Source organism: Micropterus salmoides, unplaced genomic scaffold (assembly GCF_014851395.1).
Source record: "Micropterus salmoides isolate LMB-PRFRI ecotype aquatic unplaced genomic scaffold, ASM1485139v1 Ms_hic_scaffold_5, whole genome shotgun sequence".
Lineage (NCBI taxonomy): Eukaryota > Metazoa > Chordata > Actinopteri > Centrarchiformes > Centrarchidae > Micropterus > Micropterus salmoides.
The window spans coordinates 31,865,126-32,009,304 of NW_024044237.1; the positions used below are offsets into that span (position 1 = coordinate 31,865,126).

At 39.6% G+C, this 144,179-nt stretch overlaps 1 protein-coding gene across 1 annotated transcript; it reads right to left on the reverse strand.

Moving 5' to 3' along the window:
• Positions 1–42,871: 42,871 nt before the first annotated feature.
• Positions 42,872–111,259, reverse strand: LOC119889379 (complexin-1-like). The gene is given in 5 exon segments (XM_038700306.1): positions 42,872–46,599; positions 51,757–51,872; positions 51,875–51,931; positions 109,605–109,723; positions 110,697–111,259. Coding segments are annotated over 4 exon segments (399 nt in total). The 5' UTR covers positions 109,636–109,723; positions 110,697–111,259; the 3' UTR covers positions 42,872–46,404.
• Between the last annotated feature and the right edge of the window lie 32,920 nt (positions 111,260–144,179).

The window sequence follows — 144,179 nt, forward strand, 5'->3', positions numbered from 1 at the left end:
ACCCCCCAGGTTGCCTTTTTTGATGAAAAGATATGCTGTTATGTTGATGTACAATTCTAAAACTTAGGCATTTACCTTTGGTTTACATTTCTGCTTACATTGCATTTATCTGCATATGGAAGTGTGATTCATATCAATGGTATTGACCTGGAGGAGCAAATATTCTCATGGGTACTAATAAATAGTAAATAAAAAGCCTCCAAGCCAAACCAGTAGTTCCTGTTTTTGTACACATCTCACTCTCAAAATAAGTATGCAGATTTACTGAGCCTCAAGCAGCTAATGTTTACAGACACTCTGCTGCTTTAATTGACCCAATTATTTGTATATATTAAAAAAGGAAACCATGAACAATTTTTTTAACCAGGTAATACACAGTCGGAAAAGACCTAGGATAAACCCGTTCTCACTCCCAAGTCATCATATATGGATTAATGGTCAAGACCCATTGGCATCAGTTTGAAACACATTGGGAAGCACCTTGGCGTCATAGTTCAACAGAGTGGGAGGAAGCCCTGTAGCCTTGTTTTTTAACGCTAAATGTAGGTGTAGAATTTGTAACAGTAAAGTCAGAGCAAGAAGGTGGTCTGGGTGGACGGGTGGGCCAGACACCGGACTTTCAAGCAGGAGAGCGATGTTATGTCAAACAGTCAACAGTGAGTATTTTTATACAAAACGTAAGTACCGTTATGTAATTTAATATTATATTTAACCATGATGTTTTTCTAAACCTAAACAAGTTCTTTTGCAAGGTTATTATTATATTTTTTTTTACAATGTTTTAGAACATAAACAATGTTTCATTTAACAACATTAACTAGAAAGTTGTAACTGGACGTTGCATATACACGTCCACAAACGACGCTAAAGGGGTACCCAGGGCGTTAAAAAGCGACTCCAAGGGGTGTTGACCAACTGGTGTTTTCCAACTCTCAAGTTTTGACCTGGTAAAATCTCGGAACAATAAAAAACCACAGCATCAGACAGGCTCCTTTAAAGATTCCAAAATTTCACACAACACTATGCAAATGTAATCATGGTGCAAGTGAAGCTTAATTCTGCATACAACAGGGAATTACTCCTTTTATACTGATTTTCTGCTTACTTGAAAGACTGAGATTTGGCTATCTATAATTTCTAATTAAAGAACCTGCAGCAACCACTGCTGTTCTAATATGTTTTCATTTCAAATTTGACAATAAAAAACAATAAAAAACTTACAACAAACTGCCAACATATGTCTGATGACAATAAACACCCAAACAATCTACTGTAAATTGGCCTGTGTGGAGAGGAAGTTGATACACATTCCAGATGAGTATGTTCACTGTTGGGGGTTTATTTCCAAAGCACTAAATATCAGATTTCTTCTCTGCTATTTTTTTGGTCACAACAAAAATATAGCGTAATTGCCAACTAGGTTAACACATACAAGAAATTACCTTGTTTTGGTGCTTAACAATAAACAGAGCAGGTAAAGAATAAGGTAAAGATAGAGCAAGTACTGCAGGTCAAGTAGACCTAATCATGAACATATAACTTCATCAAAAAATCAACTTGACAATTACATAACCAGGATACAAAAATAAAGTAACTGTATTCCGTTGCAGTAAAGAAAAAAAGACGTAATCAGATTACAGGCACATTCTGTAAAAACAGGGATTACACATCAGAATTGGGCCTACTTTAAGCACGAAGTTTCCATGAAACAGAAAGCGGAATGCTATTTGCTGTTGATACAGTACGAAGGTGGTTTTCTTGCCGGTTTGGCTCTTGTCACCCTGGGGCTGAGTCAACTAATGAGGCTGTGTACGGTCCTGTTCATGTCATGTTCACTGGGAGGCTGCTGAGTGCAGTTTCGTTGCCTGCTCGGTGATGCTCCGCCCCAATCATTCCCCGCCGGGTCCCCTACCCCTCACCTGAAAATCTATGGTAAAGGTGTAAACCTTAACACACACTCCGGTGCTTCGAGTTCCCAGTACAGTACAGTAATGGCAGCTAGTTAGCAGCAGTTAGTTTACTTGCTACAGCAACATGTAAAGCTATCTGTCCATCAGGGAACTCCATAAATCACAGAGTTGAGGCAGAGGAGCAGGGGAACATCAGAGAGAAAACCAGATAATATTTTCCATCAGATATGATCCAGTTTCAGCAAAATCAGTAAATAAAGGTGTGCTTTTGTACAATAATCAGTGGTACCCGGTCGCAGAAACAATATTCTTCAGCAGCGTCATAAAAATTAGGAAAGCTTTTCATTGGACACTAAATGAATATAGGCCCCCCAGTGCAGGATGAGTCATCAACATCTTTAAATTGTTATCCAGGAAATGACACTAAAATGTCAACAAGAATACCATGTCATTGATGGGTCAGATCCTGCCACATGAAGTATGGGCCCAGTGCAATCATCATATAATCATATCATATAAAAACATCTAAACTAGATTATGATTTCATGGGAATGGGATATTTAATTGTGATGGGATATTTAATTGTATGTTTCTCTAAAAATACACTAAGCAGACAATACATCTTTTATACTCTCTTGTCTTTATTTGGTATTGAAGTAATCCAAAAGTACTTGGATTACGTTACTGATTACATTTTTAACAAGTAATTAGTAATTGTACTGGATTACATTTTTAAAGTAATCCCCCCAACCCTGACAATAAGATATGATAAGATGAAAGAATAACAAAGGATATGTACAATATGGCTGTTTAATTAATATACAGTTAGTACAGGGATGTCCAAAACATTTAAATCATCAGTAGGCCTATACTGTCCTGTAAGCTGGGTGTCATCTGCAAACTTCAGGAGCTTGACAGACTGGTGACTTGAGGTGCAGCTGTTGGTGTACAGGGAGAAGAGCAGAGGGGAAAGAACGCAGCCTTGAGGGGAACCAGTGCTGATGGTCCTGGAGACAGAGACATGTTTTAATTTCATGCCATAAGCCATTTTATAAAGGTAAGATATCAGTTTTTATCCCCAGGATGGAGCTCTCATTTACAATGAATGAATCATATAAGCCAACGACCCTCTGGGTTTTCATCATGAAATTCATCCAGCGATGAGAGACACAGGTGCATCATGGCTGCTGTATCATCCGCCCCTCCTCATTCAATGGCTCTGCATCCCTGTGCCCATCCATGAGCTGGCTGCCAGAAAACATGGCAGCAGAGCGAGACGGCAGAAATTAAACAGGAAAAATAAATGGGGTTTAATGTGGCACCTTGCCCTGCTGCGACAGTTCAATTGGAGAGCATTTTTGGAACAAGCCTCTGATGGGTTACACAGCCTGTGTTTATCTGTCCCTTTGTAAATGTCATAGACAAAGCAGAAATGCCAGGCTTTTGTGCTTTGTGGCTGTCTCGTGTCCTGCAGCAGAACAAAAGGCAGTATTTCCATATATACTCTGCAGATGTTAATCACCTATCTAGCATCATGCAGGAAGGACCACATGTGGCACATTATAGATTTGCTATGGTTTTAAATGCATATCTGTGCCACTTAACAAACAAGGGAAATCTCTCTGCCATCACGTGTTGCTTGGCATGTGCTTTCTAGGTGTCTGTTACAATATCCTGGGTCGTCACTCTACTGCACTGTGTATACAGTACTCAAGTAGAACTGCAGTGAACATATGGCTCAGTATGCTTTCTTTGGAAATTTATTTGAGTGGATCTTCAGGGTTTATTCACATTGAAGCTCAAAGTATACCCAGTTCAGCTTTTTTTTCTCTCCTGATATGATGTTTGCTTTATATATATAACCTTGGTCCTTATGCCATGTTTGTCATATCAGTGTCACTTTAATTAACATCAAAGTAGTGACTACAATTGTGAAAAAGTATCTGACTTGGAGTTTAATAATACAGAACTGCCTGAACGGTCAAAGCAATATGTATACCTCATGTTAACAAAAAATGTGTTATTCAAGGTAATTAAACCCAAATTTTATGGAGATAGTTATATACTTTTGAACTCTTGATACTGTGAAAGCACAGTGTTTTTATTGCAATTGTATAACCATCTTGAGTTGTCTGATGTGAATGACGTTTCATGACCTATGATGTGAATGTGGCATTACTCCACTCCATAGCTCTTAACTTACAGGAGCAGCTAAAACAGTACAAGTACAGATCATCTAACGAAACAGAAATACAGAAAATCAAGGCTAAAACTGAGTCTTCTTTCTGCTTTAAGATTGCTGTTATGTAGTCCCTCCTTCTAGGGGTTGAACCACTCAATTTCACTAGCATTTCTGACCAAGAAAGGTAGAAACAACAGCTGATGGCACCTTGACAGAGCAGGCAAGACTGAGATGGAAAAAACAAACAAACCAAAAATACCAGTGCGCCTTGATTTGCATGTAATGTAACAGGTTTCTGGATTGAAAGGAAGAGACAAGATGCAGGTGCAATGTACAGTAAAAGCAAAGGAGGAAGCTAATGAAGGCTTGTGTATGAGGTACTCCAGTGCTGGTGTGGAGGTGGTAGCTGGATCGACATATTGAAGAGTTGTAATTAAAAACTGGAAGCAGACAAAGGTTGTTATATAGGTATAAAACATCAGATTGGGTTTGAATTTAAGCCTGAAGGCCTGTGTTGTAAACATAGCCTGAGAGTTCCTATATGAATCCCTTGGGTGGTAAAGTGTATTTAAGCTTATTACTATAAGGCTACTTGTCCTCCGGAGGGAGATGAAACCATGAACAAGTTCATGTTCCCGGGAAGGCACTTGAAAATTGCTTTGGGGAACTGACCGTTCAGGAGATGATGTAGCCATATATAGCCTTTTACAGTGCTGAAAGAATTGATTATCCACAGCTGATGAGTAAGAGGCCACCTTGGAGGAAACTGCACTTGTTGGAAACGTTTCCCTACACCATTCAATTTCTTTACAGGAAGAAATGTATCCTTCAGATGGAGGGATCCCGCAAAGTTCTAACGTTCCAGCTCAGTGGAGAGAGGTCTGGCTGCAGGGCTCTTCTGTGATGTCGTTATGGTGAAGGCTCCACTCTCAAGTCAACGGCACTCTTTTTTCACGTCCCCCAAAGGATGTAATTAAAGGCATTCATGCTTGTTTTCATTACACAATGCCTCATGACAACAGTGAGTGACTGATTTGCTTTAAGCCAAAACAAAAATCTAAATGCATGGGTCTTGGATTTGTTCATTCAAAATTGCTACCTCTATCAACATGTGTAAATCTAAATGAGGCAAACTATCTAACGTTACAAATGTGGGTAGGCTGTTTTAGTTACGCCAACGGTGGCTAGTGTTAGCTCTTGAAGTTTTATGGTAGGATTTGCTTCTTTCTGTGGAGAAAGTAACTGTTTGTATATAACAGTGTGTTCTAGTTCATTAACCCTTTAACGTCCTCTCAACCATTTGGAAGACCACATTTTAAGTCACTATATTTAATTGAAAAATGTACTGAACTTATTTCAACCTGTTTAAGCCATCTCTACCATTTGGTGTAGGTATGCTGTGCTAAAAAAATTCACTAGTTGTCACTGTTTCTTTAAGCAGCATGCCTTTTCAGATACCCTCGTTACAGGAAGTTAAAATCGTCAAAATCACTGCAGACATGAGTCTTTTTGGTGGAAATTTCAAAGGAAAGAAAATTTTTCTACATATTATAGTTCCAGATGAATTACTTAACAGCATTATGTAACTTGATGCAAACAAAAACAAGTCTAATATGGGTCAAATAATTTTCTAAAAACATGCTCTACCAAACGGTAGAGTTGGCACTTCATGGTAAAGGTTGGCTAAGCTAATGTAATACAAATTTACTAGCTAATGTAATACAAATTGACTGCTTGCTGTGAAATTGAAAACTTCTGAACATTCATTATTGTTAACATGATATATATAATGTGTTTCCATTATATTTGTTGAATTAATTTCATAAATATGTCTTTATAATGGTGAAATCATGCTATACCAAAATAATAATAAAAAGATAATAAATGTACAAAAACTGAAAAACAAATATCTTGAAAACCAAATAACTATCTAGACAAAATAGACATGTGTTGGTATTCACATTACTAGTATTATAAGAGTACATGGTTTGTAAGTGTGATTTCTCTTTTCTGTTTCACAAATAATAGATGGACACTAAAACATTTTATGGTGCAAGGCCACAGAATTTTCCAGCCCTTATATCAGAAAATCCTCAAGACTCTGCCATTAATCTGAGTGATGATAACAACCAAATAGAGCCTCCTGATCATCAACATATCAGAACATACCAATCTGTACTGAAGAGTGACTATTTCCTGGCAGTACAACCTGTCATAGGTGTCATTTTCAACTTCCCAGCTATGGATGACTACTGGCACCGCCAGTCACATCTCAAGACGTAAAGAGATTCCATCCGTTACGCCAGATTATTAATTTTACTGATAATCAGCAAGACAAAGACAGTCCCGACCGGTTTCAGAAAGATGGCTCTTCATGGTAAAACTATGCATTTTAATACCAACAAACTTTAGAAAACCTTATATAAAATGCTAAGTTGTTGCAGAAATAAATCTGTTTTACAGTCAACAGCAGAGAAGGCCACTTCAGGACTTCATCCCTTATTGTGTATCTAGGGTTTACAGTAGAGTTAATACCAAACTGTATGCACTACACAGTAACTTCATTGATTACTGAACAACAGCCATACACTAAATCAAGTAAATACAGTATTTTGCAGTGATCTAGATATTGATACGTTGTCTCAGTATCTAAGTCTGTCTAAAAGGTTGAGAGTACATACAGATGTGTTCTTCTGAAATACTCTAAGAACAGAAATACTATGTTGGTAATATTCAGAATTTTCAATAATCAATGAAGTTACTGTGTAGTGCTGTTTTGTATGAACTCCACTATAAACCCTGTCTTCACAATTAGGGATGAAGTGTTGAAGTTGCCTTCTCTGCTGTTAACTGTCATTTTATATGATTTCTAAAGTTTGTTGGTATTAAAATGCATATTTAAGTATTACCATGAAGACCCATCTCAACCGTTTGGTAGAGCAGTATATCAGAAAAACTATTGGGTCTGTTAAAATGTTTTTTTTTGGATTATTGTTGTTATTGCCCTAATTAAATAAATGTAAAGAGATAATTTTTCCATCACTTTTTTCTTGGTGAGGACTTTAAAGGGTTAAACAAAAAAATGTTTGCATAGAGATTATCAAGGAGATAGGTCTGCATTTGTTTTAGGATGTTGACAATGATGCTCAGCTTTGTTGGTATTTTACAACATTGAAAACATGAGAGTTTTGGTAATTGTAATAATTTATTTGAACCAATTACTCTTTTTTATATTTTGACCACTCACTTGCCTCTCAAAAATAAAGGAGGCGCAACTGCCTCTGAGGACCAGCCTCTGCTGGTGTGTATCTGTCTTTAAAGACATTCATGGTGTTGATGTCAGACTGCCTGAAAATGTGCAGCGTTATCCCATTTGTATGATTCATGTCTTTCAGGTGTGAAAGACCATCACAAATACATGCCTAATACCAACCCTTACCCCCACAGTAGTTGAGAACCACAAACTGATTGAAACAAACACAGAACTGAGCCCAGACAGACTGAGGTTTTGCCTTTTTCGAAAAAGATTTTGTTCCTGAATAAGTTCTGATGAAGCGAACATTTCATTCAGATGACTGATTAACTGTTTCCGCTGTCAGCGTCTTGCCATAAGGCGCGAAAACATAATTGCATTTATTTGTCTTCGGACAGCATGAAACATGGCCAATAATAGCTGACATGAAAGAACTATTACAAATTGCCTAATTGAAACACATTCTTGAAGACCTCTCTCCATTTTTCCTCAGATCTATGGTCCTCAGGTCAATGTGACTGCTTTGGTTTCTGGTTATGCACCATCTACGTAAACTGCTGACAAAACTCTACAGAGGCCAAGACAACACCACAACACATAACTGGACATAAAATGATGATGGATAATTTTTCTGGAGGGTCAACAGTTATATGATATTTCCCAGTCTGACTCCAACACTAACACCTATCAGAACGTGTTGTTGGTAGAGCCTGATCTAGCCTCCTGGACAGACAAGAAGATTCAGGTTTGGGAGTTACAGGCCTGCAAACTGTTTTTCTGGAGAAACCTTTCTTCACCTAACAGAAGTCTTAAAAAAAACTGATTCCGCCACACAGGTAGAAAAAGAAGCGTTGTCTGTTGGTCTCAACTGCTCAAGACTACAATCACCAATGACAACCTGGATGCAGCAGTTGTGGAAAAATAAACTGACTTCCCCAAATAGGCAGACCCTCTCTTAACCGTTGCTTAAACCTAAAACCAAATCTTAACCTGCAAACAAACCAGGACCAGATATCCTCATCTTTTAAAAATGTCCTCACTCTCAATGTCTAAAATGCAATTGGTTCTCAAATAGATAGAAAAACACACAAATACAAAGAGAAAATGACAAGTTACATTGAAGTCCATAACGCTTGCTTGCTTAACAAATATAGCAACTTAATCCATAAGTTTCAGCAATGTTGTCAAAGCCTCATGGGAGCTGTAGATAGAGTACACTAAAAAACAACAACATAAGTAACTTATAGAAAATACAGGGAACAAGCAAGGGAAAGTGCAGAATGTCAGGGTCTGAAAAGGGACACAAGGAAAACAGGGCCCAATGGGAGGAAGATCGTCCGAGGCTAAAAAAGGGAGATTGTCTTGCTGTAATGTACATGTAGCCTTCAAAAAAAGTTTATCGAATCAGCTAAAATTATGCAGTGGGGTGATAAAAACCAGGGGGTCAGTGTCTGCTTATGTGTATTCAACGTTGTTTAACAGTATATTTTTGTGCAATTGCAGCTGCACATAGAAGTGTTTAACAGTTAAGTAAAGTATTTATTAGTTAGTCTACACAGGTATCACTCTACTACATCCAGTAAATATTATACATGTAGAGCCTGAGGGGTCAACATGCTCTGTCATTTAGTGTGCACATGTGTGTCGGTGACAGTACACATGCTGATTCATTTAATTTAGGCTTTAGGCTGTTACACTGACAGCCGGAAATTGATCACTGCTGGGTAATTGTAAGGGGGAGAAGACATTACAACTACATCTATGTTTATGCTGTATGGGAATCAACCATGTATGCGCAGACTGCCAAAGGGCTGCCAAAATTAACAGATTTCTTTTCAGAGCTGCACGTTTTTTTTTTAGACTCAAAATCTACATACAATGCTAACAACTTTAGAAACTGTTGGCTGTGATTTCACTTTATTTAATTTTTTTATTTTAGATATATTCACTTATTTCGGTCAAAATATAGTTGGTCCTCCTTCAAGCATTCAAGCTTCACTTGAAACATGAAATTTTACAGAACAATGGATGATATCAAAGAAAAAAAATACCGGTGCTGGAGGGAAATATTACCACACTCTTATTGAGAAATTACACAGAAATAACACTGTTCATGTTCATTCAATCAGAAATGTTTATTATTTATGTATAGGACTTGGTTTTATTATTTTTTTCCCATTAGCTCCTGAGAATATGACAGGGACGCGAGAAATATGTTAGCGAGGTCAAATTAAAATTTCAACTTGAATCTTATTTGGGACAATACTTTGAATATTTGATCCACCACGCTTCACCCGTATCTCCAATTTCATTACAGTTACTGTACATTGACAAGCAACTAAGTTTGAGAAATAACTAGTTTTACGAGTAAAACTTCATGTTTTTGTCCTGCATTGTTCTGTAGACAGTGACTCAGTAGAATAAAAAGTATGATGCACTGATTAACAATCTGAAATCAGAATTGGGGCTCCCCAGCTGATGATTCAAGACTGTCCTCATCAGAAAATTAACAGCATAAGCTGTTTTTTAAATGCTTAAAACGTCCTATGTCTTTGTATATCTCTTGAAGCCATGTAAATAATGACAGTTCTTTTTTGACTTCAGTTCATATCCTGTCTCCTACCAAAAGTGGAGCACTTATTCCAACAAGTACTTAGTTTTGCATAAAAGTCAGTGTTTGTTTCTTTTAACCATGATCAGTCTTTTTTCAGTTTTTGTAATGGTCATATGGGTCGGTTTGTAAGGCACTAAGAAACAACAACTTGACAACTTGTATTATTTAAATCATCAGCTTTCATGGCATAGCACTATTGAATAGAAATGGATTTCTCATCACCTGGATTAACTATAACTAAAGTACTAAACGTGTGAATACTTACAAACGATATTCATGGTAAATCTTTCCACCACTACCTGCAGTTTCACTTGACATGAATATTTCATAATAAGCTCCTTTGTATCCTGCTCAACATCAAATTTCACACCGTTCTCTGTTCCAATATTGATTCACTCTCTCTGTTCTTTAAACATAAGCAGGGCAATTATTCCCTTTCTCAGAGACAGGAGGTGAAAGACTGCTTGATAGCTGATGATACTTTACAGACCTTAAACTTTACTGTGTAATTAAAATTTGTATCATGTTGCACTGAGAATTACATCACTTTTTCTTACAGCTGAGTTTTGTGTTAAAACAGGTGAAGTGGCCTTTAGTCAGTGAGGTATTCTCTTTAGCGCTTACCTAATTTTACCTGCAATGATGTCAACTTAACTATAAACCGAATTGTGACAGCAGCTCTTCCCTTCAGCCAATATCCCACCCAAGTCAAAAGTTCAAATGCTTCAGTAAAACCCAGTGTCTCTTTCATCTCCCTCTTCTTGCTCTGTCCTTGGAGTGAGGATGGTGGGCTTTTTATTTTTAAAATCCCAGAAGGCAGCCAGACTTGTGCCTTTGATGTTATTCTCTCTGTCTCACATCTGAAAGACCTCAGGCTCAGAGAAAATGGATGGAGGGTTGACAGAGGAGATACATGAAAAGAAAAGTCAAGATTCCTGTCAATAGGATAAGACTGCATTTAAGAAATGACGTCAAGTAGATGCATTGACTAGGAAATTAGTGATCCAAATTTAATCCAGAAGATTCATGAGAATTATGAGTTATCAGTTTTATAACTAATTACAATAATCATCTCAAAAATGACACCTCAGCACTCAGGCAAATAGTGTTCCCTATGAAAAACTTAAAAAATCTAATATATTTTTTTAAATTTAAATTTCTGTGGAAATATTGGATTTAAAAGCTGGTTTCACCCTGGTGAGAAATTCATTCATTCAAGGCAGAAAGAAAGGCTCATGAACATACATTTGAAAACACAACCCACTGCTGGATATGAGATATGAGACTTTTCCTTCAAGGTTTGTACCTCTCTGTCTGAAAATGCGCAAGTGCATTGAAGCTGCTTTCTAATGGCCAGCAGGGGGCGACTCTACTGGTGGCAAAAAGAAGTCATATTGTATAGATTTCTCACTTGAGTTATTACCTCATTAAACACTTTCCTAATGTGTTTGGTTTCAACTGCTATGGTTTCAAGTATTCTTCAATACAGCAAGATGTATTAGTAAAACATAAAGGTCCTATTTAGAGTAAAATAGACAATAAAGAAGGCTATGCTTTAGGGTGTGGCTACCTTTTGATTGACAAGTCACTACCCGTCAGGCGTAGCACTGTGTATCCCTCTCATTCAAAGATGGTCATTGCTGGTTCCAAAAAAAACAAGACGCCAAGGACCAAATGCCAAACTCGAGGCTTCAAAAAGGTAGTCCTCACACCATGAGTATTATCACGGTGGCTATGTCTACTTCTTTTATACAATCTATGGTAGCTAACACTGTAAAGTAAAGAGTGCTGAGGTCACCAACGGGGCTATATTAATTTTTGTGCTGCTTTAGATTGTATTGATCTGTGAAGATATTAATTCCCTGGAGGCTAACAGGATCAATATGGCTGAAAGAAACAACTTCATATGTCATACAGTGCCTTCTGACCACTTCTGTTTTTTTTTTTTACTGTTCTGAGGGCAGCAAAAATAAACCTGCTGTCATTGCCTCCTCCAGGCTGCATCATGCTGCCTCCCTAATCTCACTTTACAAGCTCTGTGTCTTTTGTGTCTGTCTCTGTTTTATAATCAATACAACCTAATGAGGATAAGGGCACATACTTTCAGACAGCCTCACATTGAAGGCATCCATGGCGTTTTGCAATCAGCTGGGCACGTGAAAAGGGACGGAAGTAATTGTGTAAAGAATGAAAAAGGACAGCTTGAGAAAACATTAAAATCCTGCAAATTCTCATTTCTGCAAACATGGGTAATCTCTGCATTATGTGGTCATGACTGTTTCCATGGTTTCAACAATAGTTTTGAAGCACAGTGACTTTACCCAAATCTCAAATAAACCTAACTCTAAAACCAAGTCCTATACATAAATTGTTATTTTGCTGTGGCACAAAGAACACACAATACATATTTTATAAAATATATAAATACACTGAATATATATAAATATAATACATATTTAATAAAACCTACCACGCATAATATAAATCCTTCAGTCATCGTCGTCATTATCATCATCATCATCATCATCATCATCATCCATCAGTCATTTACAGTAAATAATGTCCCCGCAATGTGACTGTAGGAACATATTTTTGTCCCCACAATGTGATGAATAAATAGTACACATACAGACACACAGACTTCCGGCTATCCATCACCATTGTTTTTGATTCCTCAGTAAATTAATAATTGAAACAGCAGATCCATCATGTCTTTCATTCAGCTGAAGTCTCCTGAGAAACCTGCAGCCTTGCAGTTGATCCCTCATCCTCATCTTAGAACTGACTTATCCTCTGTGTGTGTGTGGCACTGAACTGGCTAAGAGGTGCAGCAGCATGTGAAAAATGAATGTGTTCCATTACTAAGTGAATATGTATTCATTTAAGCCGTTTGTGAGCGTTTGTGTCTGAAGTCTCATTGTACTCAGTCTTTTGTCTGTGATAATGAGCCGTTTTGTTCTCAGTGTTTTTGTCATCACTCATCCATCAGCCACGTCTCTGTACGTCTCCCAGTAATCCGTCATAATGAAGAAACCCTTCCTCATAATTCACATTTGGTGTCATTTCCATCAAAAAAAGGACAGCGATGCCTATTGATTTGTGAGTGTTCACACTACAAACACCATACAGTCTTTGAGGTACATTCTTGAGACTTAATTCAATAATCTCTTTTACAGTTATATTTGTAAATGTGGTCATTAATTTATTAGGAAGAGTTTTGTTGTTTGAACAAGATCAGTGTCATCAATTCAAGTCGTACCTCCTGTGATTAAGTCTAAACAGCGTCAGATAAAGATTTGTACTATAAGGGGATCAGGGACTTGTAAAAATTACCTTTTCAAACCTTTGTCAAAATTATTTTCTTACACTTTTCCTGAAGATGATTGATTGATTGACGTGTGATTTCATGCATGATTTGATTATTTTCATACATGATACTACAGATATTTGGGAATTAAATTAAACTGTAATTACTTATAATAAGTAAACTATACGTATTATATAAAAGCCATGGTTTTGTCCTGCCTCTAAATCATACCAGTGTTCATCGTGAAATTAAAAGGTACCACACCGAATAAATCTCACATTATCTTCTTTGGATCCTGGTTTTTGTGCAGAGAAATCAGGCATGTTTGCAGTACATGTTGGGGGTAGAAGAAGGAAGCGCTACGGTGGAGGACAATCTCAGCATGGAGGTGCCAGAAAGGTAGGACGCTATTTGGCAAGAACATAACGTCTCTGGGAACACTTCATGTTCCTCTGCTACCAGTAGAGCAGCTAGATTTTCTTAGATCTGTTTTTCCCTGCATCCATAGCACAGCACGGTATGTTTATTTGTGCGCCTTTCAACAATCAGGCAATTGAAAGTGCTTGACATGGAATATAAAAAGGCATTAAGACAAGATATGAAAGACACACAAGGCAATTTAAAAGCACACTCATTTCCTCAGAAACATTTCAATGCTATCAATCACTATATTTCTTTTGTAAAAGCTAAACATCTTTGTCTGAGTTGAATTACTCTAATTCTGTACATGAAACAAATGTTATCTTTGCATTGCATCTTTAGATTTCAGAGCTTGTATTGCCAGATTGGCCGCTTCAGGTGGTGTCATTATTCTTTGACGAATGTGGAGATATTATACAGTCAAACATGATCTAAGGATGCAAATGACTGGATTGTTTTGCTTTTCTTACAACATTCCACTGTTAGCGTAGATTATTCTATATATATTCAGTGATTCACAACCCGGACTGGCGACCTGTCCAGGGTGTACCCCGCCTTTCGCCCAGTGTCAGCTGGGATTGGCTCCAGCCCCCCCGTGACCCTGTACGCAGGATAAGCAGTTGACGATGGATGGATGATTCACAACCTGGACAGTGGGGACCTTTTTAAGTGGCTGGTAGTTGATTGCTGGGGTAGAAAATTATTAAAACAGAAATGTGCTATTGATGTTTATTTTAGGGGTTTTCTCTATCATTGTTTTTGTCTTCTAAAATATTAAATAGGAATACCACATCAGAACACTAAAAGTATTTAAATATAACTGTCTGAAAAGGAAGGAAAATGTAACTGTTAACAAATCATAATCATGCCAACTTTGATGAGTGTTTACAAGTAGACATGACTTTACATTAAGGGGTCACAAGTTGGGAATCATAGTTTTATTTAAAATTGATTGATTTCTGAAAATTGTACTAATTAAGTTATAAAATAAAATTAGACCTTTTGACTATAGCCTACATATGTAAGCTGGAAACTCTAATATTAAAAGGAGTGAAGGAACCCATGTTGTGCGAGGATGTAAAATTGATTTCTTTATCAATTTCAGGTAGTCCTGCCTGTTTTAACTATTAAAGTAAAAGCTAAATAGAATACAAATAAATACATACAGATAATCAGATACTGCAACACAAAGTCAATACAAAATAGACAGACCTTCAGGTATGATTTAAGTAGGTTTTTAACCTAATAGTCCTTGTGATAAATGTGGTCTCCATGTGTAAATGCATGGCACCACACTGTCTGCTCCTCTGAAGCTCCATATCTGCACTGTTATCTCTTTGTAGGGGTAGATTTTTTTTCATTCTGTGTTTCTTTAATGAATAATGAATGCATTTCCCCTGAACAATCACTTTAATCTGTATACACACACTAAGCACAGGTGGCATACCCCACTCACTGTTCGTCTTCTGTTTCTGCTTTTTGTTGCACCTACATACTCTCTCCCATTGTCTCTTTTTTTCTCGACAGAGGAGAAGCTGTAACAGCAGCCACAGCTTCAAACACCACATTCAGCCTTGGTGAAAAGAGCAGGGTGTTTAAAGGTGGGGGTGCTCTTTATTCAGGGGAAAATAAATTGAGAATAGCTATACTGTGTATATACTAAGTATCAACCAAAGCTGTTGTAGCCTATCAACATTCAGATATGCAGTTCTGAAAAACCACCTGAGTTTAAGGCAACATTATATAAGATTTGGAACACCAAATCGTCTATAATACGAATTGCATGGAAGTGGAATTCACTGCTGTTGTAAATAAGGACAGCTGTACACGTGCATTTGTAATGATTACAGATCAGAAACTCAATAACTTTGCTAAGATCATTTAGCTGATGCTTTTACCAAGAGAATTAGAATTGCTATTCTTCCTGGGATTCCAATGCTGTTTAGAGCACCAGGTGCTACAGGCCCGGCGTGGACAGTGACACCATTCTCCCAATTACAAGTCAGTGTACCATCAAAATGATTTTGAAGTTACATAATGTAGCTGTAAACTGTTAAATGGGGTTCTAAAAGAGACACAGGATAAAAAGCAAAAGACCTTTGAAATTTTCTGTTTTTATGAGTTGCATGCTTCGATCTCAATGCAGTGGGTAAAAGACTCTTTGTCTTGCAACAAAGGTAAAAGCTAAAAATAGAGATGTATAGCAGCCCTGTCATGATTTATCACAACACAACAAACATGCTCAAACACGATAACATGCGGCAAGTGGTGCTAAATGGCTGGAGCGTTGTGCAATAACAGCATTTGACATGTTGCAGGGCTCCGGTGCTCGACCGAGGGTAATGGCTTTGTGGAGGTGCCGTTGCTGGTAATCCCATCGGGAATTGGGGCCATTATGGAGATGTAGTCGGCAGCGCCATTGACCAGCTCTGCAACGTGGCGAGTGACCTCTAAGCGCAGGCAAGGCAATTAACAGAAAATGAAATCCATGGAAGCAACCTGATTGGATTATTTTGGTCTCTCTGCACTGGGGTTTTTTTGGCAGGGTAAAATGAGAAATATGGCTTAGGGAGCTGTATAGCACACTATTTTTGCCCCAATTACTGCTGCCTGTGTCTGTAACTAGACAGACAGGAGGGAGTGCACCATGATATAGCTCTCAGGGTAAGCACAGACTCGTCATTGTCCTGGCTCAGTAAGCTTTGGACTACTGCAACCAACAACGCACTTCAAAGATATGTGTCGTCATCAGAGAGAATTCCCCACCAGGTGCACTGCCTTTGAAAGGCCCAGACATGGTAAACAGTCTCTTTTTTCTCATCTGTGTGCCCTCTTATAGCCTCACCCAAAAACCCCCTTCAACATATTTCTTCCTCAGCTGTGGCAAAAAAAGACACAATTTACTGTTTGAGCTAAAACAAAAAGGCATCTCTGCATAAAAACACTACCCTATACTAGCAGCTCCTGTGACACTGGCAGAACGATCAGGGTTAAATCTTACAGCACCCCCCCTCTGTTCTCCATCTGTAGCCTTTGGCTCGTTTTAAGAGTTCGCCTACTGAATATGTATAGCCTCTTTACTTAGAGGTACTTCTTCAGGACATTTATTCAAAGCCCCACTGCACTTCAAAAGCATGCATATATAGTATGTTCTTTACATGGACAAACTTATTTGCATAGATTTCAATCTATTTATATAGCATTAGATGCCAATATGGCAACATGTTTTGCATTTAATTGAACTGGTAGTAGTTTTCAATAAGCAGGAGCGTTGAGGGAACATGCATGCAGTGAATAATTTATCATTTGATTGCTGATTAGGTCTATTTGTCTTTTTTAATATGAAATTATGCAGTGGTTCTGACCCAAACATTTCTATTTAAAATTGTTGAGCCAGATCTTTATGCAGTGAATGCTGTATGCCTCCATTTCATATCGATGATGTTATATAGAGGATGACCACCACATTTAACATGTGCACAAGCATCTTTGTATTGAGAATGAGATCCTTATGAAATAGTGATGGCATGATGCAACATTTGCAAGTCTCAAAGTAATTCATACAGTATAAGATTAGAAATGTGCCTGTAGAGATCCCTAAAGACCTTTCCTCAGAGACAGTACAGAAAGGCTGGAAAGCTAGGTCGATGCAAGGTGTTAATATATGGAGTGAATATAGGAGATAATATGTTCTTGAACGATCCAATTCTTTTCAACGGCTCACTGGTATAAACAAAGATAACCGAGTTGTAGGCTACTTGGTGAAAGCTTTTCTTTTTATTGTTGTGCCCAAAGTCCACTCCTCTTTGCCTGAACATAGTACCAGTAACGTTGCTACTCAAGTTACAAACTGTCTGCGACTCAGCAAAATGATGGGTCCACTTGATTACAATGCAGATCATTCATTCGTTGCTGCCACTTGCCAGGACACTTTTGTAAAAAAGATTTTTAATCTCAAGGAGTTTTTTTTATCCTGGATAAATAAAGGTTTGAAATTAGGTCTGGCAATATGAGTAATTCAGTGCTGCATTACCTAGTCCACAAATGCAAAATAAAATTATACTGGTGGGATGTTTAAGTTTGAATCTGACTTGAGGGGGGATAGTATAAACCTCTGTCCCCCTCCCAGTGAAGCTCCTTGCTGGATATGTACATCCCCAGACCAAAAGCTGTTGCATTTTGAGTTGGCAGTGACATTGACCAATTTGCTAAGATAAATGGGCATTTTTATTTAGGTAGACAAGGGGCACAAATACAATACAGAAAAAAAAATTACAAGGGGAAAGAGAGTAAAAGCTCAGACCAAAGATTCACAAAGCAGAAAAAAAAATTACAATCTGCACAGAAAAGTTGTAGTAAGTAATTCATCCCTTCAGAAGCAGTTGGCGTCTTGAAAGACTGAACTTGTTAAGTCAGAGGAGGAGAGTTTAAGCGTATGCATCAGGGCTGTAATTATGTTTCTACAACCCATCAGTGCTCTGCATATTGCCCTGGGAAGTAGATGTGAGAAACTGATGAAGCACTGTCCCTCCCCAGTCACTTGTTCACTGCATAAATTTGAATATAGAACCTCTCGTACTCTTTGTGACACCTAAATCTTAAGTCTCAGAATTAGTTTTCATCTTTGAAATTCATTCTAATAACTGCTGCAGAAAACTACAATATTCTCATCCATTTGGATCCTCAAAATGATAAAATAATACTTTGTGGATCACCTCGGGATGTAATTTCAAATTGGATAAAAACAGCTGAGGCAGAAATTCCTAAAGTGTCATTCATGTATTTGCTCATGAATGATATTAAAGGGTAGTACATTCACATTTCTCATGTATGTCTCATGTGGCCAGCAAACTTTGATATAAATGATGCAAATTATTGTTCTGCTAGAATGTGAGTCAGATGTTTTTGATCCGGCAGGCTTATGTTGTTGTTATCAGTGTTAATGGACCATGTCCTGCTGTATGTGCAAGGATGATAAAAACTTGCTTTGGCAATGTTGGTGAAAAACTGACCATTTTCTCTGGCCTTTTAATTCATAACACGTACACAACCAAAGCACACTATTTTTTAGTTTATTCATTTAACTACAATGGTCTATTCATTTACATTTTATACTTAAACTGAAAACACCAGCACGATATGCTTTTGCAATTGCATTGCAAATGTGAGAAACAACTGATCATAACTACTGTGATGGTCAAATCTAGGCAATGAATGTAACAATGTTGTACAATAAAAAAAATATGTTTCTTCAAATTTGGGGATTTTGTATTTATCTATAAAACTGAAGAATGTGTTCCCTTATGGGTTGTTCCAGCATAAATAAACCATTTAATAATAAACCATTTAAAAAACATTGGATTATTTAGAAAATCCATTGTCACAAAGCTTAAAACAGGTCTTTTTTTGCTCATAAAAAGTCTTTTTGGAGATTTTGTTATCTTTTAAATATATGTAAATGTTCAGTCAAACAGTTAGTCCGATGTGACAGATTTGGCTCATCAAAGTAAACAGATGCAAAAGCTTGAATGTGGAAATAGACAGTTGCAATATATTGCTATATTCTATTGGGATTCATCTTCTCCTAAGAAGGGTTAGGTAATACAGTGTTTTATTGTTAGGTGGGGACTGTAGAGACAACATTTACATAAATATAAGAATACAGAAACACAGTCAGGAAGATATATTAATAAGACATGTTTGCAATATTGGCTACAATCAAACATGAAATGAAATAAGGTGTAGTTCAAATGAAGATATTACTGCAGTAAATTTGAATTTGAATTTCAGCATTGAATTAATTTAATTTTGTTTATGAACATATTGCACAAAATTGCAATACAAACAACAACTTCTGAAGTTAGGTAGAGGGAGAAAGGGGGAGGAAGATGGAGATAACAGAAAAATTTAAACATTTAATCATCCATTTCAGCAATGTAATTTACTTTATTGGTAAATATAGGCCCATCTGAATTAAATTAAGCATTGTTGCACGCTGTTTGCTTTTCCACCAAATACTTTTTTTTCAGTTTACTTGCCATGCTGGTTTATTGATGACAGAAATTAAAATTATGTGATTAAGTCACCAGGCTTATGTACGTCAGTCATCAGGAAGTTGGTTTCATACTACAGTCCATCATGTGTAGGTGCACTGTTTCAACCATTTTGGATTTTAAATAGTATATATACAGTTACTATAAATTAATGGTTAGTCTAGTGATGGGAATTATGGCTTTTTGAAGGGAGATACTTTGGCTCCATTCCTTGCCAAGAGCCGGCTCTTTCGGCTCCAAAACACCTCTTCATTTAGTACCACTTCTGCTGGTCACTGCTTAAGTTACTTAAGTAACTTACTTAAGTTAGTTTCTTATTTGTTTCAAGAAATAAATATGCAAGATTCTTCATCTGCAATAAATTGAAATTGTCTGTCATACTGATGGTTACTGTTCCATCTAGCACAGCTCTATGCAGGAGGTCGGCTCTCAGACAGGAGCTCATAGAGCCAACCTGTCCACAACCAACACAGATTGATTCAAATTCATTTAATAATTTAATTTTATATTCATTTTTATTTGTTCTGCCTGGAAATTATGTACTGACACCCACAGCAGCTTATGATTTACAGTAGCCATTACCATTGATCAATATCCTTATCAACCCCCATACAGAGATATATGATGGTTATAGTGGTGATTTTGTGCCATGTATTGATAAAAATAATATGTATGACCCTTGGCCCTTCTTTCTGGCTACAATTTGTAAGATGGCCTTGAAGTCAACCCTCATACGACCTACTGGGAGGTACTGAGTGAGATAAAGAAAAGCTCGTGTTCATAGCAGACCGTGATTTCTATTTCACTCCTTTTGACAGCTGGATGAGAATTTAGAGGCAGAAGCCCATAAATCAATCCATGTGGGAGTGTGCCTCAAGACAATACTTTCATGGCACACTGCAGTCACAATGCTAAATTGGTTGGATAAGGACAGGACACAAGGAAGATTCAATACTTCTCACGTAGCCTGGAGTGTAGAGAACAATGCCGATGACACAAGCTTGTGCAAAGCAAAATCCCTTGGATGGAATAAGTCAATATCTAAGACTTTCACTTTAAAGTCACAGGACGCTCTGACACAACATGAAAGATAACAGGCCTTCTTCTTCTTATAACCAGATATCCAAGGTCTAACTGGTGAGTATGGAAGTGCAATTCGAGATATTTCCTTATAATTAGGACTTCAGTATAAATTGATTTGAATTGATATTTTTGTCTAAAAAGTTGTAAATGCAAAGTAAAGACCGCATAACATCATCCCATTAATGCATCTTACTAACTCGACTTCTTCCCTTTCCCGTAGTCTTGTGCTTTCTCGTCCCTCTGCTCTCTCCTCCTGTCACAGATGTTTCTGGCTCTGGAGCTGTGGAGTCTGGGTGGAGTCACCTGTGGGCCCCAATGTTCCTGTTCAACACCTGCGCCTACAATTATTATTACTAGTCTTATTATTATTAACATTAATAGTACTATAATTATCAGTAAAAGTATCCATTTCTGTACCACTACTACCTTTACTGTATGTAGTTATGTTGGTTGCTACTTTTGCTTGATTGTCAGGTGTCTTAGCTTATCGCCCTCAGTTATGATTTTTGTCAGCTTCACCTAGCCTCATTTGTGCGTCATAATTTGGATTTTTTTATGAATTTGATTTAGTTTTGATTGAAGTGTATGAAATGTGTCAGTATGTACCTCACCAGCTTCCCTGGCTTACCCCATTAATGTTGGCACTGACATGACAGAAAGGGCTTGGAACGGAGCATGCGCACACATACCATATTTCACCACCTAAGAAGATTTCTGCTTTTGGGCCCTCCTACCAGACTTGTGAGTCTCGTAAACAATTAGCCATTTCTGCACTGTCACACCTGACACTGCGGTCCTCTTACTAACACCTCTCCTTTAAAACAGTCTGTCTCTTTAATAAGCCTGAATGGAAACCTCTTCTAGAAAAATCCACAGCTGATTTGAATGGACCTCTGTATCTCAAACGTAATGAATAGTTGTATTTCACTATAATATGGTTCAGTCACAGTCTGGCAAGAAACCAAGACAAAAACACACCGAGAAGTGCTGCCCAGCTGGGTTAGCAAGACAGACAGAGAGAGATTCACTGCAGCTGCACGGCTCACATCAGACTTTGAGAGGAGAGCACACAAGTTTACCTGACTGTTGTACCTGAAAGTCACTCTCTTTGAGTTATTTTCTCTTCTTGTGCACAGAAGGGTAGTCCCTCTTTGTCCTCTCATCAACACTGACACGTTAATTTTACGACATTTCAACGTGTCTTGACAATTTAAATACTGGGGCACAGCACGTGGGGGGCACGTGCCCCTGTAAGAAGGGTCTTGTGATGCTTATGTTATGGCTCGTGGTGAGCCCAAAGGCTCCAAAATGTCCTTTCAGCAACCTGTGGGTGATCGCACTGTCCACAACATCCATTTTTTTCTACAGTAAGTAGCATAAAAACAGAACAGATGTATCTGAGCCCCAGGGCAAAAGACTACAACAGCCATTTAAGCCCCAAGCTGGAAAGGTTGAAGAGCTTTTGCCTCAGTGTCCAAGCCAGCAGGGTGATGGCAGCCTGAAGGTTAGAGTAGCTGCTGCTGTATGGTGCTTGAGGAGCATGTACAAATCTAGCTGTTGCATTAACATTGAAGATGCCTGTTGACATATTTACATCAAAAATAATTAAAATCACCCAACTCTTGTGAAAAGGATTTACAGTATTTAGCCCTGCCAGACACACCTCTAGGCCCTGCCTTAGAAACTCGTTTATTTGTCACAAATTGTATTGTATTTGCTAAACAAGTGTATACTCGCAAGAAGTGAGTAGGCCTACTCTGTATTCACTTACAATAAATGGGGAGCTGTCTAATGCAGCCACACTTTGTGACTGAAGAGTAAAAAATTGCCTGGCGCATCCATAAGTTAGGGTTAAAAAAAAGTAAAAAAGTCAACATTGAAGGCTCGATTTCATTCCCTCTCCCACTCCTCAGTTCTTCTTATTCTTGCCCACATCAGGCTTTTCTGCCTTTAGGCCTTGTGATGACAGTTGTCAGGCACCATGACCACCAATTTGGTGTAGCTGGCTACATCACTTGTTTTTTTAAGTGTCGTGTGGAGGAGAGTGGGGTTTGACTACTCCTTAGGTCCTTAGGATGTTATTGCTGCCCTCTTAAAAACCCATGAGTCCATGCAGTACTTTGAGAAGGTTTGTGGCAGCATTCTCAGCTAGAACCCACGAGATCTAATTCTGATTAATCTGTTTTCACACCTCATTGCTTTTTTTTTTATACTTCTATGCTCTGAGGGAGAAACACTAATTTCTTCCCTTTCTTCTGTTTTGATGGAGAGACAAAGAAGATGCAAAAAAGTCCAGTAGTTGGCTTTGTTAATCAGGAAACTGTGGAGGCAAAACAAGTAAGACGTCTTGGTGTGTGAAGACCATCTACCTCTGCAGATTTTGTAATGGATACTGGTCTCTGTTTAGTCCTACTGGAAGAGACACTATTGATCTAAACTTCTAATATCAGAAGGCTGTCATTGCATCTTTGTGTAATCTGGCATGCTTTGAAAATTTCTCAAGCGTTAAATTGAAAAAGGGATGAACCACATGATGGCCCAGATAAATCAATAGGGTATTTTGCTTTTGATCAGTAGTAATGAATGAATTTGAAATCCAAAAAGTTATTTATGCGGGGTAAGATTCTATTATGAATGCCGTTTTGCACGTCACCCTACTTTGAAATCATAGACTTACCAATGACCTGACCAATGCACCAGCAAAGTTTTGAGATGTCACTGAACAGCACCACTGCAAAAGCTGGGAACCAAAGAATCCACGCAGTTATTTGTTAATCCATGCAATAGCATTTCTCATTAGGGATTTTTCATACTGCTCCATTATTCACCAGGCAGAAAAGTAAAAACTTATTACAGAACAGAATTTTAATATTAGACAATTTGGCAAAATCTTAGTTGAGAGTCAGTGGCAAATTTTTTGAATGTTTAATATCAACATTGTAATGTTGCAGGTTTGAACCCTAAAACACGACTCGAAAACCTTTATCCATTGCACAGATAATGAGGGAAGTGGTAACAGGTGAGCAGGTGGGTGGGAAAGTGATGTGATTCATAATGGCAGGTCTGGAGGGAGTAGCAGGGTCTGGGTATTTATCCTCCAATACCTACAGTCTGGTAACGGTATAAGTCAGGGAAGGGAACTGTGAACACCTAGTTAAGATTACAGAAATATTTTGTCATGGTCAGAAATAGCCAATATGACGCAGGACGACAGTTTTACGTACTGAGCCACAACTTCAACCTCAACCCACTTTTACTTCTCAATTCCATGTATTGGCATTTTAAATACTTTTATGGAAGATCACATCAATACATGTCTTTCAGCTATCAACTATGATCATAAGCATATGTCATTTTCAGGACATCTATGTTCATGCAGGGAAATATAGCCAGGTCTATACTGACTGAGGTCAGGCAGAGGTATTGGATTGTTTAAATGCTTGATATTACTTACTTACATCACCTTTGACCTCCATTTGTCATTGACATCAGCCCAAGCAGGTATGCATCTTTACTGGAGGATAAATCTACATTCTGACACTTACTCTCTCTTACTTTTGTTGACTGTTCCATTACAAATGTCAAAGACTTGATATCCACAAGGGAAACAATAACAAAAAATGCAGCCAAAAAAGTTGGCACAATAGCTAACAGGGAAAAGTTGCCAAGGTCCAAACCTCACTGATCTCGCAGTGTCCAAGATGCTCTTCTTAAAATACAATGTCGCTTTTTTTGGTGCACCCTCTTCCCTCACTACCTCATCCAAATATGTAATTAACTGGGGTCGTCATCCATGACCAGTAGTGTCAGTCAACAGTGCAGGTCTGCCACAAATAAATTAGTCCTTGAGGTACCTTCGCGCCCACCACATCAAACATCACACAACTAATTGGGCACTTGAAAAGCAATGAAAAGACAATGTAAGTTGAATGCTGTCTCTCAGAAAGTGAAAGTGCATAATTGGAATGCAAAACAGAAGCCCCAGGAGAGCCATCTCCACCTGAGCTGCTTCCTGGTATATTTATTAACCTTTATCACATCAACATATTATGAACACGAACTTCTCAGATGACCTTTCTGTATTATCTCTTAACTATGCAGGAGGAAGTCGGGGGCAAAAGAGTTCACCAACAGCTTTGAGAACTGCAGTGAGAAGGTCACAAGTTGAATGTCAGAAAGTTTGAGCATTTTCAGCTGCCTGGGTGTCAGGTGTGGATAATGGCACATCAAATATCCTTTCGTACATCGTTGCAGCTTTTGGTATCCACCTAAAATTGACTCTGTGTGCTCTGTGTCCTCTATGCAAAAAATGCAGGGAAGATTGATGCACCGCTGGACTTCATGTATACTCTTACCTATACCTGACTGATAATCCATCAAAAACAGAGCTGGACAACAGCAGCTGCACCCGATTTTTGAATGAGAACTCTTTCTCTGTTGCTGAGTCTTTGATGCCAGAACAACGTCCCTGTCAGACTGATGACACATGTCAGGCATACAGTTAATTGGGATTCTGCTGTTGTACTAATAACTAGGCATGACAGATTTTAGGGTAGACATAGTTCCTTTTAGATTCTTTATATATAAAAGTGACCAGGTTAAAATTGCTTTTTTGTTGGACAATCAGGGAAAATTGACTGTGTCCAAAGCCATTTTATAATTTTTTGCTCATTTGTGTTACTTGAAATAGGTGTGATCGCATTAAAAGCCCAGCTGAAAGACTTATCAGGACTGTCAAGTGAACCAATTTCTTTTGGCCACATATTAAGCTGATGGAGAACTTGATAGCAAATAGTTTCTTATTTTCACATTTAGCAGATACAGTGAATGTTAGTTTGGTCAAGTTGATGGATGGATGTCAGATGTATTTTCATTGAAGTATTTTAAGTATGTTTAGGTGGAACTAAAGAAGATTAAGTATTTGTTGTTCCAACAACTAATTGAGAAATAAGTTCACAATAAATGCCAAGCCCCATTTTTTGCATTTGGGATTTGATTTGGGACTTCAGTTTAGAGACTTATAAAGCACTAAAGTCATCCCTTGTCTACCATTTAGTTGGCAGTGTGTCACCTTTCATAAAAGAAGAATAGGAAGACAACATATTAGACAGCCGCCTCAGGGACCCTTCCACAATGAGACAACATATATTTTAAGAGCCTTGGTACATAAATTTCCCATTTTCCTCTCAATCATGTCTTCCTGTCTCTGTTTAGAGTGAGCATGCTCCATAGGGAATGGATTAAATTATGCATGGGGACAAATTGATACTCTGAGCTAAAGGTGGTCCTTATCATTAATTTCCCTCCTCTTCATTATCCTGTTATGATTCAAATGAATAATTGAAAATTCAATACTGTCACAGTCACCCAAAATGTCTCTGAGTACAGTGTCAGCCCTTCATTTTTAAGTATTACGGTACGTCATGGGTGAAACAGGCTGAAAAGAATTAGGGTTTAGAAAATGCTTTTATCTGTCTCATTACTAATTCTTTCAAATCTTATTTTTTAATTGCCACTACTGTCGCCAGTGTAGTGGGGATGCTGATCCAATGGCAGAATCTTGATTAAAAGAATTCCCGCTGATGTTTTCAAGGCTTTTTTTGTATGTTTGGCTTGCAAGGATTTTTTCCAACCTCCTAAAAATGTGCATTAATTTTGTGCTGTTATGACCCGTTATTTCATGTTATTTCATTAAAATACTTATTCACTTGTTGAACTAAATAATGTAAATTCAAGTTGTTGAGAATAAGCTGTGGAAACTATATATAACTAACCGTAACTGGCCTTTTATTGGCAGAAAATTGGTATGTTGTTTACTTCTACAGACACTTCCATACGTTTTCTTCCAAAATTATGACTTTTAGTTCAGCTCTGTCAGATAGATGGTGAAGTCATTATACTGATAAAATACATAATTCCTCTTAACTGGCTACTTTGCTCTAAGTGTTCATATTATGCTCATTTTCAGGTTCATCTTATTTAGGGCTTGTAGCAGAACAGGTTTACATGATTTCATTTTCAAAAAACAACATATTTTTTAGTCATACCACACATTGCTGCAGCTTCTCTTTTCACCATGTGTGTTGAACACTTAGTTTTAGCTAGTGATGCATCTTGCCTCTACAAGATCTTTGATAGGAGTTGCACATGCACAGTTCCTAGGTATGAACAGCAAGCCAATCAGAAGTAGAGTAGGGCTGGCCCTGAGAAGCCAGAAAACAAGGCTTTGGTTTGGCTGTATATGTTACCCTTACCAGCTTAGCAACATAGACTGGAGCAAGAGTTTCAGAGTGATGAGTTATTAATCTGTAACACATTAATCTTTCATCCATAAAATTTTAAACTGAGCTCTGTCTCTACATCACAGTAACACCTTTCTGTCAATTGACTGCCTGGAGAGTAGCTAATGTTTGGAAGGGAGAGGAGAGGCAGCAGGCGGATGTCTTGTCACTGTGCTGCAGCTCAGTGTTTTTCCACTGGTGTTTTTGAGGGCAATGTCGGACTAGCTGCTAGGCGAGCATTATGACGCGCATTTTGATGTGATGTCACAGTAAAGCGGAAGAAAAGGCTGGGCTATGAACGAGCTGTTTTCAGGCAGTTCAGAGCAGAGTTTTCTGAGGGAGATGGGAACTCCCTTTGGAGTGGACTTTTCACTTTGCAAACCTTTTACATGCACAAAAAGGTATATAACTCAATAAAGGAGAGGGAAAAAGCAAAAAAGCATAATATGATCTCTTTAAGGCCTTTGAATTAAAAAATATATACTTGTTTTTTGGCATGAATGTTAAAGTGTTCAATAAAAATAATTCTAAGCATTGCCAACCTTACTGTACACTGATCAGTAAGTGACACCACAGAACTCTGACTGTCTATTGCCGGATTTGTGTGGAATCTAGGGTTGGGCTGAGAGACGATCCATCACCGTTGACTGACAATGTTGAGTGGGCATTGTGATTTAACACGCCCCCGTTTTGAAGTATCCTCAGTAAATCAGGGGACGAGTCTCTATTTTCGCTGATTGTGTTTGTGTTGGCTCTAGCTGAGGCTAATTACCTGCCCAGACTTTTTCATCATGACAGATGTCTTCCTTTTCTCTCACTTGTGTGGGACCGCTTGTCGTGCACGTGTTGCTGCTGCTACCAACATCTCTGCTACCAGTTATGTATCATATGATCCCCTCGGTGTCTTGTGTCAAGCAGTGTTGCTTTGTGCATCATCCTCTGAGTGGCATCATGGCTATATTTGCCTTCTATCTGCTATATGATGACGCACTACATAAAAACATGGGTTTTTATAAGATGACCACTAGTCACCCCATCATTACCAAACGCTCATGACCATGGGTTGGGAAGCAGAACAAGAGCTTTGCCTTTAAGTTTAACTCCCCATTTTATCTTTACTTCAAGAACCTTAATTTAACTCCTTAACTTGGGGCAAAACCACACTCCCAACTCTGTATAATATTACTCTGAATTTTAATTCATTTGATTAATTTAAATGAGGAAACCATTTTCTTCCCACTTTAATACAAATATCTCATCATCACACTATTGATTAAACCCACATCTGAGTACAGTATTGTACAGCAGATCCTGTGATAGTAAAAGGTATCACAGGCTATACATAGGCTGCTGAGCCAGTCTGATCAATGCCAGAGAGGAGCAGAAGGTGCTGGTCAGTGAGGGAATCATGAGCTGCACTGCAGCAATCCATCATTTTGGGTTTCCAAATCTTTCCCACACCCATTATATTGACATAGTGGGTGATACATGGTCAAAGGGTTCTCAGAATGTTGGATTTCAGAGCCAAGCATATGGATTTTTTCTTCATAGACAGCTGCACACATACCCTTTCAACCACTCCAGTGGTCTGGTAAATCATTTATTTACCATCTTTCCTGCGGGAGCTCAAGTATAAGTAGGCCAACATGTCTGTGTGGTGAAACACCTCTTCCTGCTTGGTAATTCTCTGCATTAAGACTTCACAGCATTAACTAGCTCTTTTTCGGCTCTACAGTGGTTTTGATGCCAGGTCTGCTCAGTATTTTGATCTCAGAACAGAGAAGCCTGAAAAAGCAGTCACATGATTTGGCAGTACTGTGTAGTTTAGATGGCAGATCAGGGGGAACAAATAATCATCCCCGATGTAAAGACCTAGAAAAACCAACACTGATCTCAAGCTGGAAGGTAGTTTGTTGCTCCCAGTCGGGGGAAACTCCCCTCAGTCTCTCTGCTTGTTATTGTTATTTTATCTTTTTACAATCAACAAACCTCCAGAAGATACTAAATCAATGATACTAAATAGACGATACTTGTTAGGAGGAGGATTTCATTGTTAATTTTGTCTTTTCATTGCATTTGTTGATGGAATAACATCATCTTCCATCCATCCATCCATCCATCATCAACCACTTATCCTGAGTACAGGGTCGCAGGGAATAACATCATCTTAATTTATTGAATTATAGTTATGCGTCTAGGTGTCATTGACCCATTAAACCTCTTAAAACTGCCTTATTGAATTTCCAAACTTGGCCACAAAATGAAAAACCGGCTTTGATAAAATGTATAGCCTACTTTTTCATAATATGTGGGTTTCACTCAATAAGAGTAACATGGGGATTATCCTAATGGCTTTAAAAGTTTTCCTTACCCACTAATGCCATTATAATGATTTTTGAATTATCCAGCATGGTGTGTAGTAAATTATGAAGCAACTTTGAAATTATGATCTTTCAAATGTGGTGTTATCTGCTGAACAATTATCTAACAATCTTATCAAACAATCTACGAGGCAAAGATTAGGATTTATGGTTCCACAGATGTTCTGAATAAACCAAACCTAACCTGAAACTTGTCATATGAACAGAAGGTCAACATTTGTGTTACTGTTGATCAACTTAAATACATTGTAATAAGCTATTTCTATAACTGAGTGCTAAAATACTTATTTTCTCAAAACAAAAGAAAATTCAAGAAAAAATATCCAGAACAGAAAGAATGTTTTATTCTTCCTGTTTCACTAATATTCCAGAAATTAGTGTTGTGTTTTGAAAAAAGAATGTTGCTATATTACAATCAAGAAAAATTAAACTCGACTTTAGAAATTGGATGAAACAAGCTAATTTAATTTGGAAATTAACATTTTAAGGACTCAATTACAGGCAAAAATGACTTGAAAAGAGTGCAGCGTATTTGATTTCACAGTTTTAGAGTTAGATCAGATATAAAATTTCTCTATTTGCAGGTAAAAAAAACACTTGCAATGTGAATATTGTCAAAGAGACACTGACAATGAAACAAAGACTAGTGAAACCTACACACACACAAAAGCATATTCTATTAATTTTGGAAAAAAACAGTATCACTGAAGTCAAAGAAGGTGAACTTAAAATAAAAAAGAAACTTATGTAGCTAGTTTTCCAGTGGTAGTTGTGGTCTTTAAAGGATACCGGAGTCAAAATAGTGCCTTGCCGGACATTTCCCATTTGGAGCCAAATAGAAAAGTCACATTTCCACTGGATCAGTATGTCCTCCAAAAGGGTTGCTCTTCTTTTGCAAGGCAATAATTCTTCAATCAGCATGTGACAAGATAAAAAAAAACACTTGGCAGCTGTCACACATCATCAGGGAGGGGGAATCAGACATCTTAAGGGTCCATGATAGAAAATTAATGAGATCTTCCATGTATGCCGTCACAGTTTTGACACAGCTGGACTGTGAGTGGTTCAGTGACCTCGCTTGGGATCTTTCACTATAAATCTTGTTATTGTGCATTTGTGTCTAACTATGGCACACCACATGACTATAGTTAGGCATATGCTTTGGTTAGCTGAAGGGAATTCAAGGAAAATCACAGGAAAACAGTGTTGTGCAAGTGGAGCTGCTACTCTAAATGTATTCCATAACACGCACCTACCCTTCTTATCATAACAGGATGAATAGTAAATACAGAGCTATGACTTATTCAGCATGACACTGACTCACTCTGGCAGATTCTACTATACTAGTATTTGCTGGAGGTGACTGTGAAATCATGCAGCACCAGAGGACACGTATGTATGCCTTCCACATCAATGTTTCAAGATCTGTTCACTCCACTGCTCCCCACAGAGGCCAGCACTCTGCTTTCTACTGCCTTTTTGCTTCAGGACACCACCAAACACACTATACTGTATATAGATCAAAAGCCAGTGTGAATCAGAGAACACTACTGCACATTCTGCATGCTGAAGAAATCCAAATAGTGACTTTTTCCAATGATAGAGTTTAGAATTTAATTAAAAAAAAAGCACAATAATAACAAAGAATATAACTGGACACACCAACTGGTAAAAAACAGAACATTTATTTGCATGAAGTGCCAAAGCTAGAGTAAGTGATTTAATCCTGTACAGTTTATGGTGTCACTGCTCCCTCAAAATACGACATCACGATAGGATCTAATTGCCAAAACTGTCGTCTTTTTTTCAGCTTTCCAATTAGTGTACTATCTGCTAAGGAAGATCATGTGATACTATTGAAAGCTCTAGAACAGCTACTAAATAAACCTTGTGATGGGATTGTTTTGTCAACCATTAAAAATGCATTTCACCTTAATCAGTTATAGAATTCATTCATTTATTCTTCAACTTTTGAAAAAGCTGATAGGATACTGTAAGTAAGTAGTATTTAATGCCACATGATTGTTAAACACTTCATTATAATCAAGATAATCATGGATGCACTGAATATTTATGAGGCCCAAGAATAGGCCACCATGGAAAGATACTGGTGTTAAACAAGTACCAAATGGGATTTAAATGAGCAGGCTAATTAAATATCTAAGAGGACTGTCTTCATGAGGGCTTAGAGTGCTTAAACACTGCCACACTTCTTATTAAAATGTATATTTATGTGTCCTGAATGCCTTGAATATTTTTTGGCAAATGCTGACTATGAGCCAAGAGAACACAAATTTCAGTCTATAGGGATCAAATAAAATATTGTAAATCTGTTCAGAACACAACCCTCGCTCTTCACTCATGCTTGAAAGTGTTTTGGATCATGAATTTTGACTATATTTCTCATGCGCGAGAAAATGCATGTGTATGCAGATACTGGGATGGATCTCCTGTGACCCTGCAACACGTCCTGTTTGGAAAACAAGAATCAATCAAAAGCAAGTCTAGACATGATGAATAGCAGCCCCAAGAAACACGGAGCAATTTAATTAGCCTCAAGGAGAGGCAGATTTAAAGTGGGTGTCAGGCCACAACCAGAGACAGAGGCCCCCTCGAGCTTAATCTGAACTTTCAAAGAAATCCAATTAAAACAGCGACACTAAAGAGGCAAACACTTGCGGGGTATCTTTTGTGTAGCCCAACACTGCTTCTGTACAAGAAAAAATAAGGTATTTTCTCACCACCTGGGGAAATAGCCCCAGTTGTTGCGGCTATTAAAAAGTCAGCATTTCCTTTTGTGCAGTGGAAATGTGGAGGCTGCACTGACACAAGACTCTTTGTTTTTCTGCTCTGTTTGATTTCCTGGGATCACATGGCCATCTTTCTCTTGAGGCGACAGAAAGCCAGTAGTTTACCACACTAGAATCCACGATTGAATAACCTGTTCTCCGCAGAAATACGACCATGTAGGTTGTTTTAGTAACACAAAATTACGACTCATGTTCACTGAGGCAAGAACATTGTTGAGTAAATGTTCTTCTGTTGGTCTAATATTCCATTCAGAGTATTGAAAACCACATTAACTTGGCACTGTTGGGGATCCTTTATTTGCTATCAGAGCAGACTAGATTATTGTGGCATGGATTAAAATGTACTAAACATTCATTGTGCGAACTTTAATCCAGCATAGTATAACAAAAATAGGTTTCAAGATTAGTAATGATGTTAACACCAAATTCCTACCCTACCTATGTTATGTAACTTAGTAGTAGTATCAGTATTTTTGCCTCTTTTTAGGTGGCATGACTGAAAATTTGTCTTTGAACAGTCGAGGTACAATTAGATACAAAACAGGCAACAAGTCCTCCAACCTAAATGACAACATAGGTCATTTTAACCAACCTCCAAACATGACTCATATTGGTAGTGATGGGGCAGTGTATAAGACACATGCTTTTGGTGTGAGAGACTCACTTTAATTCCCCACTGTGATATGTACACTAATGTGTCCCTGTGCAAGACACTTAACCCCTAATTGACCTAACCATTTGTCACTTTAGATAAAAGCGTCAGCTAGATGAATAAATGTAATGTAATGTCATATGAGTGTATCCTGCAATAGCACCCCTACTGGTGGCGTTTGTCCATGCTTTCCCAAACTGCAATTCTGAACTCTGTTTCCCTACCGGGCCTACGTTACGTGAATCACATGACCTACGTCACGTGGAGACTGCAGCGTCACAAAGGAGGTGAACCCTTTTACCGGTCGACATGCATACAATCACTGACTTAGGCACAAACCCCTGTGAAGGTTAGGATAAGAGTATGGGTCTATGGGGGGCTGTCAACGTCTTTAAAGCTACTATAGCTAGCTAGCTAGCTAACGCTAATGCTATGAAGCTAACGTAGCTAATGTTACTTAACTTTATTAATTAAAAAACAAATCAGTGCTGTTTTATACCGAACCGAACGCTGGTCTCATTTCCCAAATGACATTCTTTATCTCACACGGCTCGAAAAATAGTTCATATAGCTGCTGTAAATGTGAACAAACATTTTGACCAAGCCCCAAATGTTTACAAATTTTGTCTCCGCCTCTGTTGTCAACAGTTTAGCAAGTTGAGCATAGTTGTTCCAACCCCACCACCCCATATATGCTCAGCTCGCATGGCAGTTCACTTATTAATTACAGTAACTGTAATTTAATGTTTCTGAGCAATCTCATGCAGTTTCTGACTTGCTGACTTAATGAGAAGTCTTATCAGCACCTCCATAATAACACTCGCATATCTGAATGTGCTTAATAAAAGGGCATGTTGCCGGTATGCCACCACTCCAGGTTTATCCAAAGAAGGTTAAAGTCAAGGGTAACTGGACTTGGTTTGTTTTTAATTAAAGATAATCTACACTTTTTCTGGCTTTCTTGGGTCCTATAGTTACAAACATAAGGTTCACTACTACTAGCTACTACTAGCATGTTGTAGCTCTGTGAACAGTGACTGAGACTTAACACCAATATTATCTCCATTTCATCTACTCTATCATTTCTGGGTCAGAAAACCCTATCCCCAGAAAATCCTTGTGAATATCAGCACAGCCATCTTTCCACCGTTGTCAGTTGATTCTTGCCAGAGCTAAACATCCACATGGTGTCACAGATAAGGAGTGTGCCAAAAATCCTGTTGTCCCATTTTCATCTCCTACTGGAAAAGTTAAGTGTTTTTTAATTAGCACAATTGTGAGTGGACTTGTCCTAGATTTATAATGAGATATGTCTTTTCATGCTTCAGAAAGTAGCATATCAGAAAAATCATGCAACAGATTTAGGTTAACAAAACTTTGGTATGTTTAAATTTTTCATTGATTAAGGTAAAGATTTTTTTTCAATGGATGTTGAGCTTTCTATTCTAGAGATGCGCTGTTGATTTCTCTATTGGTGTACTTGATGTTTATTAATACTGAGATGCCTCACAGCACACAAATAAAATACTATATTTGAATGTTGAAATCCAGTGTTTTAGGCAGAGCTATGGCACATAATACTGAAGTAATGGGAAATCTGCATTTTAAACACAGATCTTTTAGAATACCATGCATTGACAATGATCTCAAATTAAATGACCTTCTCTTCAAGCCACTGACTTTAAATAAATATCATGAGTTGCCCAGTGCTTCTTACTCAAAAGTCAGCATTTCAATTTCAAAGCTGCCCAGTTGCTTGAAGCAGAACAGGGTCCCTCTGCATAAATCTTGGTCCATCTCTCTACTGTGGAACAAATGAGTGTCTTAAATTAAATTTGAGACAATTAGGCTGCCTGCTATATGTAATTGGTTTTCTGGATGGATCAAACGGTCACAACTCAGGTCTGGATGAGAGAAAATGTGGGCGGATTAAGGAGTGCAAGAAGGGAATTTGGGCTGAGGACTCCCAGATCAGCTTCATCAAACAGATTATTAATAAGATATCACAGTGTTGTGTTTTCCATCGGGAACCAGTAAGGTCTATATCTCAGATGTGTATTTCCTCCTTTTCTCTTTCCTCCTCTTTACTAGGGCCTTGATAGCCACAGAGAGCGTGATTTACTTTACACCACTTTCTGCCACGGCTGCTTCAGAGTCAAAATTCAGATGTCAGACTCAGAGCATTACTCTCTGTTATCAAATTTCCATAGACGACTGACAGTTCAATTTTGCAGCTCAGCAGAGCTTAATCCAAAGGAACACTTTCTGGGAAATAAGGCTGCAGATTTAGTGAAACGTGCTGTAATATTCATGGTTGAAAGTAATAAGACCATGCTGAGGAAAGGACCCAAACCAAACCTGTGATGCCATGCTACAAAAAGGCCTGTTTATAAACATATCATGTAAAGTACAGTTTTAGAATGGGCAATAAGCCAGAGCCGAGAGAGAGATGAGTAGTGGGAGCTAGGAAAATGTAGGGGGGGCACTCTGTTCCCTGTGGAGGTCTACAAAAAGATCAGAGATGCTCACAAGTCTTTGAGCTGGAGTTCAAATTAAGGCTCAAGTCTCTGAGCAAGAGTCCAAGTCAAGTCTCAAGTCTCTGAGGTAGAGTCCAAGTCAAGTATCAAGTCACTTGGGTTTATAATTAATGTTCAGTCACCTGCTGCGTTCAAACCAGGCTACTTAGAACACTGCATAGCTATAAGGGACTGTAACCTGTTTTTCACTTACAGAGCACAACCATGTAATGTGCAATACAATTAATGACAGCTTTTTAAGTCAACACACCCCCAGACTCTCAAACCCAGTGTAACGTAAACTAAATAAAACTGTAACGTTACGTGATCAACAATAAACCTGTAAACTGTTTTTCACTTACAGAGCACAACCATGTAGCCTAATGTACAATGCGTCTGCACAGCTTACAAACCACTGTAAGTCAACACCCCCCCCAGACTCTCAAACCTCTTCACTGTGTGCTGTTTTACATCTTGGCCAGGACAACCTTGTAAAAGAGATAAAAAAACTCAATGGATTTCTTTCCTGATAATAATAATAAAGGTTAAAAAAATAAATAAAAACCAGTGTAACGTTAACTAAACAAAAGTGTAAAGTTAACTTACATGATTAACAATATATAATTAACATGATTGCAGCCAGTGTGACGTAAATTATTATGTTAATTGACTACCACAACTTTGGCAAACAAACAAATGCTCATTCATCTTTTCATAACGAACGACAGTCAGAGTTAACCTCTCGTAGGTCGTTGCTAAAGCAAGAACGTTAGATGGCGAATAAACATGTTCACTAACCACAGGTTACTAACTTATTTTGCATTCAGTGCTTCTTTTGATTGGGCCTTCTTGTACGAAGTTTTAAAGCCAAAGTTTTTGATGAATGGCACAGCAGCTGCCGGTGTTTGCTGTCCTTTCTCATGTGTGGCTGTGTGCAGCAGACACGTAGTATGTGTTACGTAGGTAGGTAACGCAGGGAGGGGAATAACAGCAAGCTCATTAGACGTTTCCGAAATATTTGTTCACGAGTCGCGCACCTCGACTCCAAGTCAAGTCTGAAGTCTTTTGAGGACAAGTGTCCAGTCATGTCTGAAGTCACTGTGTGTGCGACTTAAGTGCGACTCGAGTCCGAGTCTCAAACTCGAGTCCGCATCTCTGCTCCCAACAGAACACCACAGCGTTATGTAATGTAATAAGTTGTCATCTTGCAAAGCCCATACACACGGGGTTCCACTATAAGAAATCAACCTTTAGAAACACTGCGTTTCTGTCATCCTCTTGCGCTCTAAGGTGTTAAAATTTAATAATGTTTATTTCACGGGCTATTTGGGATTTTTGGAGTGCAATTTCATGCTCCCAACTTTGTGGAAACAGTTTGGGGATGGCCCCTTCCTGTTCCAACATGACTGTGCACCAGTGCACAAAGCAAGGTACATATAGAACTGGATATGCGAGTTTGGTGTGGAGAACTTGACTGGCCTGCAGTCCTGACCTCAAGCCGATAGAACACCTTTGGGATGAATTAGAGTGGAGACTGCGAGCCAGGCCTTCTCATCTAAAATCTGTGCCTGACCTCACAAATGCACTTCTAGAAGAATGTTCACAAGCTCTAGAATACTAATACTGGTACTTCAAGTACCTTCCTAAGACCAGTCACACAGGTTATTCTCCTATCGCCAGGAGGCCAATGAGTGAAGGAATATTTTTTAGGTTTTTAGTGGCCAGAGCATAGGAAATTCATCCACTGCCACCTTGTTGTTGTACATAGAAAGCATTCTATCAAAAAGCAGTTTTGAAGTTGAAGTTTTGAAGAATGAAGTTTTTTTTTAAGTTGTACTATAATAGTAACCTTTGAATTTATTGTATTATTCTAGCATTTAACCCAGCAATGTTGGTTTCTTCTGTGATTCGCTACTGATATTTAGCATTTAGCCATAATCCTCGTTAGTGCTGTGTTTATATAGCTGTTATTAGTATTACTGTCTGGTTTTTCAGCCCATTATTCGTTATTATTAAATAAGATTTAGAACAGAGTTGACCATGCTTGTACACTAGATACTTACCTCTGTATGGCAAACATTGCAGTGATTTATTCAGTCCTTTCAGTTTCACTGCCTTTCACATCTTCATGCACCTTAAGTCGGCAATAACTATTTAAAGCTTGACAGCTATATCCTGACTCTCATGTCTTTTGTGAATGGAGTTTGGCTAGCTGTCTAATTGAGGTTGCTACAGCTACAGGAGATCAGTAAAGCACGTTAGTTGAATCTGCACCGAACCTGGTTTCACAGTGAGAAAGCTGGTTGATGAAATGTAAGGTGATGTCTTTTTTTGCAGACAGGAGAAGCAGCACATCAGAACAGTGTGGAAGTGGCAGCATCTCTGAAAGAAATGGTATTGAAGCACAGCAGTATTATAGACAGAGCAAAACATCCTGTTTACTCCCTTCAAACCCTTAAGGACGAACATGCAGTATTCATGCTACAGGAAGTTTTATATATAATGCAGGCCTCTACACAGGATTAGACGGTTTGGAGGGTGTGTGGCAAAGACTTAGCACATCACATGCCAGTTAGCACTTCAGACTCAGAGGAGAAATGCTCACTAATTGAGGTCAATAACTTTAAAAAATCCTTTTCAGACCATTTGTCTGCTCCTTTTAAGTGAAACGGAGGAATGTCCCCTAGGAGTCCTGTGCTGAAATTAAATGCCTTATAATATGTCAGACCTCTTGTCACTGAGGTGGATGTAAAAGCAGCTCCCACGTCTGTCCCTGATACGGGTGGGGAAGGTCTCTGGGCTACTTTATTCATTAAATGGACCTATTATAGCTTAATATGAGCCGCTGTGGCTGCTGCAATCTCATGTCAATGGACTTGTCAATCAGAGTTTCCCAGGATACTGTGATACTCATCAAGGACCTAAAGCTGAACATTAGAGAAAAAGACATTTCACATTGTGATGACAGTCAAATAGCAGTCTGATGGATTTGAAATGAATCACATTTACCTCTCAAGAGTTCATTTACATATAATCAAAGAATGCAAAACAGAAGAAAATCTGTGTGCATATCTGTTTGGAGCATATGGTGTGCCCATTGGATGTAGTTTGATGAAGAAAATAAGCAAAGCCTTTTCATGGTGGTTGCCTGTCTCTGAGTATTAGTCTTGCTATATGGAAATTCAGCACTGCTGGTCATGCACTGTTGATTACATTGCACATTTCCATCTACAGCTGAGACCCTATTGTGCTTCACACTACTCTCACACATAAAGCTAGTCATATGTAAACACACTATATGTAGGATGCTGCCTTTGTTGTCTTTCTGATATCTAGAAACTCCAGACTGAAGGTCACTTTATTTTAGTTATAGCCTGCACATGTTTCTAGGAGTCAGAACCTCCCTGAAACAGAAATGATAAAGGCACGAGTCAACGGGAGGAGCAGCTTTTCAGAGTGCAAGTTAGTGAACAAAATAAAAACACATATTTAATCTATGCATATGCAATTACACATAAAATTACAATTACAAATAATTTATTAATTTATGTATTCAATAATCTTAGAAGCTCAATGAGCACATATTTTGGACAATGCCCATGTTTAACACCAATGGGGAAGTGCAGCTAGTTTGTCATTTATGTGGGGCAAAAATTATGTATCATATTAGAAATGGACACCACAGAGAGCACAGTTCATGCCAACTCAGATCAACAACTTGTCTGTTTGGTTAACCGTGTGAACAGGTGAAAATCAGGACAGGTGCATCTGAAACAATTTGGGAGGAAAAAGCCGCACCTGTACATGTTTGAAAATTATATTGTTTTTTTCAGCACACCTGTGTGTCAGGTTTGGGAGAAAACACATTTTCTGTAACTAGTGTAATTATTTGAGATGCAGATTATTATAATAATAATAGACTTGCTAGTTTGAGGCCAGAGTTCTATGATTCATAATGTTTGCTGTTTTGACTCTTAGCACTTATGTTTCTCTTAGGGTTATTTAAGTAATGGAAACACCCACTTACTTTCAGGTTCAGCCAATGGGATTAATTCTGCCTACAGTGCGGTCCTGAAAGACATTTCAGTAGATCAGCACTGCAGTCAAAATCTCATCAGTAATATTTTCTGTGTCTCTTTATTGTCTCTAATTCTGAGAACTGACACAGCAGGCTTTTATCATGTACCAGCAACAGCAAAAGAACAGCAGTTCAGTCCATATTCTGAAGAGGGAAAATGTCTCTATCCACCCTCAAGAAAAAAAGCAAAAACTTTTTTTCCAGATTCCAATTCCAGTCTGTGGACACTGGCTGGTTTATGGGTCCAGTGCCCAGTGGAGAGCAGTTAATTGACATGGACTGTTGCATGTCTACAGGACACCAATAGAGCCATGGCTCCCCTGCAGCCTGAGTGCTGCTCAGAGAGCACAAAGGCAGCTCGGTCTGAAAAGGCTACCTCAGAGCATGAATACTAATGGAATTGATTTATATGTCCATTTCCTGCAGGGAGACTTGTGGACTTTCATTGCCAAGGAGGAGCCAAGACCCTTGTGTGTGCTCAATAACCTCAAGTGGCTCTGTGGGTCGCAGCTGCAGTGCGACCCACAGAGCTTCTGCAGTTCTATCACAAACTGAGCAACTAGGTCTGGTGCCATTATGGAGATATTGCTGTGTGAATATAATGACACACCAGAAGACTGGAAGAGGAGAACCCTAATGAAGATGTTGGTGGTGTGGGTAAATTTCATTTTCATTGACCATACACCAAATTTTGGTGAATGGGCTGGTGAGGTAATCTATATCCAAATTTAGGTTTCTATGGCAAAGAAAAATGTCTTGTCTGTAGTTTCAGTTCTATTCTATCGTATGTTACTAAATGTTGTAGCTTGAGAGAGGTCTGCTCAGTTATTCTAAGCTTAAAATAAAGTAGTTTGCTGTCTAGTCATTAGCAACCATTAGACCTTTTTAACCACCAAGACAGTTAAAAGCTAACATTACATTTTAGACAAACAATGCCAACATCGAGTGCATAGCAGGGACTAGTGTACCGTTTAAAGGGCTTATCACACGTTTAAAGGGCTTATCACACATACGTGAACATTTCACGAGTTGACAGTGGCTCATTAAGTAATGCTGAAATTCAGCCATAGTGTTCTGTTGGGAGACACAATGACTAAAAGCAACAGTGAGTCTGAAAAAGTAAAAAACATATGCAATTTGTTAAGCTATGAGTACAAGAAAAGTCTGCTAGCTGTTAGGCCAATTTATGCAGTGCAAAATGCGATAGGCTTAAACTAATGAACCTTTGACAGTTAAATCACAGCCACAGCCTGGCTGAGAGTTACTGAGTTTGGGATTTTATGGAGATGAGGAATCGTACAGCTGTAAAAGACAGGGTTGTGCTGGATTTACAACACAAGAAAATCAAGAGCATATTTGCAAAACTGAACGCGACACATGTTTTATCTCGATTATCTTGTTTTCATATTCATTGGATAAATAAGACCGTTCTCATCTCAGGGCGTCCAATACCGACGCTTCAGAAAAAGTGACAAAGCGTAGTTATTTGACGCTCTGGAGAGTCTCGTACAGACTGGAAGTACTAGCTACTTATGTTTGTGTTAAAGTGGTTGACACCCCCCGAAGCCTCTACCGTAACCATCAGAAATGTTAGTGCCTAAACCTCACTGACTTTATGCATGTCGATTGGCTAGCTGTGTGCAAGTAGGGTTAGCCTCCTTTGTGTTGCTGCGATGTAGCAAACGTTGGTATTTCATACAGACGCTGAAGGGACGGGTACCTTTAGCGTAAAATAATAACGCTTTGTTATGCTGTCTGAAAGTGTCGGTAATGACGCACTGAGATGAGAATGCGTTGGATAAATTGCAATTGAAAATTAATTTAATTAATCACACAGCCCTAGTTGAGACTTTCAATTTTTAGCAGAAAGCTCTCACTAACAAGTGGAGGTATGGAGTTAGAAAGCGGTGGCACTACTGAGTTGCATTATGGGAAGTGTAGGATCAATGTTTTTGAAGAATGACTTTTAGTGACTACACGTTGAAAATCGATAAGATGTTGCTGATCAACTTTATTAAAGTACCATTCACAATTGCTGAAGTACCCCTGAGGAAATGAGATCTTGTTTATAGCTTTGTTTGCTGTTGTGGACTACTATGTATGTTCAATGCCCAGTAGCCTAGAAGTAGCCTAGAAGCAACAAGAGATTTATTGCTTTTCATTCTGGGAAAGCTGGGACAATGTACTTAATAGTTAAACTTAATACTATTGCTATGACCTCTGCTGTGGCACCATGTTAATAATAAGAACCTGTCTGTTTGGGGAACTGGCAAAGCATAAATTACTCTACATCTGTTGCAACAGACAGTGAGAGAGATTTTGTTCCCCCCTGCTCTGCAAACATGTTTTTATTGAAGCACGGCAGCATCCCACCAAGTTGTCTGATGTGTCAGGCAAATGAAAAAACGTATTTATGTACCAACTGAACAACTAAATAAATGAATTATTAATTTTTTATAAAACATTTTTTTGGTGAAAACACAACTGTACTGCAAATATGATTGATGGCAGCTAACCTTTAAAAGAGAAATTTACTGCAGTAAATTAGAAGTAAAGTAAAGTGGAAGGTAAATAAAATGACAAGCTTTGCACTGTGCATGCTGAAAAGTGGCGCAACCTTTTGAAATAAAAAACTCATTTACACAAAACCATAACTCTGACAAGCATGAACCTGCAAATGTCAAAGCACCATAGTCAATTAATTTAGTTTGAGTGTCGGCCTCCTTTTTGTGCTGGAATTAAACCCATCTCTGAAGTCATTGCCATCCCTAATCCTTGCTTGGCGTTCTTCCATTATCTTTTCAGTGGATTTGTTTGATGTAAAAGGTTTGCCGATACCGATATCACAGACCCACTTATGACAAATTGCTATGAGATAGATGCTATTTGCATCGCTTTGATGTCCCTGTGGGGTTTTTGAAAAAACCCTCCAATCATGATTTGAACAACACAGTGCATTCTGTTTACAGCCCTTTTCGCTTTTATTGAATAGATGTTGAAATTCCTTCTGAGAAAAAAATAAAATGTAAAAAATGCACAACAGCCACGTTGAGATGAAAAACAGGATTGACTGACAGAAACAGTAACATGTGATATACATTGAAGGTTTTACCACATATACTTCCTTAACGAATGCCATGCAATGGGATATGATCCATTACTGCAGGTCACATCTCTCACAAGTCAGGGATGATGTTGCCTTTCCAAACCAGAAATACACTGAACGTCACGTCCACTTCTTCCATATACTGTTTTTTATTTTACACAGACGGAGTAGTAGCCAAAGGCCTGCTGCAGTATTTTTTGAATGCAGAAACACAAGACGATGAAAAATTATATGAAATCACTTTATTCTCAGAGTGTGCGGTGATTCCATTTTTGCAGGAAAGTTACAGACTGAAATATCTGTCTAAAATGGCATGCAGTGAGGCTAACAGGTGGAGCTTTGAAACACAGAGAAGACACAAAACGATTTTATCAACAACCTTGCCTAAATCGCACACCATAAGCATGCATACATTTTGTCAACAAATAGGGAGATAGAGAGCGAGAAGGAGGGAGAAGGGTGAGAAGATTACACAGTACAAAAGAATGCACCAAATTAACATTTTTCAAATACCAACCACCAGAGGACACAAACAGGACCGGCTACAGACAAGAAAGAAAAAATACTGCACAAGAGTAAGCATCTTCTCAACATGTACAGAACAGAGAAAGACAGATGCAAAGAGAGATAAACATCAGACAGTTACATTCAAGTCACATCAAAGGAGTATGTTGTTTAGGTGGAATATTTTTCAGGCAGTTTCTTAATCATATTATATGAGCTGTATGAGCACAAGTGAGTGACTTCCAACTCAACACTTAATTGGAGTCTACTGGATGACTAAATATTGATTACGCATGACTTGGGCAGTTTGTTTGGGCAGTGGTCTATTTAGAGCGCAATCAATTGGCATTTACAAGATGATGATCAATGGATTTATGATTTATGATGGATGACAGGCAATGGGTGATATGATTTCAGAGCACAACAGTTTGGAAAAGGTTCACTGGTAGTCTGAAGAACTGCACACACTGATGAAGTTCGCTAAGGTTTTGATGCTGGGAAGGTCTTATACAGAGGTTGACTGGGCAGTAATTATAGCTTTCGGAAATAGTCTGGGCCAAACAAGAGATATGTCATTCATAAATAAAAGTTAGTGTAGGCTTGCTAAGCCCATGGCAATGAAATTGTTAAATTGTTAGCAGAGAAGGTGAATTATGCTAAAAGAAGGCTAGTTATGGTTTAAACTTCTATTAAAACTTAAAGATTTAGTACCTGAGAATTTCAAAATAAATAAGATATGCAGTAAATAAATAACTAGAATGCAACCTATTGTTTAAATCTACTATTACCAGCACTCTTCTTTGGTTTGATTGGATAACGGCTCTGATAATGTATTTGAGTGTTGTTGATGTATGTTTTCATAACTGTAAACAACTATCGGTTGCTAACTATCTGCTAACACACTGTTTGAACAGATGCTGGCAAAGGCAGTTTACGAGTACAATAAAATCACAGGCATTTCAATAAATATGCTCTACAGGTGCTCTTGCCACACTGTGCCCTTGGATGTTTTTTATATATATATATATATTCAACATGATTACAGAGCTCACAAAGCACTGATAAAAGCTAAATTTCCCTTGTCTATGCCACAGGAATGCACAAGTTCAGAATTAGTGTTATTTCATGTTTAGCTAGCTTCATAAAAACAGTGGCAATGTGGTAAACAAGCTGGTTTGGAAAACCTTAATTTTGCCTACAGCTACAGTGACTGTGTGAATCACAAAAACATTTTCTAACAAATTGTATCACAAGATTTAACTGTACCTCTGCTAATACCACATTTATGCTTCCCCCTAAACTTCATGTGGGATTTTTTTTCTGTACACAACAGTACATATAATAACTTTGCTTTTACTTTGTCAAGTCATTAATCTTTATGTATATGTATTTCATTCATTCTACTGTCTATTTTTGGGTTATAACAACATCAAATGTCATTGTGAAGTAGGCTACTTGTAGGCTAACAAAGGCATCAACTGAAGTCTACTGTAAATATCCAAGTTTGACTGCTACCAGAACAAGTCTGGTGGAATGTCTGAAATATCTGGAATGTTTTAGCAAGACACTGTGGAATGAAGGGTAAACAGAAAAAATAACAAGGCATATGGAGAAAATTTTGATTTTACCTTCAGATGACCCCCTTTAAATGTGAGCCAAATTTGTAAACATTTTCTGTTATATAGTCACGGCGCTTTCACGCAGGGCTCAGGGCTTTTTAAAAAGTCCCTCATTATTTCATCACATTTCTCTGCATGTATTGTTAATGCCTGCCTTTGAAAACCTGCAGACAGATTTGCTGTATGGTTTATGATTTCGAACACAAATCCTGTTTGTGCTCATCAGTAACACGTAGCTGAACATTTTTTACGACACAAAACAAATCGTCCCACCTTCCCCCTTTTCTCTTTTTTAATCAAATATGTCTGACCTACAAAGGCTTTACTGCCGCTATGCAGACACATCTGTGCCTTGACACCGACTAACACATCGAAGAGTAAGTCTAAACACACAACAATGAAGATTGTCTGTTATTGCTGATTTGGGACTTCACTCCCATCAGTTAAACCAATGGACACAGGACAACTTCATTTCGAACAATATATTGCACTATTGTCACTGTCTGTTCACATGTAGTATGTTCACAACATAGTTTTGTTTGTGAAGTTTCTTCATTTTTTTTTTGTGAAATGTCAACACAAATCAAAATAAACTAGCCTGGTCTAAAATGTACACATACTACTGCAAAAAGCAGAGCAAGTGACACCTGCCACAGGACATAAAAACTAAATGTTAAAACCACACATGTATAGAATTTATATGTCTCTGAGACAAACTTTATGTATGGTGAATTAACTTAAGAGAGATAATTTATAGTTTTCCCCTTGGAAGAACATTTCAGACACAAAGTCAATTATCACCTACTGTATGTTGTGGATGAGATGTTAATTAAATAAAAAATGGAAAACCAGTTATTGCCTCAAATATCAATGTATTTTGCTTCATCATAAAAATCAAATGGAATCCATTTGTGTCCTTCACTTCACAAAAGTTTACTGCATGCCCCAAAACAAAACAGAAAATAATTCCTTCACTTTCTGGTTTTACAGGTTGTTTTGACCCAGTGCTCATATTACACATTCAGAATAAATCAATGAGAACATGATGGACAGTTAATGGGTTGAATCCTCACAACGGATAACTAATAAAAATGCAAGTATTTATATACACTTAATGTATCAAATATTAGCAATAAAATAACAGGAAAATTTAATCAATTTTTTAATGAATTGGATTATTTCTTAAATGTTAAAAATATGGCTTATACTCTTAGTCATCTTGTTATATGTCACTTATTCACTCCTATATAGTTCTCTTTTTTATAACCCATAGCTATTTACAAACAGAAAAATGTGGATGATGGGTGATATCTGGTCTTATTCTAAGTGCTTGACATTTTGAAAACATGGCATAACATTTGCCTTGAAGTAAAGCCACTAGATCTGTGTTGGTGTTACATACTTTTAAAATTAGGTTATAATCACAAGTTATTCAGAAAGATGCTCTATATGAGAGATTATAAAGTTCATGTCACCATCACAGATCATATAACTTAAATCAAGAGAAATGTCATGGCACATTAATCAATTTCAGACACTTAGAAGTTAGGTTGAAGGGGTGGGAGATGAAGAAAGGTACGACATTAGTCTTAGATGACATTGTAAGAAGTTAATCATATTTCATCCAAAATACTGTTACTTTTTATTGAACATATCCATGAGCGGGGTCGGGATGAATTTCATGACCGTATCCACGATGCTCTCCTCTTCCTCTTCGTCACCACAGCCAGTGGGAACCGCCTTCTTCGGACGGGTGAGGCTGCCCTCGGAGGCCTGCTCCATAGCAGCCGCTGCTTCTGCTTCCTTCTCCTCCTTCTTCTTGATGCCATACTACACAGAAAAGGCAAATGAAAACAGGCAAGATGGGATTTATTTCTCCATTGGGTGGTTATTTAAAATTCTAGTTTTTGACATTCTTTTGAAAATTATTTATCTCATTCATTATAAAAAAAAACATAACTTTTGCATTAACTGTAATAACTGTAAAGGAAAATACACTTTTACTTTCTTGCTAAGATTTAGAACAAACAATTCAGACCACTGGCATTTCTTTCCACTATGTATGAAGCTAGAGCTAGGAGGTAATTATTTTAGCTTAGTATAGACTGAAACCACTTTCTCTGGCCTGGCTCCTAAACAACCATAACCCTGCAAGTTGTAGAAATACAAATATTTTTTTCATTGCAGCCTCCCAGAGAGTCTGTGCACACAGCTGATTATGTCCCACTTAAATTTTCCAATTCAGTGAGAAACTTTGTAAATTGCAGAAGTGAGGCACCATGACACAATGTGATTACCTTGTATCGTAAACACTATTTAAGTTCTATGTTTAGAATAAAGGTGGAAACAACTTCTCCACTCACTTCAAAAGTAAGCTGGAAGTCACTGCTGTGCTGGAGAAATGTCCTATGAATACTGTGTCTGACTTCAAAATGTGGCAATCTTTACTCTAAAGACAGAGACGAGTGAAGCGTGACATGATCATTTCATGCATTTGAGGTAAATTGGTTGAAAATGATTAGTACTCTCGCAAAGTAATTCATATTTCTTCATTTGCATAAATTAGCTTTAGGCTTCTTCCTCATGAAGTTTAAGCACTGTGTACTGCAGCTTTCTTGGTCCTGCATGAATAGCAGTTACATTGGATTTCTGCAATTAGATGCAGAGTTAGAACTGAACAGAAATGTGGGTTTTGTGTTTGTGCTTCTGTGTTTGGGAGTGTACATGGGGGTTTTCACTGGTGCTTGGTCTAATTTGAGCTTCCTGGATATTTTATGTACCAATTACAGGCAAAGGATCTCAGTGGGTGTAATGGACAATGCTAACAATTAACTTACAAAACCCTAGGCCCCAACAGACTTCTATTAAATCAAGAGTGTGTTTAGAGGAGAAAGAGCACAGAATTGCAATTTAAAACAGTAAGACCAACAACAGCTGGGAAATCTCTGTTTCCTGTGCCTTGATTGTAAAAATCTTGTGCAATTCAAGTCATCTCTCTGTAATTCTGTAGCGAAAAAAAAAAATGCAATTTGTTCTTCATTCATTAATGATGTCACTTAGCTGTCACCATGGATTTAGTTAATTCAGTTCAGTTACTACTACTACTACTACTACTACTACTACTACATATTTATATACTATGGATATATAGTCCAAAAAATTCACCCCTTTTAAAAACTCCAATAGAAAAGTCAAAATTAAGTTACAAATTAAGAAATGCAGAGATACTTTTTACAATGACATTAACTTGAAACAAAATCTGGACAGCTTTTGTTTTGATGTAAAGGTTCTGTGTTCACTGTTACCTAAAGTGTAGTTTGTGCATGTGTTCTTCTATTTTGAGCAAAATCAATACAGTTGGACTGCAAGGAAAAGGTTGCAGAGCACAGGAAGGTCAACAGGCTGAGCGATGGTTGATCTTGAGGCAGAGACCTGGAAAATGAGCTGGACTCCTCCATGACCTCTTTGCTGCTCTCACAGGGGCACGTTAATGTGATTCTGGAACAATAAATATTTTAAAGGAAGACTACTAGTGTCCATTTCCACTGTGAAGCTGTGCACAGGGGGAGTATGAGCATCTCTGTTTGTGTTTTTAGAGTGGACCACTATAGATAGTGTTGCTGGGGGAACAACACAGTCAAATGTTATTGCAGGTTTTTCATCCTTTTTTGCCAATATAGTCTGCATCCAGCTCAATATCTACTGTCACAACTAAACAATCCTTGTGCCAAGCGTTGATATTTCTTAGAAATGTCTCCAAGGAAACCTGGTTACATTCTTTAAGGTATTATTTTTGTAAGTAGACTGCAGAGTCTTGACCTGAGGAGTTGGCCCTTCTGTGTTGAGCCATGCGTTTGTGTAGTGGTTGTTTAGTCTCCCCAATATACAGGTCTGTGCATTCCTCACTGCATTGGACCGCATACACTAGATTGCTTTTCTTGTGTTTGGGTGTGCGGTCTTTGGGGTGTACCAGCATCTGTCTTAGTGTGTTCTTGGGTTTAAAAAACACAGGGATGTTATGTTTGTTAAAAATTGGGGAGACTAAACAACCACTACACAAACGCATGGCTCAACACAGAAGGGCCAACTCCTCAGGTCAAGACTCTGCAGTCTACTTACATCTGAAGGACAGAGGACACTCGTTTGAGGACCACCAGGTGCACATTTTAGACAGAGAAGATGGATGGTTTGAAAGAGGTGTCAAGGAAGCCATCTACACCAGGGTTGAGAAGCCGTCATTGAACAGGGGAGGGGGTCTACGCCACCACTTATCCCCCACTTACAATGCTGTCCTTTCATCACTTCCCAGGAAACTCAACAAACGTAACCCATTGGCCTCAGGTGAAGATACCAACGATGGTCGTTCAGTCTTGGCCACAGGTAGTCTCAACGACTGTAACGACTGTCGTCACAACACCAAGGAACACTAACGAACCAGCGGTATCGATGACCCGGGCCAACGACCCCACTGAGGTTAAATAGCTGAGTTTCCCTGCCAGTCAGTCAGAACTGAAGAAGTCCTTTGGATAAGGGACGAAACGTCTTCCAGTATCTTCAACCAAGTCCAGTTGCCCTTCATTTTAACCCTCGTTGGATAACTATGACCTGGATGACTGAGAATCTTCATAGACATATCCTTGTTTTCCATCAAAACCAGCTGCCAGATCCCATCTGATATTGGTAGCTAATTTTAACATCTTAGCCACACCACTGGCAGTGGCTCTATGGGTGGCAGTGTCAGTAAGTCAGTTGCATAGTAACTCACATTGGTCCAGACTGAAATAGCTTCACTAAAATTGAATGGATTACCAACACATTTTGTGTAGATGGGTCCCCAGATGATGAATCCTAATGACTTTGATGATCCTTTGACTTTTTGCAGCAACACCAGGAGGTTGAAATATCTGCAAAACTATGTTTGCCTCATCAGCGTCAGCTATACTTTTTATTTAGCACTAATTATCAAATGTTAGCAGGATAACACAATTAACACGGTGAATGCGATAAGCATAACCTGCTAAACATGACTATGTTAACATTGTCATTGCGAGCATTTCTGCTAGAATATATAATATTGACTGTACACTTACGAGACAAGCTATCATGGTTATTCATCCTGTGGCTTTAAGTCAAACACCAAGACAAAATAAAGCAGCCTGGTTTGCTAAATAGTTGGAGGCACCTTTGCAAAAGATTTGAGAAGTGGAATGATCAAGTCTTAGTTCAACACCTTAGACTGTTTCTTCTTGACTTTCATGAATTCTTGACTGTATCTCCTTCTGCTCCCTTGTTTGTTCTCATCTTTCCCTCCATGCCGCTCTGTTTCGTTCTCTTGCAATCTGTCTTAGTCAGTCTCTCTCTCACTCTCAGACTTGTTCCACAGTAACAAAGGCCTGCGTTAGTTGAAGTGAAGACAGTCACGCTTAGTCAGCCCCTCTCCACGCTCTATAATCAAACACTTTCCAAAGATATGCTGTCATATCGCTCCGTCTCCCTCCTCTTTATTCTTTCACAATTGTTCCAAAACAAAACCAAAGAAATCACTGGGACTTGGTGGAATGGGGAGCAGATCCTCAAACTCCAAAGACAGCTTTACAAGGGCTACACATGGAAAAGTTTCAAACTCAGCTTGAAAGCCCTCAGATAGTGTTCAAGTTAAATATTCAATAAAATATTAGCAATGTCAAGAGGAATATTTGACTGCAAGCTGCAGATACTTTGATAACATCAATTAACTTTTTATTACAGATGAATTAAATAGTAAGCATGAATTTATCAAAGACAAGATTGACTTGGCAAGACTAAAAAGAAAAATCTCAATATCATCACCAAGGAATCCTGTATGTGTTAACCGAACTGCACACAGCACACTTGTGTTTACAAATCTGACCCGTCTGCAATGGTTTAAAGCAAACTAAATATGTAAGGCGATGAGAATGCTCTAATCTTGGGTGGTTTTTTTTAATTAAGCCTGCAGTAGAAGCAACCCTGTTTCTTACCCATTAAGTTCATATGCAGCTACTTTACATTTGCTAATTAATTTTGGATAGAACATATGTAATGCTCCCCACATTAAAGAGGATATTGTGTTTTTAGATGTTTTATTATGGAAAATATATGAAACTCATGACCAAAATAGTCATACATTCTGTCATTGTGTTACTAATGGATGGAATCATAGTGAAAATAAATGATTCCCCTTTTTATCTGGGGACCCCCTGGAACCCTCTCAAGGACCCTGGGGGGTCCCTGGACCCCACTTTGAGAACCATTGCTTTAGATTATTCAAGTTACCTGTGACACTGCCACTGAAAAGACATTTGAAATGAAATTGAATTCATTGCCATTGTATTGGTGTGCTTGCAAAAATCTCAGAGGTGGGCACAAAAAACTATTAGTATGGAAGGGTACAACTTAAATTAGGCCTGTAATTTGGGTGAACTGATCAATCATAAAGTGTATCCAAAAGTGGATATTGTCCAATGAAATATTTAAGTTTTAAGTTTAATATAAACATATAATTATTGGGTTGATAAAGGATTCAGTATGCAGTATTTTGTCATTTCCAATTTTGGATAGTCAAGTAGGTCCCCCAAACTCATGGAGAGAGGGTTTCAGATGTTGTCTAACGATTCTACAAGCACTTTGTTTGAATCATACCGATGCCTCTGTTTCCTCTGAAATATTTGCCAATTATAGCCAATTCAAAGTAGTTGTATGTGAACATTATTTGTAGGAGACAAGAATGAGTAGAATGTTGTTATTGTGCTGCACTGTACTCATTATGTTCCCTGCTCTTTATCAAACAAGTGGTAGTGTTACCCAAGAGAAGTTGTGTCGCAGCTGATATGGTAGAACTGAGCATCTCCTGACATTTCTTTAGTAACTGTAGCCTACACCTCTAGGGAATAAACAAGGGAGTGAACATTCTTGAACATTCTTTGTTGGCTGTACTGAACTGTGTATGTGTGTGTGTTTTCTTTTTACCTTATCCCTGATACCCTGTCGGAGGTTTTCTCTCTCTGCTTCCATTTTTGCATATTTGGCCTTCCTCTCTTCCTCCTGTTGCCTCAGCGCCTCTTGCCTTTCTTCCTCTTTTTCTGAGCATCAGGATCTTTCTCCTCCTCTCCACCAAGCATCTTGCCCATGTCTTTGGTGGCCCCTGTTGGTGGTGGTGACAGAAAGAGAGAGAGAAAAGTGATAAATGACACAAATGTCAAGCATTAATCTTTTAACAAGTGGCACTGGCAATTCACAGTAATTGCATATAGTAGATATCAGCTATCAGCTGTTGCTAAGCAAATGATGTGAACAGTGGTACATGTAGGATTTGGATTATTCAATTGGCATTGCTTTATATTTCAATCGTCTTTCAGGCCAGTGAAAGAGCAGCTCAATCTGCCCTCGACTGAACCAAAGACAAAAGAGTCTGACAATAGAGGGAACAAGAGGTGACCGCCATGAACAAGAGCTGGAGATAAAAGGCAATGCAATAAATTATTAGCAATTCTCTTGATTGCCTTTGTGCTGCTCACTTTGGCCGTTGCTATCTCCAGCAGGAATTTACATCCCTATGCAAAGTGTCCACTTGGACTATGGGTCAAGACCTGAGAACAAAAGGCTTACGGTGCTGTCGAGAGGACCATAATAAACAGACAGTGGGGCTCATTTTGCTGCTGATCCCATCTCCTGTATGTATTTGTTAGATAATCTAAACAAGAGATCAAGCACACGTAGAAAATATACTTATTATTATATGCTATGTTTACAGCTTTGGTCTTTTCTCTTCCTTACTTCATCACTCCACAATGCTAATGATTTTCAAAGTTAAGCTTTTCCTACCATTGCACTGGCTTTACTCAACGATAAAAGAAAAAGTCAAGAAAGATACCAAAGCCCATTTTGAGTAAGTTCTCTTCTTGATGAAGTTTGGCTTATTAAAATGCCTGCAGGCACTGGCAAAGCTGTCTCAGGCACTGACATCCTACTTTATCTTGACTTCTTCTTCTGTCTGTGTACTGTGTAGAGCATCTGGCGTGTGTGGCATCAAATGACATGCTTCATGTGTCACGACACCGTTAGTGTGTTTTGCCTTAGCCCAGTATCCTAGGAATTTCATTCATATTGGATGATTCTGCAATTTATGTCCAGTGCAAACCCGTGAACAAGTATGCCGTTTATGTAGAGACATGGAACGTAAGGGTGTGAAGGTTGTGATGGCGGATGGGTGTGTAGCCCATGTGACCGTCATGTTCTCATTCTGTCAAATCTGTTTATGTTCACTTTTAAATTTTTTTATCCAGATTTCCTTAACCTTCGCCATGGTTTTTAGTAGCCTAACCTTAAACATCTACACTCCCTAACATTAACCACGTAGCAACCGTGCGCAGATGTCGTGGAGAGAAGGAATTTAAAACGATGGCACTGTAGGTTAAAAAATGTCATGAAAAACATCGGCTGGCGTGTGCACACTGTCCGCGCTGTTGGAGCTGTCAGGACTCAGATGAAGCCATTTGCCTCCTTTCACTCTTGTACAAATGAAAACAACTTTCACAGAGAGAGATAGATAGTCCTTCACAGTGAACATTTTGTTTTGTCAGCACCTGTTCTGTCTTGCTGTTTTGTTGTGCTTGAGCAAAGTGTGATTGTGTAGATGATTATAAGACATGTAAACCAGACACAGAAAACCAATAAACAATACATGACCCAGGTACAGTCATTTATGCTTGTTTTACAATAGAACTTAAATTCCTTGCTTCATGTGTTACATAAAAACATAAACGTACTTTATTGTCACATACATGTAGCAAAATTCATCCTCTGCATTTAACCCATCCCTGAAGGGAGCAGTGGGCAGCCACTGTACAGCACCCGGGGACCAACTCCAGATTGAAATACCATGCCAGGTCAAACTGGAGAACTTACCTAACATGTTTTTGACACTGCAGGAATCCAGAGCACCCGGAGAAAACCCACACAGACACAGGGTGAACATGCAACTCCACACAGAAAAACATTTCTTTGAACCCACAACCTTCTTGCTGTGAGGCGACAGCGCTAACCACTGCACCACCATGCCGTCCATGGAAGAACTCTTACCAGAACGTTATCAGTTTTACTGCCTAAGTAAATATAAATGCTGGTATAATCCTTTAAAGAATTTAAAAGGCCATAGTTCAAATTAAGACTAATCTTGAGTGTCATCCTGCATGTTGAGCTGCTCCTGCAGTGCTTTTGAACATTATATTTACAAGGGGCTCTGCCTGTGTGTTCTCACTCCAGAAGCATTAGCTACGCTTTCCAGCTCAGTGGCTGGAAACAAGCCATTGCTCTAACAGTGGCCCTATGAACCCTCAACCCACCTCACTTCCAACTTGCAGGAAAGAAATTGATTTTAATGAGAACTCCTGGACCACACCGGGCAAATTTGAAATATATCTGACTCTCTCCCTTCTCCGAGTCCAGCACACTCTGTGCTGCGCCCCGGTCTGGGCTCGGCTGCTATGCTGCGCCTCGCAGGCTCTCCGGAGGAACGACTCAAAGACACAGCCATCTGCTTCAGCCGTGAAATTGATGAGACAGCGGTGACCTTGAGGTTCTTGGCCGCACTCCGAACTTGCCGTGTTGAGAAACCAGGACAAGCCCCAGTCCTTAGTCATACAGAGCAGGGTGACTGCTAATTAATAAACAGACATGTTGACGTTTTGTGCTTTTTTCATTAACTCCTTAGTGTTCTAAACACATGATGTGTTGAATGTATTACGTTCATTATCTCAAGGCCTTTTCATGTCAGTGTAACATGTAAAATATACAGTAATAAGCATAAACGGGTCATTAGTCTGGAGTTAAGAGTTCATTTAATCCAAATACAGTCAGTGACTTAACTGTATAGCCAATCAAAAGATATCTGGTAACGTTTCTTTTAACAAATCATAATCTCAACCACACAGTTTCAGACAGCTGTTTGTCATCAGCTTTTTATGTTTGTTCTTTGTTATTATGTTAATTACATGTAATACTTAAAGTCATCAGAGCATTAAAGTTCAACTCAGGTCCACTTATATGATTTTTCTGGAGCTTTTGGTCAAATCTGATGACCAAATTCTACTAATAAAGATTGTGAGAAGTCTCCTCACTTTTCTCTTCAGTTTTTGAGACTTTCTCCTCATCATTCTGTTAATCTTCTGCAACTAAATGCTGGGCTCTGTTTTCATTATTTATAAATAATTGATGAAAGTTACTTTGTGAATAAGTAAAGAAAAAGTCTAAATATAAACCATGTTTTCACCTTAAGGTGTAGAACATATTCATGTTGACTTTAATCAAAACTGGTGGCCTGATATCAACCCTGATCAGTCACATCTACATACACTCTAAGTGTAAAAAACTTCAGTAGCAAATAAGAAAGCAGTGAACTCATGGTTTTGTCATAAATTTGAGGCAGCTTAAGATGTCAAGGAGTCAGATAGATGCTTTGAGTTTTTCTCAGTTCTGCAGCATAACCCTGATCTTCCTGTTCTGAAGGCAAGCAAAGAGTTTTCTTTCAGGCTCCAAGAAACTTTCAGGATAAATTATTAATCACATGTTTATATGCAGTCATGAAGCAGAATATCTCCTTTCTGTGCCCAGGCCAAACTGAACTGCTGAATAGGACTGAAAAGTTGCTCTCTTCTTTGTTGCTGGTAGCTTGAGGTGATTTCCCAAATCCTGTATGCATAGCCATCTTTACAGAAGCTGAATAGACTCTGATGGAGATATCCCTCATCACTTCAGGGATAATAACTTTGGCCAAGCTGAACAGAGAAACTTCTGAAATTATGACTTGTTAAACTTTCTGCAGATTTAAAAATAAAATTTAAAAATATCACAGCATGCTTTATGTCTTGTTTGAGCTTAGACTTTATCAGGTATATTTTCCCAGCTTCTTGTTATGACCTAAACTCACCTTCTCATTAGCACTGACTCTGATACTGAAATTTTAATTTGTGCAAGCAAAGACTAAAATTAATGATGAGTATTTTTAACCTTATAGTAACTCAACCTGATAATCTGTCAAATATATTCATAATAGTTTGATAATGTGTAGAACGGTATTTAATTTTGTCTAGGTCTGTCTAAATATACTGCAATTACAATTATACTCTCATTAAAAGAGAAGCTTTAATCAAAAGTCCTTCTGTGTTTTACTTGATTTTAGGTGAAACTTTTTTTCAGTGTCTTTCAGCAGAAAACCCTTGCTCTGCACCACAACATCCTCATTCATAATTGTCCATGGTTCAGTGTGCAGCCACCATCTTGTTCCCAAATTTGGATAATTCTAAGTATAAATCAGCTGTCTTATTCAGATACACTTCTTATCTAGAGTCTACTGCTGATGATTTTTTACCAATTTGCAGTTGATGCCAAATTTATCTCTTGTATTTCACTTGTTGCAGTGCCTTTCTCAAACCTCCACATGACTAATCTCGATGCTCAAGGCTAATTAGCTCGTCTGATTGTGACAAAGTTGCTGTGTAGTGATGTGAGACAGTTGTCATTCCCAAAAGCCTTGGTGTCATCAAACGCTGCCAGCTGTGGAGTCAGTAAGAATGGTAAGCAAAACGAGAAAGCTCCAGAGGAAGAGCTGAGAGCTATGGTTAGAAAAACACTGGAACATGGTTTAAAGTACTTAATTAGAAAGCACAATAAATAACTCATTCCTTAGCACAGTGCTAGAGCTATACTTCTTCATTGCTTGTGGTTGTAAATCAGCAACTGCAAATAAAGGTTTAACTGCAGTAATAAAATTCCTGCAATGAGACATGATTAATCTGAACTCTGCAAACTCAGTACTACTTCATAAGAGGCTTTTATGAATATGTTTTCAAGTACTGGAACCTACCACAATTACCAGAAACTGTTCAAAACTTTAGGATTTGCTGGTATGCCCAAAAAACATGACCCCATAGGAAAACAGCAGTGCTGTATGACATCACATTGAACAAAACATTGTTGAACAAACACCACACAAAAACATAACCGATCAAGGCATAACCTTGCCTGAGAAACAAAAACATTTTCAAATTGGTGTGGAATGATTTAATCAAAATTCAATCAAAATGTTGATTTAGCTGTGATCCTCTACGCAAAAAAATCCAATGCACCATCAAATCTCACAAATTGTTGCCACAATTCAATAAGTTAAAAATCAACTCCACTAAACATACTGTATTACAGCTGTACAAATGTAAAAATGAACACTAAATGTCTCTGACATGACCATTCAGCCACCCCAGAGTCTCTGTGGGGATGTAATGTTTATTGTGAAGAAAATATTATAAAATAGATACTGGAAACCAAAATAATGGTAAAAAATTTAACATTTGACCTTATGATGGTGCTGGATAAAAAGTCAGAACATGGAGCATTGCATGGTAATCCTTCCAACAGTTGTCAGGAGATTTCACTCTAAACTACATATGTCAAATCAGAGGATCACAAAGTAATAAGGATTCCTCCTCTGGGCATGGATATCTGTACTAAAGTTCATGGCAATCTCATCTCATGGAAAACAAAAAATAGCACCGTCATTACACAATGTCATGGCAGATGACTGACAGATCCCCAGAACCCTGCTGCTACGGTGGCTAAAACCATGTTTTAAGTCAGTCCATTACTACGGTAATGCAGTACACAGTATAAATCTAACCTGGGACAGTAAGGCCATGAGCATAGAGAACGAAGGTTACGATATGGTAACCCTAGTTCTATCAGCACAGGCGGAGCCTTCTACTGGACCCTATGGGTACTACCTCCTCCAATCACACGCACGCACTTGCCCACTGAAATTTTATCGTGCACGTAGCCGACCGCCTCTTCAGCAGACAGAGGCAGAGTGGCAGGGCTCATCGGTAGAGGGGTCCGCCTGTGCTTATAGAACTAGGGTTACCATATCGTAACCTTCGCTCTATCTCACACAGGCTCCGCCCTCTACTGGACTCTATGGGTACAGTGGGTGGAGCCCGATGACTGCAACAAGCCAAAGTCCACCACACCAACCTGGTCGGCCACAGGCCGGCCAAAGCCCCGACCACCACATCACCTAGTGACAGTGAGCAGTTCGCCGTTTTCTGAACAAAAAAGGATGCTGAGGCAGTAGGGACACTGCTATTTATACGTCACGCACGTATCAGTAGCGATGTCCTGTTGGCCGGCTACGTGCACGAGAAAATTTCAGTGGGCAAGTGCGTGCGTGTGATTGGAGGAGGTAGTATCCATAGAGTCCAGTTGAGGGCGGAGCCTGTGTGATATAGAAGGAGTTAACCGTGCTAGCTCATTACAGCCTTTAAAAGGACCTTCAAGGTCGCCTTAAGCCCGAGAGCTAATTTAAAAGAAAGAGAAGGCTTACTCTGCTTTGCGGGAAAAGGAGAAGAATTTGAAATATATCAAGGAGAAGTTGGGAAAATATGGTTGGTCAGGTCATGCAGTGGACTGCGCAGAATTACATAAAGGCTGGCTTTAGATTTGGAAAAGGTGTGAAAACACGAGGAGTGTGTGTGTTGATCAGGATCTCCTGGGTGTTAAAGAAAGAGAACAAAATGTACAGCTCTTAATTCCCACTATGCATCTGTGCATGCATGATGTGTGTGTCACAGTGAGTGTGCACAGTCACTGTGCGCTGTCAGAGCAGAGGGTGTAATCGAGTTCATGTCCTCCAGGTGCATTTGGGCTCCAAGAGTGTTTCCACTTGTGCGTTTGTGTGTGTGCGTGAGTTGCATGTTTTGTGCTGACGGATGGGTGAGGCCACATGAAAAGAGTCCCCTGTGGAGCCCAAAGGCCTGTGAAGAAGTATGGAGAGAGAAAAAGAGGGAGAGATAGAGGGCTGAAATTGAAGACAGTGAAAAACAAGGACAGAGGGTTAACTAGAATGACGGTGAGAAAGGTCATTTCCACTACAACATAGGAAATTAGAGAGATCGATAGAGAGAATGAGCGGGCATTAGTAAGAAAAAAAGAGTGAAAGACTAAAGAAAAAATCAAGGACAGAAAGAGCTGACAGTGATACACAAAATTTACATAGATTGTAAAGATCACTAGAGATGAAAAAGAACAAGGGGTATTCAGGAAAGAGAAAAGGGACAGTAAAGGGGAACAAAGTTAAGAGAGTAAGAATGATATAATGAAAATTGTGGTAAGAAGAAGAAAAAGAGAGAGAAAATACAAGGAAATTGACAGATAAAGAAAGATGAGACATGTGGGCGAGAGAAAGAGGAACAGATTTTGAGAAAGATTAAATAAAAGGGCAAGGGTATTGTGAGAACTAGAGAGAAAATGGAAAAAAAAAGTGATAGCGCAAGAGAGAGGAAACAGCAGGACCAGCTCAAGGACTCTGTGTTCCTGCTCTCCCATCTGTCATCAGTCCTCAGCGGTCCCTTGGCTGTCGACTTGCAGGTCCCTACTTCAACCCCCACGGCCCACACCAGCCGTCCAGACCATCATCATCAGCCTCCTGCTCCAGGCTGGGACAGGAAGTTGGTCCCAAACCCCAGTGGAAAGACCACCAAGAGAACCTTACCGTAAAGCAGAAAACGACATGGCTGGGTACAGAGAGAGCAGACTGAAAATTTACTGCGTCCTCCATGAGTTGCCTCTCAAATCTTTTAGTGTTGGTCAGAAGAGCACAGTGTACAAAATAAAGGTCTACAGAGCAACTACGCCTATAAAGAGCCAAGCGTTTTTCTTGAGAATTGGTGGAGACCAAAACAGAGCTAAAAGGAGACAAAAAACACAACGGTAGCTCTACAGAAAGAATCATGTTGGGGTGTTTTTGATGCTCAATTGTTTTACAGTGGGGGAAATAAGTATTTGACCCCTTGCTGATTTTGCAGGTTTGCCCACTTACAAAGAATGCAACAATCTACAATTTTAATCATATGTACATTCTAACAGTGAAAGACAGAATCCCAAAGAAAATTCCAGAAAATCACATCATATGAATTTATAAAAATTGATAACCATCTGATGAGGAAAAACAAGTATTTGACCCCCTACCAAACAGCAAGTATTCTGGCTCCTACAAGCCAGTTAGTCTTTCTTTAAGACACAGCCCCAATCCCAACCAATTATCTACATCAAATACACCTGCCTCACCTCGTTACCTGTATAAAAGACACCTGTCAACACCCAAACAACCAGCATCCAACATCACCACCATGGGCAAGACCAAAGAGCTTTCTACGGACATCAGGGACAAGATTGTTGATCTGCACAAGGCTGGGATGGGCTACAAGAGAATCGGAAAGCAACTTGGAGAGAAAAGATCAACTGTCGGTGCAGTTATCAGGAAATGGAAGAAGCACCACACCACCGCCAACCTCCCTCGGTCTGGGCCTCCACACAAGATCTCGCCTCGTGGGGTGTCCCTGATCATGCGAACGGTGAGGAATCATCCCAAAACCACAAGGGGGGAACTGATGAATCAACTGAAGGCAGCTGGGACCACAGTTACAAAAGAAACGGTTGGTAACACACTACGCCGTCATGGATTGAAATCCTGCAGCGCACGCAAGGTCCCCCTGCTCAAGAAGAAACATGTACAGGCCCGCATGAAGTTCGCCATTCACCACCTGGACGACTCAGAAGAGGCCTGGAAGAAGGTGATGTGATCAGATGAGACCAAAATAGAACTTTTTGGCCTCAACTCAACTCGTCGTGTTTGGAGGGCAAAGAACACCGAGTACAACCCAAAGAACACCATCCCCACCGTCAAGCATGGTGGTGGCAACATCATGCTTTGGGGGTGCTTTTCAGCCAAGGGGACGGGACAACTCCATCGTATTGAGGGGAGGATGGACGGGGCCATGTATCGTGGAATTCTGGACCAACATCTCCTTCCCTCAGTGAGAGAGCTGAAGATGGGTCGAGGATGGGTGTGTCAGCACGGCAACGACCCTAAGCACACCGCCAAAGCAACAAAAGAGTGGCTGAAGAAGAAGCACATCAAGGTTCTGGAGTGGCCTAGCCAGTCTCCAGACCTGAATCCAATTGAAAATCTTTGGAGGGAGCTTAAAATTCGAGTTGCCAGGCGACAACCTCGGAACCTGAGTGATTTGGAGGCTGTCTGCAGGGAGGAGTGGGCCAACATCCCTGCCGAAATGTGCACAAACCTTGTCACCAACTATAAAAACCGTTTGACATCTGTGCTGGCCAATAATGGCTTTTCTACAAAATATTAACATGCTGTTTGTCCAGGGGGTCATATACTTGTTTTTCCTCATCAGATGGTTATCAATTTTTATAAATTCATATGATGTGATTTTCTGGAATTTTCTTTGGGATTCTGTCTTTCACTGTTAGAATGTACATATGATTAAAATTATAGATCGTTGCATTCTTTGTAAGTGGGCAAACCTGCAAAATCAGCAAGGGGTCAAATACTTATTTCCCCCACTGTACATCATCCTTGTTTGTAATGGTTGTGTATAAGATAAGAGTTTTTTTGGCCATTGTGCATCTGTGGCCGCTATGCCAAAAAAGAAAAGGCCTCATTTTGACCAAAGAGGCAATATGTGGCCTGACACATGTGACATACCAAAATAACTTGAGGATAAAAGTTACATAAAGATACCTGAAGTTTTCTTGCCAACTGAGGATTGTTGGTGATTTGGCCAAGGACAATGACCAGGAAGCTGTTATGCTAACTGTCAGTCATAAGGATGCAATGCATTGTTCACTTTATTGATTATTCACACACGCATGTGCTGATTATGGCTTTTGAATTTGCCTTGCTGCTGAGGTAGAATGAACTAATCAGGTGTCAGTGTGGGTGTTTATAAAGTTACAAAAACATTCACATCCACAGCTCGCCAACTTCTTAAAGGACATGTAGAAGTCATGGCGGCATCATGATGCTTTAAAAGATCTGTGGCTGTGGCTTTCAACTCCTACACCAAGTTTCATCAATGTCAGACCTTGAAAAGATAAAAACAAAACTTCTGTTAAAGCAGCACTGAGTCACTTTTCACACTGAGCTGTCTGTGCTGGTCCTTGACAACTATTGACTCTATCAGGGAGACTGGTTTTGTTTTTGGAACATAGCTGTCCTTGGAGAGCTCTTTCAACACTTTGGGTAAAAGAAGAAGAGAATTCTCTGTTCAGTACAGAAATGTGCTTCTATCTCGCCAAGAGTGACAGGCTGACCAGGTAACGATTCCCTAGCACAATGCCACAACAATGTGTCATTTAAAGGTTTAAATGTATTATTTCATTGTTTTAAGGGATGAAGGGCTAAGGGAAGAGGGGATGAACAAATTAAATTCATTTATTTTATAGCGGAATGGTGCCAAGTTTAATATCAACTAAAGGGTCCTTGAGTAGATTTTTTAAAATGACATTGAGGCAAAGATATGTGTTGGAGGATAGCAAATGGCTGCTTATCTACCTTTTGCGTGGTGAAAAAACAACTTAAAGTCACATTGCCTCAAAAGGCTACTGTCATGTATGTGTTAACTGTATGGTTAAATCATTACAGTAGATATTAATGTGATGAAGAATGTCATATTGTGTAGATCAGTCACATTTTTTTACATGTATTCAACACCAGAAAATCTTTCTTTGCTAATTACCTGAGTCTCGTTTGTAGTAATTTTTTTATTGTGTCTGTGTGTTACTGAAGTTCATTCTGTTAGGGGCTTAAATTTAGTCTACAAACAAATAAAGATTCATTTGAAGAAATTTTTAAAAAAAAATCAAAAGTTATGTGAAAAACTACATTGAAATAAAAGGCACTAAAGTCCAAAACTGAGTGAAGACCTCAATAGCAGTGCAAGTGGAAATATAAGAAGCTTGACAGTAGCTGATGTATTTGGAAAAGCGGACAGAAACACAGAATGATTTTTCATGTGCTGGAAGCAAAGTGGAAAGAGAACACTAAGGAGATGCATACCTCGCACCACAGTAAATCTCTGGAGTGCATGGGAAATGGAAGCTTGAGGTACATCATTCCTGTGCTTTATCACCCGTCCCCAACCATTATCATTTGAAGACAGCCTCACAGAGTCTGGCCTTGTCGATGAGCAGGCAGGGACAGGCAACATTTATCACCTCTGAGTTTGGCATCAAGGACGAGGCAAACCACCCATGCACACACACACACACACACAATACAGTTCATCACAACACGCGTTTACTTATTTTAGTAATATGTGCACACAAAGCCCATTCAACTAGATAAATAACACTATAAAATCATGAAAATTAGCTAATAAATCAAAATGTACATTAGATTGGAAAATCTAAGAACTCCCATGACAACCAATATATCTTCCAAGAACTTTGTCTGATGAAAAAATATACAAATCCCAGTAAGATTTGTAAAAAAATTATTTAGTCATTCACATGAATTATTTCATCAAAAACCCCCCGACAACACATGAAGCTTAAAATACATAATTTTCTCCATGGTGAAATGGAATGTCACCAGGATAATATCACTTTAGCACTTTCATCATGATGATCACTGGCTCATTATACGATAACTGGCTTTGTATGGAATTTAGGTCTGATAGCTTCTTCTGGCTCTTCAGATAAGCACTATCTATGGTGGTGCTCTAACAACCCATGACAGCTCGGGGTGGCACATTTGGTTGCGTGCCAGAGATCATGGAGAGCAATCGCAGAATTTCATAAGCAATTACTCTGGAGTCACTGCAGTAATGAGTCATGGAGGTGACGCTGCGGCAAGAGTCTACCCACCAGGAGTCATAAAGGAGATATAACAGACTAATTTAAGTTGTATTAGGTTGTCTCTGCATTTCAGAAAAGCTGATAAATATACTGTACTGTATTCTGCTTGATGCAGATAAGCAGTCAGTCACTTTTCAATTAGGCTTCTTATTACCTGGACTGCACATGTTATTATTATCTACTGTAAATAGCATATTCTTTCACTTTCTTATTTATATTAATCAGTGTTAGGGAATGCTGCAAAAGTAATATGTAACTAATAGTTTTCTCTGGAAATAATTAACAAGAAACTGAATGAAAACATGTGCAATGTAAGTTGATCATATTAGTAAACCCGCTAAAAATCAACAGCTCTTTTAGGTCATTGTTTTTAGTTGACTGATTGGACAAATACTTGATTTGTGTTGGTTGAGTCTGACAGCTTACACCAAACCTAAAGGCAGCTCATTCCAGAGAAGAAGCTCAAAAGCCAAGTGTACAAAATGGTTAAGAGGTCAGGTAAATGAATGGCTGGGCATACATCCATCAGGTAGCCAGAGACACAACACAAAAGAGATGCTCTTGGTGCTAATACATTAAACAGTATAACTTGATAGTAGGTGTTATCAGGGCTGTGCTTCTGTTAGTTTGTTCTGGAGTCTTTTTAGTCCCCAGTGGTCAAAAATCACATAATGCAGCTTTAAGAATAGTAATATGTAATGTATCATTGTTTTCCAAATACATACTTTATCCCTCTATCCATTATTATCTATAACTGCTTATCTTTGGAGGGTCATGGGCTCTGGAGCAGATCCCAGCTAACACTGGGCAAGAGGCGGGGTAAAGTCTGGACAGGATGACACATGACATATAGAGACAGACAGTCATTCACGCAGTCATGGCAGAACGGCAATTGCATGTCTTCTGACTTTGGAGGAAGCCAGGAATACCCGGAGAAAACCTGCACAGTCACAGGGAGAACATGCAAACGCCACACAGACCTAAGTGGCAAATTGTAATCTTTGGAATTTGATGGAAAAGCGCTAACATGAAAAACTACAAAGACCTAATGATTTGCTATGTAAACATACTGTATGACAATTTAGTGGCTTAGTCGGATGCTTGTGAGTGAATTAAATTAAGAAACCTAATAAAATAGAGACTTTGTGCATGCCTTATTGACTGTATATGCAGAATACACATACAACACAAACACACACCATATTGCTATTGTTTAATTAATAGAAATTGATTAATGAACATTTGACTGCTTCAAGGCCACTGCTCTATGTCACGGCTGACCCCGACCACCATGTCAACGAGGGAAAAGCGATTGTTTATACTCCTATAAGTATCAATACGGTATTAGACAGTACTTCAAAGTCATAATCTTACACCAGCCCTATGTCTGGTTTCGATATCTAAAAATAGCTTGCCAGATGGCTCATTAAATGCATCTGTGAAAGACAAAGGTTCTAATGAAGATTCTTTTTACTGTAATAAAGAGCTGTCTTTTTACATTCAAGGACACATGTTTGGGTGTAATAGTTACTAATGAAAGATATTTAGTTGTTTTATTGGTTCAGATTGAATTTATTATTAAAGGTTAGCCTTCAAGAGGGTCCTTTTATGGTTATAATTTAAAGGAGCAGTCTGTAAGATTTAGGAGGATGTATGGCAGTATTATTCATTAATGTATAATAATCAGGTTTTTGTTACCTTACAATGACCCCTTTATATCTACAGAGGGAGCAGGTCCTCTTACATGAAGTCCATGTTGCACAGGCATGTTTCTACAGTAGCCCAGAACAGACAAACCAAACACTGGCTCTAGACAGGAGTTTCGCGGCCACCATAATTTCTCCTACATGCTTGGAAGGGGAGCATGAGGTAGGAGGTATTCAGTTGGTTGCAATATGCAGCCTAATTGCTAGATGCCACTAAATCCTACAGCCATTTTTCCTTCTAATGAATCATGTGCACCGTCTTGACAGTTTGATGAGCTGCATCAAGCTTGTGAACCCTGATGGTGTATAACCTTGGAAGTAATTCACCTGACATCAGTCTGAAGAAATCCCCGATGAAACAGAGAATAAAGGGTAGCTTCAAGGTGTCCATTCTTGGTCTCTTACAACCTACTCAGGTGTGTTTAATCAGCTTTTTTGTAGTGTTAAAAGTAATCTGCCAAGTTACTTAAAGAAACATGTAGCTATTGTCTATTTTTTGTGTGATATTGTGTTTGCTCATTGCCCTTTTCCTAACCTTAATGTCAACCCATGCTGTTCCTATCATACTTTGTTCATTCACTGTGTATTTTAGTCAATAATTGGTAGTGGAATTTACCCAAAACTAGCATGTGTTTCATTTGCATGCTTTTGATTTCTCAGACCTTTTACAAAATCCTAATCATAAGATAATGCATACTCTCTATACTTCTAAACCATGTTATAAAGTCATGTTATAGGTTTTGTTGTTGTTTGAGAGAGCCAAAATCCTGATGACGTCAATACAATAGTTTATCCATAGTTTAAGACAAATGGGTCTATTAAGGCATTTGAATGTTCCTAAATTTGATGGAAAGGCAAGAGCAGTCACCCCACCCAGATTTGAACCCAGGTCTACAGGGTACCAAACATGCAACTTGACTGCAATGCCAAAGAGCCAAGCTCTTGGTATGGTAGTCACTGCGCATACTCAACCGTAGTGACAGTGGTCCGTCACACTAAATTACAACAATGTTTAACAATTCGTTAGCATACAAAAGCTCTAATAAAGTTTTACCAGTGCAGCAGCAGGTTTAATATGTCATTGTAATAGTTGGGTTCTACCCATTTAACCACACTATCTTTTACTGTCATTCATCCAACTTTTTAGCTGTAGTCTTTCCATGCCACCTGGAAGTTACGTGTTCACTTCAGCTCTCCATTGCAGTTAAGATGCTACGACTAACTAGCAAGCCAATTACAATAGCTTTGTGGAGATGCTGTTACATAACATAAAAAAAGAAATTAAGTAATCAGCTCTATTACGAAAGGGGTAAAATCATGTTTAAGTACACTGTTGACTGATTAAAGCTATCATTATTTCTGGCAATGTTTTAATGAATGGTTGACACAATATGAAATCTATATGTTATCAGAGAAAACTTGGTTGACTAGGTTATATCTTTAAAGCTTTGTTATAACCACACGTCAATCAATCCAATCACTGAAGTCATGTTAGTTAATTCTCACATGAATTATCGTAGGTCTAATTATAACTGGCCTGTTGTGTGCTGCTGCTGTTCTCTTTGTTCTACTAGGTAGGAGACCTGAAAGCAATTATGTCCTCCACAAAGATTTGCTGAATAATTGCTTCTGATAATTGCTTTCGAGAGGATCAAATCCAAAGTGACAAATAAAAAATAAGTAATTGGACTAATTACACAAAAATGAAATACACTAGAAAGCTATTGATTGAGCTTTATTTTTAAGGACAGCAAAATTTACATTTTAAAAAAAAAGTTTGAATATTCCAATAGGAAATACTTCACTAGAATGGTAGCAGTCGAGATGTTACTAAAGTTGTTATATTTTAAAATTGCTTTATTTTGTCACGTTTCCCTAAAATGAGATAGTGAGTGTGAGTCAGTTTCAGTGCAGAACCATTCAAAAGATCGCTGAAAAACCTGTAAAAATTAATTACTATTTTGTTAGCCATCATTTTCTTTTGTGTGATGTGATGATTTACTTTATCACACATTTAACTAAAATTCCTCACTCCTATTTTGATTTATCCTATTTATATACTTCCTGCATACCTGAGATGTGACATCTAACACCTTCAAATCTTAACATACCAGAGCCAATTAACAGGTTAACTAATTAACATCTCCCCCTGTAGCTGTTCAGTATGCGAATGAACTTGAAAATAAGCATCAAACGTGTAAAAATGAACTTGAGAGATCTATAGCAGGTCCCACCTTTTGTGGGTGCTTGACACGGCTTGTATGTTTCCTTTTTTTCTGTTCATGGATATCAACTCAGCTGGGAAGAATGTATGTCTGTTTTCGTAGCTGCTCAATATATTTCTGTATGTATGAAACTTTTATCAGAAGCAAAAGTTAAATTGCATTTTATTCTACATAGTACTGGCCATTACAAATTTGCATTTTCAGTAATAGAATTTCCCACATGACTACAGATCCTAATGTGGTTCTCTCCTCAGCCCTGCAATAAAATTCCCCATCATCCATGCATCTAAAACAAAGACATTAAGGACAATAGCAGCTGATATGGCTTTCATTTTACACAATTTCCAGATCTATTAACTAAAAGTCAATGGTCCGATCTTTGCCATGATGACACCGTAGAACAATGTCTTTATGTTCATATAAAAAATATATATGTAAAACACCACTGGAAGTCATGCACTAAGCAGTGAGAGGTTAATCTGTGCCCCCTGCATTTCCATTTTGTCAGGCTGTCGAAATTAAATCCCAAATTGCAGTACGACCTTTGAGGAAAGTCATCTTTTCAAAGCTCACAAGCTCCTTTGAGAGCACTGGGATGCTGCTTTCACCTTCTGCAATAGGCATTACCATGAAAACCCCATGCAGCTAAGCTGTCTGAGATCCTCTGTGGGTACGTATAGTCAGCATTATGCATGCGCATTGATCCCTAAGACCCAAGGCTCTGCTTCCCTCTCACCGCCCAGTTATGCTCTTAACTCAAATTTTGCCTGTTGCCTCTACACAAATATCAGGAACTATGAATCAGTCCCCTGTGCCTCTTGATTACTTTGGAGAGCCTCCGTCTGTGAATTAGCTCAACGGATCCATGGCTTCCCGCTACGCATAATCACCCCTGCCTCATCCTCCCCTGCCACTATGTAAGTAAACTCATCGATCACGTGGTGGGAAATCTGATTTCAATGATAACTAAGTTCATTAGTCAAACATGAGATTGTGCCAACCTCCATACCATCACCCATGGCTTGGATTTGTGTGGCTTTGGAGCATTTTGAGTGGGTGAAATATGAAAATGCAATTCATAGCAATCCTTCTCACAGCATGAGTGGTCAGGACCAAAGACAGTACTTACATACAGAGTAAGACTGTTGAGCTCAGCATGCTTCAGATTAGGTTGCAATTTCTAAATATACATATATAAGTATGAAAAGCACCAACACCTGCACATCCTGCTTTGTTAAATTATTATAATAAATTATTATTATTTATGTGCAGTGTCAAATTGCTTCACAAACCCACATTTTAAACACAACATATGACAAATGACGCCACCGATGCTTGGACCATCAATGAAGGCAAAACAGATGTCAGGAGACAATAAGTACATTTACCAATTCATTTTGAGGTACTTGTACTTGAGTATTTGTATTATATACAACCTAAATTTCTTCTTACATGTTAATGCACTGGTAATAATCTCCCCCATTTCAGGGGCCATTATTCTATGTAATGAGTACTTAATTTACTTTTGTTATGAACTCCATAACAATAACCCACCTTTCTTTCTGCACAAGCTCAAAAATGACTTACCCGAATAAAATGGTTATTGCTTAGGTATCTAAGGAATCTCGTTGGAGCTTACTATCAAAAAGTCCAAATTTGTAGACACACAAACATAGTAAAACATTTTTTCTCCCATACCTTTATTTTACCGTACTATTAAAATAAAGGTATGGGGGGTGTATTATGGACGTATTCCTTTTACAAAATAAACAAGTGCTGTCAATGACACGTTGAGATCTTAAAAATGGTTTAAACAGATGGGATTATGAGGTTTTGTGCTTTGAACTATGTACTGTATGGCTTCAACCAAATGCAATCTGGAATGAGATAACAACCCCCCTGCAAGGCTGTCTCCAGGACACTGCTAATTAGGATTAAGGGGTTAAAACTATGATTGACAGTGACAAGTAAAATAGAGTATACCGATATTCAGGTATTGCTGCTTTTATTCAAGTAAAAGATTTCAACACTTCCGCCAACGGTGCATAAAATAGAAATACTGAAGTACAAATACCTCAAAATATTGTTGAGATGGATATTCATGTGAACGCTAGTGTCAACATCCTTAGCCATCTGTGTCCTCACACACCACAGTTCCCCTTCGAGGGAACTCGAACTGCGTCGGTGACGACACTATGGGAACGCCTCTGGGCGTGGCAGGGCTGAACTATGAATGATGAATGTGATGGCGTAAGCTGAGGGGGTATATAAGCACGCCGGCACACAGGACACATTAGCTTCTTTCTATTCAGCAGGCACTCTGGCTATGTTTGGAAGCTCCATCATCTTACCTGAAATCGAGACGAAGCAGCAGATCATGTCGAAGCGATTCCGACAGTGTGTCTTTCCCTGTCAGCGCTTCATCACGGAAGGTGACACCCATGGGATGTGCGTCTCATGCCTGGGGATGTTGCACGCCCGGCAGCTCTCGAGGGGGCTGCCTGCGACCATTGCGAGGCCCTGCCCCTGAGGGTGCTGAGGTCTCAAGCGGCTGTCTACCTAGAGAATGGTTGGATGCGTTCCCCCCGTGGCTCAGGCCCCGTGGTCGCAGAGGCGTCGCGGCGTCTCTGATCCCGGGGACGGCTGAAGCCTTTTTCCGGTCCTCGTCCGCGGAATCCTCCTCCCCTCGTCCCCGATCGGGAGCCCGTTTCTCGGCTTCTCCCACTCGAGTTATGAGCCCGGAGAGGCTTGCATGATCTGGCTCTGAGGAGCTAGATGTGCTTAGCTTGGAGAATGACTTCGTGGAGACGGAGCGTCATCAGCCCTCGCCAGGATACGAGGAGTTGTTGGAAGTGGTGACGCGGGCTGTGGCCAAGCTGCATATTGATTGGCCACAGGCGGTGCAGCAGCCTTCGGCTGGCAGCAAACTAGACGAGCAGTTTCTGCAACACCGAGCGCCACCCCCGCGTTGGCCCTTACCATTTTTTCCACCAAGGAAACGGCCCGTTCCATCGGCCGATCCATGGCGGCTTTGGTGGCTACGGAGCGCCATCTATGGCTCAATCTGTCGGGCATCCAGGGGAAGGAGAAGGCTTCCTAACCCTCTCGCCTACTGGCCTGTTTGGCGAAGCAGTGGATGCTGTCATCAACAGGTTCCAGCGCGCCAAAATTCAGGGAGAGGCGTTTGAGTGATATCTCCCCCGCCGGTCAGGCTCCAGGACCACAACGGCTCAGGAAAGGCGGACGCAGCCTTCGTCCAGCACCTACCGCCGCAGCCAGAAGCAGAGCGTCGCTTCACGGGATCCCCCTCAACCAACCTGGGATGCAAGACGGTACTCTCACCCACTCTTTCTCCTCGCTATCACCTCTCTGAGGAGGGTAGGGAATCTCCAGGCACTTTCAATTTCTCCCCGATGCCTGGAGTTTGCCCTGGGGAGGGTCAGGGCCATCCTGCACCCTTGTCCAGGTTATGCATCTAAGGTTCCGGCCAGACTGGCAGGGTCCACGGTGCTGCCGGTGTTTCATCCCCCACCTCATGTGACGGCGGATAACGGGAGACTTCATCTGCTCTGCCCTGTCAGAGCACTGAGTATTTACACTCTGAGGTCTTCCCGGTGGAGGAAAGCAGAACAGTTGCTGGTGTGTTTCGGGTCCCCCAAGGCTGGGCTCCCAGCCTTTCAACATCAGCAACTGGATCGTTAAGATGATTTGCCTGGCCTATCAGGTGTGCGGTTTGCCTTCACCTATGGCCGTAAGGGTGCACTCTACTCGAGGCATGGCAGCTTCTAGGGCCCTCGTCGCTCCAGGATTTGTGTGACGCGGCTGGCTGGGCCACCCCTCACACTTTCATCCAGTTTTACAGTCTGGACCTTCCTTCTGCACCCGGCACCCGTGCGCTCTCCTCCTAGTCAGGTTCTGCACGCTGGGGGCAGGCGGGGTTTTGGCACGGCCTAAGTGGGTATCTCGTTCCCATGGTGTCGTCACCGGCGCAGTTCGAGTTCCCTCGAAGGTTGAACGTCTCGGGTTACGTATGTAACCCTTGTTCCCCGAGAAGGGGAACGAGACACTGCGTCGGTCTGCCACACCTCACCCCGCCTGGAGTGCCTTGCTTCATAGAAAAGGGCTAATGTGTCTTGTGTGCCGGCGTGCTTATATTCCCCTCTGGTTACGCCGTCACACACAACCGTTCTAGCAACACCAATAGGATTGGAGTAGTTTCATTCATAGTTCAGCCCTGCCACGCCCAGAGGCGTTCCCATAGTGTCGTCACCGACGCAGTGTCTTGTTCCCCTTCTCGGGGAACTAGGGATACATACGTAACCTGAGACGTTACTGCCTTCTGTTTCAAGGCTTTAAAGTCCTTCTTTCTTGTTACAGAAGTAAACAGAAGGAATTTTAAATTTGAAAATCAAATTGAAATCATATCTTTCCCATGAATTGTCTTGTTATATACCCTGTATTTTATATTTTCAGTGAGACTTGGTGAAGACAAAAGAAAGTTTAAAACACTCCACTTCAAAGGCATACCGGCGCCAAATGCATGATTCTGACTGGCAGAGGAGATGAATAAAGATACACTGAATGTGTGAGCATCAAAATATTTTTTCACAGAGCAGGCTAGAAACTCTGATGTGAAGTTCCACTTGTGACATATTAACCCTCATCCCGTCTGGAAGCACAATAACAGCTGGTAATAAAATACAGCTGAGTTAATTCACACTGTGAATCAGAGCCTGCTGAACAATCGCAGCCTTTCTCTGTCTTTCTTCAGCTCTATAAAACCCTCCAATGAAATGACTAGATAGCATGTAATACAACATTTCCTATCCTTTCATAAAGTCTGGCCACATTAATGCTCCATCTCATGAATCTGCAGCATGTTGTTGACGATACAGCTTCTTTTTGCTAATACTTTTGTTAGCTCTGTCACCTCTGCATTTTGGCTTGTTTCTCGTGTTTTTCCATGCCACCCACAGAAGTGATCTGGCCAAAGCAGTACATTACCAGATTACGTTACATTGCATTGCAGCAAAACTTGGTTTCACATTTTCAGAAATATTATGTGCCTATTTAACATTTTGAATTTCAGACCAAAACAAATGCTCAACCTCTTTGGCTCACACCTTCCTCCAAAAAACTCATACATGTCACTCTGTGTGAGTGGCAAGTAGGCGTAGTTGAGAGGAAGCCAACTGCAAACAAGCAGAAAGGTGAACTTTCCACAACACAGTTTACACGTTTCAGGCTATGCTGTATGATTAATCCTCGGAGGAAGGCTGGGGGCTGCAAATGTTATCTCGGAAATTGAAGGTAAATCAAATGAATGGAATGTTTTTTGTACTGAATGTAATTTTGCTTTGTAACTTGTCTTCCACATCCAGCCAGTTAGGTGTGAAAAGTGTGACTGACTGCAGCATAAAAATCCCATCATGTCTTTCCTTCAACTGACTTTCAGTCATACCACAAGCTCTGGCACACTTTCAGGCTGGGTTGATGTTCTAGTATTTCTAGATGTCCTCTGATGTTCACCAGGCAACCAGACCCCTGCTTCTCCCACAGCTGTTTGAAGTTCTTAGGCAAAAACAGCGAAAGAAAGTGAAAGAAGATGAGCTGAGAATTGAGGTCAGCGTTGGATGCTCTGCTCTCTCTGAGTTTTCCGTGGCAACGAGACACTCCCTTATTTCCCCTGCTATCTGTTCTTTCTGAATTTCCAGAAATACACCCCAAGTGAAGGAAGGTGAGATTCAGTAAGACAGAGAGAGAGACTGAAAAGTGGGGAAATGAAAGAAAAGAAACTGGAAAATAGTAGAGAGAAAGAGAAGCTGAGAGGTGATTGCCGCTGTGGAGAAAAAGGAAGTAGAGTGTGACGGCGGGGTTTGTGATGCTGACTCATCCATGCCAGTGACCTTGGCTAGCAGAGGAATAGGAGCAGTATAGAATATCAATGTTTTCTCCTCAACAGTGGAGATGAGAGAGATGGGCCACATCTTACATGTTCTCAACCGTGTTCAACAAAATTTGACAAATCTGGTTACAATGACCTTTATCAAGAATCTCAGGGTTTTTCTAACAAAGGTTTATGGTTACACATAGATCTCTCTTTCTCTCTCTCTCTCTCTCTCTCTCTCTCTCTCTCTCTCTATATATATATATATATATATATATATATATATATATATAGTAGGGCTGACCCCTAATAGTCGAAGATTCGATGCTTTGATGGGCGGAGTGTCTGTCAATCTCACAGTCGAAGCTTCACAGCAAAACAAGGATCATGCCATTTTGGCAATATGGGGGTGCTCAACGTCTGATTTTACATAGAACTACCAATTTTCTCGAAATAAGTTAATATACAGCCTATTACAACGTACATTTCAACATTTAATGCTGTAAATAAACATGTAAAAAGAATAAAACTTTCAATAAATGTTTTTGAAGAGCGTGAATAAATCCAAAATTCTAACCCTAACCCTGGGTCATCAGTGCGCACGTGTAGGCGTAGCGTGAATTTGTCCAGCGGCAGTGGAGGAACACTTCCTGAAGAGAAGGGGCCCCAGCGTCACCAGTATTGTGCCAAGTTGTCCGCACCTCGCGGGACTTTCGGATAATTTATCACCGTTGATGAACCAAATAAAGAATATTTTATAATTTTTAAATAGCGGGCTACTTGAAATAGACCCCAGAGGAACCGCGACGTGCATGCAGTTGTCGGCAGCAGTAATGCACGTAAAACTCTGCACAAGACCGGTGAATAACAGGAGAGAGAGAGCGCCTCAATTTAGCTGGAAATTTACAGTGTAAGTTGAATGAAAAGAGACTGCAGCTCTGCAGCTTCTCAAGATTAAAGCGGAGCTACCGTGTGTAACACTCCCCCCACCAATCGCGGCACACAAAAAAACACACGATTCGACTATCAGTCTGATGATTCTGATTCGACTATGTAAAAAATGAAGACAGCCAGGTCTCAAATTTTGGAAACGCTTGTTCACAGCTGTTGCTTTCTATTTAGGGAAGTTCATTACATAAACTATGGTGGAAACCAGGCTGACGGTGTTAATGCTCATGTCACCCCAGTTTCGTTAAAATTTGACCTTTCAAATATTTTTGGTTCAGCAGTTTGGACTGTGAGTGGATAGTTTTTAAAGAGACTACACTTCAGGTACATTATCTGTGAAAGCAGTTGTGTTTGTGAGCATCCATACTGCTAAAAGCGTCCATCAGCTAGACACTGAATCACCTCCAGCTGCGGCCCTGCTGCTGTTTTTCTGATGTCTGACCTCAGAATGGAGGAAGGGCAGATAAACAAAATTTTGAGATAGGTATTTTATTATTTTTTCTTGGTTTCATTATGCCAAACAAATTCAATCAAATCTGATGAATTCAGATTCTATTTCCGATGCTTTGACCCTTGAAAAACAACTGTATCAAAACACATTTCAAAGCTCCTCAACTACAAATGGATTGCTGATGTATCATGGGAGGCTGTGAAGGTAAGGTCAGTAATGACGCTCTGAGGTATTATTAAACAGAGAACAAAGATGGATGTTTATATTGGAACTCTATTCCTCTAAGGGAGAATCATTACTGCTAGTTTATCTTCATTATGAACCTTGATGAAATTAACACGTAAAAGGAGGGATTTTCCACACAGAGCTGTAGATTCTATGTCAGTCTATATCAACCTGCAGTATCCCAGCTGGAGAATTCATATGGAGACTTTTCTTACATATTGACTATATTTAGCTTTTTTTTAAAAAGCAAGAGCAGGGACAAAAGAATAAAAAATAACAAGAATATATAAAAACCTATTGTATCAAATTTAAAAGGTATTTTGTTTAGACTTCCGTAGAAAAATACAAAGTTACAGAAGAAGCTTCAAACTAAGTAAATGGGCATTTTAAAGAGGTGGTATTATGCTCATTTTCAGGTTCAAAATCTTAATTAGGGGTTGTACCAGAACAGGTTCACATGGTTTAATTTTCAAAAAACACCATATTTTTCTCATACTGCACATTGCTGCAGCTCCTCTTTTCACCCTGTGTGTTGTACGCTCCGCTCTTGAGCTACAGAGTGATGCATCTTACTTGTACAAAATCTTTGTTGGGAGTTGCACATGCGCAGTTCCCAGGTAAGGACTACTAGCCAATCAGAAGGTCGTAAGAAACAAGGTAGTGTGATCCAAATCTAAGCCGCTTCAGACTGCGACCGTAACCTAGCAGATGGTATAAGTTACTCACAAGTCCACAACCACACAACATCATTGTTCCACATCTTACCATCAGGACTGAACGTTGAACTGTTGCCGGTGTTCTGACGATCTATGCTGCCTTGCCGAAAAATGCTACCATAGCGCAAATGGATAGACTCGACTCTACTCGGCCCTGCTCCGTTTTCCATTGCAGATAGTACCCAGAGATAGTACGTAGCTTGTCGTCATAGCGACGCCACACACAACTGCCGCAACGTAATGTTCAATGCAACACATACACCAGCGATCCACACAGCTTTCTCTTTTTTAAGTTAAAACATTTCAATATTACTCAGAATGTAAAGGCAGATAAGCGGTATGAAAACCTTCCAGCTGTGTTTTCCTCTGCCGTTGTTGCTGCAGCAGTCCAGCAGTACAGGCTTCCCCCGCAGCCACTCGCGGTGCTCCTCAACTCAATATTCAAGCACATTTTTGTTCAGCCATCGCTTCTCGTAAAACTGTCAATATCCGAAATCTACACAGCTGATTTCTCACCTCAAAACTTCTCAGAAGTGGATTTAGTGAAGAAATTCCATACGAAAACTGTAAAATATAAAACTTTCTGTTGCTGGCCTCTGTCTGGTGCAGTGATGATGCAGTGAATAGTGAATATTCTCTCTGACCAATCAGCAGTCTGTCGTGTTTTCACGTTACGTTTTAGTATCCCTCAGCTCGCTTGGAACCTCGATGGAGGTCAGGTGATACGAAACAAAGTACCTGGAAGCAGGTACAGGTGCAACATTTCTACAATGGAAAACCAAACAAAGGCGAGTTGAGCCATAGGGCCTCCGCTCAGACTAGCTTGGTTTGAGGACGCCCTGACCCCCGCTAGCTGCTTGGCAAGCTTATTGACGCGTTTTCATTGTGACGTCACAAGTAAAGGAAGTGAAGGGCTGGACTACAAACGAGCTGTTTTCAAGCGGTTCAGAGCAGAGCTTTCTGTGGGAGATGGGAACTCCCTTTGGGCTGGACTTTGGGCTTTTTCACTTTGCAAATCTATTACATGCACAAAAAAGAGATATAACTCAATAAAGGAGAGGGAAAAAGCCAAAAAGCACAATACCACCTGTTTAAAATAAAGACAGTAGAGAAAACTTCTTTTATAGTAGGTTTTCATTTGTACTGACAGTTGATTCTTCAACTAGCACAGATGATTATCATTAGCAGAATGCTGCTTAAGGATATGTTTGTTTAGAAAGTATGTGACCCATTCTGAAACACTATGTCTTTGACGGTTATCCATACACTTTAGCCTTGAAAACACAGAATGTGTCAATAAATTCTCCGAAAAAAATTGTTGGAAAAAGCAGGCTGGAAAACAAAGGAAATATTCATAAAGTTTTTGTCTCCGCGCTGTCCGTCTGGCTGACCTCATTAGCATCAGCTGTCCTCGATTCACTTACTGACACTTTTTTGTACTTTGGGTGAATACATTTGTTCCAAACCCTCAAACTTCAGTGCTTTGTCTCTTCAGTTTGTCTCAGATAAATCTTCCAGTGACCTTAAGACATTGAAAAACATTTCATCATGTTGTTATGAAATAAAGGCCTTTATAATAAAAACAAAGAGCTTCAGAGTCTGCAATGTGCCCTGGCTCGATGACTACAGTTATGGCCTCATTTGCGCGACTGTGGTCTTTTGAAAATTGGGTGTATTGCTTTGCAGAAAACAGTTCTTTATCTCCTCTGGTTCACTGCCTCTGTTTAAACAGTGTGTATGGCCAACTGATGCAGTCTTTATAGTGTTTTCAAGTGCAACTTTTAACAGAAGATGTGAGGTACAAGGAGACATAAAGCGTTTGACCAGATGTACTTTGGCTTTGTCAGGAATTGCTCTCTGAGGTGTTTCAGAAACCGAAGTTCAGGTACTCTAAAGTAACCATGATTTGCACTCGATAAAACTGCAATCAGTATCTTTATAACAATGAATCAAATGACTGTGTAATGTGAAAGAGGTCACTAATGACAAACCTATAGAGAAGACCGGGGACAAATTAAAGGAAAAACCTGAATAAAACAGTGGAGAAACACATCAAATGCAGCTTCTGCACATCAGTGCTCACTGAATGCTGTGATGACTTTGAAAATGATGTGAATGAAATGCTAGAGCCTTTACAATCACCAGATCTCAACCCATGTCACACCTATGAAAGTTGGAAGACAATGCTCACTTCCATGAGACCAAATGAAACATTATGAACATCTATCTTCAAATCTGTGGTACTCAGGTCTTTCTTGCAAAACAGATCTTGATCTCAATGAGATTAAATACCTGATTAAATAAGGTGCTGTATATAAATGAGGAAATGTTTTGTGGAGGAATGGTCTTTACCCCTCCAATAATTTTTTACAGACTTGGCAAGGAGTGCTGAAGCTGTTCTGGAGGCATGTGGTGGTCTGACTCCATGCTAAGACACTTGGTGTTGCTGTGATGTTGGTTTTTCCTGTAATTCGCCACCCATCCGAGCTGGTAAGCAGAACCAGTGAAGCCAGCTCTCACTCAGACCTTCTTATAGACTTGATGTCAGAGAGCCAGCGGCCGTGTATGACTCAGAGCAAGCAAGATGAACTTGCCGCCTGGTGTTGTGTATATACCAACACATAACCACTACACTGTGTAGGAAACAGTACATTAATGCATGTGACAGGAGCAACTCACTCGGAAAATTAACCTTTATTCCCTTGGGTTGAACGGAGAATGCGATTCGGTGGGAGGAAAAGCTTTTGTGTGCCATGCTTTGGGATGCTAACTGGAGCTGGAAGATTTCAGATGGGGAGTGAACTGATGTCAGAACAGCTTAGCTCGCTCAGCTGGCTGATGATAAAAGCCTGGCAAGTAACTCTGGCTTGGACACAAGACTGTAAAAATGAGACTGTGTGCTATTATACAGTCAAGAGCCTGTAAAGTCTCTATTTATATCTAGTATAGTTTCTGTACTTATACTAGCACTTTTTGTGCACAGTTTTTAGTATTTAGTATTCCTCTTGGTGTCCTCAACGATTGAATACTTGAGAATGAAAATGCGTCTCTCTATTTCAGCGTATTAGATCTTACATTAAACAATGACTTTGAGGAATGGCAATGGATAAAGAGCTGATTCTCAGGTTTTACATAACATTACAGCCAAATTCTTACAGACTGCACTGTAACACACTTACGTTTCAACCTATATGTAAATGGATTAGATGGAGAGTTTAAGGGCTCAGTAACAATTATTTTCATTATTAATAATTGTGTATTTTCTATTTTTAACAATTAATGTTCAGTCTATAATATTTTAGAAAACAGCAATAAAAACAACATACTCGACCAGAACTCCTAAAGTGATGTCTTAAATTGTATGTTTTGTCTGAAGAAAACATATTCTATTTACTAAAAAGAAACTGAAACTACTAAATGCTCACCATTTTTGATTGGTGATTAACTTTTGGGTTTGACAAATTCATTAATCCGATAAATTAATTCGATGGATCCTAAACATGAAAAGTCTGGCCTTCCTGGACACTGGAAATGTGACATTCAACAGCAACCAGCTATGATTTATATTAAGTAAAACACTGCAAAAAAATCTCTTTATCAAGTACTTGTTTCTGTCCTTGAAGTTTTGTTTTCTTGTGTAAAAATCTGCGAGTTTAGTGAGAATTATTTAACCTATTTCCATATCAACTGAACTTCTTTCAAGTATTTTCTAACATGAAGTTTGATGTGAAACAAAGATGATTTGTATTGGAAACAGTTAAAACTTACTGCACTGACAGATATACAGTTATACTAATGTTTTACTTTTTCCGAGCTGACAACCAACAACCAACAGTGTTAAGCAGACAAGTTAAAATACAGTATTCCTGAGAGCCATGAAGCTATCAGTGTTTGTGCTGCAAACTGAGGTTTTGTGCATATCAGTTTAAATCAACTGTAAATTGACTCTCAGTGTGACTTCAGTTGTTCTGAACGAGGCAAATATGCTCTGAACCTGTTGACTCACAGTTAAGTCTCTTGGTGTGATGCCATGCCACAGCTGCAGCTGTTCAAGAGATTCCTTTCGAGGGCGAAAAAAAAAGCAAAACTTATTAATCAACACCTCTCATGTCACATGACGTCGATATTATCTCTCTTTTCACCCCAGCTGGAATTATCAGTAATTAGCAGCTTTACCATTAGCATACCATCAACGCTGCATCGTAAATCAGCCTCTTTTTTATTTGCAATCTCGTCTGCTTACTCTCATTAGGTTTTTCCACTAACCCATAGCTCAGGACTTGCCTTGACAAGTGCAGGAAACAAGAAACACACTACAGCCTTCAAGTGCAAATTTCTTAATATTTCTTTTGTTTCTTTTTTCTAAATGTATTCTAATGTCAAAATCAGAGTTAACAAGAGTCTTTGAAGCCACTGTGGGTGTTAGTAACTATTGTCCTTACTTTGTTTTTTAGAAATGTAATTATTTATGGACCTATATCTCTATGTCTCTGCACAGACTGCTGTTGGTTTGCACAAGTCAAACTCACTCAAAAAGGAAAAACTCTGACAAAGGAAAAAAGGGGAATTTAATTCTCTCAGACATTTTGTGGATGCCATTTATCTTTCTACAACAGACATTATTTTGCCTAATGTGGTGTTATTGTAATGTCTCCATAATGAATAGGCGCCATGAAACCTTGTGGGTCTTGCCGGTGCTGTATGATCATGCCTTGACTCTAAAGACAATCACCTCTAAGCAATAATTACTATGACTATTAAATATAATATATTTTTCAATGTCATCCTGTTTTATATTCATATGTTTTCATCTGTTGAACACTGGCTGTTGAAACTAGTGGTCAAATATAAATGAACTCAACAGCATAATGGAATTTCACTATTCACTGTTCACAGTGTGGACATACGTAGCTGTAGAAACATCATATTGGAACATACAGACATACTTAATATACATAGGTTTAAACATTGCATTGTAAATAAAATTTAAGATGTGAAAATATTTACTCTAATGTTGCATTAATGCATTACTTTTAGTGCTGGCCAACGATTACAATTTTTAATTGTGATTATTCTCATAACATTCTGCATTGTTATGCGCAAAATTGAATAATGAATTCTAAAGTAGTGTATTGCGCACTTTTAATTTAAATGTACTGCTATATACACAAAAGTGCAATAACATGTGGTTCACAAACACTTTAAACAAATAAGGTGCTCTTTAGCAGCATTGCCTTGACACTTTTAAATCTCAACTTAAACATTAATGTAATCAAATCAAATATAAAACCAAAGCTATTTGCCACTGCCAGGGCATTACCTTTTATCTTGCTTGATAAAACAAGTTAAAGTCCAGAGCCACGATCATGACATCATAAAAGGGCACCTTCTGAGCAACAGGTTAACATATATCAGTTTTTTTTTTTCTGAGCAGGTATCAGCAGAAACATTTTTCTTTTATCAGGAAGCAGCATAAACAGTCTATGTTCAGTAGCAAGTGTTCCTGTTAGCGTGAGTTGAAGGGCTCGCCTCACGCACACGCCCGCCGCCGAGGTTGAATTGTCTTGAACTTTTAGTATGCGCAGCACAAATCATTGGAAGAGAGACAGATCCTCACTGTTTGTGAGTTTCCAGAAAAAGTATTACTGTTTACTAAGTAGGACATCAACAGGAGGGAATTCACATGGCAGAGCATCCCCGCAAAACTAGATGAAGGCCTATCAGGTAAAGTTATGTAGCCTATCATTTTAACTTAATTTAAATAGGCTACAGCTGTGTAGCACACAGAAGCTGTTGCCATGGTTACAATATGTAGAGCGCCTGCTGTTTACTCGCAGAGCGCTTGTCTCCTTTTCACCTGAGGAGTGCAGAGCAACCAAGTGCGTTGTGATTTTAAGACCATTTCTAAGACCGACATCTTCCCTAACACTAAGCAGCTATGGCATTTGTTCGCTTGTCTTGCTTTTGTTTATCTCCTTCTCTCACACGCTGCATCCAGAGTAGTCTGCCAAAGCCTCCCCCCACTGCTTGTTTGGGTGGGAGATTTGCAGACTGATCAACATCCCACCCTTCCTGTGACCCATGTTTTGACTGTATGTGTATTCAAATTTAAATGCTCCGTGTTTGTATAGCACCTCTTTTCGACCACTCAAAGCGCTTTTCCACTACATCTGCATTCACCATTCACACACATTCATTCACTGAGCCTAAGTGCTCAAACAGAAACTAACATTCACACACATACATACACTGGTGGAACAGCCACCAGAGGCAATTCAGGGTTCAGTATCTTGCCCACTTGCCCTCTGCCCTCAGCCTGGAGGAACCGCCGACCTTCCGATTAACGGGCAACCCGCTCTACCTCCTGAGCCACAGCCGCCCCATTCAGAGCCAGTGAGCAACGGACTGTGTTAATGTGCGATAAAATAATTGTAATTGTTAATTAATTAATGTGTTAACGATATTAATGCGTTAATGTGCCCAGCCCTAATTTTTTGAACTGTAGAACTCATTTAGCTTAATTTAAAATTTAATTCAAATAAGTTTTATTTAAGAAATTTATGAAAAAAACAATTGTTTCAAAAATAAAATTTGCAACACAATTTGTAGAGTAACTGTGCATAATCAGCAGTTCATTCGCATTTACTTTTTTCCTCACTTTCTATTACAGGAACTATTTTGTACTGCGATGATGAGCATGTTCTTGCAATAGTGCGAGCAAGACATTTTGGGTGCATGGAGACATAACATTTCAATGAAAATTGGCTTAACTCAGCAAATGGCGATATTTTTGGGTGATATCCTGTAAAAACATTTTATGTGCCAATATAAATGATTTCCATTGATCTCCATCGATAGTTTTCCACCTGCTCGGTCAATTTTGAGCTTTTATTCTGCTCTTTTGACCTGTGGGATATGTTTCTTTGTCTCACTGTAGATATGGATTGAGAAGATATATCCTCTCTATTGTCTTGGGGGACAAAAACCAGCATTGATGTCTGAACTGTGCAACACCCTGTTAACAAAGCTGCCGATTCAGTCTCATAATCACTGTAGTAATAGAAAGAGCAATTCTCCCCTTCAGCACAACCCCAGGCTGCTATTGATTCCATCATTTTTACCTCCAGGGAGTCAGCGAGGTGACATGACTTCAGCAATGTCACACTAAATGTAAGTATTATTGTATGTGAAGTGTTGGCACTGAATCAGTGATAGTCTGAACGCCTATGGAAGGACTGACCTTTACAGCAAAGGTTTGTCTCCACTTTTCTTTTACAATCATAAAAAACTATTCTTGTCGGTGTGTTCACTGGCAGCCTGGTGGACGTCAGGGTGGTGAGCTTGTATTAAATGTCTGACAGGCGGTCATCTTCCTTGACCTCAATCCTGACCCTCTCACCACGAGCGAATAAATTACCAAACAGCACCCTTGAATGAGTGAAAGGCAGCCCTGCCCTACACCATCTGCATCAAGATATGCCCTACTGTTCAGTACGACAAACCATTTCCATGGACTACATTGTTGCATAAAAACATTGCAATGATTAAGGGAGAGAAAGATTGTTCAATTCCAAACCTCATACGAATAATATGCTATGCTATATGTACTGTAGGTTTCCTCTGAATGAAGCTCCATCCACTCCCTTCGTCCAAATCCACATCAATAAATCCACAGGACCACCCGTAAAAAATGTATCCGTTTACTTGGTTAAAAACAAAACATCAGCACAGGAAAATTACAGAAAATAAAAAATGATTAATGAACGACAAAAAAGGTAGAGGGAGCGAGAGGTCAAAAAACTGTGTGGCTCCACTCTCTGCTTGCCTGACTGTCCACTAATGCTGGGTACACACCAAAAGATAATTGGGCTGATTTTGGGCCGATTTCCCCCCTTCCGACAATCCTAGCTATGTCCCGATTATCTTGATGGTTCTACAGATTATCTTCTCAGATTCTCCCTTGGTGTGAGGTGTGTTAAGAGTGTCCGAACCTGATCGGAAGAACGTCGGAGGCGCCCCGATCGCAAAGAAATCCTGATGTGTGGGGGGATCCCCGAGGACAAATGCGCGCACTATCACGTAATTATCACGTGAAACGAAACAATATCCAATCAGAAAGCGAGATGATTGAAGACGGAAGCATAAGAAACACGGTCATGGCGCAGCACAAGGTGAAATTAAAGCTTTGGCAACTTTGGCAAGCTGTGAGAAGCTCCTCCATTTTTTTGTTTACATCAACAACAAAGTGAAATGAAGTGTTTTTAAGTACGCATACTGACTTTTTGTTGCCTAATCTATGTTGTAGTGTCGACATGGTGCTGTTCATTCACGGTACCTCCACTGCTTCATTAAATGACAAGGTGACTTCAGATTTTGTCTTGGTAAAGTTACTTAATAGCAGTTACATTTTTCTATAGTACAGCTTTCAGAGTTGTGAAATCCAAAATGCTTCGACACGTACATTTTCAGGTTTGGTTTCATGACTATTTATTCTGCTTGACTTTCCTTTGTTTGGTTAAGTCAGTCACAGAAAGTGACAGTAGTATGGAAATGAGAAATACGACATTCTCCACACTTCAACACGATTCCTAGTTCTCAAGTCTGATTGATGTAGAGGTTGGATTTTCTAGTCTTGTTAAGGTGTCTGGAAATGTGGGGGTTATGTTAAGTTTGCACCTTAATGTTATTTTTGATGGTCCTCACTGATTCATTAAACCAGCTGTGTGACCAGACTAATTTCATGCCTCTCTTCTCCGCTGCCAGTGACACATTTAACCGTTCCAGAAATCGAGGCACTTGCCATCCAATTCACATCTGCAAACTAATTAGAGCTCCATTCTGTCGTTTCCATGTCTGTTTTGTTTATTCCAGAGTTGCTCTCCTTCCAGTGGCTTGGATTCCTACAGAGTATATATTTGCTCAGTTCCGTGAGCTGGTCTTTAGTGATCGAGTTTCCCCTTTTGTTCATAGCTGTTCAAAATGCTGTTAGCAAAGACCCAATTCCTCAGACTGTGTATGCATGCAAGTTAGCTTACATATGAAAACAAAGCAATAAAGCAATTTCCAATAAAGCAATATGTTGAAATATTTTCATGTAGATAGGAATAGCACAGGAGGAACCCTCTGGAGTACCGGGAAGAGATACGGAGTCACAGTCAGTTAAAGGGAGTATCTAACCTGTGATCCCCTGAGCCAGTAATAATGGTTCGACCTGATTTCTCAAATGCCCGCTGCTGCTCTTTAGGTGGAACATTCCTGAAAGCTTCATAAAGCTTTTTAGCAGTCAGCAGAAGTTCACACTCCCACTCAAGGCAGCCTTTTCTCAACACCCACATCTCCCGAGCCAGTGTACCTTCACAAAGGTTCACAGCGAGCAGAGTAACCGATGCAGCTTTGAGACCTTCAGCTTTAGTGCTGTGCTCTTCTATTCATGTTTGACGGGGGAAGAAAAGCAGTCCACATGTCAAAGACCTATAGAGAAAGGGCAAATAGCTATGATCAAAGTTCCTTTCTAACTTGCTTGTTGTGCAAAAATCCTTTTTGCTGTCACAGATGGGAAAATGATTCTGTGCAAATTTATTTTATGCAGATTTTCTTAAATGTTGCATCTTTTCTCCATACAGGAATTTTATCATATATAAAGTCTTTTCATTTCACATGAGTGGCTCAGAAATGGTTTTGTTTTAAAATCTGATACTAGTGGTCCTTGAATGAATAAAATGTTCTAAAAATAAACTATAGGACCTAATATCAGTATAATATAAATGCAGCTTAAAGAGGTGGTATTATGCTTTTTGGCTTTCCCCCTCTCCTTTATTGAGTTATATATCTTTTTTGTGCATGTAACAGGTTTGCAAAGTGAAAAAGCCCAAAGTCCAGCCCAAAGGGAGTTCCCATCTCCCACAGAAAGCTCTGCTCTGAATCGCTTGAAAACAGCTCGTTTGTAGTCCAGCCCTTCACTTCCTTTACTTGTGACGTCACAATGAAAACGCGTCATAAAGCTTGCCAAGCAGCTAGCGGGGTCAGGCACGCCCTCAAACCAAGCTAGTCTGAGCGGAGGCCCTTTGGCTCGACTCGCCTTTGTTTGGGTTTCCATTGTAGAAATGTTGCACCTGTACCTGCTTCCAGGTACTTTGTTTCGTATCACCTGACCTCCATCGAGGTTCCACCCGAGCTGAGGGATACTAAAATGTAACGTAACACGACAGACTGCTTATTGGTCAGAGAGAATATTCACTATTCACTGCATCATCATTGCTGCACCAGACAGAGGCCAGCAACAGAAAGTTTTACAGTTTTCGTATGGAATTTCATCACTAAATCCACTTCTGAGAAGTTTTGAGGTGAGAAATCAGCTGTGTAGATTTCGAATATTGACAGTTTTACGAGAAGTAATAGCGGAACAAAAATGTGCTTGAATATTTTCGGAGTTGAGGAGCTCCGCAAGTAGCCGCTCACAGAGCCCTCTGCTCCCGCCGTCACGCAGACCGCTGCAAGGTTTTCATACCGCTTATCTGTCTTTACATTCTGAGGAATGTTGAAACGTTTTAACTTAAAAAAGAGAAAGCTGTGTGGATCGCTGGTGTGTGTGTCGCATTGAACATTACGTCGTGGCAATTGTGTGTGGCGTCGCTATGACAACAAGCTACGTACTATCTCTGGGTACTATCTGCAACGGAAAACGGAGCAGGGCCGAGTAGAGTCGAGTCTATCCATTTGTGCTATGGTAGCATTTTTCGGCAAGGCGGCATAGATCGTCAGAACAGCGGCAACAGTTCAACGTTTAGTCCTGATGGTAAGATGTGGAACAATGATGTTGTGTGGTTGTGGACTTGTGAGTAACTTATACCATCTGCTAGGTTACGGTCGCAGTCTGAAGCGGCTTTGATTTGGATCACACTACCTTGTTTCGTACAACCCGCCCTTCTCTGCTTCTGATTGGCTAGTAGTCCTTACCTGGGAACTGCGCATGTGCAACTCCCAACAAAGATTTTGTACAAGTAAGATGCATCACTCTGTGGTGCAAAGAGGAGCTGAAGCAATGTGCAGTATGAGAAAAACATGTTGTTTTTTGAAAATTAAACCATGTAAACCTGTTCTGGTACAACCCCTAATTAAGATTTTGAACCTGAAAATGAGCATAATACCACCTCTTTAAATGTATGCTTTGTGGTGCTAATACAAGACAGAATTAACATGTAGTTTCATTTTAAAGTAATTTTTAATGTTGTTTATTGATTGTCACTGTCTTGTTTTGCATTGCAAATCCCACTCTGTCCAAACAAATAACTTTAGACAGGTAAATGCTGCAGGCAAACTTCGTGTGTGGGTGTCCAGAAAGTGCATGTGTGGTTCACCACACTCCAGCGGTGTATGAAAGCCCAGACTGGCACTTGCTGTGGGCAGCACATTCAGCCTTTGAAAGCTTAGAATCTGTATCTGTATTGGTGAGTCGACTCCCCAGAGTCATCACCTGAGCTCAGGAGTTTGCTGGCAGAAAGATGAATCGCACCATGAGTCAACGCTGAGGAGATACGCACTAAAGTTTCTAGCTACAGTAATCTGAGAAGAACAAAAAAATGTCCTACAGGATTCCACCCTAAACAGCACTTAAACTCCCACTAAATGCATTCAAATAATTAAGATTAACAGCTCAGAACGTGAAGTTACAAAAAGTACAACAAACCTGCACCACCTTACTTTGATGAAAAACACAAAAATATGACACTTACACACAGTTTAAATGCAGCCTCCTCTGTATGCATTTACCTGTGTGTTTACCGTGTTGGTACATCTCCAGCTATCATTTCCGCCTCCTTGTGTGTACCTCAGTGGTCATTTTATGTCCTGCTCCTGTTGCTCTGTCAAGAGCAGTGAAGGAGGAATTTCCCTGAGACAGATGGTAGATGAAGTACCCTGGATCTTATTATCATGGTCAGGGTAGTGTTGTGTGCTCTCTACCCTTTACCTTAACCACCCTCCACTCGTCCACATGTCCCTCTCCCCTGGCAGTTTACCGCTACGAGGCCAAATACCACAAGCTATTAATCCACAGAACCATACAATATCGTGAGTGCGTACATTTTCAGCATGGCTTGGCACAGTAGAAACCAAACCACAGAAACCTTGGCAGTGTTTGGGACGAAGGGCTGTTCAGGACACTCGGCATATGATAATCAGCGGGACATGAAGCCTGTACTGACTGTAAAAATGCTTATAGTGGACCATGTGGAGAAATATATATATGAACTAACTATCTGTTATATAGGATTATGACTTAAAAGAGCAACACAGACATGAATACAGCAGTGATTAATTAATTAATTGATCGATTTGTGAATTCTAGGCAAAATATCACTGGCTTTCAATGTAGACTGAGGACAAATATTGCAAAAGTTATCAACTTAGTCTTTAGAATCCATAGTCCTACTGGTTTTTGTTCCTCCCAACTTAATCAGGGACACCTGGGCGGCCAGCTGAATGCTGTTAAAATCAATTTACTGGTAAGATGCAAAACCAGCAGTACAGCCTATAAAACATGGGAGGAGGAGATTTATCCTTGAAAGCAGAGGTAAATGTTATTAAACATTTTGTCTCTGTCTACTGACAACTATGTACCTGCAAATTTGATGATTTTTACATGTTCAGAGAAGTTGACGCATTTAGTGTTTTTGTCATGTTTTTGAGAAATGTTTTCAAATTCTAAAAGTTGCAGTCACATCAGCCAAATAAATGCTCTCCATATTCTTCATGTAAGACAAACTAAAATATATTTGAGGAACAGGGCCCTGGCTTCAAGTTTCAAATCCTCCTTTTCGTTACAGAGAGGATGAAAGTATCAGCTTTGGTGTAACCTGGAGTGCAATCTCAGTGGGCGTTTTGCTGTTGCATGTCTTTGATCCGCAAGGCTCAGCTCAACCCTCCCCACCTTTCTAACCCATAACAGCACTACGAACACTTCTGGCTGAATACAAGTGGGCAGCGTAAAGACGCAAACATGTGCAGAGGCAGTTTCCAGCACACAATATAAGTGTTCTGATTAATGATCCAACTGACCAAATGGAGCAAGACAGTTTAATGGACCTACAGCAGCCCAGCCTGTAGCAGACATAATTGATGAGCCTTTTTTGTTTGTTTGTCATGGAGTTTTTGTGTCTGCTTATTTTGTGTATGTATGTGGGTGCTAAGTGCAACTTAAAGGGAATCACTCCTAATCCACTAAGTGTTAGCTGATGACGGTGTAAGTCAAACCAAGTGGCGGACAGTGTTTTTATGCCAAGGTGACATATTGAAGAGGGCGGACATTTTGGGTGCTGGTCAAGAAGGTGCAGTGAAGGTCAGCTGTTGCTTTTCGCCCTTGCCAAAAAATTACACATTGTTCTCATTTGGCAGAGCAGTCCAGCATGTTGCATCAGAGAGCCAAGTGGAAAATAAGTGGTCATCTAAGAAGACGTCACAAGGGTTATTTTAGGCAACAGTGGTTCCTTTATATAAATAAGCTAAATCTACAACCTTTTCACTAAATGGGCATGAAGTAGAGCTTTCAATGCCCCCTGGCACAAAATTCATGATAATTTTATATACATTGTAGTGGTGGTAAATTAAAGGTATGACAACATAATTTCTAATGAAAGCAATATAGTTCAACTATTACAGACCAAACATTGCAGCAGGTAATTATTTTCATGCTTTTTACCATATTTTCTTTACTAGGATGGCCATTTAATTAGGCTGATGTTTCAAGTTCAAGCTAGGAAAACATTAACTTTATAAATATATTATGTGATTAGTTTTTACTTGAGTGTGAAATTTGTAATTTAGTGTGAATTATTTCAGGTTTCACTGGTTCTGGAAGTAAAGTCCAGTTCATTTCTTCAAAGATAATGTTAGGTGATAGATAATGTTACTCTCCTGGTTAAATCACCAATACAAAAGATCAACAACTGTGCTACAAAATATCTGGTCATTAAAAGTCAAATGTATAAGTTTGTGTACATTTATGGAGATAAGTCCGTTATAGCGTTATATTGTATTAAAATAAATGATAAAACATTTAAATATGTTTATGAAATTGCAACAACAAAATGATCTGAATGTCCTCCTGCTTTGATTCATGTCTCTGATTGCCTTCTTCTCCATAGCAGTAGTGGCTAAAGCTTATGGATATTGTAGTATTCAAAGCCATTAGCCAAAAATCCCATAACATAAATTGTAGCATAAGAGGCTCCATTGTTGTCATGTTAAGGAATGTTGAGAATAGCTTTTAAAAGAAAACTTTCAAATGAAATTTAACAGCAGGGAACTATTCTACTGAAACTAGCAGCTACTCCTACTTCACAACTCTATTACCGATTGATGATAATCTTACCTGCACTCTGTTGTTCCCTGGCTAGACCCACTGATCAACAGATCAAATCATCTAACTTCTGCCATCAGAACAGCTCTGCCTTAAAGTGTTGTATGTAGCTAAAAATCCAACTTTGTAATTCCCTTTAGTTCTAAGGGGGAACCTGCTGGGAATAGAAACCTTTTAGTAACTTTCACACTTGAATGGCTGAGCTGATTAACTCTGTTGTGTATATCCTTTTATATTTATACTTTCATTTGGCCCTGAAGTTATCATAAAACTCTTTCTTTATTTTAACGGTTCAACTCTTTTGACCCAAACTGAATGGTGGCGTTTGATGTTAAATCGCCAAAAACGTACAGTGGAGGTCAGCACAGCGATGTTGCATAATTTAGGTGCAAATATTCTGGCCCAACAGATGACTCATTTCCTCCCAGCACAGTTACTGCAGAGGTACAGAGGGAGCCCATCTGTGATGTGCATGTGTGCAACTAATGTGCTGCTCTGTGTGTCTCTAATCATGGTTGTCTTTTTGAATGTGTGTGTTCATGTTTGAATCGTATATGTATGTTAATCTGTACATGTGATGTGTCATTTTATTGCATCTGTCAACATGTTTTTGTTTATGTGTCTGTATGTGTTGTGTGTGTGTGGGGGGGGATTGCCTTAAGAGTCCCGTGAGTGTAGTTGCATACACACATCTTTGTCTATATTTATGTTTATATGTCTTTTTTGGTGGACAGGCATATGTTTGAGTGTATGTTTCATCATCATGAACAGAGCAATAAGTTGAATTTTGCAGTCTGATTGCACAAACTGCCCCCAGTACGTCTGTAAGGGTTGATAAGGTTGTTGAGCAACAACAGTGACTCAGTGATTTCTTGGCCATGTGCTTAAAAACTTACGACACAACTTGTGCAGGAGAAAACTCTGCAGTTTCTACCGCTCCTATAGCGGTCATTGATAACTTTGCATCGCTTCGTGTGTCCCAGCAGCAAGCAGTGTCTCTTTGCATCAGGATCCTCCTGGCGGCTCAGCAGGCCACAACACATCAATGATTCCTTCTGCCCTTAGATCAGACAGCCCTGCCACTGCCAATATGTGTGTGTGTGCAAGTGTCAAGTGTACAGCTGCTAACCCCTGCAGAAAGTTCTGGATGCTGCTGGGTCAACTGACCTGCTGTCCTGACCAGTTCTTCTGTCTGCCCTCCATTGGTGTACTTGCGCAAAATTAACCCTTTGCCTAAAGTGCTAAGTACTAATTCAAACTATGACAGTAGGAAAATGACAAAATCAAACATCCTTAAAAGTTGCCAGCATACATACTAAAATTGCTCTTTTATAGTGAAATTGTTGATTGCTGGACATAGGCATAGTCTGTCTGATAACTCTAACAGGCTACTTGCAGGTCCATGTTGTTTTTTTTAAAGAAAACAAATAATCTGCACATCCATTAGGGTTGCCCCCAACTAAAGGTTTTCCTAGTGAACTAGTCGTTGCATGTTTATAATATTCATTTTATTATTTAAACATATATTTTTGGGATATCAGAAAATGTGAGTTCCAGGTCTGAGAAAGAATGTTATAAGCAACATTGTTATCACTGTGTTACATTACAGAGTTACTAATGAGCCTTTCAAATATATGTCGGAACAACCAGCAAGGAGACTCGGATGCGGACTTATCAATATGATGGACGATGCATAACGTTACTTACAAATGAACTTGCTACAAACCGCTTGACGCTTCTCCCGTCCCCGCCTGAACCCAGTGTGTCTTCGTCGTCCCCGGAGAGAGGGTCCTGGTCAGAACCGCTGTAAATCACCTCGGTACTGTTTTCCCTGTGGTCAAACTGGCCTCTGTCTTTGGTCCCAGCATGTGTCCCGTGGCTTGCCCGCCTAGTTCCAGTTCTAGTGCTCAATCCAGCCCCGCTGGGTCACTGGCACCAGGCCTGAAAACTTCTTCCTCACGGCGGTCCAAAGCTCCTTTGCTAGTATTGTAAACACACACCAACACCCCCCCCGGTATACTGAGCTCCAAGTCTGAGTAGAGTCTAATTGAGAGGTAAAGGGCTAATAGCAGCTAGTACAGTTAGCAGCAGTGCTTCGGTAAGTTACTTCTGTGTTACTTAGAGGAAAGGGCCATGTTGCAAAAACCCTCTGATAGTTTTTTCTGAGTGACAAGGAACAGCTCCCAAATGGAGTTTGAGGTTTCAGGGTTTTTTTCTGCGACTATGTGACTTGATCTTGTGTAGGGAGGGCAGAGCCTACAGACAGCTTCTGAGTGACGGGGTTCTCTTGAGGAGCGAGCCGGGGGCAGAGATAGAGCTTCTGGACAAATAGAGGCACTAGATTCTGTTCTGATCTGGAGCCGTGTACCAGCGGGACATTTTTTTTTAACTTTTGGGATTAAGAAGTGGATTTATCTTCACTGAGCAGTCACACACAATAAATAAATACCTCAGTCTTACCAAATTTATTTGGAGACAAAAGTGAAGACAAACATTCAAACTTTCACCACATATCTGTGTTGCAATAATTTGTTATTATACCTACAACACTTATTGTATCCATGGACACAGTTTTTCAATGCAGAACAATAGGATTATAACCGGATGCTCCTCAGCATCCCCAGATCCAGGTTAAAAACTAAAGGTGACTCCTGACAATTTCAAATCCTTGCTAAAGACCTATCTTTATTCATTGGCCTTCAAACAGAGTTGAGCAGTGACATTTATTTTATTTTTTACTTTTTCTACTGTTGTTGTCGTGTATATTTGTTGTCTATTGTGGAAAGCACTTTGGTCAACTAGTGTTGTTTTTAAATGTGCTATATAAATAAAACTTGAACTTGAACTTGAAGCTAATATTATAACATTTCAGGTAGTCTATAGCTGATATAAGTGATGTCCAAAACTGTGAAAATAAGACAAAAGTTGTTGAAAAAAACAAAAACTAAACAGTTCAAGTCTAAAAATAACCCCACTGAACCCATACACCTTCAAGTACTTTGCTTGTTCCCCACTTAATCCCATCCTCCCAGCTGGCTGGATGTGGCTGGAAGGATGCCAGCTGGTGTGGTTATAGATTCTTTGCATTGATCTTACAAATGTATGTGCTGTTAGAGTTCTGTCAATAAACCTGTAGTGTACAACACCATTTCCAAGTATGAGTTTTAAAGGGGCCCTGTGATGGACTGGCGACCTGTCTCCCAATGTCAGCTGGGATTGGCTCCAGCAGTTGACGATGGATGGATGGATGGATGGATGGATGGATGGATGGACAGAGTTTTAAAGGGCTGCTGCCTCATTTTTAAATGAAATAGCAAAAAGCATCATATACACAACTGAGGAGAATGATCAAGATCACATTGGGAAATGGTCAGTTGAGAGCCATAAAATAATAACACCTGGGAGAACACTGAGTCAACTGCAGATTTCAGTGAAACAAGCCAAATTAGAGTAGCAAAATTCCTACAGAATGATGATATACTGAAAACAGATAGCATGTACAGCCACACACACGCACACACAAACACAATCAAGAGGGTGCTCCATAACGCTAATGTGTGCTATCTAGTCATCCCTCTCACCATAGCGTATAGTTAAGTGTCATGCAGCCTCAGCGTACGCTATTAACTGCTTTCTAGGTCAAAGCGTGAATCAGTAATAAGCATCAGCGGCTCTCATGCAGCATGCCGTCTCTCAGCTCCCTGGCAATGTAGCTAGAGTGTTTTGATTCCCTGAACTCACCACCAAGATCAGAAAAAAAAATCTATTTGGAGACGTAATTAGCACGGAGCGAAAGAAATGATGTGTTTGTGTGTTTAGGTTCATAGAGGATCATTCATCTGCAAGGAATAAGTGTGTCTGTAACAGTGTATGTGCCTGGTTATTTGTACTGCCGATGACAGTCCAGTAGTGTCATGAGATCACTCACTGGTTTACACAAGGTGAAGTGAATAACCAAGCTGTTTGGAAAAAAATTAAACAGAAACTGTTATCGAGGCATATGTTCTGACCATGATGAGCACAAAATCGGATTAGTATCACTACATGGGTTGATATAATTGCAATTATAATGAATGCATGTGATCTTTTTATTAGTGTTTCTCAGTCCACTTGCTTGTTAGCCAAAGTCTGCAAAATAAACATACATATTAGGAGGTAAAAGGATTTATCCTTTTTTGCATTAATGGCTCTTTATAAATATTACTATAACGTCAGTATAGTCACCCAGCTACAGAGGGAAATTAATTGTAATGACAAACCTACATAGAATTATAACACGACACGTTTTTCATAGTGTTTAGCATCTTTCTGCTTAACATTCTGATATTACAGCCCGCAACTTCACTGTTACAGTTAAATGTCAATGTTCTCAATCGCATTTCCAACAGCCACAGGTAATTGTTTTCATTAAAAAAGTTTTTTTGATAACGCCACCTATAAAGCATGAAGACACAAACAGATAGCTAGTAATCATAAAAGTGCTAAAGAGCTATGCTATACCTCAGGATGAATGCTAAATGCTGCTACATTTTACATTAATTTACCTGACACTTTTATCCAGAGCAACTTACAGTTTCTGTACACTTTAGAGGTTGCACGCCTCTGGAGCAACAAGGGATTAAGTGTCTTGCTTAGGGACACATTGGTGGGAGTCAAACCCTGATCTTTAACACCAAAGTCATGTTTCTTATCCACTGCACCATTGCCAACCACTTTCAGGTGTATGTAGGCCACTGTTTGTTAACATGCTAACTTGCGTGATAATACACTGAACAAAACACTTCTGTTTTTGCCCCATTCATCATGAGCTGAACTCAAAGATCTAAGACTTTCACTATGTACAAGGAAGGCCTATTTCTCTCAGATATTGAGATATAGTGAGCACTTTTCCTTTGCCAATCCATCCACCTCACAGGTGTGGCATATCAAGATGCTCATTAGACAGCATGGGTGTTGAACAGGTGTGCCTTAGGCTGGCCACAATAAAAGGGCACTCAAAAATGTGCAGTTCCGTCACACAACACAACGCCACAGATGTTGCAAGTTTTGAGGGAGCGTGCAGTTGGCATGCTGACTGCAGGAATGTCCACCAGAGCTGTTGCCTGTGAATTGAATGTTCATTTCTCTACCATAAGCCGTCTCCAAAGGCGTTTCAGAGAATTTGGCAGTACATCCAACCAGCCTCACAACCGCAGACCACGTGTAACCACACCAGCCCAGGACCTCCACATCCAGACATTGAAGAGGACTGGACCAACATTCCACAGGCCACAATAAACAGCCTGATCAACTCTATGCGAAGGAGATGTGTTGCACTGTGTGAGGCAAATGGTGGTCACACCAGATACTGACTAGTTTCTGGACCCCCTGGATCACCCAATACAGTGAAACTACACATTTTTGAGAGCCCTTTTATTGTGGCCAGCCTAAGGCACACCTGTGCAATACCCATGCTGTCTGATCAACATTTTAATATGCCACACCTGTGCGGTGGATGGGTTATCTCGGCAAAGGAGAAGTGCTCACTAACACAGATTTTGATAGATTTGAGAAAAATATTTGAGAAAAATAGGCCTTATGTGTACATAGAGAAAGTCTTAGATCTTAGAGCTCATGATGAATGGGAGCAAAAACAAAAGTGTTGCATTTATAATTTTGTTCAGTGTATGTCAGTGTTGTGTTTATAGCTTGTTTAAACCAAGTGGCCATAAACATAAATTATTTAAGACAAGATCAGCCATGGATATCAGCCCAAAAATGGCCCTATCAAACAGACAGTCCTATTTGTTTATTGACAGGCTCTCCTGCCTGATCAACTTTTTAGGATTATAAAATTGGTCATGGATCAACATGCAGTCTGACATGTCTCTTAGCCAAGACACAGTGATCACCTAGTCTGACAGAGTAACTATCTCTAAAGACATAAATGTTAAATAGTCTGATTGCACCATTAGTTCAGACCAAGGAATTTATGGAATGGTATTTTAGCTTTTCATGTGCCTAGTACAGGTGTGCATTCAGCTATTTAAGCTGGTTATTCTGCTCATTCCTCTCCTGTCCTTCCAAGTGTTACCACAATACATCAGGGAATCTTTGTGTTGACAATGAAAAGAATTTGATTGACAGCCACATCGGCCACATGGGGATTCACTCTGCAGTAGTTGGACTGCCCACCCCCGGCAGGCTGTTGCAGGGCAGAAAACCCCCATAGGTTGGAGAATGTCAATCAATTGCCATTATTATATGAGGGAGAAATATAGCTCAGCACAGCACAAAGACCGTCTGATTGGGTGTTAAAGTCGGCAGCCAAGAGAACCTGACAAACTCAAGAAATTTGTGCCACGTTAGAATCTGTTTGAGAGTTATTTAAATTACAGTGATGCTGTGATTTTGTCTTGTTTCATCCCAGGTATCACTCTATAGTAAGACATACTCATATTCTTACGGTTGGTAAAGATTTAAAGTACTTTCATAAACTTTATTTTGTAATTGCATAGAGGTGAAGAGGTATAGTACAGAACTCTAAGCAGATCCTTTAGCCATTTAAGCATTATCTTTACGTTTATTTTTACATACTTTTGAATAGGACTTGATTATGATAGGCCTTAGTCTTGATTTGGTTTCAACTCTCTTGGGAAATAAGCAAGCTGCCAATAGTGGACGATATAAATTGTATTAATATGCAGCATGTAACTGTGAGCATGACTCACATGGCTGCTGAAAAAGAGCAAGTCTGCTCCAAACAGTCCCTGAACCAAGCTGCGTTAAAAGGAAACACTTTCCCTAATTGCTGAGAACTGTCCTGACTGTTGAAGCCTCAGGGGGCTTCATAAGTTACCAAACTAGATGTATTAGGCATGGCAGCATCTGAAAGCAGTGGTCTGTAACTTGAGTTTCAGAAAATCCCAGCAGGCTGGTCGCAGTCACTTCACTGTGATTATAACACAAAATACACACACAGTTTGACACGGCTGGACTATGATGACGAATACAATATCAATACATCAACTATCTGTAGACTGACACTTTTTACAGAGTCTGGAGTATTGTCTATTTCCTTTTTGACAGTGTTTTTGGTTTTACAAAAGCCTAACTTAGGCCAGACTTCACAAACATACAGTTAGCTCTGAGGCGGATTGGGCTGATAGAATTGGCAAAATGAGCATCCAGTACAAATATATACCTCTGTGTGATTTTTGGTCTAACATCTATGAAAACATTTTATTATGTAAAATAAGCACAATAGATGCAGCGGTTTCTGATCTCCCAACTTTCCCTAACTTCAGTCCATTCACTAATGTGCTTACACTCAGGCAAACACTGGCCAATCAAAATAGCAAACTGTCTTTTTCTTTCCATTGAGGAGATCTGTGATCACAGGTAAGATGGTAAATCAGTTCCAGATCAATTTAACGCATTAATGAACTCAAAGCTTAATTAAGAATAAGGTCCTCTTTTCAACTAATTCTTGGTAAAGTTTTAAAACACATTTGAGGAGCATATTTTGTATGACTAATGTCCCAACAGATATCAAAGAGGTGTAATCCCTTTCTCTGTAGTATGGTGGATGGTAATGAACCGCGTCTCCTACTAATAGATTTCCACCGAACCATATTATGAACTTTATAACCACATTACCATTGATTGGCCTATTGTAAAATGACATATGTGAGCTTTTACATATTTGGATAACTGTTTAAAATTTATAAGAACTACTCACTTTAATATATTGCCAGGTATACTGAAAATCTGGTGCTGTCTCACTAAATTTAAGATTTCTCATTAAAATGTTAATAAAATAAAAATCTGACAAAACTAAAGTCATGAAAAGTCTTCAACTCATAGTCAAACATTTCCAAGTTTTGGATCACAAAGGAATCTGTGTTTTATTATTTTTTCCAAGGTGAGTCTCTGCACCATAGATAATAAAATCCACTGTGCTGTGCAGCGGCGGTGTCTAAAGACAAAAGATATCATTACCGCACATCAATTTATCAGGATTACAATGCTTCCCTTCTTGGCTTATTTCTCTGAATTGAGTTAAAGTAGCTTGATATCCGCCATAAAACATTATTCTTACATGCCAAGTCAGCTGAAAGCTGGTTAAGTGTGAAGAAACTCATTTGAATTGCTCATAGAGACTGCCCACCCATGCGCAAAGGTTTTATATGAAATCTAGCAGGAAGCGTGTGTATAGAAATTACATGTCATGTTATCTAAGCTTGTGGTTAAATGATCAACTCTTGTAAGGTGTGTCATGTGTGTTGGTGGCCTAATTGAAATGAATACTGAATATAATGAAAATATAATAATATCTGAAAAGACCAATGATTCTGTTCTCTATGAACAGGGCTGAAGGGCAAATAATAACATGTTGTAATATCACAGTCGTGCTGATGGGAGTGCTACTGTATAAAATCCTATTTCAGCTTCACATGGTTGTCTGATTCGGTCTGTGTATTTGCTTTGTCCAAGTGCCTGTTTTTTTCAGAGTTTGGTCCATGCATCAGCATGTTGTCCTATTTCCTGTTTTAGTTTGGTAATTGTCTGTGTCTGTTGCTTGTCGTGTGCTTGTCGTGTGCTTTGTTTCCCGTTGTCCTGATTACCTAATGAGTCCCACCTGTTTTTGTTCTCCTTCCTGCTTGTGTGTTGTATTATCTGGGTCTCTGCTACATGTTGTCGCATCGTCATCGTCATGTGGAGTGTCTCTGTTGTGCTCAGGGTTCCTTACCATTTGGATTTTGGATATTGTTTGTTGGATTGTTACCCATTCGATTGTGTTTTCTGTTTATGGACCTTAACCTGTGTTTGGACTCTAGCCTGCCATGTGTTTATTAAAGCCTCCCTCCAGTGTATTTTGACATCTCTATGATATTTCATATTTTTCTGAGTCATTTCCTTACAATGTTGATTACCCACATAGTTTGCCAAATATTTTTTGACAAACAGCTTCATTTTGTGCTCAAAGTTGCAAAAGTTGCTTAGTTGTTAAAACGGGGTTGTGACGTATGACTATAGTAATTCCATAAGTCACACGTTTCATTAAAAACGTCTCATTAAAAAACTGTCACGCCATCACACCTCGTTAAGTCAGAGCATCAAACCGATAAACATCGTTGTGAGCTAGCTAACCAATTTATCATGTAATTTACTTACATTAGGTATGTCTCTCTGTGTCTGATTGTTGGTTTCTCTTTCTAGTTTAGTTAGCTAAGTTGACTAAGTTGTAGTTAGCTAGCATAGTTACTGCAGAAAGTTAGCTAACATGTAAATGCTCCGTACTTGTATAGCGCCTTTCTAGTCTTTTCGACCACTCAAAGTGCTTTTACACTACATGTGCATTCACCAGTCATACACATTCATACACTGAGCCTAAGTGCTCAAACGGAAACTAACATTCACACTCATTCATACACTGGCGGAATAGCCGCCAGGGGCAAATCGGGGTTCAGTATCTTGCCCAAGGACACTTCGACAGCAACCAGGGATCCAGGGAGCCGCCGACCTTCCGATTAACGGCCAACCCGCTCTACCTCCTGAGCCACAGCCGCCCCGTAGGGTCTTCATTTTATTTACAGTGGGGGAAATAAGTATTTGACCCCTTGCTGATTTTGCAGGTTTGCCCACTTACAAAGAATGCAACGATCTATAATTTTAATCATATGTACATTCTAACAGTGAAAGACAGAATCCCAAAGAAAATTCCAGAAAATCACATCATATGAATTTATAAAAATTGATAACCATCTGATGAGGAAAAACAAGTATTTGACCCCCTGGACAAACAGCATGTTAATATTTTGTAGAAAAGCCATTATTGGCCAGCACAGATGTCAAACGGTTTTTATAGTTGGTGACAAGGTTTGTGCACATTTCGGCAGGGATGTTGGCCCACTCCTCCCTGCAGACAGCCTCCAAATCATTCAGGTTCCGAGGTTGTCTCCTGGCAACTCGAATTTTAAGCTCCCTCCAAAGATTTTCAATTGGATTCAGGTCTGGAGACTGGCTAGGCCACTCCAGAACCTTGATGTGCTTCTTCTTCAGCCACTCTTTTGTTGCTTTGGCGGTGTGCTTAGGGTCGTTGTCGTGCTGAGACACCCATCCTCGACCCATCTTCAGCTCTCTCACTGAGGGAAGGAGATGTTGGTCCAGAATTCCACGATACATGGCCCCGTCCATCCTCCCCTCAATACGATGGAGTTGTCCCGTCCCCTTGGCTGAAAAGCACCCCCAAAGCATGATGTTGCCACCACCATGCTTGACGGTGGGGATGGTGTTCTTTGGGTTGTACTCGGTGTTCTTTGCCCTCCAAACACGACGAGTTGAGGCCAAAAAGTTCTATTTTGGTCTCATCTGACCACATCACCTTCTTCCAGGCCTCTTCTGAGTCGTCCAGGTGGTGAATGGCGAACTTCATGCGGGCCTGTACATGTTTCTTCTTGAGCAGGGGGACCTTGCGTGCGCTGCAGGATTTCAATCCATGACGGCGTAGTGTGTTACCAACCGCTTCTTTTGTAACTGTGGTCCCAGCTGCCTTCAGTTGATTCATCAGTTCCCCCCTTGTGGTTTTGGGATGATTCCTCACCGTTCGCATGATCAGGGACACCCCACGAGGCGAGATCTTGTGTGGAGGCCCAGACCGAGGGAGGTTGGCGGTGGTGTGGTGCTTCTTCCATTTCCTGATAACTGCACCGACAGTTGATCTTTTCTCTCCAAGTTGCTTTCCGATTCTCTTGTAGCCCATCCCAGCCTTGTGCAGATCAACAATCTTGTCCCTGATGTCCGTAGAAAGCTCTTTGGTCTTGCCCATGGTGGTGATGTTGGATGCTGGTTGTTTGGGTGTTGACAGGTGTCTTTTATACAGGTAACGAGGTGAGGCAGGTGTATTTGATGTAGATAATTGGTTGGGATTGGGGCTGTGTCTTAAAGAAAGACTAACTGGCTTGTAGGAGCCAGAATACTTGCTGTTTGGTAGGGGGTCATATACTTGTTTGTCCTCATCAGATGGTTATCAATTTTTATAAATTTATATGATGTGATTTTCTGGAATTTTCTTTGGGATTCTGTCTTTCACTGTTAGAATGTACATATGATTAAAATTGTAGATTGTTGCATTCTTTGTAAGTGGGCAAACCTGCAAAATCAGCAAGGGGTCAAATACTTTTTTCCCCCACTGTATGTTTCCTCCTCTTAAAAAAACGCGTCGCACTTTCACCTGCCACGTCTTATATACAGTCTGCAACATGCATTTTACTGACGTCCGTTTTACCAATGCATCAGCGGAAGCACCCACCACACCCCCGCGGTAAAGTAAGCGCACCATAAAACGTAGTGGGAGTTATCGTGTGCAGTGCGTGACAGGACCATCGACTGTATGACTGATAACAGCTGAGACGCGGACATTAGTTTCTGTCATGGGTAAGTAATGGCTACTCCTGCCAGATAGTAAAGTGTACTAAACTTTAAAGTGTAGTGATGTTAACACAGCATATCGTTAGTGAACACTCTAGCCGGTCAATTTTTGGTTGTCATGGTAATGTTTTACGTCCGACTATTAACCACACCCCCATTCTCTGTTTGAGAAAGAACGTTAACTAAAAACGGCAGTTAAAACTGGCTGGAGGGGGGCTTTAAGTATTGCAAATGTACTGTAATGTAATGTAGTGTCTTGTGTTTGGGCCCACATCTCTGTTTTTCCAGGCCTTGGCACACAATGTTTACATTGTTTGAATCAATGCTTAGCATAAAAAGAGAAAATGATTATGTTCTCTCTACTAGCTGTACAAAGGCTGTGTGTATGAATCTGTCCCATAGCTCTTTTAAAGACAGCAGGAGAACAGAGGCCATGCCTAGAGCTCATAGAGCGGGTCCATATCAGCCTCATTAGCAGAGTGGACAGAACAAGATGGACAGAGGGGAGTGAGGAACAGAGAAGAAAAGGAAAATGAAAACGAGATGGGGTGGGAGGACATGCAAAAGCCATTCATTTACAGATGTTGGTTTGTTTAAGGACATTGAGTGAGAGGATGTACATGATGTGGAAAAGATCCATACCAGCATTAAGAAAAGTCAGATTTGAACACACACAAAAAATACACAAACGGGTCTCCTTTTCTATCTTTGAACAAGTAAACAAATAACAGCCCATATACCCGCTTGGCTTTGGAAGGTCACATAGCAGTTACATATCTTCATATAGCCATATATACTCCAGGGTTCTTCGGCTAATCCTAATTAATCCTTTAGGATAATTATATTTTATCTCCTATGTGAACGCACAACCAGAGCACAGGGAATTGTCTCTTACAGTATACCACATATTACATTTTCAGAGTTACACTATCAATATTAGCTATCACACTTTAAAGTGAATGCTTCCATAACTGTCTCTTATAAGGATTACTTTTGCACACATGCATGACCTATTACACCCACTTTAGTACTGTATGTGTGTATTTGTGTGACTAAATGTGTATACGACGACTATTGTGAAAACAGCGTATTTCCAGCATGTCAGCTGTTGTGTTATAAGATCTGAGTTTATCTAATGAGTTTTTCTTTGTCTCTTAGGATTTTGTGGAGCAACAGTACGGAGTATAGGCTGTGTCTATTGCCATGAGGATTATGTTTATAACACCACTGAGAATCTTTTTGGTCTTTAGTCTTTTTTGAGTCTAAAACAGTGTATCCCAGCCTTTTTAGTGTGACATACCCCACATCAGATTAACTACCGTTTTATTGACGCCATACGCCATGTTCATTACATTACATTTAAAGGTACTTTATTTGTCACATACACATAGCAAGATTCATCCTCTGCATTTAACCATCCCTGAAGGGTGCAGTGGGAAGCCACTGTACAGACCCGGGGACCAACTCCAGATTGAATGCAGTGACTGGAGAACCAGTCACAGTCATGTTTTTGATCATGGGGGAAACCAGAGCACCCGGAGGAAACCCACGGGGAGAACATGCAAACTCACAGAAAGTACAGGACGACCTTCTTGCTGTGAGGCCACCGTGCTGCCATTTAGCTGACGCTTTATCCAGCCGTTAAGTGTCTTAAGTGTCTGGCTCTGGGACACATTGGTGGATGTGTCACACTCGGGAACTGAACCCGGGTCTCTCACACCAAAGGTATGTGTCTCATCCACTGCACAATCACCACCCCTTTTTAAAATATATTGGAGGGATTTTAAACTTGACACTGAACTGATTTCTTGACCCTAAAAACATCCAATTTTGAAATCCAAGCTCCATCTCGGTTTATTCCACACTTCCACCCAGTGAAGCTGCTCAATGCCGACAGATCATTAAGAGCTGCATTTGACCTAAAATGACCCTGAATAAATAAAGGTTAAAACCAAATGTCCTTATCAGAAGTAGCAACTGTGTTTACTGGTGCAGCAATAGCAATTTTACTCACACCTTCAAAGGCAGCAACACCTAACATGGCTGTATGTCATTTTAATTTAAAGTGACATTGAAGATTTTGAACGAATCATTTTACCTCCCATAATAAGACAATGCAGCTTTAACACTGCTGGTTTGCACAGAAAATGGAGCTGCAAGAAACAAGTCACGAAGAGGAATTCAAATCTGAAAATGATTGACAGCTGTGTGACTTTTCTTTTGTTTAGTCCCAGGAATCCCTGACTCAGTGTGCATATCTGTGTATTGCATCTGGCCAAAATGCTCTGCAGTATTGACACAACACAAGTTTGTCTTCTTACACAGTGTTTACATGTTTGTCCAGTAGATGTGTGTGAAAGGCTCAACTGTAGGCTTTTCTCTCTGAAGCACCGTGTACAGCTCCTCGAGCGCTCTCTCAATGTTCCCTTGCTGTGGTTTTCAACTGAGCGGGAGGTCTGTCGCATCCCACTGATTAAGACTCCCTGTGTGTGTGTCTGTGTGTGTGCTTGGCTTTGTTTATCAGTATGTCAGTAGGTTCGAATTTGATGTTTTTGTCCTGGTGGTGTGTGTACTGCTTGCCAATTTTGTGTTTTTACGCACACACACACACACACAAACATACACTCTTTATCGTCTAATGCCAGCTAAAGCCAACAACTAAGGTCCACCCTAGTCTCTCTGGTCTGTTTGTCACACTGTCTCTCTCTCTCTCTTGCTGCACACAAACAATCACAGAATCACACACACATCCCAGTTTCCCCTGTGGCTGCCTGATTGAGGTTTCCTTGCCTCGCCCTTAAGATTTACTGTAATCGTTGAAGATGATGGGAGGGAGGGAGGGAGGGAGGAAAGAATGGAAAGGAAATTTAAAATTGAAGGATGGAAGAGCAAAGAGGGATAGAGAGCGTGATGGAGTAAATGTAGAGAGGTTAGGGAGCTGTGCAGGGAGGGAGGGGAATGACGAGGAACTGTGAGAGGTAAAGGAGGGTGAAATAAAGGTATCAAGAAACGTGACTGAGTACATGAGGAAGGTAAGAAGGAGGAGGGAGTGTTAGAGGGAGAAAGGAGTTGAGAATGATGAATGAAAGAATGAATAGAAGTAGGGGCGGAAAGAGGATAAGGAGAGAAAAAGGCCACAGAGGACAGAAAACATCTCCCATTAAACGGAGATTACAGCTTCTGCTGGTCCAGAGTGCAAGCGCGACTTTACAACCTCTGCCGTCAGCCGCTGATGATATAACACCCAGTTTTAAAGATCAATTTGTCACTTTTCATCTCTTCCTACACCTCATTCTCCTCTTGCACAGAGGCCGAGGGCAGAGATGTTAGAGGAGGAGGAAGAAGGAGGAGGGAGGAGCTGGAGTTGCAGCTTCATCGAGAGAAAAAGAAGAGAAAGCTGACTTACATTTACGAGCAATTTTGATGATGTTATATACACAATAAATTTTACCCCGTCCCCCTGCACGGTTGCACGTTCTTGCGATTAGAGCCCTACACACACTGACACACACACACATAGACACACTGCTCTAACTGCCTGGGAGACGAATCCCTACCTCATTTGTCCTCACTTTTCTTCCTTCATGTCACTGATAACCTATGGCCAGTTGTTTCAAAACTGTCGTTCAGGGAGTCCATCAGTTTTTGTGTGTTCTTTGGGGGTCCAAATAAGGACATGCTCCATTTTACTTTGATTGTATTCACTACATGTTAAATGACCAGACAGGTATGTTTGCATGCTTCAAACAATGTTGTATTGTTTCAAAATATTCTGCAGAGTAAAGTAATGATTCTAAGCAAACCAACAAAATGAGTTATTGCAGGTTTTCTGTATCACATCTGAAAAGTTTTCTTTGATGTAGGCCTATATGAAAATAGTGAAACACAGTTCTTAGCAATGGAAACTAATTTGATAACTTTATATGGAATTTGCATGAATTTGACATATTATAACGTCTTCATAGGAAATCATTCGTTTTTATCTTTATTTTTGTGTTACATTTCCAATGCACGGAACTGCGTTTGCAAGCAGGGACCATTTTGAAAACTGCCCTTGGACAAAGAAAGGCTTTCAAACCAAAAGGATACATGAATGCTTGTAAAAAAAAAAGGATTACATGTGTTTGGTTGAAGATGTTTTTGTTCAACATTTAGTTCCATTTTTGGAGTATCCTTGAACACGACAACAGGGGGAGATTCCAAAACAACTTTGCTGCGACTATATTACACGTTACACATGCTGGGAATAAATGAGGTCACCAAAATTAATTTACTAAAACAAATGTGCCTGCATGTACCACAGCTTTTGAGTGGAACAAACTGTCTACTTGTCTCAAAATTTCCAGACTCTGCAAGTTGATTTTTTAAAAAGACCAGAAAGTGGAACAGAAAAGTTTATCACCAAATAGGTGCTGCTAGAAGCTTGGGCTAGATGGTTAACTACCTTAGCAAGATACCACTAGCAAGCCGGGTACATGCTAGCACTGGTCAGTCACAATGGTTCTACATGCTAGTTGGCTTACCAGCTGTTACCCAAGTCACTAACAGGAAAAGAAGTTCACACAGTTTATTTTAGAGACATATTTGAACTGCTGTCTCTGTCGGCTAATGATGCCTATTTGTGGAGGTGTTTAAACACCAGCAGAGCAGGTTAAATGTCTGCTAATACTCTCCTCATATGAGCTTTATCTTCTGGGGGTCTCTGACATGAAAAACTCTGGGAACTTTTGATTTACAAAAGGGTCATGAGGGACTGAGACAAGCACTTCTTTGGTGCCAATTGAGACAACCTTGCTCTTCACTGTATAAAACAGACAGAATACAAATCACAGCCTAGATGGGAGCAGATGGAGTGTGAGTTTCTCCTCAGAGCGCAGAGACAGAGAGAGAAGTGAGATAATAGCCCACAGCTAATCCACTGCACACTGAAAACTCATTACTCCTTAAGAAGAAAATGGAAAAAAAACTTGCTCCCCAAGACGGAAAGAAATACTCTGCTTAAGGTGAAGACCTTGACACAAACTTCCCGGTTTTCCTCAAGTGTGAAATTTCTTTTATGCACAGTTCAGCGGATTTGACTCGTTGTCTTTGTTGACGAGGAGCTTTTGTACAAACTCAGCAGCGGGCACCCGCAGCTCCCCTAACACACCCACCAGCAGTGAACCACACACACGTCTATATGATAACACAGCTGTTCCAGCCACAGACACACAGAACACTGCCACAGAGACCAGCACCTTTAAAGCAACATACCAGTGGGTTTGCAAGTTTTAGCTCCTTAACTACAACTCATGTATACATTTTTGATGACCATTTTTGAAAACAGGTGTTGCAATTTTATACTGGTGTATTTTCCCCACCGTTTCTAGTACCATCGGTTTTTATTCCATTTGATACATTTCTCTACGACATAAAAATCTATTGTCAGACTCTTTAAACTTGCCATTGTGTAATCCACCGCAGAGAACATTAAGTCTGTATAAAATGTTCTCAAAGTTACATTATGGCTTTGTCCTTTCTAGTTAGTTTCGTTGTATGAATCTTAATCTGTCCTAGAGAAGTGTGCATTTGCTAGATTTCACATTTTTAAAATAATCATGATTCTGTAAAATAATGATTAGTAGTTTCAATCCAAATACATTTTTAATGTTTTTGAATCAATGCACTCATTCAGAAAGCCCTCACTGAACATACTGAAGAAGAGTAATCAGGCCTATCTTTGTTCCTGTGAAAATGTAAATATTATAAAAAGGAAGTAGGCAGGCACCACACTGCAGCAGCGTTGGGCTATCAGTAAAATGAGAAACACCTGCACAGTTGACAACATGACACAACATGAAAAAAATCTTACCATCTGTTTACAAGTTAGGTAAGCTTACACCAGAAGTCCCATATTAGACAGCACGTTTCATAAAATAACACCAAAAACATTTTACATCAAGAGAGTCAGAATGTAAATGAATGAGAATGAGGAGGTTTTGTATTACATGTGACTACAACAAAACCACAGAAGGAAGATGGAGCTACAGCAGCTGTTTAATGAAGTGGATCCTTCTTCCACCTCTTGCTTTAACATATATACCTGCTGCACTACACAGATCTACTGTGACATAACCCCAGATCCACGAGACTGATTGGCCAGAGGCAACAGTGATGACTGCATATATATTCATAATTGTAAAAGGTTGGTCTTTCCTTTCAACGATTGTTTCTTAAAGAGGTTTAATTGTCACCTGGAGAACAGGTGGTCGGCAGTGTTTGTCTATGGATGAATCCCAATCTCCACACTCACAGACTCACAGACTTTGAGGCACGTTGCCGGTGAGACTGTAAGGGCTTAGGACTGTCCCTCTGTCAAATCATGAAGTGCATGAGGACTCTCTCGCAGACTTTTTGAGCCTTAATTGCACACTTTCTGTAGGTCTGCATCACTGCAGACTTTAAGGGAATTACCTGCAGTTCATAAATTTGTGATATTAACCACAGAGTTACCTGGGGAAACATGGAAGGGGCACTACTAGAAAGAAAGTTTACATGTAAGTTTATGATGCTGTAATCACTTGTTAATTATTTAAAATTTACCTCTTGTCCACAGATAATTTTCAAATAATTAGTTTACTAGGCAAGAGCATGGAATACGTTCAGATCAGACAGTTGGTCCCTTCAGTGCCTTGAAGAAAGTAAAAAAATGTAAAATAAAAAGTGGCAAAACACATTTGTTTTGGCATATTCAAGGGTTGTCCCATTATACCATTTGGGCCCTTACAGCCTCTTGCACTTAAGCACTTACCAGGTGGTCAACTAAGTCTGTGAGGGTTCAGGGCTTGGGCTTTAATGTGGATATTGGGTGTGTAGCATTGTACCATGTAATGAGATGAAACTCCTCCCATTTCTTTCCTGCACTATTATTCCATCTATGATGACTTTATTTAAAACAGACAACAGCTCAACCCATATCCAAACAATTGTTTAAAGTGTTTGGTGCTTCACTGTAAATGCTAAAATGAGACAGAATAGATATGAGTAAATGTACGGTATTTTTTGATTGAGATATTTCAGAACCAAACTGCGACCGTTTCACAACGTTAAGCACGTCTTACTTTGAAAGTCTATCTGGACCGCGGAGTTCTCCACGTGCAAAAACGACGCTTAAAAAGATGGTACCCGCTGCGCTATGAGCGACGCCAAGGGGTCTTAACCAAACGCCCATATGTGAAGAGTTGCTTGTGAGAACTTATTGAAGGAATAGGCGAGTAATGACAAAACTGATGCTTGAGGACCACAAATAAATTTCAGTGCACATAAGTCAGACTCGAGTCTGATGATCTCCTCACGACACCAAAAACGGCAGACCAGGGTTGGATTTCCACTCTCAGCAAACATTTGCTGTAGGGGCCCGCTATGGACAAATCACCAAGCAGCGCCTCTGCTGTGTGAAAACCATTTAGGTCCATTTACCTTCCATCTGCATGTTCATACATGATAACAAGTTCATTTTCCTTCAAAACTCATTAATCTGTTATGATAATTTCATGTCCGGGGAGTCGTTGCAGCACAAATCAATTAGAAAATCATTCACATGCCTGCACGCTTGAATGAAATTATTGAAGATTAGATTTTGTTTTGATTATCTTTCCCCCTTCGAGGTGAAAAATGTTACCGCGGAAACATACCTACTCAGCATGTCAAGATAAGAGTCACTGCAGCGTCCAGTCAAGAGGCACCGCCTCAGCCTGATTTATGGTAAGACTGAGCCACGGCAGGAAGACCTGTTATAACGCCTCTTGGTAAGCAGGTGGCACTCGCTGGAACATGAAATGCCCTTTTGGTCACAACTGTTCAGTCTAAGTTACAAATCACCAGCCTGTTACAGTAAGCTGTAGTCAGTGTGCCCCAGGGCCCAACTGCGCCATGTGTGCAGTGAACCAGCAGCAGATGTGGAGGGTAAAAGATGAATTGACTTCCTCCACAGCAGCTGTCTCAGATTGAGGAGAATAAGGATGTGTGAATCTGTGCATCAAGACGCGAAATTGGGAAGGCATGGAATATCAAAAAGTCAGACAGAAGTTTGGAGAAAAATAAAAGCTCCAGGAAATGCAGAAACACCACCGGACTCACACACGTAGCTTATCTGCATTCACATTCTCTAGGGTGGAACAGAGGAATAAAAAGTCGGTAAATCTTACCTCCCAAAGCTTGTTTCATAACGAAATTCATGATGATGGCTTTTAATTCCTTGCCTTCTTTATCGGAGCAATGTTACATTCAATTGTTATGGACAAGTAGAAGTCCTTTGTAGCCAGATCTGAAAAGAATTACAACAAATGCATGCTTTTGTCAGAAAATCGATAATCTTAAACTCCAATCCTAAAATATATCAATAGGACAGCAAAAGCAATGAGGATACGGCACATACAGTAAAGGAAGAACCAAAGCCATGACTTTATTATGTAGGATAAAGAGTCTTAATAAACTCACTTTAGACTACTGCATACACGTTCTCTATTCGCATACATGTGTAAAGAACATTATAAAAATGGTAAACATTGTCACATATAAGCTTATAGAATCTGCGTCTGCGTTCAATGCGCCAACTGAAGGACACCAAGGTCAATGGTTCAAACACAATCTAAACACAACGGAAAACAGATAATAACGCCAAATTTCTCAAATCTACAGACCAAATTAGCAGATAGGGCTCATCCTTTCCTTACAAGTGTAGCGCGTTTTCAAGAATCCCGGACAAACTGAGTGTTGAGTGTCAGGCACTGACGGGAGGACGTGTCACGACAGTCAGTAATAACCTCTATGTGGCCGAGCTCTGCCCGCAGCCAAGCGAGTTTGAGAAAGTGCACGGTGCAAGTCTCAGTTTGGCAGGACAGTCGTGTATGTGGACGCCGGACTAAACCACTGCTGTGTATTTTTCCTGATCATGTGGTAAAACTTTCCACTCTCCATTGGAGGGACATTGGACACAGCCATCCCACTCCGGCATCAAAAAAAAAGCTGCTCGCACAGCGCGTTAATTAAGCAACAATGCTGACGTGACTGATGCATGCAGCCAATTAAAAAACTTAAAGCTACCTGCAGTGTGCAGTAAATATGTTTAAAATCGACCTGATTGTGCATTTGCATGCGAAGAGGCAGAGATGGTGTGAAAGCGGGGATACACATGCACTTCCTTATTTGATCAGAGCCTGGTTTCAGCACCACAGTGAGTGGATAGCTCCCAAAACCGTTTAATTGCATTGAAGCAGCCGCATCAAACATCAATTTACCTCCGTCCGGCGACTGGCTGAAATCCTCCTCACACACTCACACACACCAAACAAAGATCAGAGCAGAGCTTCAGATGCAGCACTCTCCGGAACGAAGTTATCCTGCAGCAGGCAACAGCAGCACAGGCTAATCTAACTGTTCCTCCTTTGCATCTCCGGCTCCCGGGGCTGGAAAAAGGACGTCCTTGGTGCTTCCTTCTTCCTGCCGCTTAGTCTTCGTGCACACACACTCACTTACTACACACATACACACGTAGAGAGCAAGAGGAGGAGTAGAGGGGAGTTGTGGTTTGCGAAAGGTGAGGTGAAGCTGCTGCCGTTCACACCGTGATGGGAAGAAGCGACCGAATCACATGGAGGGACGGAGAGAGAAACGTCCCACTAACGTTCTCCTGACCGACACAGAGAGATCGATTATTCAGTCCTGACGCTGGCTGCCTGCTCCGTCCTACAGCCCGCCCCCCTTCTCTGCAACGGGGAGAGGGACTAGGATTTCACTTAAAACGGTAGTGCAGAATATAACGGGAATATATGATAGGTACGGGGTAAATATATTTTAGCTGGATGTCTCTTTGTTTGGCTTCATGTGACACACATTCGGTGCACATCCAGGAGATGAAATGTGAAAAATCACAGACTGATCCTGCAGGGTTCCTCTAGTGTTGCAATAGGGAATTCCAGGGTGTGCTCTTTCCTATACCATATTGTTATTTCTAATATAATCGACTTGTTACATTAAAATATTCTTCTAGATATCAAGACATATCCGTGGTGTGCACAGACTCTGTAAAGGGTAGGGGCAAAAAGAAAAAGGTACCTCCTTCATGTTAGGTTCGTTTTTTTCCAAGGTCACATCAGCTAGGCAGCTGGAATGCTCAGGTACCCCTCTGACAAGCAGACATATCCAGCTGAAACACACAACACAAAGTAAATTAAATTAAAGGGGAAGTCACACAAAACAAAATATGAGCTGCATTATAAGAAATATTCAGAATTTCTTTGAGCGAGAGTCAGGATATCTTGGCCACAATTTTGATTATATTGCTACTTTAAATATGTGACTTGCAGTTTTTCCAACATTGCAATACTAAATTACTAGAGTACTCTTTCAACCCCCACTATGGCTTTATTATTTGAGCAAAAAAGAAAATTCATGGTATAGTCACAAGGGTGATCTATCTCATTTTGCAGTGCACTTAACATTCTGTTAACCGTCCTGATACAAAAACATCTATCATACGAAAGTGTTTCTTGTTCTACTGTTGCAGGCTACACTCTTCCAGTCAGGAAATCAAGCCAACAATCTTACAGTCAGGAAGATTGTTCTGTGGTCTGAAGAAAACCATTGCCTCACTTTCACTACCTCTGGACGCATTTAAAAAGGTTGACCATTGAGCACCCAGGTAGCTGACCGGGTAGAGCATGCACCACACGGTTACTGCAGCAGCCCAGGTTTCAGGACGGCCCGGACCCTTTCCTGCATCTCATCCAGTGGTGGAAATGGTAGAGAACACACGGGAATGCCGTTCAGGGAGTAAAAGTCGGGAGCAAAGGGCGTTCCTGCTCAGATTGAAAATCTATTCAGTTTTATAGGGAAAATCACTTATAGCTGTCTTATACTGTTCCTAAAGCCAGTTCATGAAATTAATTTAATGTATTGTGCTTGAACCCACCTCAAATTTAGCTACTGCCATACAGCCAATGGAAACACTTGACATTACAGGGTTCCTAGAACAAAGCAGCGTTTCTGTGTCAGTGTTGTCATCGCTACAGGCTACAGGTAATGCTGGAAGCTGCAGTGATGTTGACAGGTACGTGTCCTGTATCTCGCAGCGGCTCGCAGAGAAAGCAGCAAGGGTAGGCAGGCTAGAGCAGCTTAAACAAGGCGCCTTGTATGACTTTGCCATTGACTGCTTGGAGTGAAATCAGCTGAGCTGTTAGCTGATGTGGCCTTACTTGATGTGGGTTGTTATCAGGTGATGCGCTGGGATTGTGAGCTGAGCTTGACTCCGTTGCCTGCCTGACGCTATGCTTGATTTATATTTAAAATATTTAATTCTAATCCTGTTCCAGATTTTTTTAAATAAGATATTTTTAATAAAGCACTATTCGCAATCAAAAATAATTAATAAGAGTATTGATAAATAACCAAACCAATAAGAGTAGTACTATCGATAAAACATCGCTTACACGTTATTGTTGGACAGGAGAGTAGAAGAGACAGCATGAGAGCAGCAGAGCAGAGAATAGTACGAGCATCCCAACGCAATGTCCACAGTGGTACAGCCATCAATGAAAATGAATAATAGTCCTGATACAAATAGAAATATTAATGATAAAAATAATAACTAACAACAATAATAATTGTAGCAGCAGGTGTGAAACAGGAACATTGGGGTAGCAGCTGTCTCAACCACAGATCTAGATTCTACAGCTCTGGAGCTATAGAAACACCTGCAGAAAGTAACAGAAGGAGAGAAGAGTGGAACGAGAAAGCACCAAACTACTGTAAAAGGAAGAAGTCGAGTTAGTAACACACATTAATGGGATAAGAATGCATACAGAGGGAGAGGAGGAGAATGGAGTTTAGTGCATCATGGGAGGTCATGGCAGTCTAGGCCGATAGCAGTATAACTAAGAGATGCTTCAGGGCTCGCCTGAGACAGCCCTAACTATATGCTTTGTCAAGGAGGAAAGTCTTAAATGTGGAGATAGTGTCTGCCTCCCAAAGCCAAACTGGGACCTGATTCTACAGGAGAGGAGCTTGATAGCTGAAGGCTCTGGCTCCCATTCTACTTTTGGAGACTCTAGGAACCATAAGTAACTCTATATTGTGGCAGCGCAGTGCTCTAGTATAAGGTACTATGAGCATGTTAAGATATGATGGTGCCTGACCATTAAGGGCTTTGTAAGTAAGGAGAAGGATCTGGGGGGAAATTATATTCTGGATTTTATAGGAAGCCAGTGCAGAAGCTAATATGGGAGAAATATGATCTCTTTTCCTAGTTCTGGTCAACTTGAGAGTCTTAAGTGACTTATTCGGACATGTTTTATGACCACTGTAGGTGATGATGTGAGGAAGTTTGAAGCAGAATGGATCAGAGCTTTAAGGATTAAAGTGAGATTCTTTGAAATTTATTACTTACGTAAATACGTAGTGTATTATTTTTTGTAGAAAAAATTACATTCCCAATACCCTTTCCTTTGTTTAAGCAGATTAGTAAATTGTCATTGAATATGTATGTGTGCTTCCCTTATTCACTGTGTAAACAACATGGCTGATACTGTACATCACTTTTTCTCTGACCAACTAGATGGTGGGTGGGAGTCTTCCATTCAGTTTTATAGAGTGAAATTCAATTTTTGTAGTTACCCAGCTTGATAGGGGAATAATGAGCCTCCACTGACTTGGTGCAAGCTCCACTCAAAGGCAAAGAAATCCATCTTCTCTAATGCTGATTCTTTAAAAGAATTTACTTAAATGGGCACCAGCACCTTCAGATTAATTAAATCCAAAACCAGATTATATTCATTCACACATACCGTACATACATATTCTGTATCTACCTGTTTGCAGCACACTTAAAATCCAACACACCAATTTTATATCTTCTTTACTACAACAAATGGACAAAATGAACATCATTTGTACAATATTTACAAATATATGTTTAACAGTATGTAAATGAAATTGTTGGTCTTTTTGGGCTTAGACAGTGCTTTGTTAAAAATGAGCTGAAACTTAAGCGGATTATATAATAAAAATAATGTAACAGATTGTTGAGCTTGTTTTAGTCCATAATGCTGCTTGAGTCTTTTTGTTCCCAGCTCAAAAGACACTTTTCTTATCTGGATCTTGCTTGCAGGGAGGTTTAACCTATAAGACTGATCTTTTCAGTGACACCAAACATTATGAAGTATTAAACTTTATCCTGATAGCTGATTCTGCAAAATTATGCAAAGCTGTGACACTACAAATTCACATTTTACACCCTTTGAGTGGTATCTCATTTAGCATCCCATTCAGCATTCACTTATGTTCTTTGGTTTCCATGATTTGTATGTAAAATCGTGCCAACTTGAGGCACTTCACTATTCAGCTGTATAGCAGCGACTTGACATGTTTCCTGGAATTGGGCTGCAAGTAGAGAATTTTAATCCCCGCTCTCATTTTATCTCATGTGTTCACTTAATTTGATGAATCTCTGTAACAAAAGGTTGAATAACCTCAGGTAATTAGGCTTTCTCAGTTTCTAGCTGTAATAAAGTTAGTTAGTTAAGTGTTAGGAGATTAGTTTTATGTTCATGTCTTTCCTGTTTTATTCTATTTTTGGTTCTGTGTACTTCTGTATTACTTTGTCCATGTTTGCTCTGAGTTCTGTTTGATCTTAGTTCAGTCTGGTTTCCCTGTTAGTTGTAGTTTTTTGGTATATTAGTGATCTGTCTGCTTATGTTCCGGTTCAGTTATTTATATTCTGTTTCTTCCTGGTTATTAGTGTCCCTGTGGTCTTATTGGTGTCTGTCGGTTTCCCCTGCTGTCTCTCTGCCTGCCTGTGTCTCATTAGTCTGATCCCCCTCACCTGTGATGCTCCCGCCCCACTCGTTAGTCCCTGTATATATATATATATATATATATATATATATATATATATATATATATATATATATATATATGCCTGCTTATGTCTTCAGTCTTTGACATGTCCTTGTGTTGTATGTTGAGTGTTCTTGCCTTTTCCGTCCCCTGTTCTTTGGATTACTCTAGTTTTGAAGTGCCTTGTGCTTCACGTAAGCCTGTTTTGTTCAGTTTTGTGTTTAATAAATGTTTTTGGACTGCAACCTCTTCGCCTTTTGGTCTGCATTTGGGTCCACACCTCAGCTCCCTGCCTTCACTCTGCCAAACCATGACATTCAGTTAGTTCAAACATTTTTTGTTAGATGTGCAACTGCAGATACATAAAGCTTGAGTTTAGCTGCTAAGCTGAGTTCACATAAATCTCTGTCGTCATAAAATCATGTAATAAATGCACGGAGCTATTGTGCACAGTACTTTTCTTCCGTTTAAAGCAGCACAGGGCAAGATTTCTCATGGGTTTTGTCGTTAATGGTGTTGTACATGCAGATAGTTACCATATAATTCTAGTTGTGTTCTTAAATAATTATTCACTTCAATTGCAAGGAGGTGAACGGAAATTTGAAGCAAATTATTAATTTAGAGAAGAGCTGGATTCAGAAATGCTAAATGCTTTCCTTCCTTCGGCTCAACCATTTTGTCTTTTGACATAAATCATCAAAGACCAGCTGGGCTAAAATTACCATTAGCACATTGTGCATGTTTTGTTAACGTCACTTTACAGGATTTCTCTAAGTCCTTTAAAGTTACCTCTCCTCTTCAATATGCACAAATTGAACTAACTTTTTTAACTTCTTTGACTTTTACTTAATGGTAACTGTTTGTCTGGTTCTTCTTCTTACTTTATCTAACAATGTTTTTTTTCTTTTCTATTTTTTGGAGAACGCAAGGCATATTAGCATTGACTCTTGTATTTGTTTTATTAGTGGTCACTCAAACTCTACATCAGATTGCAGTTTTTTGTTAATGCAATAAGAGATGATATGTAGAATTGAGGTTTAAGGATATGAACACAAATCCAGTGTTACCTGGTAATCCATGGTACAATCCAAAGTCAGATTCCTCATATGTGTACACATACCTGGCGAATAAAATTGATTCTGATTCTGAAATGTGGCTGATATGTGGTCCTTGTGATAAGAAATGTATGCATGATTTAGTAGCTGCTGTTGCTGTTGCCACAGGTTGACTCTGAGGATGGTTATTGGCCAAAGCAGCGGCCATTTGTGTCCATCCACAAGCCTCCACATATCCCCTCTATCAGCCTCTGAGATGACTATTGATCAGGGGCTGAGATCAATAGTAACTCCCATTAAGTGTTTTTTAACAGACATTACTGTCATTGCAGTACTGCATTTCCATTGGTACATTGAATTTGTTCGATTTGTACTGACTTCTGATCAATTGTAATCATCAATTACAGTGCTGTAAATTTACATAAAGCTTGTGGCAGCATGATACTGGAGGTGTGTGACCCTGCAGACTGAACAACATCTCTGGTGTTGGTGGTCGCCCTTGAAGTGTGTTTAGCCAAATGATGGCGAAACTGATTACTTAAAACATACAGATGGTGACAGTCAATAAGTGGATTATGCTGCAGCTGCAGGTTGAGTGGAATTATAAAAAATACCTTCACTGCTGTTTTAAGTCATTGACTTAGCTGGTACATGATTCAGGAAGAAATTGTCACTCAGGCCACTCAGTTGTCTGACTTGCTGAAACCATCACAGTTAAAAATACTAAGTGTAGAACATTATCAATCTGCCTGTCATAACAAACACGTTATTTATAGACTTTTTTGTTATTTATATGATGTGTGGAGGATGTCTGTAAGTCCTTAGAAACATAAATTAGACCTGAAGCTTTTAAATTGCCTTTGGTGGGGATTCATGACATCTTAATTTCAACAAAAGGTTTATTATTATTATTTTTTTTTTACTGATCCCAAGATTTTATTTGCTAAAAGAGAGGTTGTGGGTTCAAACACTGTCCCTTATGTTATGACCTGGCTCAGAAGGCCACAACAAAAGGGAGACACACTATGGTAAACTTTTAACATATGTTTATTTAACGAAATAAGTGAAATTAAGAGTTGTTTCAAATTAACACAATTAAAGTATGAGGTATGTAGTATGCGGTTTCAGTAGTGTCTGCGCAGGATGATGGTTACATGAATGTATATGTGTGAAGGTGTTGTCGTTGGCAAAAACAAGGCAAAAACCACAAAGCAACAATCCTAAACCAAAGAAAACCAAACTGAATAGGAAATCTGGGAGCCGGCCTGCAGGGAGGTCTGACCTGGCCTTAACAGCAGCTTCCTGCAGAATGAGAAGACAGAGTTACAAATAGCCCACTCTCAAGGGCACTAGGCCCAGTTACCACAATCAGTTCTTCCTCTGCAAGGGAGAGAGAGATAGGCCACACCCACTCATGACTCCAGGCGTCACACAAAAAAGAATGTTTAATTTCTTCAGTCCCCCTGAGAAACAAGAAACCTCCATGTTCTCATGTGACTGTGTATATAGCTTTTGCTAGATTATGTTTATCGATACATTTACATTATGTGTGAATAATGTAGTGTGTAATTATAGTGTGAATCATTTCATCTAGTACATGGTGCACATCATACACATGAATGGTCTCCACTGTTACACATACGACACACAGCTATATATTTCAGTTGGAACCAGCGACCAGTCTAACATAAAATCCTATCCAAGTGCCTTACTGAATAAAGTACTGGATGTCACACAACTTTCTCCATTTAAACCTTACAATATCTGACATCATTGAACATGAACCCCCCCCACAAACAGAATTCAAATCATGGCAAACCTAGGTGAACTAGCAACTTACGCTAAGCCCCCAGCAAGAAATCTTGTGGTAGTTTCTGATCAGTACTTGTGTTTTCAACTCAAGAAAGTTGTTCAGTTATGTTTTTACGATTTGAGAAATATAGCCATGGTAAGTATTTTATTCCATTCACAAATCTACATACCTGTTTTCAGGATTGATTTTAAATTATTTTAATTGTCATGGGCTGAGATCCTCTGACAAGGTGAGTCAAAGCTGAACACCAAAGGAGAGCCTTCAGGGCCCCTACGCTCTGGAACAATCTGCTGGGAGATCAGATTTGTAGAGTCTGTTCCCTGATTTGTCTGACTTCTTAAGACACATTTTTATAAAAAAAATATAAAGTGTTACCAAAAAAGCTTTTATTGTGTGATACCTATTTTTTTTTTCAGTCTTTGAATCCATTTTGACTTGTTTGTCTGTTTTATATTGATTTTTGTAAAGCATGTTGTTACCTCCACTGAAAAGTGCTATACAAATATAGCTATTATTATCACCATGGGATGCCTGCAACATGCCATTGAGGTATTGCATTTGTTCCCACGTGGCTGCTGATCTGTGCTCAGCCTATTTACCCAGAGGAATATAGATGGAAAACTTTGTGGAGACCTGATGTTAATTCCTAGATAGGTTGTGACCATGAGAACAGGTTTTGTCCCCACATTATGACTGTTTCAACTAAACAGCCCTCAGCTGATGAAAAATCAATAAAAAATCAAACTCCTCAATTACATGGAGATGCAAGTTACAGAATTTGCTAATAAGGCCAATAGTCAATATGCAGAAACTAAAAAATTCCCAAAGATAACTGATAAATAATCCCCCCCATATCAGTCCCTTTAGTGTTGTTGCTTTTTATTGTGTTTAGACCTGTAGGAATTGAAGCTTTAATAATATGCATTTACAGTGACTGAGCTTGCATTATTAAATTGCTCACCATGAAATGCTGCCTTGTAGTTTTGGATGTTTTTTTTCTCATAATAAAACCAAACTATTCAACTGGGCCACTATATGCCACCCAAAGGCCTCGTTGAGATATCCAGTTTTTCAAAAACAATCCACTCCATGGTGAGGTGCTATCCTCCAACTCAGCAGAATCAAAAATCTCTCTGAGCTCTTATATTTATTGCAGAGGATGAAGTATGAAGCCTGGCAGATCAAAACAGAAAAATAGTCACAAGTTCTTGTATTGGCTTTACAGTCACAGATATCTAAGTAGCACAAGTAAGTTTTAGGTTACTCTCTGAAAAGAGAGCGACAGCAGTTTAACCTTTTAGGTGCTGCATACGCTGAAGTCATTAAGTCAATCTAAGCAACTCCAGCAATTGCAATCAGAGTTGGAATCAACTCTTTTTAAATGTAGCAGTTGTAGCTCTTGACAGTTCACTATAGACAAATGGAAAGTTACAGAAATAGAGACAAATGTGCTCACACCTCTTTTGCAGAGTTGGTACATGCCCCTTCATTTTAATGGGATTTGATGATTTGTCCACTGCTGCCATGTTGCCATGCAACATAGCTCTGGTTGGAACAGCTGCAATCTAAATCAAACTCTAAGCATTTTGTCCTTGTTCAGACCGCCAGCCCAAATCCATTTTTGGCACAGATTGTATCCACATTGATTATAGAATGTCTGGACAGCAAAAAGCCATTTGAAATGGGGTTTTTTTGCAAATTGGATACGAGCCACATTTTAAGGTGGTTTGAAATGCGATGAATGAATTCCGTTCAGATGTCTACAGATGCGTCTCAGTCCAGATGCTCTCAAATCGGATTTCAAAGAGTATTTTGCGTCTGATGCCTACATTGTTACCACAGCGACCCATGCAGATAGGTTGGTGATGTCTGGACAATCCAATCTGATCACTTGCAAATAACAGCGAGGTCAGTCTGTCTAAAGATCTGATTTGAGAAACAAATCAGATTTGCCTGCAGTCAGAACAAAGCCTTCGTCACAGACCAGTGCATTGCATTGCAACCTTTTGGTGCTTTGCACCTACTGTATGATGAAGAAAACTCTCTGAAATTAGAAGTCAACAACCTATAATACTTGTATGGGCTGGGAAGACTTTTAATATTTTCACAGTTAAATTGAATCGGTTACTGCACTTCTTGCTTTGCGACTGAGTTGTGGTCAATGTAAAATACAGTTTAAAAAGAAAAAAACAAAAACAAAGAAACAATCCACTGGAATTAAAGATATTTTTGCCATTCATCTATTCCAAGATCCTACATACCCACATAGGTGTTTCAAGTTATTATGTTTGGAATTACCGAGTGCACCAAAGTTCATGTACCAACTAGAGAATAAAATGTGATTTGACACATTAACAGCTAACAAAAAGGAACTGCCAGAGAGTGCTGATGTCTAATCAGCCAATCACAGTCAGCTGTGTTTCAGACTGTGTAAAAAAGTAAAACTCTCGAAATGTAAATCATGTATGGATGAATTTCTTTCTTTATGAAGTGCAGAAGGCTTTTCTGAAGATATCAATATGCCTGCATATGTGCAATGTGCACAGTATGAAACAAATTGGAGACACATTTAGATGACTCTTCTGTTGCAAAGCTCTTAGTATAAGATATGTACATCCTTAGTTACATTGTGTGAGGGTAAGAAGAGCTGCATGTTTATATACATATACAGTGGCTTTTTATTGTGGCCACCCTAAGGCACACCTGTGCAATACCCATGCTGTCAGATCAGCATTTTGATATGCTACACCTGTAAGGTGGATGGATTATCTCGGCAAAGGAGAAGTGCTCACTAACACAGATTTTTACAGATTTGTGAACAATATTTGAGAGCAACAGGCCTTTTGCAGAGAAAGTCTTAGATCGTTCAGCTCTTGATGAATGGGGAAAAAACAAAAGTGTTGCGTTTATAATTTTGTTCAGTGTAAATAGATATTTTCCTCCTTTTCATACCATTTCGAGCCCTCATGAACTCCCACACTGAAGCACTACAGCTGCACACACAGGTGACGTCAACTCAGTCCGTGAGGGTGTAGTGCTCAGGCCTTAGGGTGGAGATTGGGATTGGGCCTGGAAAACCCTGGGTTGATTGTTCGATCTGATATTCTGTGACTGCTTGGTATGATTGTGGTTTTTAGGCTTAGTGAAGCGAGTTAACGAAAAGATAACTTGGATATGTTGAACTTGTAGTACAGGCCTCTGCTTTTTACAGTGACACCTAAAAACGTTTTCCTCACCAATTCTGATCTGACAGCACCATAAGAAGGTCTGATCAGGCCAACTAAGTGATAAGTGTGCCTTTCACTCTCACCTGATGCCTCACATCACCAGCAGGCTGGTATTCACTAGTTTTGTGTGTAGAGCATCTTTCAGTACTATTGCTGTATTCTTGTAGATTGTTCTGAACTGCACTTTTTTTGGCATCCTGCCATTTTCTTTTCAAGCGGTCTTTTGTTAAAAACTTGTCCTGCATGTTATACTTCAGATCAGAACTTCTTCCATGGACAAGCTTGAGGAAAGGAGCCCAGTGACACAGAAACCACCATATTTCATTGACTGCCCATCACATATCATGTTCTATGTTCACAAATCCATTTTCCCTCCACTATGTCTGCCTGTTTTATTTCTGGGTCAAACAAAGGAGGCAGTGTTGCACATTGGCGAAATTATCATTTATTTTACAATCAAATTCTATCAATCAAATTGTAATCCCTCTTCCACAGGGGGCATTAGAGTATTAGACAGTCATGTGTAGACCAATATATACAGGGTGATGCATATTTGGCTCAATTGTTTTTCATTATCATCTAATTTTTTTATATTCGGCCACGTAGCAGCTGCTCCTAATGATGAGGAAATAAATCAATATGTTCCATGGAGGGAAATGGGCTGCTGAAACAAACTGTGGTTATGTTGAATGGGTGATCATGACATGACAGAGAGGAACGTGTCGGCTGATATCAGAGGATATAGAATCAACAGTGAAAGTATATTTACATATGATTTATATTCATTCATTTAGCTGACGCTTTTATCTGAAGCGACTTACAATTACCTATTACATACCTTATATGTCAGAGGTCGCACTCCTCTGGAGCAGCTCTGCCTTGCTCAGGGACACAATGGTGGTTGGGCACAGTGGGGAGTTGAACCCTGGTCTCTCACACCAAAGGCATGTGTCTTATTCACTGCGCCGTCACCACCCTGTGATGGCTGAAAGGCAACACTCTTTGAAAACTGTGAGTATTTCAAAAACAGATAATTGTATCTCTAGATGGAAAATGATTTTACTAGAGAAAACCTAAATTGATGTGGAACCTGTTAACCTGCCGTGGAAGATTAAGTATCATTTTCCACTAATGACCCTGATAAATTAAATTACTTTTTAAAAGATTTATCATAATTTTCAAACCACCTAATGTCATTTTGGTAAGTAGACGGTAAGCAAAACTTAAATAAGCACTCAAAAACATCTGAAAAACTGAGATTGTGACTATTTTAAAGCAAAGGAAATGAAATGTATGTCCAAGACTGACCATTTCTTATAGATCATCATTTGGAAGAGAGCAATATTAAATTGTAATCTTTATAACTGTAGTTTATGCCTTTAATAATAAACTGAAATCCCTAAATCTATACTATAAATTTATATTTTTTATAATTATCTACCTTGTTCTCTGTGACAACAAGGTATGCAATGAGAAACAATCTCAAACATTCAGAATGAATGACATTTTTCTGCAGTTTAACCCAAATTTCATGGGTGAAAAGATGCTGTGGTGCGCAAATAGCATGTTATTTTAAGCCATTTCGTTCTATTTCCCAAACTTTCTTCAGACCAGCAAGTACATGATTATAGTGATGTGTCACTGGGCCACTGGGACAAACCCCCTCACTCTCCTCCATCTGCAAACATCCACAGACTTGAGAGGCATTTGATAAACAACCAATTTTTCGCCCTTCTGTGTTGAGCGTGGGGTGTGGCGCGGGGGTGATGTTTATTACAAGTGTATGAAGGGTGTGTAATTGGCTCCTTGTCTTGAAGTGAAACAGAGGGTTTGGTAAAATCTAATGCTCTTGTGGGAGTCTCTGAATAGGTCCTTTTGTCAGAGCGATGATGAGTCTTCAGTTATTGTGGGCTGCACAAGAATCATCATTTCTGCAGGGAGCTTCCACATCATGCACACTCACAGGCTGGTGAGACAGGAGGAACTGAACCTTGTTGATTTTAGCTCTCAGTGCAGTTCATTATCAATCTGTTAAGCTAAGTTAGCTAAGCATGATAGTCCAAGATGCGTAGGAGGTAGAGCGGGTTGTCCACTAATCAATGGCTTGGTGAATTGATTCCTAGCTTCTCCTGTTGTTGTAACAGGAAGTGATGACAAAAAGGCTGCAGAGGCACCTAGTTCAAGTTAATTAGAGTTGTTTGCTTAATGTTAAGCTAAACTGATTTTTATCCTAAACCCTCTCTGGCTAAGAAAAAGTTTGTCAAGGTGCTGTTTTGCACAATTATTGGCACCTGCTGACAACTGACTAAAAGAGGAAACCTTAATGGTTGCCTCCACAATAAATATTTTATAATATTTATCCAAATACACAAAGAATGGTAAACATGGAGTGACTAACCATGTAAAGCAGACTAGAAAAGACTGGATGCAGGGCGCAAATCCAGGAATGGAGACTGTATTTTGGAGAATATATTTTTTTTGGTGGGTGTTGTAATGAGTAACTATAACATGTAGGCCTACAGCGTATGTTCACTTTAAGGTTTTGATAAGGACACAGGAGCAACAGACTGTGAGATAATGCTTTACCCAAAATGTACATATTTCTTCTGCCTGTGTCCTTGATTCAAAGCTCTTTCAACCACGCATCACCGAGAGCATTTGTTCAAACACTGAAAAATGACCAGTAGCAAATCTTCTTTGACCCAGTACAGAGTTACATCTTTGGTGTTGTTTGGTTAATGATTGTCTAAACTCTTTTTTATCAGTAACTGCTCTCTGGTTAAAAGCTCCTTGACCAGATCAATTGTCATGGTACTGACACCTTTAGCTGTCTCTGTCACAGGTCCCTCGCCTTGCAGGTTGTGGGGCTAGGCGTGAATTTTTCCATCTGATGACTGTAAGTCCAATTCATTCTTATCCCACCAATCCCAACCAACATTCTTTGCTCTTTAGCTGCAAGATCTCATTTTGTAGTTTGCCAACAATGACCTGGTCCCAATGTCTGCTCTTACGGACTCAAACATTGAAGTCTATTCCTGAAAGCATGTGAGGTGTCAGGGTTTTTCCCCAAGAAATCAGTAAGTGCTTGAGGAAACACTTTCTTGGAGCCCTTCCTGCACATTTTATGTCTGCACATCTTTAGACTTTGCTAAGGGGAAAGATGGCAATTTCCAAACATATTCACATTAGATGTTGTGGTTTAGTTGTGCCCTTCATTGGTCACCTGTCACTGTCAAGTTTAGTTTTTTTTAACTTCTTGATTGTAGGAAACCTTCCTCTGCTCCTAATGCATGCCAGCATGAAACTAAATAGGCCGTCGCTGCTCTGCAGTCAACCTCAGTAGGACATGGGACCACTGTTGGTAAAAATAAATGTTTGATTAGGGCTGACTCATTTTGGCTGATTCCCAGAAGAAGACAAAAATAATCCTGGCATGCAAGAAAAAATAGCCAAACTAGAAACTTTAAACTTTACTATTTAAGAATTTTAAAGAGGTGGTATTATGCTCATTTTCAGGTTCAAAATCTTAATTAGGGGTTGTACCAGAACAGGTTTACATGGTTTAATTTTCAAAACACACCATATTTTTCTCATACTGCACATTGCTGCAGCTCCTCTTTGCACCCTGTGTGTTGTACGTTCCACTCTTGAGCTACAGAGTGATGCATCTTACTTGTACAAAATCTTTGTTGGAAGTTGCACATGCGCAGTTCCCAGATAAGGACTACTAGCCAATCAGAAGCAGAGAAGGGCGGGTCGTAAGAAACAAGGTAGTGTGATCCAAATCAAAGCCGCTTCAGACTGCGACCGTAACCTAGCAGATGGTATAAGTTACACAACCACACAACATCATTGTTCCACATCTTACCATAAACCACTACAAAAATCATCATATTTCAACTCAATTTTACATAAGAATTGGCCAAACAATTTGAACATTTGCTCAGTAGCGTTCACATCGGATGTAGCATTATAGCTATAACTTTAGCTGTGTTAGCCAACGTTTACAACAACTCCGCACTTCAGTCTGTGAAGTTACATTGCCGTGTTTATTTTAAATATAATTCACAACCAATAAAGCATACTTACAGGTTGTGATTGTGAATTTCCAGGCCCAAACAGAGTCGGATTTGCATCATCTTTTAGGACTAAACGTTGAACTGTTGCCGGTGTTCTGACGATCTATGCTGCCTTGCCGAAAAATGCTACCATAGCGCAAATGGATACACTCGACTCTACTCGGCCCTGCTCCATTTTCCGTTGCAGATAGTACCCAGAGATAGTACGTAGCTTGTTGTCATAGCGACGCCACACACAATTGCCGCAACGTAATGGTCAATGCGACACACTCACCAGCGATCCACACAGCTTTCTCTTTTTTAAGTTAAAACGTTTCAACATTCCTCAGAATGTAAAGACAGATAAGCGGTATGAAAACCTTCCAGCTGTGTTTTCCTCTGCCGTTGTTGGTGCAGCGGTCTGTGTGACGGCGGGAGCAGAGGGCTCTGTGAGCGGGCGGCTGGCCGGCCTCACACGCTCCTCCCGCGGGTTGGCACAGGCTTCCTCCTCAACTCCCAAAATATTCAAGCACATTTTTGTTCCGCTATTACTTCTCGTAAAACTGTCAATATTCGAAATCTACACAGCTGATTTCTCACCTCAAAACGTCTCAGAAGTGGATTTAGTTATGAAATTCCATACAAAAACTGTAAAATGTAAAACTTTCTGTTGCTGGCCTCTGTCTGGCGTGTGCAATGATGATGCAGTGAATAGTGACGATTCTCTCTGACCAATCAGCAGTCGTGTTTTCATATTACATTTTAGTATCCCTCATCTCGCTTGGAACCTCGATGGAGGTCAGTGATACAAAACAAAGTACCTGGAAGCAGGTACAGGTGCAACATTTCTACAATGGAAAACCAAACAAAGGCGAGCCGAGCCAAAGGCTCAGACTAGCTTGGTTTGAGGGCGTGTCTGACCCCTGCTAGCCGTTTGGTAAGCTTTATGACGCTTTTTCATTGTGACACCACAAGTAAAGGAAGTGAAGGGCTGGACTACAAACGAGCTGTTTTAAAGCGGTTCAGAGCAGAGTTTTCTGTGGGAGATGGGAACTCCCTTTGGGCTGGACTTTGGGCTTTTTCACTTTGCAAACCTGTTACATGCACAAAAAGAGATATAACTCAATAAAGGAGAGGGGGAAAGCCAAAAAGCATAATACCACCTCTTTGAACATGCTTTCGGAGGAATAGAAATGTAAAGATTAAACATATAGTAAATATGTACCTTCCAGACTTCCACAAAAGTCAAAATGGTTCAAAATTTAAAAAGGGCAGCTTGTGAAAAAGCTTGGTATCTACAAAGTCAGTTTCAAAAGTTATAAAGGATTTCAATCCACACCACAGGTTTCGAGAAAGATTTCACAGTAGATAAATAACCAGTTACCCCATGATGCATTGAGGCGCCTTTGTCCCAAGCCAGTTTAATTAAAATGAAATCTGGAACACAGCAGAGGTTTGCCTTTGTTTGCATGCAATGTCCTCGTATTGAATTAACAGGAATTATAAATATTTAAAGACAGATTGTGTGGGCTTTCAGGGAAATTGTGTGGGCCACAGGTGTGCCAGAGAAAGTCTTAAGTGTTGAATGTATAAACTTAATATATCAAGTTTAAAAGGAACCTCCAAACTTAATACATAAAGATCTAGAAAAATGTTCTTAAAGGTCATCACAGACTTTATAAAATGTTATTGTTACTGTTGTAAACCATGGACTTCATTGCTATTTTGAGACACAGGTGCATCTCAAAAATTTCAAAAGTAATTTTTTCCCCCTGTTAATTAAGTAAAAATGTCACTTTGGATTTAATGACACTATTTCACGATATTCAAATTTTTAGAGATGCACCTGTTGACAGCCTAATCCAACATTTGATCAATAAAAAACATGTTAATACAGTTATTTGCAACCCTCAAATAGATCAACAGTTAAATGCTGAAGGCAGTAACGATTTTTCCAAGACAGATTTTCATTGGTCAGGATCCGAAATAGAATGAACATAATAGCAACATAATAGAAGTGGACAGTGCATTATGTTCCAAAGGTGTGTGAATACATTAACACCTGCAAGCTTGACATTTTGGAGTGCAGACATCTGATGAAGAGTGCAGCACTCATAGCATCACCTTACACATGCTGAAAATTTTGAACATTCTCGCTGTGCTTTCTTCCTCATTGCATTTTTCAGACCCATCTCATCGTGCAAAACATCCAGGCAGCGACTTATGCCCTACAAAATGGAAGACTGCACCAGAAACACAATGTGCTATCAGTAAATGGGCATTTTAACCAAATGATGTCAAGCCTGAAAAGTACGCAAGGATGTGATGAAAACACTGAACAAGGATGAACAGTCATTTTCTATGAACACTTTTTCCATTTACAAAACATTAAAATCTGGAAATGAACAACCTCACCGTGAGTTTGGAATATCCTCCAGTGTTTTCGACTCTTGCCTGCCTCATCTCAGTCTAAGTCTGTTTACCCTTTGTTTAGTTCTTAATAAACACCCAAAGTAACAGTGACACCTATATGGCTGTACGGTCTGTTAGGATCTCTGTGATATGAAGTCATTCATTCATTCATTCAGGATCTTTTTAAGTTATATTAATCCATTTCTGCAGCTACAAATAACTTTTCTAAACTCTTTAAACTTAAAGTTTTTGTTTTATTGCACATATAGTGTATGGTTTAGTTTCACTGCTCTCATGAGCCTAAATTCCACTGGCAGCAGGCTGTTTTCAGCAAAAAAGCTCTGATAAACTCATTGTTCACTGCTCAGCAGCAAATGACGGATACACAAAGTTAGCGAATAGCTAACATCTTGCAGCTAAAGAGCAAAGAATGTTGGTTGGGATTGGTGGGATAAGAATGAATTGGATTTACAGTCATCAGCTGGAAAAATTCACGACTAGCCCCACAACCTGCAAGGCGAGGGACCTGTGACAGCTAAAGGTGTCAGTAGGCAACTTTTTGGTATCTTTGCTAGGTTGTCTAATTGTACTGTAAGAGGGTAAAGTGTGTATCACAGCTGTCTTGTTATTGAACAAAATGGGATAAAGCTTAAAATTATCGCTGCCAATGTAATAAAAGACGTTATGTTATTTTCAATAATCAATTCCTATTGAAATATATCCATTGTAACATTTGTACAGCTTGTTGTGGATTTCTTATGCCCTCTAGTGACCAATAAATGCAGCTTTAACAATTGTTGTCCATTTCAAACACTTTTACCTCTTTTCAATAATGTTTTCTTCAGCTCTACCTTTCCATGTACGTTTATATGGCTACTCATTCACATCAGCAGGTCACTCAACATATATTCCAGGAAGCACTAGTAGGATGTCCACCAAGACAAGACAAATAGTTTCAGACACACACACGGATGGGGGAGGAAGGAACGCTGTCCTGTCACTGAGGCTATCATCACACAGCCTTTATTTGATGTGGGCAGAAGGGTGAAATCTTGTTACACCTCCTAATGAGCAGAAAATAATACCCAGAACCCACGGAGATGGCGAAGACCTGTCTGGCACCCTGTGTTGCTGACATTTTTGTCCCTGCTCAGGCTTTAAAGGAAGGGACAAGGACGAGCTTGGGGACAGAGAAAGTGTGCAGGGACACTCTCGCCTAAGCCACCTTGGAGGATATGTCTTTCTCTGCTTGTTTTTCCCTGGTGAGATGACAGCGAGTGCAGTCTGCTAATGAGGGCAAAGCTCGCTCACCGTGACTCTCAGCTCACTCCGAAGGTCGCTGTCGTTACCAGAGCATACACTGAAATAAGTGTGAGGAATGTGGTGTTCAGGCAAATGAAAATGATTCATCGTCACACTGGAAGAAATGTCATCCATTTTCAAGACAGACGCAAAGATTTAATAACCTATTTTCAACTTTTACTCATTAGTGTCAGGACTAATAGTACTCTGTAGAGTAGCACACTACACATGGTATCACACAAGCTTTGGGAGCTCATCCAGACCCCATCATTTTGAAAATGATTTACACTTTGCAGTTTGATTGCAACCTTGAAGTGTTTTTCATATCTCATTTTAAAAAAAGGTAATACTACCTAGTGTGAGTGGTGACAGGTCATTCTGAGTAGCATTTTTATGTTATTTACAACATGAAAAAAACTGATAACCCTGCTTTGTCAGGCTGGCTAATGTATGCCATTAGTGCTGAAACGGAGAGAGAGACCAGACAACAGAAAACATTAAAACTGAAAACAGATGAACACACATAAAAGGAAAGCATGCTACAAATACTGCAACTTTCATCACTGAATGTGCAATGGATGAGTCATTTAATACAAATAACTATTTGGTTATCTCCACAATAATTTCCTTCAAATTTGCTTTGCAAATTATGCTAAAGGTGTAAATTTAATGTCAGAAGGTCGTAAAAGTGCATTGAATAGCAGGACTTTAATGATAATTTCTGTCTATTCAAAATACACCAAACCAGCTATAACATTATGACCACTGACAGGTGAATTGAATAACAATGATTATATCATTACCATGTTACCTATGGGTGGGATATATTTGGCAGCAAGTGAACATTTTGTTCTCAAAGTTATTGTGTCAGAAGCAGGAAAAATGGACAAGCGTAAGGTTCTGAGAGGCTTTAACAAGGGCGAAATTGTAATGGCTAGACAACTGGGTCAGAGAATGTCCCAAACTGTAGCTCTTCTGGGGTGTTCCCGGTCTGCAGTGGTCAGTACCTATGAAAAGTAGTCCGAGGATGGGAAAGTGGTGAACCGGCGACAGGCTCATTAATGCACGTGGGGAGCAAGGCTGACCCATGTGGGCCAATCCAACAGACAATCGACTGTAGGTCAAAATGCTGAAAACGCTGGTTCTGACAGAAAGGTGTCAGAACACAAAGTGCATTGCAGTTTGTTGTGAATGATGCCATAGCAGCAGATCAGTCAGGGTGCCCAAGCTGACCCCTGTTCACTGTCGAAAAACAGAATCACATTTTATTTTACATTACATGGATGGCCGGGTGCGTGTGCGCCACATACCTGGGGAACACATGGTACCAAGATGCACTAATGGAAGAATGTAAGTCGGCAATGTTCTGCTGGGAAACATTGGATCCTGCCATTCATGTGGATGTTACTTAGACACATACCACCCACCTAACCATTGTTGCAGACAATGTTCACCCTTTCATGGAAATGTTATTCCCTGATGGCAGTGGCCTCTTTCAGCAGGATGAGGTACCTTGCCACAAAGCAAAAATGGCTCAGGAATGGTTTGAGGAACACAACGAGTTCAAGGTGTTAAGTTGACGCGTTGACTCCATTTTCCCCAGAGCTGAATCCGATTAACCATCTGTGGGATGTGCTGGACAAACAAGTCCGATCCATGGAAGCCCCACCTCGCAACATATAGGACTTAATGGATCTGCTGCTAACCTTGTGGTGCTAAATACCACAGCACACCTTCAGAGGTCTAGTGGAGACCATGCCTTAGGGCTGTTTTAGTGGCAAAAGGAGGACCTACACAATATTAGGCAGGTGGTCGTAATGTTATGGCAGACCAATGTATACTACAATATAATTAAAATCAGACACATAACATTGTGAATATAAGCTGCTCTGAACTCCTGACTTCAGAGGTTTTTGATAACTTGTTATTTATATTCTAAATAATTCTTATTGTCAACAAATCTCATGAAAACAAAGACTGAATTTATCAGAGAACATACTGTCTATGTACAGTCCCCTCCAAAAGTATTGGAACGGTGAGGCACGTTCCTTTGTTTTTGTTGTTCACTGAAGACATTTGGGTTTAAGATCAAAAGATGAGTCTGAGACAAGAGTTCAGAATTTCAGCCTTTATTTCCTGGTATTCACATCTAGATGTGTTAAACAACTTAGGACATATCACCATTTGTATTAGACCACAACATTCTTAGGTGAGCAAAAGTAAAGGAACAAATAATTCAAAGTAAATAACATTTAATATTTGGTGGCATAACCCTCTCTTGCAATAACTGCCTCAAGTCTGCGACCCATCAACATCAACAAACTGTTGCATTCTTCATTTGTGATCAGTCTCCTCTTGAGGAGATGCAGCTCTATTGGGTTACGGTCAGGTGATTGACTTGGCCAGTCTAAAACCTTCCACTTTTTTCCCCTGATGAAGTCCTTTGTTTTGTTGGCAGTGTGCTTTGGGTCATTGTCCTGCTGCATGATAAACTTCCTCCCGATTAGTTTCAATGCATTTCTTCGTAAATTGGCAGACAAAATGTTTCTGTCCGCTTCTGAATTCATTCTGCTGCTACCGTCATCAGTTACATCATCAATAAATATTAATGAGCCTGCAGAAGCAGCCATGCACGCCCGAGCCATGACATTACCTCCACCATGCTTCACAGATGAGCTTGTATGCTTCGGATCATAAGCAGTTCCTTTCTTTCTCCACACTTTGGCCTTTCCATCACTTTACTAGAGATTAATCTTGGTCTCATCAGTCCATAAGATTGTGCTCCAGAACTTTTGCGGCTCATCTCTGTACTTTGCAAATTTCAATCTGGCCTTCTGATTCTTCCTTCTGATGAGTGGTTTGCATCTTGTGGTGTGGCCTCTATATTTCTGCTCTCTGAGTCTTCTTCCAACAGTGGATTGTGATACCTTCACCCCTGCACTGTGGAGGTTATTGGTGATGTCACTCACTGATGTTTTGGGGGTTTCTTCACAGCTCTCACGATATTTCTGTCATCAACTACTGTTGTTTTCCTTGGCCGACCTGTTGGACGTCTGTTGCTCAGTACACCTGTAGTTTCTTTCTTTTTCAGGGCATCCCAAATTGTTGTGCTTGCTATGCCCAATGTTTGTCCAATGGCTCTGGTCGATTTTCCTTCTTTTCTCAGCTTGACAATGGCTTGTTTTTCTCCCATAGACAGCTCTCTGGTCTTCATGTTGGTTTATCCTCTTTAACAGGAAATGCAGTCTTTATAGGTTTGAACCAAGGATGAAAACTTAGACTAGTCATGCAGAGCTATTTAATGTTTGGACAATCAACTTAAAAGGCAACATCTGGGCAACAAGAAATATCCGTCAGTCACATGTTCCAATAGTTTTGCTCACTTGAAAATGGGTGGGTTCAAACAAAGGGTGATATGTCCTGAGTTGTTTAACACATCTAGATGTGAATACCAGGAAATGAGAGCTGAAATTCTGAACTCTTGTCTCAGACTCATCTTTTGATCTTAAACCCAAATGTCTTCAGTGAACAACAAAAACAAAGGAATTTGTCTTACCGTTCCAATACTTTTGGAGGGGACTGTAGTTGAAACCTTATGTGGCCTTTTCTTCTGTGCCATAGCACTTTATTGTTGACCAAAACACATCAATGAGCCACACCGTCGCTCATAAATGTGTTTGATGTGTTTGTTTTCAATGATCGTTGGACATAATGCTTCCTTATCATGAATATATAAACACTGTAGTTTATTTTGACTCAGAGCCACATCCACTACAGATGCTGTTGGAGCTGCATCGCTGAATGATTGTGGACCCCCTCTACCATGTTGGTTAGCATATTACATTCCATCAGCAGTACACAAACATCTGTAACCAGGAGTCTCGCTTTGTAAACATTTGACCTTTGTATATATAGCTATAATAATGAGCTGCATCAATCTGTTGTTCCTGCCAGGTTTAGCCTGTTTGAACTTTGAGACTGCAATGCAGGCTTGTTATTCTAAATCATCTACAAGGACTTTGGGTAATATCTTGTAGACTTGTGACTTGTGAATTTAATATTCTTGTAAAAAATAAAATAATAATTTAATTCTTAAAGTCTGAAAATGTGAAATCATGGTCCTGCAGACAATATCACTTTAATAAAGTTATCTGTGTGACAGTATCAGAGATGGAGGTCAGGACCGGGTGGAAATTCAGCTGTGTTACCAGTACTGAATACACCATGAAAACAGTGGGATTATTTGCACACATTATCCAAGAGTAAAGTGTAAAATTATCTTTGCTGATACAAATACCATCTTTCATTAAGGTCTCTGCATGTATTGAAAAGCCTTAAGCAAGTGAAGGCAAACATCCAATTTTTATCACAAGGGGAGTGACACATATTTGTTAAAATTATTTTTTTGCATTTTCCCCATTGCCTCCTTATATAGTACCACTAGGAAGTGGTTCTAAATAAGGAGGTTTCCATGGAGACGAATATCATTATATCTTCTAAATATGATGAATATTTATAGCCTGAATGTTACTTCCTTTAGAGGCTTTGCAGTTGTGTGACGTCTCTTTGCTACCATGCACTGTTAAAGGCTCATTTTAGAATTGGTCATGCGCAAATGATGTATAATCATTATCTGAAGTATTGCAAAATAGGTAATATATAAAGTAATAGACTGTAAATGTACTGTCCTATCTGCCTGTCTGCTCGCACTCTACCCATGCACTCATTGAAGTTAAAAATGTTTTTTGGGACAGTGGCTTTGGAGGCAGGCCTGAAGAGAGGGTGGTGGGATTTATTTTAGTTGGATACTTTCAAAATCTAGCTGTCTTTTGCTAGTTTCTCCAAGCTGCCTAACCCAGCTTTAGGTTAAACCTAAAGTTCCTCATTGCATGACAGCTCGTTCCACACTTGCTACTCTTTTCCCCTATTCAAACCGTTGTTCCCTATAAAGTTATTTATCCAAATAGGATTTAGGTTCATGACATAGCTAACAAGCAGAGGGGACAAGACGATCCATAGCCAACATACTGGCTCCAAACGGCGATACTCACACATCTCCTGCTATTATAGCTAACATCACAACAATTTTGGCAAACTAGAAAGGAAGCTGAATATCCGTGGGCAAGTAATTTAACGTTACCTGACACAAAATCATGGCTGGAATATTGTTGTGTGGCTCAGTCCGAGCAAACACAAACACTGTATTTTTTTCATTGCACACACAGAAAGTACTGTTACCGGACCACGAGGAGAAGAATTTGACAAAAAGACGTTTTGTATTAGAAGTGCATAACCCACCTTTAAACAACCACAGGAAACACTTAGGAACACAATTGCCAATTTATACAACACTGAGTTGTGCTGATGAGCTAAACCCCGCACATTTAGTTCTCAATGCAGGTCAACAAAAGCGAAGCATTATTATTATGCAAATTCTAATTCACCCTTCCCGTCTGAGGCATGAGTAGCAGTGGCTGCTCTCCCAGCACTCAGGCTAATGTAATATTACACAGACGTCTGCAGGCATCGTGGTTATATCTGAGGTCCCTAAAAGCCTCGAATGGACTCAATTACGCTTTCATCAGAATGAGTGAATCAGAATGTACTTCCCTTTTCTACCTTTGCCCCAAGCTTCTTTCTCCCCCCAAGAAATAGGCATTAAAGTCTCTAAATGTAACTCCCTAAGAGATTATATCCATACAGGTCAGCTGCTGTAAAATGGTCAGAGATGGGAAGTAAATTCCAGCCACCAGCCATATGATGGAACAAAATAATAACAGTGGTTGGCTCACGCTTCATACAAATACGAAAAGAGACAGTCCAGAGTTTGCACTATTATCCTCATTTGTACAAATGATCTTGTCAAAACAACAAAGACACACAAGAAACACATTTTAACAGGTAACATTTTTGTACTTTTAATTCATGTCTGTGACGCTTCTCAGTCATCCAGGCAGGTCATAGTTATCCAAGGAAGTTTAAAATCAAGAGCATACCCCCTCCCCTGTTAACCATTGGCTTCTCAACCCATGCGTAAATGACTTTTTTGACACCTCTTTCAAACCATCTGTTCTCTCTATCTAAAATGTGCACCTGGTGGTCTTCAAAATAGTGTCCTTAATCCTTCAGATGTAGGTAAACTGCCGAGTCTTGACCTAAGAGTGCACAGAGGAATGCACAGACCTGTATATTGGGAAAGCTAAACAACCACAACACCACTGCATGGCTCAATACAAAGGGCCAACTCCTCAGCTCATGACTCAACAGTTTACCTACGTCTTTGAGTATCTTCAACCAAGTCCAGTTGCCCTTGATTTTCACCTTCCTAGGATACTTTTAATTCATGTTAAATGTATATGTTTATCATCGTTGTTTCAAATTGTCTGTTGTGTCAAAGTGAAAAGTCAAAACTAATGTCAATTTTTTACCATTTTGTCAGCCAATCTGGTGCATTAATGGATTTATACGACATCAGATCAGGTTTAAATCTCTGATGTCACAAATATTGTTTTTTTCTTATTCTTCAGCATTGCATCCTGGGATAGTCTCTCATATTTTACATTCAAAATATACAATACTTATTGAAGAAAAGAAAATCCATAAAAGCAGGATACACTGTAGCTGGACTGAAGATGGTACATTAGATCTCACACTGTGGCATGAATGAAACAATGAACAGGAAGGATTGGAGTAAGGTGACTGTTGCAGGAAAATCATGTTATGTTTGCACATGAGCAACCTCTCCATCAGTCCCCTGCCCCATGCGGTGCCTGTCACAGCCAGATGAATACATATCATATTACCTCACACACAAATATGAGAAAATCCATTAAAAAACCTCATGTCTTGGGAAATGACAGAGGCTACAAAGAAACAGAAATCCAGTACTCACTCTCTTTCTGTTTCTTTCTCTAACAAAGTTGTTTTCCTTGCAGGCTGCTTCGTTTGCATAGAATATGAGATGAAAAGCCAGTAGCTATGTGTATACTGATGGGCCTTTCTTCGTCCAGTACCCCTCATTTTGTGCGGAGCAGATCTCGTTAATTTCAGAACAAATCATTTTGAGGAATATTACACTAGTTCAATAAATCTCAGTGTCATTAATGTGCTATCTTATAGCAGTTTGGAAGTTGCGCCTTAGCTGTGCTGTAATCTGTTATGAATTTATGAGAATTTGTTCTTGGTGGTTTCATATATTTAAGAAGACTCACTCTAGAATGTTATGAAATATTATTCTGACTTGTTTTTAAAAATGACTAAAACCTTTGACAAAAGTATTGCTGTTTCTATAAAAAAAAGGATAATTACAGTAATTACAGTAATCATCTAGGTTTTGCTTTGGGGATGATAAAAGTTGGTTATAGCAGATGGCAAAGATACTCCTAGAATGCCCATTAATACTGCCCAGTATCGCCAGACAATAGCGCTGATATTGGACAATCCTAAAAAAAACCTGATTATGTTTAGTATGTTCAGTTTTTTTTTGTCAGCATTTTAAAATGTCTTGCTTTTTACAGTATCTGAGCATGGCAACTACAGTGCAGTTAAAGATAGGAAAGGATGATAGTTAAAGCCTATAAAAATGCAAACATTGCTTGCAGGCCTCTGACAGGACATGAACATCGGTGTACTGCATGAACACTCACTACCCCAACCCTCAACACTATTCCTTTCCATCCTGCTACATATAAACCACACTGCTTCCTGTTTATTATAAACATAGATCCTGGGCTTTTTAATTCCGTTATGACATGCTCAGTACAGGTATTATCTTATTCATGCGGTACATCTTGAAGAAGTATTTAATGAAGACCCTCTCACCTCCCAGCACACCTGACCATCATCTCATACCCCTGTGTTATTGTGGGCTTTCCTCCTATCCCATCTCTGCATATGTAATGCTTTACCTGGCTCCATTTATTAGCCCCATCTTTGGTCCAGGGGGAGTGTCTCCAGAGACCTTCTGGTTTCTTGGCACCACCCTCCTTAGTATAGGAGGATAGAGCATAGACATGTAGTCACAGTCAACACCAAACTGTATTTGGACTGCACCCTTTCACAGCACTGTATACATGTTAAATAAATGCATGCTACTTGTCACATACTGTCTCAAGTTTCTTACCTGACCACTTAATCTTTTGAATTTAAAAGTCAAAGTTAATGCCCATGCAGGAGGCACAGAGAAAAGTGAAGAGAAGATCGGGATGTTACTACAAAAAATTGTCCTGGCACAAACTGTAATCCATTCACATACTGGAATTCATACTTGAAATCATCATACAAGTTGTTTTTTTTCATTATTACGCCATAACCACTTTCACCCACCTGAGCCACATTGTTTTAGTGGCCCATGTAGATAGTGTTGGAATTTTTCATGGAAAAACAATAAACATTTTTGCAGAAACGTACAACATGCCGTCTGATGCTGTCTTAACTATTTCATGTGTCTTGGGTTGGTCAGCTATCGGATATGAAAACATTTCAATGTAAATGCAACCAAGAAGTATTTGAAGTATTTGAGACTCATATGTTAATTGTAAAAGAATGCATGTTAAATGCATGTGGATTTTACCTGGATATGAGACACTACATCACTAATACAAAGTATGTAATTTATAAATGTGTCTTCTTGTTACCAGTTTTGCTCCAACATCCAATCTGTTGCATGTATGAAACCAGCATTCCTGTAATGTCAGCAGGCAGCAAACTCCAGTTACTTGCTGTGTGCTGTCAGTTCGAGGATTCAGAGTGTCCCTGAACTCTCAGTGCCACAGGCAAGTCCAACACTCCTCAAACACCCCGATCTCTCACTCGGCCTTGAGAGTCGATGATGACGTTGTATCAATAAAGTGAAAGTGATGTCAAAAAGAACTCTGTGAAGACATGCAGACTTGTTTCTCTATCACTTAACTAAATTTCACAGTTGATTTATTATTCAAAGCATGTTGCTTTTTCATTATTTCATTTAAACCCTATTACCAAAAATACATCATCTCAGTGATTCCACAAAATTGACATTTAGTGAAACTAACTAACACCCTTCTTAAAACTACAACTGCAGAACTCACATATCAGGTTTATAATGGTTGCATGGCTCAATAGCTTATTTTATTGTCATTTATATTTCAGTCTTTCAGGGGCACAGTTAAAAGCAGACCCACTGAGCAATTTAATGTTGGTCACGTAAATGTATTTACTAAAACTGTGTTCTACCTAGCTAAACGACCCTGGGCTCTGTGGGAGTTAAAGCATGAATACAATGTTAAAATCACCTGCAGTGCTCTATGGGGAGCACATATAACAAGTCAGCATGTAGTTATTATGTGCTTGGCTAATGGACAATTCTCTTATACTGACACATAGGCAGAGTTTTCAAACACACATAAAAAGCATGTTATGTTTTGAAGCATTGAACAAGTCAACAGTAAAACAGCTGAAGAAACACAGGTATGCTTATCAGCCATTTAAGCTGGTTAACATGGTTAAAATATCAGGATTGAAGTAGTTACTTTATGCAATATAATTATATTACCAGGTTGTATATTTGGGGATATTGCTATATATTTTCAATACATTTTCAAACACATAAACAATAATAATCAATTAGTTTTAAATATTAAATAGATATAGCAATTATTTTATTTAGTTTTCCAACATTACATTTCATTTATTTAGCTCACACTTTTATGTGTGATTTACAATAAGTGCATTAATTCATGTGAATACAATCCATAAATTAGATCTAGTTTCTGATGTGTAGGCCAGGGCATCTCTGAAGTACCATCCATCCATCGTCAACTGGAGCTGGAGCCAATCCCAGCTTACATTGGGCGAAAGGCAGGGCACACACTGGACAGGTCGCCACTCCATCACAGGGCCACACATAGACAGACAACCACTCACATTCACGCCTCAGGAAAATTTTGGAGACACCAATTAACCTAGCCTGCATGTCTTTGGATGGTGGGAGGAAGCCGGAGCACCTGGTGAGAACACGCAAACTCCACACAGAAAGGCCGGGTGGGTTTGAACCCACCTTCTTTCAGTGAGGCGACAGTGCTAACCACTGCGCCACTGCGCCGCCCTCCCTGAAGCACCACAATATCACACATACCACCTTTAACAAATATATGGTGTCCCCAGTCCCTTCAGATATAAGTACAAACAAAACACAGCATGCATGAACACACATGCAAACAGCAAACTTCAGTGACAGTGCAAGAATATCCAATATACAGTGAAAGTAAATCGGTTGGTGCCCTGGTAGTGCTAGTATAGTATATTTACATCTCATATCATGCCAACTTTAGTGGACCATAACATACCTGATATGGTATTAATCTGCAGATGCTCCGGTTCAAGACAAGATCAGTTTTCTACAGACTAGGTAAGCCTTTTCACTTTCTCAGTCTAATAGTCAGTCTCCCCAAAACTTTCCGCGTCTGTGAGGGTCCGTGTGACGAAAAAGTATGTGCGGATGGCCACGTGCCTCCCGTTTTTTGTGACCGCGTGGACCTGGTGCGGAACCTCCTTGTCCATCAACTAGCCTACCAGGGCACCAACCGATTTACTGCGCATGTGTGGAACGTGTCCACCAGCTGACTGCAGAAAGTAAACAGAAGTAGTCCACGTCTGCAGGGTTCGCAGCTGTCCGTATCCGCTCAAGCCTCATTGAGTAAATTCAAGGCTGCAACAGACTATGTAAGCCTTGCCCTTTTCTGTGACATAACACATATTGTAAAATGCTGAAAATACTTCTGAAAAGAGGAAACACTAAGCTTTACAATAGGCTCAGTTAATAAAGTAGGTTTTTCCATAATTGTGAATCACCGCAACCCTGAGAGGTCAGTGTTTTCCTTGTTGTTTTAACATCACGTAGATGTTTTAACATTCATTGCTAAATAAAATAAAATAATTATTGTAAGAGATAAAAAAAAACTTTCGGTAATGCATGATATTACCTAAATTAAACCTTTAACTCAAAACCACAAACTATGAGTTTGATGGTTTATTTGAGGTGGGCACTTTACTATAAAACTGTCACAACTCCAGCCAACTCCTAGGATTCAATCTGTTGCATGCTTTGCTAACTCTGCCATATACAAAGGCTGCGGTCAAGTCTATTTTGCTTGCGTGAAGTGACCTGTAAGTATTTAAATAGCAGCCATGATAGGAGCTGGTTGAATTCTCTAAAAGCTAAGGAAAGGTGCTTAAATGCTTCCTTTCTCTGGACCATCCTTTACGAAAGGAAATTAAATATTGTCGTCCCCCAATTCCTTGAGGCAGGAACATTTAAAGCGACGCGCCATTCTCAAACTCAAACAATAAAATCCATTGACTGTATTTTGCAATATCCTTGCAATATATGACTGAAAAGAATGCCTGCAAACTTTTTTTCTTTATTGGACTCATTTATGATACTTGAATAAGACACTCACAATTTCATTGTTTCTTTTGGTTGGTTTTGTTTTGGCTTTGCTGTAATTGCTACAGTAAAAAAAATAAAATAAATCATTGACCATGATACAGATAAAGAATGTTGATATAAATTATATTAAGCCTTTTCTCTCTCATGCCATAACTTGCTAATATGCATATGTTTTGGACTGTCAACAATTATTAAGACCTGTATGTGAGCTATGTTAGGATAATATTGAAATGGATAGGCTAGCGTTATATGCTCAGTTTGCATTTATGGCCAGCCTTCAGCAAAATCATTAATTCATTGATAAATATGGGTGGGCAGGAGGGTGAGCAAGCATTCTCATTGTGACCAACCATTTAGATTATTTGGGAACTGGTATGCTATATGCCTTTTTGCAACATTGGTAATGAAGTAATATTTTCCACCTTTAGATAGCCTGCATTAAAACAACATGGTAAGAACGCACAGGGCGAAGTTTCAAAGATGCGCTCTTTGTAGTCCATCTTCGGAACATTGTAGTTTCACCACAGCAGGCCACAGCAGTAACATCCGCCATCGCATAATTACGTAGCCTAGATCAGTGCAATCGGATTCTCTAAATCCCACCGTTTTCGACTACAGCCCTTCTCTCTTATTTCTGTTCCAGCCACTCCCTCCTGACATGCAGTAACCTCTTTCCAGCCATTTCCATCTTCCCCACCCACTGACTCACCTGCTTCCATTTCCCTAATCAGCCTCATAGCATATGTGCCCAACTCTGCTCATTTGCTTCCAGTTTGTGTCTTTACAGCCTTTGTTCTGTCTGCTTCCTCCATGGTTTGATGATTCTCTGTCTGACCGCTTTTTTGGATGTGTGCCTACTCTGATTGTCTAGTTGCCTGTTTTCTCATAATCGCATAAAATTACTTATTTAAATATATGTTTGAATCTTATAATGTCAGTTACAGTTTTGTGGTATTTGGACTTCAATTGTCAGTTATTTCATCCTGCACATTCAAGAAGTAGCATCCAAATCGAGCACAGCTCTGTCATCATGACAGTGATACAAAACTTAACGTAATGTAATCCCATAATAAAATATAATGAGATGAGACTAAATGTGACACACTGATTACAGTCCTGTTGTTATAATAGAAAGACTCATGTAATCCAAATTAACAATTGGATTACATTACTGTACATTACTAATGCAAATTCCTACAAGACAATGCAGTGTAAATCTTTACATTAAAAAACATACTGCAATACAATGTAATTAATGTAATGTAATTTACCTTCCTTGTCAATCATTAATTGGCATTAACATGAACATCGTTCTTATCTCTTGGCTTCAGTTCTGAGTGCAATTTGAATCCCAAAACTTCTGCTTTACTTGCTACCTCCACTTTTCCCCCAAATATTTCCAAGTCCTGATTGTCCAACATCAATATCCATTTGACCTTCAGTCCTCTGTAAATAGCACAAACACTCTTGAGACACGATGATTGAAAGCACTGCTTTCATTTGGCCTCAGCCTTTGCTTGTAAAGCTTTTAAAGAATATTGACTAAAAACACATTTTTATTTACAACACAGGCCTGTGGAGGGGCAATATAAGGAGGGTTAGGTAAGGAGTGAGGAATACCTGATTTGTCAGCCAAATGTCTAATTTCAGAGCATATAGTTATGCTTCTTTGTAAAACCTGACTATTCTGTTACTGTGATTTAATTTCCATTTTCTCATTGGGTGCTTGATTGCAGTCCGTGACAAATGGTCAAATTACAGAATAACTAAATTTCTTTATCACAGTTATGATATTTTTATGGCATGTTCAGTCTGATCAGTACCTTTTATTAAACTGAATTCAATGTGGTGCCAGTGGAAGAGCTAAAGCCTCCAATGTATTAGATATTAGATTTTTTCTTTATTTATACCAAGGCACTCATTACAAAAGTAATAAACTTATTAAATTAAAGACAACATGCACCAAAGAATGACTTGAGATAACATTAAGTAGATGCACATGAGGGACGAGCCATGTTATTAAATGGCACTGATATTAAGATTTTAAAAATAAATGCAGCAGAAGTAAAGAACATTCATACAAACTCGTACTTTTGAGCTAAAGTCCAACTCTCCCCATCAGCCTTCATTTCATCATTTAGCCCACATTGTGTGATAAAGAAACACTTACTACCATTTGCATTCTAATCATGTTTTATTCCTCGTCAGCTCTACGACTGATTGGAACTGTAATGACTGAAAAGAGTATTCCTTGTCTGCAGGATGTGTTGACAGAACATTTTGCTGGCAGTACATCCTCTGATTTGCATTCTAATTAGTACTCGGCAAAGACGGCAATAGTCTCAAAACTGTTGTTGCCAGTTCCGCCTGCACACTTAATGGCAAAAGACATTTGAGAAAGCAAACTTCATATTCTGGCATTCATGACATTCATGAAGTGCATGTTTTCCACACAAAGTTGGCAGTTTCACACCAAGTAAAATAACAATATTGGATTATCTTTTTAATGAGTGCACCTCACATTTAATGTGCATTTAATTAGATAGTGGGTAGATAAGTTTTAAATTGCTGCAATACCTAGTAGGAAATTTCCAGACAATTCTGCAGGAAAAAGGCAGAGTGATTGTTATGTTCCCCAAAAATGTCCAGGGGATCAGGGGAGTAACAATAAAAATTAACATAGGAAAAAGTACAAATAAGTAATTTATTAACAACTTAGATTTAAATAAATTTAACACAACAACTGAAACCAAAGTTTAATGCTAGGAAATAAACACTATAAACACAATCACTCCAAAAAGGGAGTAAGACTACCGATTCAGGTACACTATAACCTGAGGCAGCTACACGCAGACTAAAAACTGCCAAATGGCCCACTGGCCAGCTCTTATTAGCCTTTGTACAGTACTACGACCCTCATGAGCAAGTGGAGTAAGCCGCACTAAGTTAGGGGGGAAGGGCTGTACCTGGAGAAGCACACGAGAGAATGAGCAGAACAAAACACAAAAACAGTAGCGCTACGGCCATTACAGTGATTTTTAGTCAAGTGTACCAACAGTCAGAAATATATTAAGCAGAGTAGACAACTCAGCCATAGACTGAGGCTCTGTTCGAAACAGAAGGCAGCTGCCTCGCTACCGTAATAGACAGGTGCCTCAGAAGGCATTACTTTCGAGTGAAGGCATCTCTATGAACAACCTTTTAGGGCAGCATTTACGTCTTGCATCTCTTCTGGCTGTCAGTTACTAGCCTAAGTGTCAGATAGCTAGATATTAAAATGCCAAATGGATAACAGAAGCCTCTCGCTAACTTTTCAAAAACTGAAGCATAAAAACTTTTTAAAACTTATATATGTAGACAAATTTCGGCTTGTTAGTTTGCTATCTTGTCCATTTTTCATGAGTTACTGCTGGCGCACAGACTTATAGGTAGCAGGCAGCATCAAGTCAGCATCGATGCTGCCTTCAAAACTAACCATAACGAGGGCAGTTTGAAGGCAGCTTACGGACAGGAAAAGATGGTTCGATCCGTTCGAACAGCACTTGATGCCTCGCTGCCTTGTTAGGCCCCCTTCTGAGAAAGCATTCTTACCCG